At 33.2% G+C, this 111972-nt stretch overlaps 1 protein-coding gene across 2 annotated transcripts; it reads left to right on the top strand.

Annotated features, from left to right (window-relative positions):
• Positions 1–41598: 41598 nt before the first annotated feature.
• LOC129218108 (GATA zinc finger domain-containing protein 14-like) lies at positions 41599–101372 on the top strand. 2 transcript variants are annotated; one of them, XM_054852306.1, is made up of 3 exons: positions 41599–41702; positions 88651–88760; positions 98989–101372. In XM_054852306.1, the coding sequence occupies exon 3, from the start codon at positions 99053–99055 to the stop codon at positions 101144–101146; it is 2094 nt and encodes a 697-aa protein (XP_054708281.1). In that variant the 5' UTR covers positions 41599–41702; positions 88651–88760; positions 98989–99052; the 3' UTR covers positions 101147–101372. The 2 variants fall into 2 exon arrangements, with proteins under 2 accessions (XP_054708281.1, XP_054708282.1); XM_054852307.1 differs by lacking the exon at positions 88651–88760 and having other exon boundaries at positions 41658–41702.
• Positions 101373–111972: the final 10600 nt, after the last annotated feature.

Genomic DNA, 111972 nt, shown 5'->3' on the forward strand with positions numbered 1-111972 from the left:
AAAGCATGACTGACCTCTCCAAAGTTTTTTATCGTTCTCGTCGTTTCCAAGTCAGCAGCGCCCCAGCCCCCGCTAAATTCATCTCCCCTTTTCTTGGAAAACAAACGGGGATTCTCTCACTCCTTTCCCAAGGATGCAGCTGGTCCATGGATGCAGGTGGCCATCCTGGGAACAGAATGTTAAACTTGAGCCAAAACGACCAAAGGTCAGCTTGGGGGCGGAACATAGTATTTTATGGATTTGAAAGAATTCGATGCAGCTGGCTTCGAAGCGTGGGAATGAGTAAAAAGTGTGGGAAACAGTGGCATCCATTGACAGAAAGCGTACTATGCCACAAGATCTATATCCTCTCGCCCACTATAACAAACTTTTCAATTTCTTTTGCCTTTGAAAGAGCAGTAAGTAAGTCGGCATCATCATGAGTCTGCCTGACTTCAATGCTACACTCTTCGAAATATGTCTCAAGAAGTTGAATAAGACTATTCTTGTTGTTATAATTTGCCAGAAATCTTTCTTGAGGAATTTAGTTAACATGTTAGGTTCAACCATTACTTCAAGGGAAGAGATTGATTGCTCATTGATATAGCATTTGTGACAGGCAGTGTGAATTGTCACTTCTTTTAAGAACTTCAAAAAACGCTGATGTTCTTCATTTTGCCGTTTTGCGCTGCATCTTTGAAGATTTTCTATTCCCTTCTCCTTCACAATCTTTATTTCTCATTCACGCAAACTGATTTCGCAAATAATAATAACAATAATAATAATAATAGTAATAAAACACCTTGGTCAGGCGTATTAATTTCTAGGGAAAAAATTCTAATACAGAACACAGAAATTGATAAAACATACTCTGGCTCAAACGCTGAAGTAACCAACATGAGTAGCTATTGAGTCGATTCATCTCATTTGGAGAAAAAAAAGGGGGGATGGAAGGGGGGTGTTTTGTTTAAGTTAAAGGGAACGGAGGCATTTACCCTCAGCTGTGAAAGACAAATGATTTCCAAGGTCAGACTGCCGGCGTTTCTCCCTTTTTCCTCCGTTATCCGATGCGCTTTCACGCACTTCGCTGAGGGGGTTCAGAAAAAGTGTGACTTTCAAGAAGCTGTAACTCGCTTGCTTTTCATGCTACAAAAATGTTGTAATGACAAAAGTTGAAGGAAATTTAATCTTCTTTAACATTTGCATTGGAAGTTTTTTTGTAATTTTAACCATTTTTGAGATATTTTGAAAATACTACAAAAAGTCACAATTTTTGGGGGGTTTTCAGCCTCCAAAACTTCTCCAAGGTCTTTCGTGTTGGATAACTTGGTTTTTTCATATTGGCATTAGTATACACAAATTTAAAAAATAAAATCTTTGACCCCATTTTTTGTAAGGCAAGCCGTTTTTTTCTACCTATTGACTGGACTAATTAGACTTCGAGGAATAATAAGGATTGTTTTATATTTAGCTCTAAAAAACAATTTTTGAAACTTTCTCGGGATGGCCATGACTCCCCTCTCATTGTTTTACTTAATGTTAGACTTTATATGTATTATAAGGATAATTTTTTTGCATCATTTTTGCTCAAAAAAAGGAGATTTTAACTATTCTCGAAATTTTCTCGGAGGAGGCCATGGCCTCCATGGCCCCCTCCCTGGATCCGGCCATGGGTTGAATTCCATCTGAGTTTTGGTACCAATGTCAAGAATACTTTAAGGATTATCTAACTAATCAGTACATTATTAAAAGAAAAGATGACGGAATTTAAAGATGAAACAAATTTTATTTTCGTCCAGATAAATTACAACAGGGTAGTTCTGTACATAAAAGATCTTTGGTGGAAAGAAAAAATTAGGCAATATATGAAGTTTTAAAAGTTTTCGTTCAAAAGATCGAACCGCTAATCGGTCGGAGTTAGCTTCGCTCACTGATCGGCTGGGTTACAGTAACGTGGTGGCTTGGCGACTTTGGATATAAACAATAGAGTTGCGCGATCATTTGCTTACATTTTAAAGCTACCGTTAATTTAATTTATTGTATTTTTTGTTTGTTTGGCGAAATATTTCAAATTGCAAAGAACTGTTTATCGTTTTTAAAGAGTTTTTAGTCATTTTAATTGAAAAATGTGTTAATTTTATATCGGGAGGGAGGGGGAGGGATGAGTGATTTTCGCTTATTCAGAGAACTGTTTTTACCTTTATCATTCTTTTAAACCATGTCCTTTTATTTGTTTTATTATTTTTCATATTGGGGATGTTGCAGCGGGATTTCCCGTTTGTTCTAGATGGGTAGTTAGTTTTTCACACTTAATATCTGAGGACGCTTTTTATCCTTTGAGTATGGCTGAAGAAACAAACCATCAAGGGAAAAAAAATAGTTAATTAAACAGCTGCTCAGTCTCAGTGGGTATTAGATAAATCAAGTTGTAATAAATATACGCATTCTGACAGCTAGCAGCTTAAAACATTTTCTTTTTACTTACTTTTTTCAACAAAACGGTTCAAAAACTTGGTAGTTTATTGAAATTTTTTAACTTTTCAATTTACAAAGTTTGAACAGAACAACGTCTGTCGTATCCTCTAGTTTAATAGGGAAATTGCATGAAATTTACTGTTTTTTTATCATAACTTTTTTTCTAACGAACAAATATGGTCAAACAAAGTAATGGGACCTAAGTTGAGCCATCCCCTATCCATTAAAAGAAGAATTATCAAAATCGGTCCACTAGGTGAGACGCTGTGAGTGGACAAACAAAAAAAAAACATACATACGGTATGAACTGATAACCGCCTCCTTTTTGAAGTCGGTTAAAAAAGGGAAATTCTTCAAATGACGGAAAATTTTCCTTCTATGACGAAAAAATTAAGAAGGACGTTCCTTCATTTGACAAGAGAAAATAGAAACGGAAATCCGTTAATATTGTGAAAAGTACGGCAGCACTGCTGCCAAGAGAATTTCCGTCAATTGAAGGAAGTATTTTTGAGAGTGCAGATTTCCACTTGAATGATTTTCCACATTCTTGACATATGAATGAGGGACTATGCTCCTTAATATGCAGATTCAACTGCTTTCTTTCGTCGAATAGCATATCAAACTTTTCACAACTGTAAGACTTCTTTCCATAATGTATCTTTCATGTCTTCTCAAAGTAGACTCACACCAAAAGAAAGCATTACATTCCATACAAGTAAAAGGTTTCATTCCTGAATGAGTCTTAAGGTGTTGATTCAAATTTGAATTTGAACTAAACTGCTTCCTACATGAAGCACATACCTATAAAAAATATAAATAAATAAAAAAATTATTGCAAACTTTTCTTTTTATTTAAGTTAATTCTATCATTGAAAATATCATTTAAAACACTAGCACATACACTGCAAAAAAAAAAGCTGTTGTTTTTACAGTAAAATACTGGCAGCTCGCATTCCAAAGAAAAACTGCAAAAATTACAATTCTAAACTGTAAAATTTGCAGTAATATACTGTTTTATAACAGACTTTTACTGTGAAATTTACTGCGATAAACTGTAAAATTAGCAGTAATATACTGCTTTTTAATAGAACTGCCCTGTAAAACTTACAGTATCAAACTGTAAAATTAGCAGTAATATACTGCTTTTTAATAGAACTGCCCTGTAAAACTTACATTATCAAACTGTAAAATTAGCAGTAATATACTGCTTTTTAATAAAACTGCCCTGTAAAACTTACAGTATCAAACTGTAAAATCAGCAGTAATATATTGTTTTAGGAATGACTTGACCTGTAAATTTAACGGAGATAATATGTAAAATTAACAGTTATATACTGTTTTGTAACGGAATTGCCCTGCAAAATTAACAGTATCAAACTGTAAAGTTAGCAGTATTATGCTGCGGAATCAACTGAATTGTGCCATAAAAGCAGCAGTAGTATACGGTTTTATAAATGATTTGTACAGTAAAATTAACAGCAGTAAACCAAAAAATGAAGTTATCAATTTTTATGCAAAAGGGTTTTTTCACCCTATCGTTTCTTTTCATAGCCGAAATCACTGCTTTTACAGCTGAAGAACAATATCGAAAAGTAAAGCAATTGAGTCAGTATGTACGTTGTATAAATCAGCCTACATACGAAATCTGTTCCTTTTCTTAAGTTTTTCAACAACAAAAATAATGTTTTAGGCTATGAAAAGCGACAAATAAAGAAATATAAAACACTTTTACATAAAAATGGTTAACTGCTGCTAAATATATGTTTTATTGATATTAATTTCCTTGTACACAAAATAAATCAATGCCCCATCTCAATATTTTATAAACACATGTTAAAGAAGAAAAAGTGGTGCATTTTCATTTCTACAAAAAACTTTTAGCTCTATTGCAGACTTAAAAATTTACAAATTGAAGGAAATTGCAAAATATGGTCTGAAGCTTTATTTTAAGAACAGTTATAGCTTTTTCATAATACAAAACTTTTTGATCCATGGAGGTCGTAAAAATGAAAGGTTTTTTATATATAACTGAAAATACTACATCGTATCTTCACTAAAAGTACTTTTTTCACTTCCAGCATTATTGTAATGCTAAAATGTGCAGCATAACGTGAGAAATGTTTTTCAATATGCAATCCATTAAACCTTTAAGTTTATTTTAACTTGATGCATGCAATTATATGCATTTATTTTTCTTTTATGGTAAAACAGAATATTTTCATGGTTTTCTTCTTTTTTTAATGTTATAAGTTGCATTTGGACCTACTTTATTTGAAAAATACTAGTAACAAACTAATTTTATTTCACACCATATGTGCAGTATACAGCATTTAGACTGCACAGAATGGTTTTTATTCTAAACTGATTATTATAGATTAGATAATACTTTATCCTATTAACCTTTTAAAATTTACATAGATAAAAACTATAAATATGTGACGGTTTAAAATTTCAGAGGTACTAAACAGTAACAATTTTTCACTCGGTATAATAAAATCTGCAGGTTTATGAGTACTAGTATTAAAGTTAAAAATTGGTTTTACTACTCCAAAAATTATATAACTTTATATTATGTTATACTGTTTTCATGAGAAAAAATGAAACATTCACACCATTAAAAATTGCCAAATTATTTTATTTCGTATACATCACCTATAAATATCGATTAGTAGTTTTTACAGTGAAATTGCAGAAATTCATTTAAAACCGAATGCTAATTTTTTCAAGGCCAATGTTTTTACATTACAAACTTGATTCTTCTTTGTGACATCTTTGTCGACTTAGGTGCCATCATTAGGCCTTATATCATGAAAACATCTGTCAAAATAAAGATTGTTAGAATCTCATAAAACTTGGACACCAAAAAACATTCATGGAAAAATTACGTAGGTATAAAAATACGCCCTAAAATGATTAAAATTATGACTCTGAATGATCTAAAATTAAGATTGCCTTGGGAGTTGCTTTTATTTTGAAACCGCTTAACATATACCTAAATTGTAATTGAATCGTTTATTTCAGGAACCAGTTAAGCGCTAAATATGTTTTTTTAAGGATAAAAAAAACTGCTGTGCAGCAATTTGGAAACTACGCAATTGAAACGTTGGTTTATTAGTGTCTAATTAAAATAGACCTAATCTGAATACTTTACATAAGAACTCAAAAAAGAAAAAAGAAAGAACATAATCTTACATTTTATCTTACATGTCAAGAAATGCATTTATACTGGTTTCTGAAATACAATTCAAAAAAATCCTTCTAACTTTCGGTAGTTTTGAAGGATTTTGTAATACATAGGAGACCGTTGATTAAGAGTAATATTTATTTTTTTCAATCGGATAACTGAAGTGATCGGTGATTGATAGAATATATATCTTAAGGATAATAAAACTTAAAACTAGTTTCTTCTTATAATAGGCTCCAGATTATTGGATTGCAATATGTTTACTTCAAAGCAATAATTAGGATGCGGTAGAGAATTATTTTTTTAGAAAATGGAGCAAGGTCGACGTTTAGGACAACCAATTGGGAAATATTGAGGTATTCATTTAAAATAATGAATACGGCATGTAGCCTCTTTTAGCCCCCCCCCCCTCCCCGAATTGCTATTGTGGCACTGAAAACCGTAGACGTTTTTTCTTTCTTTTTCTTTAACTCATATTCCATTCCAACACTTGTTAACAGCTCGAGCTATGTTCAACTGATACCAGCTTCATATTCTTTTTCTTCGACAGCTGCCCATTATTAGAAATCTGAATATGAAACAATGTGTGATGTAAAATAATTTCGATTTCTGTACTTAATATGAAATATTTTACTTGTAATTTTTAAAATATTTTTTTTCATATATTTTATTCCACAATTGTGTTATTATATTGTTTAAATTTAATTTTTTGGAGCTTTTTTTCTAAGTACTAAGGAACTGCATAAAAAAATCATTTGAGTTGAAATAAAATAATACCGTAAGAGCATTCTATTTTATATCTGTCTTAATATTTAAGCATAATTTAAGATGTTTCATTTATATTTTATGTCTTTTAAAATGTGGACGCCCCCCACCCCCCGTTTTGAACAGCTATCGATATCCCCATTTAATCCGCCAGCGGCTTTTTTTTTAAGTGCTACTTCTTTTGATATGATTTAGACAATTTATCTTTAAGTTTTTCAGAATTTACCTGAAACTCGGAAGAAACAATTCTATATTCCCAAATCAAGATGACTTAGTTAAAGTCAATTCAGTAAAAAGTGAAAATCGATCAGAAAAGTTGAAAGTTTTTAACAAAAGAATAAATCGACAAACATGTCAAGAAATAGATTAAATCTGATACTGCCAGTTCTAATCATTAAGAAATTGCAAGTCAAAATTTGGCCCGCCGTCCTTGTTGTAAACAATGCTACCCTTCTTGGAAATGCTTGCCAGAAGACCGCACCTCTTTTAACTGTAAATTTAAATATGCTCACATTTGCAAAATAACTGCTTTTTATTTACATTACAATAAAAATAATCTATAATTTTGTTTGATAAGTGTCACAAGTCTGAATATACGAAGAAAGTTTCATACGCTGTAATATATCGTACTTTAAACTCTAATCTTTATTGTTGCTCTCATTATAAAGTTGACTTTAAGTTTTGTTTCTTTAAATTTTTACAAACATACGTACAATAAATAATAAAGTACTTAACATTCTGATTTGGTTCCTTCAATTTTACTAACATGTAAAAACAAAGAATCAGTGCTCCAAAATTTACTGGAAAGTAAAAAATAAAAAAATAAATAAATAATGAAATAAATTACATTCAATTTAGCACTAACAGAAATTTCTATATTCCGGTGATTCTTGAAATGATATTATTCAACTACCCATAAAAACCAATATTGAATTACAAGTTTAAAAAACCCAGACGTAAATGAATTGTATGATCCATCACATTTAAATCAAAACAAAATTTAGTTTATCTTGTTCCAGAACATAGTTCTTGATTATAACATAAAACCTGACAACGGGCACACAAAAATCAGCTTCAGGGGCCCAATATGGCACACAGACCGTAGGATAGGCTTTAGTGGCTAAGAATGCTCTAAAGCTCAAAAGCATTTGTGATTACAAATTACATCCTGAAACATAAAAATATAAATGAAAAAGGTACTTATAAACTTCCATTACCGGCATTCATGTCACTAAGTGAATCATCGCAACATCGTTCAGACTACCGGCTTCTTTGAAATTCCAAGCGGAACACAACCACGAATTGCCATCTTGATAAAATGAGACCACCCATTCAATTCTGGTCACAAGTTACGTAGTTCTTTACATTTGCATACCACTAAACTCATAGAAATAATATTGCATTAGTGAATAAATTTAGATGAAGGAAATTCAGGCGGCTGGAATGAAATACTTTAAGACATGAATAAAAAAAATAGAAATATATTACAGGCCATCCGTTTGTGTGCACAAATTATAACTTAAACATAATGGAATAATTGAAACATTTCAAAAAAAGAAAAAAAAACTCTAGAAAAATATGTCATTGCAATGCAAGCTTTATGTAAATTTTCCCTAGAGAAAGGTTTTGTAAAACAATCAGCTACATTATTTTTAAGTGGCCGTGGTAGCCTGATCGGTAAGGCATTGGACTCGGGACCGGAGGGCCTCGGGTTCGATCCTTGCTGGTCGAAGACCCACCGTCGTCATTAAAGGGGACTGGGGCGACGTTAAATATGCTCGTGGTCTCAATGTCCTCCAAGTGAAACGATACCTCTGGGGGGGTGCTAGTACCAGGTAGCTATTAGCTCTTGGACTAGTTCTAAATTCTCATTAACTGCTCGATCCGGTGATGGTGCTGCCATCACCGGATCGAGTAATATTACCGGTATATAAAAAAATAATGGAGGTAAGGCACTCAGTATGCAGACCTCGACATAAATGCAGTTGAAGTCAGTTGTGACTCTGAATCGAATCGAATTATTTTTAGTTTCATCAAATTGTATTCCAAATTCATTTTTATCAATCAAATTCCTTAGGAAATAGTACCCCACATCAATCTGCTTAGTTCTGCAATTTTCTATTGCAGAACTAGAAAAATCGATTGCAACTAGATTGATTAATAGTACTCTGTACTGTGACAATCTAAAATTCTGAACTCTTTTCGTAGCCAATTGATTTAAAATTCCTTTAACTCACATCCTTAGATTATTCACTAATTTAAATATACTCCGCTTCCATCGTTGACAGATGTACGCATTTTTGTTTGAATGTACCACCATATTATTCGTACCCTATCCAAAAACACTACAAGCTCCCTCCCCCCCCCCCCCCATTGAAATCCGGTCGTCGTGATTCGAGGCGTAATCTGTATCAGAATGACAATGATTTACTCAATTTACAGACAAAATTTAGATTTCAGGGACGGACAAACCTTTTAGGTTGTTTCACAAATCTCCTCTTTTACATCCGCATATAGATACTCATTGCAAACATCTACATGGAAATGGACTCAATGTAGCTTATACACAAAAATTGAAAAGAAAGCCTTAATCAAAGGAAAGGAAATTACTGGAGAGAACACTTTCGAAAAGTAACCCCCCCCCCCCCCCCACCTGGTGGGTATTTAAAATTACCAGTCTGGTCTTGAAGCGCATTATTTCATTCTGCTCATTTGTTTTTAAATTAAAAAAAAAAAAAAACATCTGTACCCTTTTTTCTTTCTAAAACTTTCATTCAGTGGAACCAATACGTAAACGTTTCTTTCTCATATCACCTGAATTTCTTGAGCCATTTCGTTTTGCCAATTTTAAATCTCGGAAATGTTAGCTTCTATCATACTTGAATTATCCCCCCTATCTTCATAAAAATCCTATACTTTTCTTGAATTATCATCACAAGGTGAAATTAAAATATTTTGTGTCATATTTAATGTTATTTTCAGAACAATAAACCTCGGCTTCACGATTCGGACTTTAGAACCGTCGTGTCAATAGAATAATACTTATCCCTGTATTCTTTATTTTGCCTTGGACTTGCTTTAACCCATTTAATTCTCAACATGCTATTTTATAATTTTCAGGATATTCTTCTTCTACTTCAGATTTACTCAGTAGTGAAATAAAACTGTGTCCCTCTGTTTCTCGTTCCGGGGGGGGGGGGGTTCGTCCAGAATTTATTTTCATCGAATTTAACATTCAGCGTTTCTGTCACTTCGCGATTTTTGAGATCCCAAATTCTGTAACCTTTCGTATGAAACGCATATCTTACCATGACTCCTTGTTGAGTTCTCATATCCAATTTGTTTATTTTCTGTTTTGGAAGTCCAATATACGAAATGCATTCAAAAAAAAAAAAAAAACCGGGAGTGTTTAATAGATGGCTTTCTTACCCCAAATAGCTCAAAATAGGTTTTGTTTAATAGATGGCTTTCTTCCCCCAAAAAACTCAAAAAAGGGTTTGGTTTTTCCTTTTAAAGCTCTCAATTAATGTTGACTTATAGTGTTCTATGACGCTACTTTGTTAATTAGAGGATTTGTTGGTTTTTTCGATTCTTATGCTTTGGTCGCTAAGGTAAATTTCAAACCGGGAGTTCAGAAATTCCTTTCCGTTATCGGAGCTTTGCCACAAATCTCTCTTATCTTTTGAAACCTGACAAAATGTTCTTAAACCTCACTTTTCTTCTTAAAGAAATAAACTGGAGAGTTTCTTGAAAAATCGTCTATTATTGTGAAAATAATCGCCCCCCCCCCCCCCCCCACTTTAAAGAACTCAACTGCTAAGGAACCCATCGTATTCAAATGCAAAAGATCTTACCGGGTGTTGGCTTGAATCTCCGTTACAGGTTTAAACGAAATTCTCCGATTTTTTCATTTTACACGGATAACAATCTGACATATTTTTACTTTTGATAAGCAGTGAAAGACAGTGAAGTACAGAATCGCACTTTTCATTATTTATAATATACTTTTTGTCTTCATCCTGAACATGTTGATGCCAAAATTTAAGACTCAAAGTGTTCTAAAAGTTAAAATGTAAGGAAACTGATGAGTTTCAAGGTTGTAAGAGTTTCAAATTCTACTGTAGTTCTCGAGCATCTACTTTTCTAAATGAACATGCCCTTCAAAGCGAATAAAATATGACAAACAATGCATAATAATGTAAATATTCTACTTTAAATTTAAAAGCTGTAATTTTGACGAGAACGAAACACTGCCAGATCAGAAATGAAAAGCTGAAAATTTTAAAATATAGCCAGTCACGGCCTGAACTTAAATATGTTGGGAAGGCGTATAATCTCAATTTGCCAAATGAAACTTAAATATTTGCCGATTGATAAAATAATGGTAAATGCACACATTAAGTACGCACAATTAAGTACAATATCTAATGAAATTTGCACATTCGAGAATTTAAAAATTGCAACATTACAATTATGTCCCCAAATTTGCCGAATAGCCAGACAAAATTTTCCCAGTATGGCATTTTTGGGGAGGTCATAGAGACTTCCCGTGACCTCCAATCGAGTGCCTTTGAATATAGTTTCTAAAATTATTTTTACGTTCCCAAGTTTCAGTGGTACTAGTGCAATTTTCCTGAAGTAAAACTTTAATTTCCTGCTGACGCAAATATAAAACTTTTAAAACACAAGGGTTTCGTGTTTGTATTTTAAGATGCTTATTTTTGAGTTTTTTTTTTTTTTTTTTTTTTTTTTTTTTTTTGAGTTCTTTATTGATGATTTTTTCAATTATTATTATTTTACTTTCGACCGTTAAGTATGAAAGCTGGCTTCAGATTTCAGAAAATTTTGAGTCGTTCAGACATCAGAGTATTGTATTTCCACAGTGTCAAATTCTTCAACTAAAAATATCAGCAAATTGTATACTGTTTGCATGTCTCTCTGTCACGTTGTTATTTTATTTATTTTCATTTTATTCATCGAATTATGTATAAAAGCTACTGATGCTATAACGTAAAGTTTTTCAATAAAATGGTTAAATGCAAAATGTTAAAGAATTTAAAACTGAACATAAGAAAGAAAAAAAAAAACAGAAGAAAGAAGTCAATCGCGATATGTTAAAAATTCACTAGAGAAAATAAAAATTTAAATTTTAAGTACTGACATAGTATATAACACAAAATATAATCGTACACAAAGTTTAATGTTCTAATAACTTTAAATACAATCAAGAAAGGATTTGATTTATTTTTAAATAAAATTTGAGTTTCAGAAAATGTTTAAAAACTATCACACATGCAATAAAATATTCAGAATCACAACAACTACTCGGATTTTTGCTAGAAAGCAATCGCTACAACTTAGCAACTATAAGAAATTGCAAAGTCAGCATCAACGAATATTAGGATACGAATTGCGATTTCAAAATAAACTGTTATTTTACATACATTCTCGATGATAAAGAAAACTATATTTTGAGGAAAAGGGAATGAATATAATATAACCTGCACTTACCTTTAACATGGATTACAGTCTCAGCAGTCCTGCCTCAGCACACCCGAATCATCAAAAAACATGGCTGCCAATATCTTGAATTCATTAGTTTCTGTTCCCGTATGAAAGAAACACCTTTTGCGCATCGTTTTGCGCAATCTAAAATATTTTTACAGTTTTTCTCTGTTATTTAGCTGAGCAGTATTAAACTGTAGGAAAAAGCAGTATATTACTGTAAAAACAACAATTATTTTTTGCAGTGTATGAAGTTTAATGCTATATACTTTCTCAACAACATTTCAACATCTAAATTTAAACTCAAATGAAATGTAAATAAATACATAAAACGTGAAAACAAAACTCTTGTTTACATCAGATACAATTTTTTCAATAAGACAAGAATCCAAAAAGTTAAAAATTTTATGGCAGTTCATTTAAAAAAACAGCACACAATATCGTTTACCGTTCCAGTACCAAAATTCAGCATGTACATTTCTTCCACTAAACTAACATGCTTCTTTAGAATATTAAAATAAGTTACTTATCAAATAAGCGCAAACCTTCATGTAAAACACATCCTGTGCAAATATTAATCAATTTTCATGAAATGAATATTTCGTACTCACACTCTTTGAAATAGAAAAATTGTCAAAATTTTTACCCAAAATCATTAATTATATTATTTCTATATTGCTAGGACCCACATATATTTCAACAAAAGAATTATCACATAACACACTCATAAATAAATACTTACATGTGATGGTAAAACATCTTCACGACTCACACCACCATCAACTATATTCGGGTTTTCACTGTGATTTTCCATTAGAAACGCTCTAGAGAAATTCGGATCACCAAGTTTAAATTTTCAGCTGTTCGAAAAAGTTTTTCTCCAGAAGTTAACTTCAGCACAGAAAACCACCCGTCACGAACGGAATGGAGTCCAAACCACCAAATGATCTTTCGAAGTAACCGCATCAAATTTATACTTTCGAAGGATGCGTTAAACAAAAGGTGAAATTATCAACCAATGAGAATGACAAATAGAGAGATAATAGATGAGAGAACCAATGAGCTTAGTGCATCTGTTTGAATACAATCCTTAAACAACAGTAAAAAATAAAACAAAATTAATAAATAAATAAATATAAATTCAAACCATATATGACCATCAAGATCCTTCTCAAAATTTCGTGAAGTCTACTCTGAGTGGAGTTGAATTGTTTTTCTCAAAATTTAAGTTTCAGGATGTGGCATGACTTATAATTTGACTTCCATAAAAATATATTTTCACACCAACCGCTTGGACTTTGCATCACAGCGAATGCCGATGACGTTTTTCGCACCTCGCGTATGACATGACCAATCACGTGTGATTGACCATGTCAACTTGCGCAATGAAAAAAAAATGTCCGATTCTTATCATGATTGTGAAAAAATTGCTAAGTTCTAAAATGTGCGAAAAAACGATAAAGTCCAAACGATCGAGAAAATAATCAAACTTCTGAATAGAATTGTTGCGTCATTACGCTACAGACAAGCCTTGATTGTTTAACGGACTCTAGAAATCGTCTGCGAGCCTCCGAAGAACAACTCAACGCAGCCTGCGCGCCTAGCTCTGTTTTTGGTTTCAGCTTGTTCGCCGACTTGCTCGAATATGGTTGTGTTTTTGTAGAGCTCCCGCTACGGAGCATAGCTTTCTTTTGCAACAGGGTATTCGTCCCTAAATTTTGAACAGCTATATTGGTTAGCTGGAAATGATTACTGGAATCATGTTGTAAATATGTGTAAATAGTTTATAAAGTCTTTTTTCTTAAAGCAATTAGTCATCACTGAAAACAAAATTTACAGTCCACTTAGAATATCGCCGAATCATTGGTCACGTCAGCCGCAGGTAAATTGAACCTGAATTTTTATTGAAAATATTTCTAGCTGAAGAAATTTGTTACTAATCATGACGGAAAAAGATAGTATAGTTACTCGTCAGAGTAAAGAACAATTAGTGACTCTTAATCGCCAAAGAGGTGCTTACAAAGGACAAATAACAAGAATAGCAACATTCCTTGAGGATGGAAGAACAAAGGATTCCTTGGAATATCAAGTGAAATTGGATAATCTGCACAAGCTCGTTTCAAATTTGGATGAATTAAAATTAAAATATTTTGAAGTGGTAATTGATGAATCAGACTTAGAAAAGGACCTAGCCGTCTTCACAGAAATTGAAGAACTCGCTGAAAACTTAGAGGTAAGACTGAGAGAATTCTTACTTTCTAATACTAGTAGTAATCAAATTGAAAATCGAAATGATTTGAATAATTACAAAATATTTAGTTCGAATGTTAATTTTAAATTGCCTGAAATGCCATTGCCAAAATTTTCTGGAAGTTATCAGGAGTGGTACACATTCAGGGAGCAGTTTCTCACATTAATAGATTCTAATGACAGCTTAAATGACACGCAGAAATTATATTATTTGAAATCGACTTTAAGTCATAGTGCATTAGAGGTAGTTAGTAAAGATGCTTCTTATACATCCCTCTTTAAGGCTTTAGAAGATCGGTTTGAAAATAAAAGATTCATTGTAAATTCTCACATGAATGAAATATTATTAATGGAAGTGTCAAATCAAGATCCAGCAAAAAGTCTAAGATCGGTAGTTGACGGATGTCTTAAGCACATTCGGGCTCTCAAAACGATAGGTTTGGAACTTAATAAATTTTCCGAAGTAATGTTAATCAATATCATTCTCAAAAAATTAGATAAAGAAACAAGAAAGCAGTTTGAACTTTCATTGACCTCCACGGAATTACCCGCTTGGGAAGAATTTATAGCCTTTTTGCAAAAACGATGCTTAGTTCTAGAAAATTTACATAGCAATGCAACCGTAAAACCTAAGAATTTAACATACGAAAAGAACCAAAAATTTAAGAATTTGATGGTGAAGAATAATGCCGGTGAAAGAAATACAAGTTGTAGTGTTTGTCAATCACCTAATCATTCTATTTTCAAGTGTGATAAATTCTTAAAATTAGAAGGATATGATAGATATTTAACAGCTAAAAAACTTAATCTTTGTTTGAATTGTTTGAGTACTAAACATAAAATTGTGCAGTGCCCATCAACATTCCTTTGTTCCATCTGTTCGAAAAAACATCATAGCTTGCTTCATCGAAAGGAGTCCTTGACGCCAATTAGGAATCGTAGTCTAAATAGCGACAGTAATAGCCTCATAAATAAAAAGGATATTCCTTCCGCTTCAAAGGATCCCGGCACTAGGAATGACGTATCGTCTGAAATTTCGCAATCGTTATGCAGCGAGATTTCTCGATCAGAACATATTTCAAATAAGGTGTTGTTAGCAACTTCTGTTATTTATGTGGAAGATTTAAACGGCGTTAGAATTCCAGTTCGTGGAATTTTAGATTGTGGAAGTCAATTAAGTCTGACCACGAATAGATTAGCTCAGTCTTTATCAGGGAAGAAGAAGAAAGCTAAAGTATTAGTTTCGGGGATCAACGGAACCGTTTCTAGTATAAAATCCAAAATGCAAATACGGATCTCAAATAAAGATAATTCTTTTAGTAAAACAATTGAATTCTACATTGTTCCAAAAATAACAACTTGGGTACCTTCAAATGATCTGGATACAACCAATTTAGAAATACCAAAAGATATAGAACTAGCCGATCCTAACTTTGGAAAATCTGCTAGAATAGACGTGCTTATTGGAGCTGAACTTTTTTTCGAAATCCTAAAATTTGAAAAACAAAAAGTTTCTAGCTTAATATTTCAAAACACCGTCTTCGGGTACATAGTTTCCGGATCACTAGGGAATCAAGGTTTGCAGACATTTTGCGGTTTAACAAAACAAACTGATGTATTAGAAGAAAATCTTCAAAAATTTTGGAAAATAGAAAGTGTTGAGGACGAATTTATTCCTCTCAGTGACGAAGAAAAAAAATGCGAAAATCATTTTTTAGAAACATATCACAGAGAGAACACAGGAAGATTCGTAGTTACTATGCCGCTAAAAGAAGATCCGACAGTTTTAGGGGATTCAAAATTAGTTGCTGAGAAAAGTTTGCAGCAGTTGTGGAATCGTCTGGAGAAAACTCCCCTAATGCGAGAACTTTATTATAAGTTTATTGATGAGTACGAAACTCTTGGTCACATGACAAAAATCAAGGTTAACAAAGAAGATGCAGGTTGTTACTATCTTCCACATCATGGAGTTTACCGTTCTGAAAATCCTACAACCAAGCTCCGTGTAGTATTTAATGCTTCAAGCCCTTCAACGAATGGTAAATCATTGAATGATATTCTTTTTAAGGGTCAAGTTAAGGAAGAGCTTTACGAAATAATGATTCGTTTTAGAAAACATAGGTTCGTGTTTCTCGCTGACATCGAAAAGATGTACAGACAAATATTGATAAATCCAGAACAAAGAAAATTATTGAGAATTTTATGGAAATCCGATCCTAAAGGCCCGGTAGACACCTTTGAGTTAAACACCGTTACTTACGGCACATCGTGCGCACCGTTCTTAGCAATACGAACTTTGAAACAGCTGGCTGAAGAAGAAATAGAAAAATTTAGCAAAGCATCTGAAGTCCTTAAGAATGATTGTTACATGGATGATGTCTTAAGTGGAGAAGACAGTATTGAAGCTACACAAGAACTTCAATGCCAACTAATAGAACTTTTGAAGTCTGCTGGAATGCACCTTCATAAGTGGAAAGCAAATGATTCCAAATTACTTGATTGTGTCAATAATGGATCTTCGGAAAATCATTCTTTCTTAGAGAATGAAACTAAAGCATTAGGAGTGACTTGGAAACCCACACCGGATGTCTTCACTTTCAAGGTAAAAATTGAACACCGTGAAAAATTAACTAAAAGGACTATACTCTCGGACATTGCGCGACTCTTCGATCCCCTTGGTCTAATTGGACCCGTGATAACCAGAGCCAAAACCTTCATGCAAGAACTTTGGAAACTAAAATTAGACTGGAACGACCCGGTTCCAGATTTTATAGCGAATTCCTGGATACGTTTCACAAACTCTTTGAAATCTTTAGAAAGTTTGACCATTAGTCGTTACATTTTGACCCCGTGTGCAAAACTTATAGCGTTGCATGGATTTGCAGATGCCTCATCTATTGCCTTTGGAGCCACTGTCTACCTCCAATCTTCATCTCCTTCCAAAACGTCTTGCCACTTAATAAGTAGCAAATCTCAAGTAGCTCCTTTGAAATCCTTAACTATACCTAGACTAGAGCTTTCAGCATGCCTGCTATTAAGCAAGATAGTCGTCAAAGTTTTGAAATCTTTAAAACTGGACATTGGAAGTATCTATTTATATACTGATTCTAAAATAGCCTTAGCATGAATCGAAACCCCGCCATGGAAACTAAAGACATTTGTGAGCAATCGGGTGGCTAAAATTCAGCACCATACTCAGAACTTTCATTGGCACCACATTGCGTCTGGAGATAATCCCAGTGATTTAATATCGCGCGGCTTAGATGCTACAGACTTGGTGGACAATTCCCTTTGGTGGTATGGCCCGGACTTTCTCACTCGTCCTAATAGTTTCCCTGAACCAGCAAGCCCTCATCTATCCTCAGAGGACCAGGTAATAATATTGAAAGAAATGAAGGACATTTCTACTGATACTTCCACTAAAGAAACTACCAGCCTGTGTGGACTTACAAAGTTAGCTGTTTCACCAACACCTAATGACTTTAGAAATGATCTTTTTTCTATAAGCAATAATTTTATGAAACTAATTAGAATTTTTAGTTTTATTTTTAGATTTGTTTATAACTGTCGAAATTTAAATAGCAGAAGGTCAGGACCACTGACAGCAATAGAGCTTAAAAGTAGTGAAACCTGTTTGGTTAAACAGGTACAAACGATTTGTTTTGCTGAAGATATCCAAAATCTGAAAAATCAGAGTTGTCTTTCAGGTAAGAGTAAATTAAAGTATTTGAACCCTTTTTTAGATCCAGAAGGTGTACTTCGAGTAGGAGGTCGCTTGGACCATTCTAATCTTAGCTATGAGAAAAAACACCCAATTGTATTGCCCCACGACCACAAATTGAGTGAAATTATCTTTGAATATTTTCACAAGAAGTTTTTTCATGTTGGACCACAAGCTTTATTGCATCATGTCCGGCAAAGTTATTGGATAATTAATGGAAGATCACTAGCTCGTAAAATTGTTCATAAGTGTTTAGTCTGTTTTAGAAATAAACCTAGAGGAATCAATCAAATAATGGGAAATTTACCCTCAGAAAGAGTAAACCCTAGTCCCTCTTTTAAGGAGTGTGGAATTGATTTTTGTGGTCCTTTCTCCATTAAATACAAAAATCAAAGAAAAGGGACTCTCAATAAAATTTTTGTAGCATTATTCGTTTGCCTCGCAACCAAGGCAATACATTTAGATATAGTAACTGATTTAAAATCAGAATCATTCATTGCTACCCTTAAAAGATTCTTCGCTCGCAGAGGTAAAAGTTCCACAATTTTAACGGATAATGGCACTACTTTTGTTGGTGCAAATACTGAGCTTAAAAAATTGCATGCCGTAGTTAAAAATCCTGACGACACTTTAAGTGATTATTTGGCTTCTGAGGCTATTAACTGGAAATTCATCCCTCCCCGCTCACCCAATTTTGGTGGATTATGGGAGGCTGGGGTGAAATCTTTTAAGCACCACCTCAAAAGATCAGTAGGTAGTTCCCCTTTAACTTTAGAGGAATTTTGGACCTTGATTGTCCAAATAGAAGGCATTTTAAACTCTCGCCCTTTACTCCCTTTGTCGTCGGACCCTAACGAAATTGAAGTCTTAACGCCAGCTCATTTCTTGATAGGTCGTCCAATAACGTCGATAGTGGAACCAGATATCAGTAGTATTAGTGATAACAAGCTGTCTAGTTGGCAAAAAATCACTAAAATGTCACAAAATCTATGGAAAAGATGGCAGCACGATTATCTTAACCACCTTCAACAACGAAATAAATGGTTCATTGAAAAGAAAAATCTTAAAGAAGGAACCATGGTGATCATTAAAGATGAAAATTTACCCCTTGTAAATGGTCTCTAGGTCGAATCCTTAAGATCATTGCTGGTTCTGATGGAAAGGTTAGAGTGCTAGAAATTAAAACACTATCAGGTGTAGTAAAAAGAGCAATATCGAAAATTTGCCCTCTTCCCCTAGAAGGGAACGAATAATTAGTATTCATGGAAATTTCAAATTTTCTTATTATTTTGTATTTTTGTCTTATATTATTTTGCATACTTGAATTTATCTTAGTTTATATATTTAGTCCAGATTGTAATCTCATTGCATGTTGAGACATCTCAACGGGGGCCGGTATGTTGCGTCATTACGCTACAGACAAGCCTTGATTGTTTAACGGACTCTAGAAATCGTTTGCGAGCCTCCGAAGAACAACTCAACGCAGCCTGCGCGCCTAGCTCTGTTTTTGGTTTCAGCTTGTTCGCCGACTTGCTCGAATATGGTTGTGTTTTTGTAGAGCTCCCGCTACGGAGCATAGCTTTCTTTTGCAACAGGGTATTCGTCCCTAAATTTTGAACAGCTATATTGGTTAGCTGGAAATGATTACTGGAATCATGTTGTAAATATGTGTAAATAGTTTATAAAGTCTTTTTTCTTAAAACAATTAGTCATCACTGAAAACAAAACTTACAGTCCACTTAGAATATCGCCGAAACAAGAATCTAAGCCTGAAAATAGTTAAAAATAATCAAAATGCTAAATGATAGGAAAAATCGTTAAATTTCGAAAATGTATGAAAGAATGATAAAGTTCGAAATAATTGAAAATAAACTAAGTAAGAAACACTATGAAGTTCGAAAGGCACGCAAATAATCTAAGTTGTAAGAAATGATAAAGTTTGAAATGCATGAAAAAATCAAAGTTCAAAATATATTTCAGTCCTAAATGTATGAAAATAGTTAAAGTCTGAAAAATGATAAAGTCGAATGCACTTGTACATAAATAAAAGATGTGAAAATAGTTAAAGATTCAAATACATGGTAATTAATGCTGATAGTAAATTGATTAGTGGTATTTGGTACTTAATACTATTACTAAAGTGATTAGTTATATGAGGTAATGAATAGTAAGAATAAAGTGATTGTAAGTTTTAAAATTAATTTGGTTGTATAAAAATTGAAGACATGGCATGTATTGTAATGTTTTGAAAAAGTTAAGGGTTAAATTCCCGATAATGATTGTTGAAAAAAAAAACTAAGTCCTAAAATGTTTTTAAAAGCGTCAAAGATTAAAAGTACTTGAAAATAATTGAACTCCTGAATAGAATCTAGGCCTGAAAATAGTGAAAAATATTCAAAGTGCTAAATGATAGGAAAAACGGTTAAGTTCAAAAATGTATGAAAGAATGATAAAGTTCGAAATATGTAATTGAAAATAAACTAAGTCAAAAATACTATGAAGTTCGAAAGGTGCGCAAATAATCTAAGTTGTAAAAAAAAAAAATGATAAAGTTCGAAATGCATGAAAAAATCAAAGTTCGAAATATATTTCAAGTGTAAATATGCATAAAAATACAATTGAACTCCTAAATGTATGAAAATAGTTAAAGTCGGAAAAATGATAAAGTCAGGTACACTTGTAAATAAATAAAAGACGCAAAAATAGTTAAAGTAAATTCATAAAAAACAAATTACGAAAAATAATCAAAAGACGTTAAAATACTCTGAGACCATAATGCGAAAAACTATTCGAACTCTAAAATGCATGAAAATTATTAAAATCGCGAAAAATATTCCAAGTACACAAGGCGGGAAAATAATCTAAATTGCGAAAAATATTCCTAGTTTCAAAAACGTATGAAATGAACTAAGACCTAAATGAAAAAAAAAAAAAAAGTTATGAGGTGTATTGTTTTAATACACCGGGCTGGTTGGTGGGACCATCAACTTAAAACAAAAATTTATTTTCAAAAAATGGCAAAGTCCGAAAACGCGCGAAAAAACCCTCGTAACTTTTCACGGTAAACTGAGAAAGTCAGAAAGCGTGCGAAAAAAACCCTCGTAACTTTTCATGGTAAAACGACAAAGTCCGAAAACGCGGGGAAAAAACGCGCAAAAATGTTCCGAAACCGAAACTAAACCTTCGTAACCTTCAACGAGTCCGAAGGTGATAGGCGGATCAGATAGGCAGAGTTGGGAGGCGCAATTTACTAGGCGGAGTGAGTTGGGAGGCGGCTATGAGCCGCAGAGTCGTCTCTTGAAGCAGAACTCTCCTTTTTCCCCTACTCCCGTTCAGGTACAGAATTAGCCCTATATCATATAAAACAACCTCTATAAGTTGATCACTTGCTTAAGTTGACCACTAAGGTAGTGCACTGCCAGTGGTCAACTTACACAAGCTTCACTGTATTAATTTCAAGAAAACTCTTTTAAAATATAATTATTTCCTCATCGTGTTTATAAAAATCTCTCTACATTTACCAATCCATTTGCATATAGAGTGCAACTCATAAAAGTGTATATTTATTTCTTAATTGAACTGAGCTCTTGTCAAAATTACATATTCCCTAAAATTAGTATAAAATTGAGTTTCTTTATTTACAACAATAAACTAAAAGAAAAGTAACACAAAAACCAGGTCGTGTATGTTGGATAAAAAGCACAAAAAAGTGAAGTAAGTCACTTAATAACGTTTTTTTTTTTTTTTTTTTTCTTAATTTATCAAAAATCGGTCTCCAAAGTAGACACATAATTACTTCTTAATTTCATGTTTCTAAGCCTTACCCTTTTCCCATTACGCGCAACACAAACACATAAACTTCTTATTTTATTATGTGTACAGATTCTAACGCTGTTTTTATTAGTGTCTTTTGAGCACACTTTGAGAAATTTATTGCTTTTCAAAGTTCATTAATATTAATTGCATATGTGCAAGTCATCAATATCCTGAGGGAAATATTTTTTTTTCGTTATTAGCATTTCTTGAATCAATGTACTCTCATTTTAATACTCCAATTACTATAAGAACCCGTATATATAACGTCCTTATTAAATTATATTCCTCTATTTTGGTAGCTCTTTTATTGTTTTTAGACCTTAAACATTGTCAATATTTATTTTTTAATTCTTACTCTGTTTTCTCAGTACCTTTCGTGAAATTTATTACTCTAAAGGGTAGTCGGAGGGGGCGGCCGGTTCGCTTCCCAAAACGGATTTAAGAGTTAATGAGATATATGCTTCAATTCTGAAAGTTTTCTACAGGTATATCTTAAACTATACTTAATCTAACAACTTTCAATGAAAATTAGTACAATATTGCTCAATGGAGTGGTTACATATGCGTGTAGCGAGAATTTTACATAAAATTCGTTCATAGTTTGTACTTGTCTTTTAATGTAAATTTTCGTTACACCACATAAATAAAAAAAGAATTTTGAAATTCATATGAACTTCATCATTGCATAAAACATTAAAAGCTTTTTTTTTTTTTTTGGAGTGAGGGATGACACCACTTACTACCACCCCAGGTGACCTCCGTACTAAGAACGCCACTGTTCTTCTTAGACTAATTCTGAGCTTACAGACGGCTTGTGTGATATTGGTTTTAGTGTACATGACTCAACAGTTCCTCATTTAAACCAACTTGTATCAGATGGTACAGCTTTTCTGCAAAAAAGGTCTTGCCACCTGCCAAGTGACGGACAACCGTGTAGTTCCGTCATTTCAAACTTTTCCGGAGGGGGGGGGGAGCAGTGATGCTTGTCATTTTTCTGAGGGTATACTCCCAGTAATTCATTACGCACAATTTGTGTATGTGATCATATACATAGTATGTCATAATATGGAAATTTATGAAGCTTGAGGGTATACGTTATATGTCTAAAAAATGTTTGAGAGCATACTGCGTATATGGAGTATGGGAACACCATTGGCGACAAGGGGTAAAAACTTTGTACGTTTTTCACGATAAACACCAAAATGCATGCAAAATGACCGTTTAAATTATGTTTTTGAAATACGGGGGGGGGGGGCAATCAACTCCCCACTCCCCCGATCCCCAAAATGACGGGCCTGTGAACATGGTATTTAAGTGATAGACTGGCCACTCCCTCAACATAAACACTATTGAAAGTATTTGGTCAAGCGTCTCGGATAGACTTAGGAAATATGACTGCACAAAAAAGGGAAATCTTATTTCAACTCAATTCTCATTTAGTTTCACGATCAGTATATGCGTTTAAACAATAATTGAATCTATGCCTTACAGACTTGAATTTCTGATTAAAGCTAAAGGAGGTCAATTAAAAGTTAAAAGAGAGTGACGGGGTAAAAGTTAAAGCAGATTGAAAGGATAAAAGTTAAAGGAAGTCAAGCAAATTTGGATGATTTTTGTAATATTTTGGTAAATAAATGAGTTTTGCAGAAAAATTTCCTTTGTTCAAATTAATTTGCACAGGAGTGCATTAATTAAGATGTACATTTTACTTTAAATTGTTATTTAAACTTTAATTGTGACTGATGCCCTTTACTGAAAATGATGCAATTTACTGTAGAAATGCAATTTATTTTAAATCTCAATGAATGTTGATTGTAATTGAAGCAATTGTTAGACAGTTTCGTTGATTGAGTCATGTATTTAAAAATCAATTAATGTCCAACAGCGTATTTGAACCGAGTGTGGATCCCGGGGATGGGTCAAACTGTCAAAAACTGCGTTTTTGACAATCTTCGTAGCCTTAGTTTCGAGCAAATACCTGCCCTAGAGCCCTATTTGTGCCTTAATAGTACACTAATGGTCTCCAGTTACGACTAAATTTAAAATTACAAAAAATTTAATCAGTAAAAATAGAATTACTAATGCAACTGGAAAACAATTGACCACTGGCCAAGACTGAGACCTACATTTCGGAGGAAAAATAAAATAAAATAAAAAAGTGTTGCGGGTTAGATTTCTCTTACTAATTATTTTTTCCCTTCTTATTTTTTTTTTTTTCTTCCAGAATTCTGGCATTTGCTAAAATATGCACCGTACCATAATATACTTAAACACTTAAATTTTGCGGCTTTTTTTTGCTTTTGATAACATCTTAGAAAATATTTTTAGTGCTGCCATCTGTTGCATAAAATATATGTTTTAAAGATTTTTTCTTTTTAAATAGAATACCGGAAACAACTTACAAGTTAAAATTGCTGCAGTCAAAAACATTAAGCTCTATTATACACAAAAATTCCGACATAAATCGAAAGTTTACGTAAGATTATTTTTGTACATTTTATTATTTATTCAGTTAACAAATTGTAAGAATTCATGCCACGGAAAAACCTTTCAAGTCTGAAAAAATAATACAGTTAAACAAAACTATTTATACATTAAATAAATAAATATAGTTCTGTAAATACAGTTCATCTCAATTAAAAAGAGATCATTGTATTTCAAATGTATAGTATATTTGAACCTCAATTGTACAAATTGATGGGAAGGGCAAGCGACCTAGAAATGCGTAGTTTTGCTAGTGTATGATTTTCATTTACAAATAAAACCCGAAATGTTGTCCCTTATGTTATATGTGTTCATTACCGCTTCCCTGGTAGCAAAGTTAAAAATTTTGCATGTTTTGATGAAAGTACATTCTTTGCTCTTTTGGAGTCGAAAAATCCAGGGGGTGATTAGGTGTTGGAACACCATTCCGGAACGGCTTTTGTTTAAAAACAAGTTATCTTTTCATATAAAATGTTTCATGACTTGAGATTCAATTATTTCTCAAAACCGTTCTGTTACTGTACCAAAAGTCAGATTTTTTGCCAAACACGTCGAATTCGAGCACGAAAAATGTGCTGAAGAATCGTGACCGAAAAATATCTGCATCTTCCATGGGGTTTCCCTTGGCTGTCACCCAGTTTCTGACAACACTTGATGCTGTAGAACTGCTCCAATCGTTCTGTCATTTTTCCTGAAATTTAAAACTCCGACGAGAGCCCTACCCACCGACTCAGTCAAACTCTGTTTGCCAATCGATTGATGCTGATGACAGCAGGGTTACCAGGTGAAAATTTAGGAAAATATCCAAATTGCTTTACAAAAATTACCCTAAAAGAGTCAGTCTACAGTAAAACCGTTCTGGGTCTTTCCGTATAAACAAGGACATAGTCATCAAAAAAAAAATCTTTAATTTTGCAATCTATTGTGGGAATAATTATTCTAAACAGTTGTAGCTATGTTAACAATATTTTATTTTGTGTAAAAGTTTCTTTTTATTAGAATGGCAACACTTGAAAATCAGTCATTACAAGATTGTGTTCTACAGCTCTAATTTTCATGAGAAAGGTATGTTGTTTTTGCAATTTTGTTATAATTAAATTTATATTTAATGATTGTTTCTTGTAAATACACTCATAAACTTTATAAAAATAACAAAATAAACATTTTGAATCAAAGTCATTATGTGTATATTATTCATGAATGATATCATTGAGCACATGTAGCATGAGTTACCAAAACATATAAATGTTATTCTTGCAAGTCAAATAAACTCTCAATTGCTTCAAAATTTAATATTTTCTTCAATTTTTATCTTTTTTATTCAAAATAAAAGTTTTAAAGAAGCAGCTTGCCGGTTTTGTTTTGTTATTTCCATAACAGTATTGTAGCATGAGTTACCATCTAGTAACTCATGCTACATTTGAAAGACAAACAGGGATATGATCAGTAAAAGAAAGCAAACTATTCTTTATTTTTGTACTATATTGTTTAAATAATAATTCTGAAGTCTTGTAGCTGTGTTGGGAACAATTTATTGTGTTAAAAGTATCCTTTTATGAGAATGGCATTATTTGAAAGTTAAACATTAGGAGGTGTTGTTCTACAACTACTATTTTCTTCAAAATAAGTTTTTTTTTTTTTTTTTTTTGGAATTCTGATATCATTAAATTTACGTATTGCTGATTTTTTTTATAAGTACACTCTCTAAACTTCATATAAATAAAATAAACATTTAGAATCAAAGTAATTATATATTATACATGAATGATAACATCTAGCAAAAGTAACATGAGTTATCGAAACATAGTATTCGTGCAAATCTATTAAACTATCCCTTGCTTCAAAAATTTAATATTTTTTTCAATCTTTTCATCTATTTTAATGAAAGCAAATTTTTTAAAGAAGCTCTCCAGTTATTTTTGATTGAGTCTAAAACTATTGTAATAGAAGTTACATGACCTCATGCTACATTTGAAAGTTGGGCCAAATTGTTATTTTTATAAACATGTAATTACAGGTAGAATTATTTTTTCTTTCAGAATGGCTTTAACAGCTGCAGAAAAGATGAGAAGGAGAAGACAAAAACTTAAAGATGAAGGGAAGTATGAAGAATATAAGGAGAAGCACCGAGAGACTGCAAAAAAAAGTCGTGCAAAAAAGAAAAATGAACTTGAGCACATGACTAAAACAGAAAGAGAAAAGGTGAAAAGGCAGCAAAGAAAGAGGTCCAGAGAGAGTGTTGCTAAATCTCGGTTAAAGAAAAAGGAGAAGAAAGCTACAATTCAGTCCAAACAATTTCCATACAAATCACCATGCTCATTGGGAAAAGCGATTGCTCGCACCAAACGCGCATTGCCAAAGTCACCACGCAAGAAACAAGCAGTTTTAAAAAACCTCATTGAAAACATTGTTCCAAGTCATGAACGCAACAGTCTACTTCAGAACAATAGAGGGAAAGATTGTATAACTATGGAAACTGTTCAGATGGTTCAGAACTTTTTCGAAAGAGATGACATCAGTCGGCAAGCTCCAGGAATGAAAGACGTCACCATTGTAAAAGATAGTGAGGGCAAGCATAAAAAACAAATTAGACACTTGTATAACTCTGTTATGGAAACATTCTCTTTATTTTGCAGTGACCATCCTGACGTTAAGATTGGAAAGAGCAAGTTTGCTGAATTGCGTCCAAAACATGTCTTCTTGTGCAACAAAATGCCTCATAATGTATGCCTGTGTAGGCTTCATGAAAATTTCATTTCTGTCGTCAAAAGCTTCAAGATATGTTGCCCAGAATTTCCAACTTATTCCTCTACATTTTTGAATGCCTTTCTTTGCGAGAATTCAATGGAAAACTGCTGGAGAACTGCATGTGAAAAATGCGCAAATTTTCTTGAAAATGCCATTGAATCTTGTCTTGTTACAGCTACCTCAAGTATGGTCGAATGGAATAAGTGGAAAGATTTTGATGGTAAGTTATCAAAAGTTGTAGAAGAAGGAAGTATCGAAGATCTAGGAAGATACATAATTTCAATGAAAAAAGATTTTTATTATCATTGTTTCATAAAAAGAGAGCAAGCTGCTGCATACCAGTTGCAGAAAGAACAAGTAGGCCCCAAAAGCTCTGATTTCACTGTTGCCTTGTTGCAAATTGATTTTTCAGAGAACTACACTTGTGTTGCCCAAGATGAAATTCAAAGTTTTCACTGGGTACAACCACAAGTGAGTCTGTTCACAATATCTGCTTGGTATAATGGCCAACATCACCCAGCCATTATTGTATCAGATGATTTGGATCATTCCAAGAGAACTATAGTTCCATATGTAGACAAGACTCTCGAAGATTTTCCTGTGGAGGTAAGTCATGTCAACATATGGTCAGATGGCCCTACTTCTCAATTTAAGAATCGCTTCATTACAGCAGCAATTCCTGTACTTGAAGAAAAATTTAAAAGAAAGATAGTTTGGAATTACTTTGCCACATCACACGGCAAAGGTCCTGTCGATGGGATAGGAGGGGCCATAAAACGCCAAGTAAGAAATTTCGTTAAGACACGCAAAGGCACAGTTTTCAGTGCCACAGACTTTACAGCTGCAGTTCAGACAATGAGCACAGATGTTAAAGTAACAGAAATGAAGAGTGATGAAATTGAGATGCGCAATGAAAATTTAAACATGTATTCAGTATTTAAGGAAGCATTGCCAATCGAAAACATGACCAAAATGCATTGCATTTACGTGCACCAAAAGATAACAAAAGGAGCTTTTTGGACAAACTCGGCAGAGAATGAAATTAAAAGCAATTTCCAATCTCAAATATCTCCAGAAAATATTAAACTGGGAACTTTTCTTCTAATTAAATATTTGGGGAAGAAACATATTTTCAGGTATGCGGCCATTGCACAAAGTGGAGTTGAAGATGACGGCGAAATAAAGGTTATGTTCTTAAGAACAAAGAACTTAGACAAAACAATTTTTAGGCCAGATGAAAATGATGTTTCATATGTCACATTTGGCGATATCATTCAGATTTTGCCAAATCCAATTATGAAGCAGAAAAGAAGTCGTTTACACTACGAATTTAATGAGGAAATCGATGTGCTTGAGCAACATTAATTGCTTTGTAAATATGTTTAATTATGAGCTATAGTTATGAAATAATCTAATCTTGATACTAGTAAAATGTTAAATAAATGTCCAAATAATATTTTGTTTTTTTTTTTTTTTTTTAGTTTTTTATTTTGCAATATGTTATGTTGATTTTGCTTTAAGAAACATTCATCTATGAGGTAGCATGAGTTACCAAGTCTTGTAGCATGAGTTACCAGCCACTGATTATAATATTACCTTATACCTAATTTTACAAAATATCTCCTGAAAGCTGAATGATATTTTGTGACAAGGGAGGTTTATACAAACTACTTGCAAAGGAAAAGCACTTTACAAAGTACAATTTGAGTAGAAATAGGACTTTTACTTTACTGCTTATATTTCAATGTCTTTTTTTGGTAGCATGAGTTACTAAGTTATTATAATTAATATCTTAAATAATTAATAACTTACAAGGTTTTTAGTGATAAACTTTTAAATAACACATTAATTCTTATCAGTATGAATTTTTTGAAAGAAAATAAATGAAATATTTTGTATTGTGCCCTGTTTGAAAATACGATTTCAGAAAAAATGTAGCATGAGTTACCGTGGAATCGCCCTTCTCCCTTCAAGGTATAATTGAAATCTTCAGTTTCGATTATAGTAAAATACACATAAAAGACATTTCCTATGTTTTTTTCGTGCAAGATTTATTAACTCTATTTTAAATGCTTTGATATTTTTCTAAAATTAATGTTCAAATAATTGCTTTAATATTCTTCTTAAACAACTTTTACTTTTCCTAGCATTAATCATGTGATGTAGGATACATATTAAGCAAAATGTAGATCCTATTCAGTAAGTTACCGCTTTATAGCCAGGACTAAGGCAGAAATACATGAAACACGCCGCCAGTTCAGTCAATTCCAGCCGAGGACTGCAGTTCCGTGCTTATTAGCACTCATCAGTCCGGCATAGGAGTGACTGAGCTGGAGGTGGAAAACCTCTTAAGGAAGCCTAGAGTGCCAAACAAACTGGTAGCTAATACAGAATTAGCACTGACCAGTGACTGAAACAATGGTTCGGTTCAACTCGAATATTGAAGGTAAGGCAGGTATATTCAATAATCTGCCGAAAATATTATACGACGCCGAGCTGATGAGTGCTAATAAGCACGAAACTGCAGTCCTCGGCTGGAATTGACTGAGCTGGCGGTGTATTTCATGTATTTCTGCCTTTGCCCTGGCTATAGGGCGAGACCTGAGAGACAGAGTATGTTTTCTTTACTATTAAAGATATCTAAACAAGTACTCTGTAAATGATATTAAAAGAAAAAGAGAAACTTCTAAAGCGGTAGAATCCGTGAATCCGAATTTGAAACGAATAAAGATGTGCACCTTTCCTGAAGTAGAATCAGCTCTATTCAAGTGGTTCCAGCAATATCAAAATCAAAACCATGCTTTTGGTTTTTTTTCTCTCAATATTTTTGATTAAACTGTGCTTATTGTGCTTAAAAACTTTCACGTTCTGTAATTTTGTCCGTTATATGTACATATCAATTAATATATTCGATGGTTTTAAATATTAAAATGTCAAAAACTGAAACTAGCGGTAAGTCGAACTTCCGATAAGTCGAAATTTTCGTCGGCCCCTATAGATTCGAGCTATCGAGAATTGACTGTATGTTGTACGTTTATATATGTTATACGATTATATATGAATACAAAAGTTGTGAAATCTTAGGAAATAGAAAACAATTTTATGACCCTGACAAATTATTTCTCAGGTTTAATACGAAAACTCGATGTTACACAGCTTCTGAAAGATTAGCCAACAGGGTTTTTTTAGCCATCTAGGTCTAACTCCCGGGATTTTTAGACCCTGTATGTGACTTAAATAAAGAAAAGACAATTAAGTTATCCTAAAAACGATATCAAACTCATTCTCTGTTAAACTCTGTTAACTATCAAACTGTAAGTCACCATACATCATTAAATTCCAATTATTTTTTAAAACAGGAATAGCTCCAAATCAAGTACTTTTTTCTCCTTTCTTTAATTCGTAAGTGGGTTGAAATAAGGAAATAAGAAAAACTTCCCGCGTGTATTACATTTACTTTTAAAATGTTATTTCTTTCATGATATATCATCAAAACATTGCATTATTGATATGTCTTGCTGTCTCGTTCAGGACACTAATCATTGCTATTATGAATAACTTGTAACAAATTAAGAAAGTAATTTAAACATGTAAATTCGTACCATGTGCAATAAATTAAAAAATCATGTTTTGACATTTTTATTTTTAAATCATGTAAATAAATGTAGTTTATAACTTCGTGGATGTTCTTTTTAAAGCACAATACAAAGCCAAAATTATTAATTTAAAAATTACGTCTCTTCAGGAAAAAAAAAAAAACTAGTTGTGTTGCCAAAAGTACTTTAACTGAAAAGTTTTTTTTATTTATTTGTTTATTTATTTTAATTCTTATTTATGAATGATTGTTATATTATAGTTGCCGACAACATCCACTTCGAGAGTATGTTAAACATTACCGTAACCTTGTCTAAGCCAAAAAATGTCTCATTATAAAAGGTAAAATATTTTTTTTCGGTTACCAAAAAGCTTCAAAAAGTTCATTTGACAGTTTTCTGAAATAAACTATTCAAATGTCGGGGCCTGACTATAGTGTTAAAGGACACATGAGCACCTTGACAGCTAACAGTTGAATACTTTTGTACTAAATATTGAAACTGATGCTTTTATTTAAACATTTTTCAGAGATTTCAAGGCATTATACTTTCTTCGATCAACAGCATTTACTTACGAAGCATTTCCACCTTCGCTCCTTAAATTAGTTCAGTCGAGCTCGCTTATATCGAAGGAACTGCGATATTTGCTCGTTATAACAGAGTGCTCGTAATAAACGAGTTCGTGAAAAAAATCATAAAAATTTAAACACGCTTGCTTTGCATGATTTTTTTTTATTTCGGTGCAGTGACAAAGAAACTAGTTAATATGCTTTGAACTGTCTTATTGTCTCTTTCTTGCTAACTGTTTTTCGAGTTTTGCTCATGGCTTGCAAAACATCGTCATTTGCATCCTTGACTTTCAAAATAGCTTGAGACTTTTCTGCATATCAAAAGTCATTGATTATGTTGAGCGTGGTTCATCTAGACATTCTTCACATTTGTCGTTGTCGCTTTCATGATTTTCTTCATCTGATTTAGTTTGAATTATAGCTGATAACCTTGGAAGTATCTCAGAAGTGATAACTTTAGCAGCAGCTAATCAACAAGTATTTTTCAGTTGCACAAATTAGAGAAAGGTGTAGTCATCATTTTTTCACTAACTTTCTGTTGACTTCAGAAAGTTAGAGGAATTTTTCAAAGAAAGAGGATAATCTGAGCTGGAAGTCAATAGAAATTTTATAAATCACAAAATATTGCTCGCAATAAGTGGGGTTTGCTCGTTAAAAGCGAGGAATGCTCTCATCGACTTGACATCGTAAAAACCAAGTAATTCTTAATTCTTCGTTAAATCAAGGCTTGTTATAATCAGGGTTGCCCGACGTCCCGGATTTCAAGGGACAGTCCCCTATTTTGAAAAATTGTCCCGTGTCCCAGGGAACTTTCATACGGGACGGCTAAAATCCCGTATTCTATCTGATAACAATATTTTACAGAACGAGACATTATTTTAATGGAAAAAAATCAAGTAAAACAAAATATGTGAAATAATGAGCAATAAGAAAACATGTGGCAGCAAAACCAAAAAATTGTTTTTGTTTTGGCGGCAGACCATGAGGAGCCGAAAGGTTGTTTCTTCTTTGCTCATTGAACAATGTTGGAAATATCTCTGCGAATGCGTTGTCAATCGCAATGAAACCGATTTTTGTACTGAGATATGAGGTTTAATGCTTTGTTACGGTTGAATTTTTCAGATTTATCATGAACAGATGTCTTAAAAGTACCCCCCCCCCTCTCTTTTTTACTCCTAGAAGCCTGTCACGTATTTACTGTTCTTAAATCTGGCAATCCTGGTTTTCTACCACCTTACACCACTTTTTGAAAATGGTGCTCCCCTATTTTTTTTTTTTTTTTTTTTTTTTTTTTTTTTTTAAGTTTTCGACCATTTTATTGCCGTTATTTTGATTTGGAGGGGAACAGAGCTTCAATTTACATAAGAAACAGCAGGAATAGTGTCAGAAGTATTTTTCATACATCTCAATGTAATTAATTTTTTCATGATGAAAAATTTAACCTGAACTTTAAAAAATTCTTATTTTTCAGTATTATGCGGGAAACCTAAATATTTCATAAGAGCATTTTTTTTTAAAGCAATAATGTTTGACTTCATTGTTTACATCAGTCAACTTGAATTTCTTTTTTTAAAAATGTCCTTAATTTAAAAAAATATAGAGAGAGAAAAAGATTTTTTGTAGTAAATTATAAACTTTAAACCTCGTGCGGCATGGTATACCTAACTAGTTTTAGATTTGAGTAAAAATTTTTGTAGTACATATAAGTCTGTAGGAGCAACTTCTTATTAACTTGAAATTTTGAATTTCCTAAAAGCAGTTTTTTCGATACACCCTATTGTTAATGCGTTAGCATTTTAACATTACGAAAGCTTCCTGCGTAATTTTACGTTTAAAACATGATTGTTTTAACATTTCATGTTGAAAATCAGCCGACTTGCCGTTGAACATCACGTATGATGAGCTCAAGATTTCAGAAAAAAAAATCAGAAAACAGTTTTTGCTTTACATTTTGATCTAGAAGTGTTCTTTAACACATGCACCAACTAATTATTTTCCATTACGATGAAAACTTTCATCGTTGAACTTCAGTGAAGTCTTGGAACTATTACTAGACATAAATTTTAATTGCAAAGTAAAAAAAAAAATTGAAGTTGAATGCCGAAAGTGTGAAGAAATGTCGAACAATAATTTAGCTCTGGTAAGTTGACTCCCTATCCACAACAGCTTAAACGATCCATTTGTTAAAATAAGGGTGATATAAGCTGTTTTGCGTTGCGATAATGTAAATATAGATCTTCCAACTCTCGTTGCTTACACAAAAAAAGACAAGTCCTTCTCTTTGACGACACTCACATTTAATTTCACACTTAATTCAAATACAAGTACGAACACACTCAAACACAAAAGTTAACACTGAATGTTCCCATCTGGAACTACAACATAATTTTCAACAGAGTTCCCGTCTGGAACACTTGCTTGTTTCCGCTCAAGCATCCGACTCCCGTCTCTCGCGTTTTCTCATTCTGGCAAAGTGTTTCTCCCACAAGAGGGCGCTCTGTACAACAGTTCTTTACACAAATCAAAAAACAACACTGCAAAACGAAAGTTCACAGCATCGGGCATCCTGCAATACTGGCGTCCTCGTCAGCATCACATCTACAGAACATCTACTTAAAAGAAAAACTGAAAAGATAAGAAAAAACAAATTAAACATGATATTAAAGGATATTTGTAGACCAGGGTTTCATGTGGTCAGCTGCTGTACTAGTTTTGTTTGGTCCGTCGTGGTGTCCAATCTTCACGACGTCATAGCGATCATGAGGTTTCACTGCTTGCACACGATACGGTCCGAAAAATTTCATTTTCAGTTTCAATCCAGGACCAAATTGAATGCGCTGGATGGCTACTAGGTCATCTGTTTTATACTCGCGAGGTTTTTTCCTCTTTCGATTAAACTGACGGCAGTTTTCTTGCTGTATTTTCAAGATATTGTTCTTAGCTTCTTCTCGTAGTTTTTCTCTGTCTGTCATAACACATTTAACAATTTCATCTTCTAATAACTTCTGAATTCCCACATCTTCTTTATTTTTCATCTTTACTCCGATTAAAAGTTCGAATGGTGTAAACTTTGTACTCTTGGTTGTGCTACTGTTAATGATTCTCTGAACTGTAGCTACGTGTTTGTACCAGTGCTGCGGGTTATCGAGAGAAAGTTTTGAAAGAACTGGAATTAATATTGCGTGAATTCTTTCAATTTGTCCGTTCCCACGAGGAATTCCTGTCGTTATTTTAACATGCTCTATACCTTCATCAGTACAATAATCTTCAAACATCTGAGATGTAAAAGCTGGACCTTTATCGGATATTATCCGCGATGGACTACCGAATACATTTTTCTGTAACTGCAGTTTTTCAATAGCATCTTGAGATGATGTGGATTTTACTGGATAAAGCCATACAAATTTTGTGAACGCATCTACCACTGTAAAAATATGCTGGTACCGTTTGTTTGTGGACGGAAGAGGACCTATAAAATCACAGTGATATGTGTCTAAGGGGACATTATTCTTAGGGATTGGGTTTAGCATTCCTTCCCCTTTTCCTCGCTTCCTATTGCATAAGATGCAGCTTACACAATTAGCGATTACAGTCTCTACTAATTTTCGTGCATTAGGAATATAAAAGTCTTGCTTAAGTACCTCATCAGTTTTCGATGCGGAAAAGTGTCCTTGATTGTGTATGTTTTGTATAATTTGCAATTTCATAGCTTCAGGTATAACTAACAATTCTCTACCGTTTTCGTATTCATACAATACACTATTTTTAAGAAAATGACCGTTTTGTTCTCCGCTTTGTTCAATTAGTGTTTTAAGTGTTTTAACGTAGTCATCAAGTTCTTGAGCGGCTGCAATCTGTGTTGTAATTGCATCTTGCGAACGCGTTACAACGCAAGCAACATTACGGCTTAAAGCATCAACATGCTTCATTCGTTCACTCTCCCTATGTTTAATTTCGAAATCAAATTCTTGTAAGAACATTACCCATCGTGCTATTTTTGGAGTAAGATCCTTCTTGTCCAATGTCTTTTGAAAAGCGCTACAATCTGTAATTATTTTGAACCTTGATCCCAGTAGATAATGTCTAAACTTTTTAAGAGCTTCTATTACTGCTAGGGCCTCCAATTCATAACTGCAATACTTTTCTTGTGCGGGTGATGTTTTCTTACTGAAGTAATAAATTGGGTGAAATTGTCCTTGTTCCGATTATTGTAATAAAATTGCTCCAAACCCATGACTACTAGCGTCCGTGTGTAACTCTATAGGGGCTCCTTGGGTAAAAATATGTAAAACTGGTTTCTGCATCAACATTTCCTTAAGTTTAACAAATGATTCTTCTTGTTTACAATTAAATTCGAAGGGTTTGTTACCTCGCAGAAGATCGCTTAGTGGCTTGGCTACCTGCGCGTAATGCGGAATAAATTTCCTAAAGTATCCTGTAAGGCCTAAAAAGCTTTGAACTTGCTTCAATGTTTTTGGTCGAGGAAATTTTTGAACTGCCTGTATTTTCGTCGGAGATGGTTGAATTGTGTTGTTTTCTATTATGTAGCCCAGAAATTCAATTCTCTTCTTTAAAATCTGAGATTTTCGGAAATTGAACTCTACTCCATACTCGGAAGCTATTTTAAGAACCCGTTTCAATTTAATAAGTCCCTCCGCTTCATTTTCTGATGGAATAATTAAATCATCCATATAAATAATGACTGTGTTGTCGCGCATTAAATCTCTGAATATATCGAAAATGTATCTTTGGAACACGTTCGGCGATACGGAAAGACCAAATGGAGCTTTCAAAAATTCGTATTGACCCTTTGTTGTCACGAAGGCAGTGTATTTGGTACTTTTCTGGTCAATGTCAACATGGAAAAACCCATTCTTTAAATCTAACGTTGTAAATACTTTAGCTTTTTCTAGATGATCCAAGTCATCTTCAATCAAAGGCAACGGAAATTTATCCTTTATAATTTTTTTGTTTAACTGTCGGTAATCAATGCATAGTCTGTATGATAAGTCTTTTTTACGACATAATACCAACGGCGCGCTATAGTTTGAAGAACTATGTTTTATTACTCCATTTCGTAACCATTCCTCAATCTGATCATCAACAATTTTTTGTTCCGCGAAAGAAATACGTCTGGGAGATAAATTAACACTTTTATCGTCTGTCAAAATTATATTCATTTTCACTTCGGAATTCTTTATCTTGAGTGGTTTATAACAGTTAATTAATTCTAAGACCTCTGCTCTCAACTGTGTATTAGCAATATGAGTCAAATCTAATTCATGGATATTTATCCCGTTAACAAGTGTAGCTAAAACGTTGACGCAATCATTTTGTGATTTACTATCATTTATTTCAATATCTTCTACACCCACTACTAAAGATTCACTTGGGTTTCTCCTTTTTCCCTCCTTGGGTTCAGCTACAAAACTTTGACCTTGCACTTCGGCTTTTGAATTAATTATGCCCTCTTCAACTGAAATGAGCGGATCATTTCTTCTCCCTGCCAAGGTCATTTCGCTTTGATCCCTTTTTTCTGCTAGCTGATTTGACATGGATTCATTGATGGAAAAAAGATTAACTGAATAATTTTCTCGCAATCCTAGAACCTTTAAAGTAGACCCCGACAATGAAATATTAAGTTTGCTAATTACATCCATTCCAGTTAAAATGTCACAACAAAGATTTTTAAGAACAAACAGTTTCACATGAATTTTAAAAGTATCAACAACAATATCTGAATAAAAATAACCAATAGACTTGACATTTTCATTTCCAATACCATTCAATACTATATCACAAGGTATTAATTCGGGCTTTCCGAGATGCTCATAAAAATCGGATTTGGCAATTGACAAGTCTGATCCGGTGTCAAAAATTGCATTTACAAATTTATCCATAATTTGAATATTTTTGAACAATTTCTCATTACTATTACTACATGTATTAATTGAAGGTTTATTTACATCATTGATATTAACATTTTTATTACATTCATATTTCCGATGACCATATTCATTACATTTTTGGCATTTAATTCCCCTTGCTTTGTTAGGACACTGAGAAATTTTGTGACCCATAGCATTGCAACCAAAACATTTGATGTGCTGGTCTGAAGAGCTTGCATGCGAACGAGCTGACGATGATTTGGTTTTGCCGTCATATTTCAAATTATTTTGAATTTCATAGGATTTTGAATCTTTTGAAGTCGGTTTTTTAAGGTGAATTCTTGCAGTCTTATACTCATCTAGTTTATTTACTAAATCGGTTACTTTATTTAATTTTGGCAATTCCTCAATAAAATGATCTCTAGTTTCAAACGGTATTCTTCTCTTAATTTGATCAGCAACAAAAAGGTCTTTTAATTCTTCAAAGTTGGCGATGTCTAATCCCTTAATCCATTCTTCAAGAAAGTTGTTCAATTCGTAAGCGTAATCACGCCAAGACGCATTTGCTTCTTTTTTATGAGTGAAGAAATTCTGCCTAAATTGCTCTGGTGAAAGTTTAAATCGCTTTAATAAGATTGTTTTAACATATTCATAATCGCTGGCTTGTGGGTCCGGTTCTCGCGCTACTAAATTAGCAATGTCTAATGGTAAAAGGCCTAAAAGGTAAACTACCCAATTCTCTTTCGGAATGTCCAATCGACTTATTTGTTTCTCAAATAATGAAAAATAAATGCTCAAGTCACTGTTTTTATCGAAACGAGACATAAGCTTAGAAATGTCAATTTGAGGTGATGGTGTTAAACTTGTAAGCTGTTTAGATTCTAATTCTAATCTCTTTAATTCATATTCCCTATCCTCGAGTTATGATTTTGCTTTTTCTTCTTTTTCATCCTGCATTCGCTCGAGAATAGCTCTAGTAAACTCTTCATCATATTCTTTATCACTCGTTATTATTTTAACTAGATCTGCCACTTTAGGATTTTGACCGACTGTCAGCCCAAGCTCGTCAACTAGAGTAAGAAGATCATTTTTTCTAACTCTGGCTAGGTACGCCATATTTCAAAATTACAGAACTTGGATAGACACAGTAAAAATAAATCAGTAAAAAGTACTCACGGCCACTTCTTGAGACTTTCCGGAACTATATCCGAATTCTATACTAATTCCCTCACATTTAATTTCACACTTAATTCAAATATAAGTACGAACACACTCAAACACAAAAACACAAAAGTTAACACTGAATGTTCCCATCTGGAACTACAACATAATTTTCAACAGAGTTCCCGTCTGGAACACTTGCTTGTTTCCGCTCAAGCATCCGACTCCCGTCTCTCGCGTTTTCTCATTCTGGCAAAGTGTTTCTCCCACAAGAGGGCGCTCTGTACAACAGTTCTTTACACAAATCAAAAAACAACACTGTAAAACGAAAGTTCACAGTAATAATATAATGATAATTGACGTTGTGCTGATTTAAGAATTTTTCTTCTTTCAACCAAAGCATAAATGAACTTTTTTCAAAGTCACGCATCAAGTCAAAAGATATTAAAAATACCAAATGTTTGAATGCAAAAAAGGGATTATTAATTCTTCTAGCATTTTCTAGTAGAATAAAATTTTAGTTATTACGTTACAAAAAAAAAAAAAAAAAAAAAAAACGAGTTGTTACTTTCAAAAGACAATTGATGAAAAAAATTATGAATGAAACACTTTTATTCAAATCAAATGAAGACTCAAAGTAAACTAACAAAATCGTGTAGTATTACGTAAACACAAAGACTCAAAGTAAACTAACAAAATTTTGTATCGTGTAAAGACAAAGACTCAAAGTAAATTAACAAAATTGTGTATCGTGTACACAAAGAAGATCGTCAAAAATATGTTGCCTTTTTTCCTTTCGTTTAGCAGTTCACGAAATGAAAACTGAAAACATTTCGTTAAAATGCTTGAACAGATTCGACAAAATTTTACTCATTTCTTGAAAAATGAAACATTTTTGCTAAAAAAAACTTACTTTCTTTTTTTTCATACTTATTTTCGATAAAAGTCATCAAGTAAATTTCATCGTTTAAGCATCTTCGTTCCCGTCCTTCTCCCACCATTATCTCTGTCTCACACACTTTTTTTTTTATTTTAATGTATAGGATTGACCGACCAGTAAATGAACGCGGTTAAGTGAATGAATTTTTTGTGGTTAGTTTAAAAAATAAATTTTCATAAAATTTTCTTTGATGAATTCGCAACATTTACTTCCTGCTTTTTCCAAAAAGGAAAAGACTATTACAAATTGTGTTTGCCCTACTTATTCGACAAGTTCATTTGCTGAATTGCTGTCTTTTTTTTTTTTTTTTCACTTTAAGTCTAAAAAAACTGAAGTAGAACCATAAAAGTTCGTCCAGTTTTTCCTTAATAATTACACATGAATCATTAAAGACGTTTTTAATGCCATGTATCAAATTCTACAGTTTGTAACGATATTATAAACTTTTGTACAGGAAACTGTGCTTAAGTGTTCATATACTGGTCAGTTTACCCTATGCGTTGTAAATAAAATAAAAGTCGTGTCAATCACAATTTATTTGTCATTCAATTGTATTTCTTTCTTATTTCTTTTTCTCTAGTCACAACATCCATCTAGTCTCTATGTATTGACAATAAGTCATACACCATCTTTTCAAACACCAGAGGGTGATAGGGCAATGTTTTTACAAGTAAACATGTCCTTAGTACACATTCCATTAACACTGCTAAACTTAAAAATTTTCGATTTCATTTTAAAAATGAATGAAAAGTTTTAAATTTTCAACAAGAAAAATTTCGATAAAACTACTTTAATTATTCCATTCATATTTTTATTATGTCGTTTAAACATGAAATAAAACATTACTATTTTACTAAAATAAGAAATATCATTACATAAAGTGTCTTTGAAGATAACTTTTCTCTAAATTCCTCTACAACAGCGGTTCTCAACCTTTTAGTACTGCTAATTTTTTTCACGCCCTTCTCATAAAATAACAAAGTAAATGATAATACTTTGAATATTTTGATGTTAAAGCTACACTACGACCTTCACTGAAAATCTGTGCCTAAATTATAGAAATGTCTTTTTATTCGAAATAATAGAATCTCACTGCTTCCATTAAATGATACCACAGTTAAATATTTTTTATTCAACTATTTAGCTAAATGACTGAAATATACATCCATACATAAAAAGTACTTAATGCAAATTACAAGGTAATTATTAAAATAAAAAATCTACTGATAAAACCCTTTTCACCAATATTTTATATCAGTGCTAATATACGTCTTACGCTTTGTTATGTAAGAATACATTTTGTTTTGCTTTTCTTTTCTTTTAATAAATTAATCAGTTTTTCGGCATCATTTTTTTCGTTATGATCACGCCCCACCATTACCAGTATCGCACCCCATGAGTTGAGAATCGTTGGTTTATTCTCAATCGTGTCTCTCGCATATTTAATTCTCTCCATCACAATATTCACCTTGAATTGACTAATGTTGTCTATGTATTGGCACAAATTAAGTCTCATCTTTTGAAGCTCCAAAAAGTTTCAAGAAAAAATATTGCCCTAACTCACACACCATCGACATTCTTTAAACTTAAAATTTCCACCTTCATTTTTAAATTAAATGAAATGAAGGTTTAAATTTTCACAAAGCAAATTTATGATAAAAACTAGTTTAATTATTCTTTTAATGTTTATTACTTTGTTTAAATATGAAATAAAACGTTTCTATTTGACTAAAATAAGAAATGTCATGAGATATCTCTGAAGATAACTTCTCTCTAAATTCCTTCGGAAAATTCCACGAACATATGCCTTTCTTATCACTAAGTCGTCAACGCTAATGGCTTGTTAAGAAAAATGTTCAATGTGTACAGGAGTACCGAGAACGCAGCCCCCCCCCCTTCCCCACCGCTCAAGTCACGAGAACCCTATGCCCCCAAGAACGAAAACCCCCACCAGAAAAAAATCACCCTAAAAACTTTGTTAGCGCAATTTTAAAATCCATGACTCTCCCTCCCCCCATGACACCAAAGGGAGGGGGGCTTTGGTGTATATATTTGTTAGACGCATGAGATATAAAACCAAATTTTTAATTTTCTCAACTCATTCCCTCTTCCTATTTCTCAAAATTGATCTGAGAAGATAAATTTTCCCCCAATTCCTCTAAGAATTTCCAATAGCATCTGTCTCATATTTTACTCTGTTATCAGCTCGTATGCCTTGTTAAAAAAAAGTGTTCATTGTATATATTTGTTAGAAACATCAAACAACACTAATATTTTTTTAATTTCCTTACATCACTCCTTTCTTCCTATTCCTGCCAAAAACTCGAACCAACGATTCGCCGTTACAATTAAAGACTCATCAAAGGAAAATAACTTGAATCCCAGCTCCAAATAGTAGCTAATAATCATTTCCGTAAAAATGTCAACCGCTTACAATTAATAACCCAGATTGCTGAAACGCGTGCGTCTTTGTTTCTTTCCGCCAAACACGACGCATGCGCTTTACTACTCATCAACTTGCTAAAATGAATTTGGTCGATAGGAGTGTCAGATACAAACGCAGATTTCGTCCGGATCGGATGAAACCTATAAACGCGGGGCTCTTAGGCGGTATTTAGAAACAGGTTTGTTTATTATGTTTCAGAGTTTTTCTCTTGCTCTTTTGTATCTTTTTTTATGTGATAAACATGGAACTGTTTTATGAATGGGAGTTTTTGTTTTGTTTTTTCTTTGTATACTTTGAATTTTTCTCTCTTTTTATCAGAATTTTGTTGAACATATTATCCTGGTATTGTTTTATGAATGATTTTCGAATGTAAAATGTGTTATATACCTTCAGGGAATTTAATATTTAGTTGTAATCAGAGGTATTTTCAACACTCCTACAAGTATATTTCACGCAATGAAAATCTAAAAAACGTCTTAAAAATTTAGTCAAGCGTATTTTCACGCTTTGTATTTTAGATAAAAATTGCGCATAGTGGAGAATTGGGAGGAAAAAAACAATATTGAACTGTCAAAAAAAATATTAAATTTAAATCCTTTTTTTTCCTTGCTTTTCTTTTTTTCAAATTCAAAATGCCAAATATTCTATAGGTTAAAAATTCAAAATCGTGCACATATTTTCTTTGTCAGTCATTTTTCAAGTCATCCTTAAGAATTTAGTTTCTTTCTTTTTTTTTTTTCCCACAATTATCACTCTTATGGTCTTTACTGTTTTCGTATATTCCAACCCTTCAAAAAGGAATTTCACTCGTCTGAAAAATATCAGAGTATTTTCACGCCTTGAGAAAAAAGAGCAATATTTCTGCTTATGACGTTGATTAATTGAAATATTTATTATGTTTCATATTCGTTCTTTTCTTTCTATTTTTAGTGCAATTATGCAGTATTAATAGGGAGAGTATGTTCTTTTTCTGCATGCTGTATGTTATTTTTTAAACTGAATTTCATAAAATGCACTCCTATGGCAGTTTTCAATATATTTAATTTTATAGAGCATTTTTATTCGTTTTTTTATATTTGTGTCATTTATTGTAAAACTGCTCCATATTTTTAAAATGCGTATTTGTTTTCTAAATGATATCACATTTATTTAAATATTATTTATATATTATTTATATATTATAAAATAGCCGCATTAAACTAATGTAGCTCTTTCTATTAAGACAGTGGTTCCCAACCTTTTTTAAGTCACGATCCCTTTTTCACCAACTAAATAACCCGCGACCCCTATGTGTCTCCCATCATATATGTACTATATATACAGGGTGTTTCAGGTAACTGTTTCGGAACTTCTAAGGGGGGTAAGGTGCATTGCGACAAATCGAAATCATATAACAATGAAGGGTCGGAAATGTTTTCCTGAAACGATGATACACAGAAGCACCAGAAAGTATGAGACCCCCCCCCCCCCTCCTCGCAAGTGAAAAATCTTTTTATGTTATAAAGCAAAAGGTACATGGGTCAAAGCAAGGATTCGAAGTTTTTGCCACTAGTTACAATACACAACTCACATCTTCAGCGCGTGGAGCTCCGAACAGTCTGGAATATACTCCCGGTGTGTCTATTTCTCGGGTAAATAAATCCTTTCCAACCATTCATTGCTCTATGATTTCAAGTTGTCACGATGCACCCTACAACTCTTAGGAACTCTGAAACAGTTAACTGAAATACCTTGTATCATATAAATATGTGTGCGTAAGTGTATGCGCAAACAATGCGCATATGTTACATAATAACTCAAGGTGCTTGAGACGTTTGATTTATGCTTATTGGGGCTAACACACAATGATTGCCGAAATAAAAAAACAGAGAGTCACTATAAAGTTAAACATACATTTCGACACTTTCAAAATTATTGCGTTCTAGCAGTGGTGAATACTGGATTTGGTTTTCGAAGAAGCTGAGGTTATAAAAATCTTATCTAGTCTCCAACTATATAAGATTTCAAAGTTTTCATAAGCATCTCCAACTTTCATTGGAATGAATGAAGGCATTTTCTTTCAACAATGCCGTCGCGAGATCAAAAAAGCAGCCCCACAAGTTTTTTTTAAACGTGTATGTAGCAAGAGAGAGTTTAGATTTTTTTGTTGGGGGGGGGGGGGGCATTCTTAGCATACGCACAATCAAAGTAAGAGAACTGTATGTTATGTATGCGGAGAAAGAGAATTAACAACATGAACCTGCAGTCGTAGGCGTAACATTCGCAGAGGGCCTTCCCCGGAAAATTTTCGAAATTGTCGTTCTATAATTGCAGTTTACACGATCTCTGGTGATCGGGAGAGGAGAGGTTCAAGGACTTTCATGAACGGTTCAAGCACGGAGACTCTACCTTTAAAAGGTTTTGAAACGTCAAAAAAGTCCTAAAAATGAATTTTTTGACGATTTAACGATAGGGGAGGGGGAGGAGGATCGGTGATGCTCTCTAATTTTCGAAAATTAAAATGAAATGTCCTAAATAAGCTCAGTTGTAAACTATCTTTGCTGAAGTTAAGAGAAGAAAAGAGGTTCGTTCGATTTCACCCCGTAAAGTTTTTGAATTTGAGGTTATAAACGCAATCATGACCATCTTTGTAGACATTAAGAAAAAGGTTTGGATTCGAAGCCTCTACCCTGAAATTTTTTAGGAATAGAAGTTTAACAAACGAAATTTTAGACGAGTTTTAATGATGTGGGAGGAGAGAGGATTGCGGGTATTCCCAAGGAAATGTTTCGAAATTTTAAGTCCAAAAAAAAAAGAGAGAGAATGTTCGGAGACCCTCACCTGGATTTTTTTTTGAAATTCAAGCCCTAAAAACAAAATGTTATACGATCTTTAATTATGTAAAGGGGAACACTGGGCACTCCCCTGGATTTTTTTTCCGAAAGTAAAATTATTAAAAGCCCATTTTTAGGTGCTTTTTTTATTTTGATGAAGTTAGGAGACGAGATGGGATTCGGGGCTCTTCTCATAACACTTCCAAAGTTAAGTCCTAAAAACGCAACCACAGGTCATCTTTCAGGATCAGAGTTGGGGTTTAGAGAAACACTCACACAAATTATTCGACACTATCAGTACCCGCACGGCGATGCTCGTGCTAAGAAGTTAAAGGAAGTCCGTTGCACAAAGAGAATCCACGTCCTCGCCCCCCTTCTGATGTGAAATGACCATTTTTTTTCAATTAAAATGCGTACATACCTTTTCAAAAGACCTTTTAAAGTCTCTTTGGAATTTAAAACTATTCGCCGAAACACATAAAAATATTAACAGTAGCTTTAAAACTCAAAATAATCCTTCAGCTACATATTTCATCGCTTAACGCGCCAAGCAACCACGCTACCGTAACCCTGCCCTTTAGCGAGTGAAGTGGGTTTTTTCCTCATGTAATTTAAAGTGTTTCGCCACATAAACAATGCTATAATTTAAAAGTTATAAAGAACAATCACAATTGAATAATCCGACAAATCAAATTATTTACTTAGACAAGTAACTGTCTTCAACTATGAGAACAAAAACAAATGTTGAAGAAATAAAGGAAAACAAAATCCAATAGAAAAATGCTACAAAATCAAATTACGTACCTGAACATCGAAAAAAAATGCATTCAAAAATATGTTCGCTGATCGCAACAGCGTAGCATGGGCATGGTTCCTCGCAGCTATCGACATTGTCGCCCAGAGCTCTCTCGAACAGTTAACTTACCCCGCCATCTATTAGGAATTCATAGAACTAAACAATTATTTGAACATTTAATTTGTAATTACGAGCATTTCGGTCAATCTGATTTTTAAAAAAAATAGCCTATAGCCTTCCTCAATAAATGGACTATTCAACACAAAATGAACTTTTCAATTCGAACCAGTAATTCCTGAGATTAGCGCGTTCAAGCAAACGAACTCTTCAGCCTTATAATATTAGTATAGATATAAATTTTCCCGTTTTCATAACATTTTCTATTGCTGCTGCACTCCTATTAGTCATAGCGTGATGTTGTATAGTCTATAGGTTGACCTATAGACTCAATGATTAGACTAAAAAGAAATTTTTAATTCGAACCAGTAATTCCTGAGATCAGTGCGTTCAAACAAACAAACTCTATAGCTTTATATTATTAATTAATAATTACTAAGAAAAATAAGACAATAACACGTAAATATATATATATATACACACACACATTGTAAATCATTTTTAGCATCGTTTAGGATTTTCTCTGGAAAGATCCCTCGAGATTTGCCTCATGGCTGACTCGAACCTACGCCTATTGGATCATGATGGCCACATCTTCAGCTCGAGCCACTGTGGCTACGCGCATTCTGCGTTCCAAGCATTTTATATTATAATATAAATTTTCCCGTTTTCATAAAATTTTTTATTGATGCCTATTAGTCGTAGCGTGATGTTATATAGCCTATAGCCTTCCTCAATGAATGGACTATTCAACACAAAAAGAATTTTTCAATTCGAAACAGTAGTTCCTGAGATTAGTGCGTTCAAACAAACAAACTCTACTGCTTTATATTATTTAGTATAGACTGAAGTTCCAAAAACAAAATTTAGGATGTTGGGGGATCAGGCACTTTGGAATATGAGAGGGAAAGAGAGGGGGTATTGCTGCATCCCCTTAGTTCTACACCTGGAATCGTCATCGCGCTCAAGTATTCATGCTACTCTAAAATGATGCCATTTTTCCCTTGTGTATTTTAATTTTTAAACTAGGCAATGATACACTTTTAAATCTAAGGATAATCTCGCGATCCCCTTAAAAATGCGACGCGACCCCCAAACCCCTGTATTAAGATGTTAAGAGAACTTATGAGGCGACTCAAAGACTCATTTTAGCAGAGAAAAAGCGTCAAAAAAAACGTATTCGGCATCTAATCTCATAACGCGACCGTTTGAATTTAACAATCTAAAATGCGTTTTTCTCTGTAGTAGGGTATGGTTTTTCTTTGTAGGGTTAGGGTGCTTTGTGCAACAATTGATGCGTATGTTACCGCGGAATTGCCCAATTGGGATTTTATAATGGTGTGGGGTAAACAAAAAATAATTACAGATTCGAGTTTTCCTGCCAAAAATATACAAGAAACACAAATTTTTATCTAAAGGACACTTTTCATAATATGTAGTGTTTTTTATCGTAGTATCCTGGCAAATTAAGCAGTAAGTTACCGACCTTAAGCCAGGGCTAAGGCCGAACTACATGCAATACACCGACAGCCCTCTTATGACATCCAGAGACTACAGTTTCGTCCTCCTTATGGACTCATTAGTCTGGAATAGTCAATAACCGAGCTGGAGGTAGATGTCATCTCATTGAATCTGAGAGAGCCAACAAACTGATAGCTAAAAGATTTTTAGCACACCAGCGAGAGTCCGCAGCAATGGTGCGGTTCAACTCATCAACTGGAGGCGTTAATTGTCTCAGCTTGAATGAGATGACATCTGCCTCCAGCTCGGTTGTTAACTATTCCAGGCTGATGAGTTCATGCAAAGGACGAAACTGCAGTCTTTAGATGTCATAACCGGGCCTCCATTCGGTATATTGCATGCAATCCTGGTAAATGTTACTAAGTAGCGACAAAACGAACATTTTTACTGACATACTCGTACATTGAAGAAAGTTCAACGCCAAAAACACTTCAATTAAATATACTTGATAGCAATGTTAAAACTTTTTTTAAAAAACTAAAGTTCAGATCATTACCGCTGAAATCATGACAACCGGAATAAGTATTTTCTAGTGAAAACATCCCCCCCCCCCCCCCGTTTGCAAATCTTTAAAACAATTTTCTCCACTCGGCAACATTTTCATCAAAATGACAAGTTTGCGTGCTAGTAGAAGGTCATTTTCAGAGGAAAATAGACTGCTTAAAATAAGCATAAGTATTAACACCCCATCAAGAACCAACTATTTGTAGTGATAAGTCATAAAATGTATCGATCTTTTCTTAACAGAAAAAATCTTTGTAGACTCAGTGGAAAAGTATTTAAATTAGTCTCGTCAAAGAATTTTATACATACCTTCAATTATATTCTGACATCTGGTTTGTTGAATGAAAGTAACTTTTTAAACGCAGCATAATTATTGGATATCACTCCAAGGTGAATTTCTCTTGAAGTTAATGTTTATAAGTTATTGTTTAGTTTCTGTTTCTAAGTTATTGTTTAGTTTATGTTTTTAAGTTATTGTTTAGTTCAATGTTTTAAACTATTGTTTAGTTAATGTTTTTAAGTTATGTGCTTTAATAGAGCTAATGAACATAGCAATACTAGCAGGCTTGCCAGATTTCTGAAATGTTCAACCGCGACACCGGAACCCCCTTCCCCCTCCCCCCCCCCAGTCGCGGATATTCAATAGAGTGTTTAATAGGGCAGTTTATTCTCAATGCTATGAATAAATTGTTACTAATTATGAAACTAAAACAGGCGCAGTAATAATTGATTTAAACAGATAAATTTAAACCTTTTAATTTTTGCCTGTTAATATTTATCACTTTATTAAGTAAGAAGAAAGTTTTTGCATGAGAAATAAAAATTTTAACAATATTTACATATACTTTTCGTTGACTAGGACTTGTTTTTAAAGTCATTTTTTAGTTTTAATCCCGTAAAAATCTTTGCAAGCTAATCCGATATTAATTTTACACGTTAATGCTACAAATTACAGAAGAACTATCCGTAAGAACCCCTCACAGTTTATTATTTGAAAACCTTTTTGTTCTTCTATAACCAAATTTATCATTTACCGAGACGTGCAGTAAACCGACTGGGACACCGGGATTTTGCCTGAAAACCGGGACGTCTGGCAAGCGTTAGTAAGTGGGGTTTTTTTTTTCTTTTATTTCCCCTTTCTAAACTTAAATTGAAACAAGAGAAATAATTTATATGATTTTGATTGGAATCTTGCTCACCAGTCATGAAACATGGAAACAAAATGAAATTAAAATTATTAAAATTTCCCGTTTCAACCAATAGATTTCCTTTTTCGTCTGACAAATATTATGGATTCCATTTACAAGCAATTATTTCTGAAATTTCGTCATTTTTACATTGACAGTGCAGCAATACATTGAAGTTTATCCACATATAATTTCGGGTGATCAAAAATGACAATTTTTATACTCTTATCGATTTTGAATCTAAATAATAATGGCCGGTGCACTTTTCAATTTTGTTGGGGTCTATAATGAGAACAACATTTATTAGGTTGAACGTGAAATTTCGTGAATGAATTACCAATGAAAAAATACATTATTATTGAGAAAAATTATTGAGTAAAATTATTGAAAAAAATGAGGAAATTTAGCTAAAGAATTCTCAGTTTGAAAAAAAAACAATAAAGCTTCCCCCCCCCCCCCTTTTTTACAAATATTACGCACAAAACTAAATTTTTGGATTGTTTTAAAATTACAAAATTTCAGTCATTGATATAAAAAGACGTAAACACTCCGTTTCACGAACTTTCTGACGAAAACCCACTGTGTGAATTCCTGAGCATCAAGGGACCTCTGTGGCAATTTGACAAAGATCCAACCTAAACTGAATTTGTACATGGAAAACCACCAATGTGAATTTCTGAGCGTCAAAGGACCTCTATACTAAATTTGGCATAGATCCGGCATAAACTGAATTTGTATAAGGAAAATACACACACACATACACACACATAATTATTATCGATTTATGTATGAAGAGAGAGAGAGAGAGAGATAGATTGAAAAACTCGATTCTTCTTAGATTTTATTTGAGCAAGATTTAAGAGACTTAGTAAATGGAAAAGTTAAAAGGAAAATAAGTCTTTAAAGAACCTAGTCTCAAAAGTTTTTTTTTTTTTAAACTGAAACAGGATTTCTTATATTTTATACTTTGGTATGCTGAGAATTCAGGTATTGGCGATTTTTTTCTTGTAGCATACAACATTCAAAATTTAAAGCGTATATTTATTTACGCTTTCAATTTAAAATTTTAAATTGCTCAATCCATTTGGGCGGGTGTAACAATTTTAAGCACAAATGATGTTTGTACCTTTTTTTTTTTTTTGCAGAAATTTTAAACTTGGGATTTATTTTTTTAACAACTGAAATTTTAAGAAATCATTAGGTATCTTAATGTAAAGTTCAACTTTATTTTTTAAAAAAATGCGTTTTAATATAATGATTTAACTTTTATGTCACACCCGTAATACGTAAAAATCATTACTTTTTACATAATTTTTTTTTAATTGATACTTTATATCTGTACTTCAGAGACAGATGGACGTAAATCACATTATGGTAACTTTACAGGAGAGAGGAAAAACTTTTTTCTGGCGCACGCAAAGGACGGCACGAGCACTCTTTTAACCCTGGTAAAGAGTTGAAAAGGTTTTTTTTTTTTTATTATTATAAAGAATTACGTTCACATGGCTCGATACGGAACAGGCTTCTACATACAATGCACTAATAAACGGAAAATCGCAATTTTTGGGCTTATGTCAGTCTGGCTCTGAGTTAGATATTAAGATTACATAATGGTTCCTTACATTCAGTTGCGTGTAAATTAAGTAGTGACAAAGTTTAAAATTCTTGAAATAAAAAAAACCCGCAACTTTGGATTGAGCAAAATATGTCTTCTGAGTTTTAATTGAAAGCTTCTGTTATCTTTATAAGCTAATTCACTGAAGCACTTTCTCCAATTAAAATTAGTCAGAGCATTATTTTCTGTCTTAAATTGAGTTTCAAAGCACTTGCCAATTTCTCTTGACCTTGACTACAAATTTTCTCTTTTCTGGCTATGTTAATATGTGTTAATGTATTTCAGCTTCCATCACGGGAGGTATGTAGAGGATTTAAGAATTTGCTTGAACACGTTGTTAAAAGCTACTTCCACAAAGAGCACTTTGTTATGGTTTTATTGCTCGTAAAATTTCAAAACAATGTTCATTTTCTCGTGCTATGTCCGAAAATACGTTTTGAAACAAGCTAGTGTCATTGACTCCAGGCGGAGACATATTTGTTTAAGTTGGATTTGGATTTCTACAATTACGCTTCTTCGCAAACAACGACCGTTTTACCGCAATAAAATATATAGCTCTTGTAAAACAAGTTGAGTATTTAGCTAAGAAGAAAGAAAACGATTTGTCCTCAGAGACATATGAAACTTTTCATGTCTGTCTGCCCATCAATGACAACTTATGTGACACGAAAACGGAAATCCCTATGTTTGATTTTCTTCAAAACTCAAAATGTGTTCCAAGAATTTATTTTAATTAGGTAGAACATTTTGTATTATTCACTTCCTTATCTTCGTAGACTCTTTCAAATTACGTTTAATTTATTTCTATCGTTGAGGCAATTGAAAATAAATTACAAAAAGACAATTAAGCTTATACAATAGCAAAACGCCCAAGCATTCCCTTCTCTTTCAACATGTTTCTTTAATGCTGATAGCGTACAGCTGTTTTTCTCAAGAAATATGTCGTCACAACTTGTTTTCGCCGTTGTTTTCAGATGGCACTTACGCAATGTCTTTTGTTTAAGATAATAAGTAACTACATCGGTGCCGTAGCAATTTAGAAATTAGGGAAAGTCTTATAATATTTTAGCCATTGTGTAATCAAATATATTTGCCAGTTGAAAAGCTAATTCAGGAGTACATATCATTGTTTTCTAGACGAAGTATCATATTGTGTTAAGTACGTTTTTCAATTTATTAGAAATATATCTGTACCGAGGAACAACAAAAACCAAAGTTAAATTTCGAAAAAATTTAGTTATTAAATTTCGTCAAACATGACACAGGTTGCCGATGTTCCAAGATACAGTATCAAAATCTAACGTTGTTGTTCTGAGGTACATAATTTGCGTGGCTGCACCCGCTTCAAGTTACTTTTGTTCAATTACGAAAGAGTCTATTTTATTTCGAATAATGCTAGCTTTTTCAATCCCTCTTCAAGACGCATAACATCAACATCGCTGATTTTTTTTATGATTTTCAAGTATAAATGTATATTAATTTACCTTTCATCAATCATTCAGTGAAAGACATAAGTTCTCACAAGGCGATGTATTGAAAGTGTTACTTGATCTAAAAGCAATCAAAAGTAAGCAAGCAAAGTATGCTACCGTCATACTTTTATAAACATAATGAATCTTAAAACTACATGTTACCGCGGAATTGCAAGTAAATACCGAAGAGCTTATTGAAGTATCCTGACGCAATAATGAGCTGCTTGATGACGTCTTGGAATAATGAATCTTGTTGCTATCATACCACTAAAGCGGTTTTTCTGCTTTTCTGACAAGAATTGTGACTATAAGCTCTATTGTAAATTTTGTCAAAATTGCAAGTAAATACCAAACAGCTAATTGAAGTATCCTGAAGCAATAATGAGCTGCTCGATGTCTTCTTGCAATAATGAATCTTGTCTCTATCATGCTACTAAAGCGAATTTTCTGCTTTTTTGACATCCATAAGCTCTATTGTATATTTTCTCCGAAAATAAGAAAAGAATAAAATAATGACTTAAAAATTTGTCTTGCCTAGAAGAAAAGAAAAAAAATTGGGTTGTAACATGATTGCCGAAAACTCCCATGGGTTTGGTTTAGTGTAATTGACACCAATATCGCGAAAAATGTGCACGCGGTGGTTTTGTTTATGCTGTTGTAGGCGGTAGTGTGGGAGACATTTTCTCCGGGAGCTCCACAAGATGTAGACATAGTTCCCCACATATTTCACATTGTCGTTACAACGTGACCTTCACTTAAACGATAGGATAAAAAAACTAAAAAACGAAATCTTGTAATTTACAGAAACGCCTGCAATCGGGCATGAAGTCCATTTCCTGCAGCAAAGAAGCTTGAAAAGCTTTCGGGCTCGATTTCTCTTCCACTAACAATGAATTGTTTTCTAAATCCGCAGCGAGTAGTCCCAGTTTATTACCCGGTGACGTTTTATGGGTATTAAGTATGGGAGTTGGCTTGTTGCAGTGCTGGGTTACACCTGTTGTAAAAGAAAATTATGATGCGTTCTTTGAAGGTCACTTTTTTTTTTCTGATATTGACGATGGATCAGGTATTTCTAATTTTATTTCTTTTCTGCCTATTCAGAGAAAAAATTACATTAAAACATTTCCCGTTTATTGTCAAAATACAGACCTCATTGCTAGTGAGGATAAAGGCGTCGAATATTGCATACGAAATAAAGGCGTAATGCGTTTCGTTTTGTAATCATTTTAACTACGTCATTAATAATGATTATCTCGACAATCTTTTTTCAAGAGCGGAATCTTCTTTTTCTTTCCAAAATTCTTCTAACTTTACCGCTCTTTCTTTTTTTTTAAATCAAGGACTGTTTATTCTTTTCAGCATTCCGCATTTGATATACGGTCCACTCAAGTCTTTTGTCTTAATCCATAACATAAAGATATTTCTTATAGCTTGCCTTATCTTGAATCATAACCTATCTATGTTCCCTGCTACATTGTCATCGCTACATATTAGAGATGCAACATCAATGTCCATGTTTTTTGTAAACACATTGATGGAAAATAACTTTTTTTTCGTGGATGTCTTTTTCGAGGTCTTTAGATAGACTAGGATTCCTTTCGCGATCGACCTTTTGGCAACTACTGTCAACATATTTCACTCTGTTGACTTTGATTACAGGCAGGGGAGTCCCCATGGGAGGTCACCGTGACCCCCCAAAAAATTTCTTTTTTAGAAAATTTTATCTGACGATTCGGCAAAATTATCTTCATTCGGCAAAAATTTGGAGTTTTATTCGGCAAATTGAGAATTTCTTTCCTCCCAAAAATTTAAGATCATGGTGCTCCTGGATCCGAATCACAGCATCACGGTTTTGCCAGGTTAGGTTTACTCCAACTATAGCTATATCTCTCTTACGTGCTTTTTTTTTTTCTTTCTTTTTTTTTTCTTTTCTTAACCGCCTACCAACAAAATGACCGATTTTCTTACTCTAGTAACTTTTTAGGTAGGTAATGTTTCTTTTTTTTCAAACTGAACATCAACTTTGCGTACGATTTTCGGCAGAACAAAAGATGATATCTTACAGATGTTTCTCTGTAATACGTTTTTCACTTCAGCATCTATTCATACAATGCTCACGGAAGTTCTTGCTATGTCTGATGCTTCTTGGAAAATACGAATGAGTAACCTTGCAGGTTACTTTCGCTTCTCGTGGGATGCATTAGCGTAGGTTTTTGTGTTTCGGTCATCACATGCGTCTAATCGCACTTGACATTGAAGCTTCAATTCTCAAGCATTCTGCTGCCATTCGTTTTACGTGCAATAATTTTTGATTATCAGTTCAAGAGATTTCGGAAGAAAATTAATACTAATTTACCTTACAAATTCAGTCTTTAATGTCAAATAGAAATCTAGCCGCATCGTTCACAAAACGAAATAATTTACTGGAAAGGTTTAAAAGGTTATCTTTAGCGTTTTATTTCTGTTATTGAGATTGGCTAATGAGCTCACTGCGCATCTTTCAGACGCGCGTGAGCAAAATGTTTTTCGGGATGTCAAATTCTATAAAATATCTTTACCGTCTTTTTTAGAGCCCGACTTTTAGTAATTCGAAAAAACTTTTAAAATATTTTTATTACCTAAAAATAGCAACAAAAAAAAAAGCCCTTAAAATTGAAATTGATGCTTTAATAACTAAACATGAATGTCAATCTAATGCCGAGTTTTTCCCACGATTGTATTAAATTATGTTAAGAAAAATTGATGCATTTTTATTAAATATCTTGAGAAATTTTTCAAACTACCGTATGAGAGAAAAAAAAGTTCAAAAAAAAAAAAAATTGGTTTACTAACTCTGTTGAAGTTGACAGCCCAATTAATAAATTTAACTATTTATTATTAGTTACCTAAGTATTTGGTGCAATACAGTTAAATTTTAGTTTTTTCGACTATGTTACAACGTCAAAAAACTTCAGTTAATGCATTCGCCCATGAACAGAAATTATGGTCGCCTATAACATCACTTGGCTATTATGTTATAAATATTCTGGCCCCATAGATGACGGTTTTTTTTTTTTTTTTTCAGAGTTTCACTGACCATAGTGAAATGACATTGGGACGTTTTATTTTTGTAAAGTTTGATAAAAGTCTGCTTTTACATTATTTTCCAAGGAAGTAAACGTCATTTGATTCCCACGTCGTTTTAAAGAGAGAAAATATTTAATATATTCTAATACTTGTAAACAGCTTGCTTAAATCTGATTTTTATTTACATCAAAGACAAATGAATTTAGAAAGTTATACTTTAAAAGATTCAAGAAAAGTGTGTTTTGATACATTAATTTTACAGTTCACATTAAAAAAATTTAAAAAAAACTTCCTTCACTGTTGAGTCTTTTTAAACATAAGTTATTTTTATTGCATTTTATTACTTATGAAGTTTTGTTATAACTATTTCAAATTCAAATGCTTTCAGGAAAGCATCCGGAAAAATTTTGTTTTGAAATATTATTTTCACAGTTCGAAAAAGTAAGATGCCGTTTACTCTTCAGTTTATTTAAGTGGGAAAAGATATTTCAAAGTATTCTGGAATTGATAGCTATAAGATTGATTTTGTTCTACTCGTATTTTATCAACCCAAGCATTACTGTTAAAACTGTGAGCATAAACAAACTGTGTGTTAATTTTCTTTTGTTCATAGTCAAAAAATATTCCAAGGTACTCTACAGCTAATAATTATTTGTCTTACGATTGATCTTGCTCTAGTTTAACAACCTGAGCATCACTGTTAACGTTGTGAGAATTATAACTAAACCGTGTTAATTTTCTTTTGTTCACATTCAAAAAATATTTCAAGGTTCAAATTTTCAGAACTCTGCAACTGATCGTTATTTTAAGATTGATCTTGCTCTTGTTTAACAACCTGAATTAACTTAAAGCTATGAGAATCATAACTAAACTGTAATTTTCTTTTAATCAGAGCTGAAAAATGCTTTTTTTCCTTTCTGTTTGAGTTATTTTAACACCCATATTTTCAGTTATCTAGAATCAACATCTGATTTAATTAGAATAGGTACTGACTACAGCGGTAACAATGCTTTTACAATTCTTAGCATGTAGCGAAACAACAGCAGTCTCATTTGTCACGAAAACAGTCACATGGAAATAAGTCATGTAAACTAGTGGAATTAAATTGTAAACGAACAAGAAAAAAATAAGCCTGAAATGAAAGTAAAGATTTGCATGAAAATGGATTGCTTTCATTTACTAACAATGTCTTTTAGCGTTTTAAAAATTCGTGATTTTAAATTTTATAATGTTCCAGTATGTAATGTTAAGTCCTGTCCAGTTGTGTTAGTACATGAAATATAGCCCTTTTAAGATTTCATTCTGCTGAAGTTTCTAAATACTTTGCACAAACCAAAAAATCTGTCTTAATATTTTTAACATAAACTGTCATATTATACGGAAAAGATTTTTTTTTTTTTTTTTTTTGCGAATTAGTGTCTTTATAATATCAGTTAACTGACAATCCGATTTTCCTTTTTTTTTTTTGGAATCAATTTATGCAAATATTTGAGATATTTCAAAAAGTCCGATTCAGTTTTCGTGAAAGAAAATTCATTTCTTTAAAACCAAAGACTGACTAAGCAACACATTTTTACAAAAATCTCTAAGTTATATATTTTTATATGATTTTTCTTTACGATATGAAAAGTAAACCAAAAACATAACGCGTCAAATGTAACATATCTTTTATTGCGAGTATTTTCGTTGGATACAAAATTTAAAATTTTCTCACTTGTTTTGCTGAAACGAACATTAACTGATACATAATTATAGAATGAAATTAAGCTATTCCAAATATATTTTTAGCGTCGAGTAATATACGTAAAATTCTAAAATCCCAAATGGAGTTCGTGGCAGCTAAGGTTTCCAATCCCGATATCCCGGTCCCGAATCCCGCATGATATTTAGCGGGATTAATCCCTCGGGATTAAGAGCAAAATCCCGCAAGCTTTCCAATCCCGCAAAGATTTTCCATGCGAACATTTTCCAAATTTTGATGCTCATAAAACGAATATTTCCGTGAGCATCATCTCAAGTTTGAATCACTTTTCTCCGTATATCAGCAAAAAGACCAAAAAAAACTTTGTCTCATACTACAAACGGTGGATTTGTGATTGAAGAACACAATAAATATAGAGTAATTTTTCTGAGAAAGAATTAATAATCTCATTCGGGAGATTTCAGTTTTCGTACGTTCAGCAATTGAGAAAATGCTTTAAAATTATAAACGTTTTCGAAAATCAACACTAAAATTTGAAATCCAGAAAGTAGAAAATGTTTTAGAAACTGCATTACTGAGTGCAAAATCACCAGGAGTAGCCTGGATGCAATATTGAAACGCTTCTATAAGCTTGAGGAACGCTCTCAAAACCTATAACTTACTAAAAGTGCACAATATTTTTCTTCCACGAAGAAAGCAATGGAAAACCAAAGATTATCTATGCTCTCTAACCTTTGAAAAGTGTCTTTTGATGTCTTTGTCACTGTGAAACTAATGTTATAAATGTGGGTGGTACCTTTAAAATTATGTTTGATGAATTAGATGAGCAATCTGCAATTTTCGACTCTCTCATAAAATATTCTACAGAAACTTGGATAAAACACAGGTTGACTAGCATGACAGTGCAGTTAATTAAGCTGCTCAAGTTTTTAAATGTCTTTTTCAAGTGAGAGGAAAAATTATCGCAGTTGTCCAAAAACTTTTACTGAGATTGCTACTTGTTGAAACTAATCAACATTCACTCCATGCTCTGAAGAATCAAATGCACTGATACAACGACCAACGTTAATGAAGCAAGAAGAGTATTTTCAATGCGAATTAAATTAGATACATCATCACAAAAATTGAGTAGACATCGTTCTTGTTCAAAATTAGCTGTTCTTGAGCAAAAACAAAACGTTACCCCCATAAAGAAAAACATCTGTTTTAAAAGCTAATGAAGTACATCTCAGTAAAACCAACTGCAGTGGTGCCACAGCAAGTGTTTTCATCCAGCGCATTATTTTCTACGCAAAAATCCTCTCCCATTCCATACGAGCGATGCTTTGTCCCGATGAATAGGACGTTTTAAGGCACACTTATGCGTATCAAACGATATTTGTTTGTTGGGATGTGACTTTGTAGTGCTCTTCAATTGATGTACAGAATTCGAGAGAACTATTAATTCAAGTAACAAAAAGTAGTCCTTGCTGAAAAGCATTACGTATATGACGTACATAACGCAAATGTACGTTACAGCAAACGTACGTTGACAGTAAAACTTAAGTTAATAATTTAAATTAAGAATCCCGCGAGATCCCGGGATTGGCTCCCTACAATCCCGAAATCCCGCGGGACTAAGATCGGCGCGGGATTGGAAACCCTTGTGGCAGCTAATGTGCTAAAACTGTTTCACAGAAGTCAATGCGTTTAAATCGAAAACAATAAAATTAATGTTTTTTCATGCATTTAAAGTTTAAACATTTAGTTTTATAAATTTTTTCAGAAGGTAATCATTATAAAAGCACATAAATATTTCCTTTCTGTTCTTTAATAAACAAAATATAGTTATATTTATTACACTAAAACGTAAAAAAATCAGTCAATGCTTTCTGTTTATGCTTTAATAACTTAAAAAATATATATTATTTATTACGTTAAACTATATACAAAAATGATAAAGTATAAAAAATGGACCTAACTTCATCAAGACTCAACTCTGATAGACTCAAAAATGAGAAAAACCTCTTTCCTCTCTCATACATTCAGTACCGCAATTCTACAATAGAAAAAACTGACATAAGATTTGCGAATTTGCATTAAAAAAAATAATTTAAAAAAAAGCTAAATTTTTAAAATCCTGTACATTTTTCTTCCAACACCTTCTCAATAATTTCTCAATCGACGCCGCTTTGCATTTGTCTCGTACTTCCTGGCATTAGCGTCTGAGATGAAGGGGTGGAGGAAGTGATACAGAGATATTCCAGTCACATTTTTACCTTTTGCCCGAAGCTACATGTTCACTTTTGACCGTGAATGCTACATTTCACCCTCCTGATCTTGTTTTCATCTTGTCCGTGAAAACATATGTAGGTGGATTATCTTCTAATTTCTGTTTTCTTTTGCATAATACAGCAACTTCTTCGTTATATCGCTCCTCGTTATATCGCTCATTCGGATGTATAGCGTTTTTCATCAGTCTCCAGAAAAATTAAAGGTAATAAAATTTATTCACTTGAGTAGTATTTTATTGTATTTCTTTCTCCTTTCTGTTTTTCCTCCTTCGATAATGCATCAACTGCTCGTTATATCGTGCCTCGCTATATCGCTCGTTCGGATGAATTGCGCTTATCAACTGATCTCTTTCTCTCGAAAAATTATAGGTAAATTTCTTCACTTCACTAATCTAAACATTGTATTTCTCAAAAAAAAAAAAAAAAAAAAAGACTCTCTTAATTAATTTTTTAGCCAATAAATAAAACTATCCATTAAATTCTTTTTAATTGTCTGTATTTTAAGTTTTCTATAATAATTATTGCTTAGGTTCTTATTTAACAAAAAAACAATTGAAATATGCTGATCAGGTGATTTTTCAATATATTTCGAGCTTTTAAGTTTTAAAATTGTTTATTCTTGAACTTTAATCTTGTGTTTTTATGGTTTATGCTCACATGTTATGGGTATTAACCTAATGCGTTTTTAATTGTGTTTGTCTTTGCGGTTTCGTAAATGATCTTGCTTGGTAAGTAGCCTGATATGTATGAATTAAGCTCGGATTTTGGCATTTGAAACAACAACAGGTGAAATGTTCTCAATTTGCATTTTATATTAAAAAAAAAATGGTAAGGTAATTTTCTTTGTTGTTTTCGTTCAAAAAATTCGTCATAAAAAAGAATAAACTAAATGTATTGTAGATTCACATATCAATTAAGGTAAACACATCAGTAGTGGCCAGTGTTTCAGTAGTGGCAACTTCAAGGTTTATATTTAAAAAAAAGTAGAATTCCAGGTTTCCAATGGATTTGAAAGTGTATCAAACGTGCAGATGCAACCTCCTGCAACCTCCTGCAGATTTGAATCCATTGGGAAACCTGTAATCATATTTTCTTAAATATAAACTTTGAAGTGGCTACTACTGAAGCACTATTAAGCACTGGCCACAGCTGGTGTGTTTATCTTACTTGAATATTAGTCGAATTGTTATTTATAATGACCCCGGTTATATCACGTTTTCGTATACATCACGCTTTTTCGTCGTCTTCCTACAAACGCGATATCGTCGCCTCAAAGCAACAGTCGGGTATCTTACTGTTATTCCTGGGATTAACTCTAAGGTGGTGATATGACGAGGGGCTTGTTGTACCCTCCGGATCTGCGTGCCCGCAGTGCCGGAGGGTCCACGCCCTCAAAGGCTCCAACGGCCCAAGAAATTGAAAAAAAAAAACGAGCTGATGTGTGCATCACATGACTTCCTTTTACTCCAATTTAATGTCGTTTTCTCACTATTGGCAGTTTTAATGTGATTCAATAGTTTACTCTCTAAATATCACCAACAGTGGCCAAATTGAAACCAGATTAAAAAAAAAAATAATTAAAAAAAAATTAATTTGAATTTTGACATCTTGAATTCAAATTATGTTTTTCGCAATCACGAGTGTGTGTATGTAGGCGTGTGTGTTTGTGTGTGGGGGTTATGTGTATGTGTGTGTATGAATGTGTGTGGGGGATATGTGTATGTGTGTAGGCATATGTGTTTGTGTCTGTGTGCATGCATGAATGTGTGGGTAGTTGTGTATGTGTGTGTGTGTATGTGTGGGTGTCTGTATGTATGCGTGTCTGTAAGTGTTTGTATGTGCGTATGTGTGTATGTGTGTGTGTGTGCGTAGTTGTGTATGTATGCGCTTGTGTGTAGGACATGCAACCTGGAGACGACTTTCGCTATAGGAGCAGCATCGTGAGGAGCCAGCCGGTCCACGGTGATGGTGCGAAGGGTGGCGGTGGGAAAAATCAGCGTAACGCCAAAAACAGTCAAATGAGAACAATAAGCAATCGTGATTGCTCAAAAATTGCCAAATTTTTCGCCAAGTTGGCGAAAAACTTGGAGACCAAAAGACTGGGTGATATACCGCCAAGTGTCCGCCAAATTATAACACCACTTGAGTTCACATCGAAATTAACAATGATTACCCCCCCCCTAAAAGGGGCAAAAGACCCCCTTTGGAGCATCCGAATGCAACCAAAAAGGAAGGTTCACAACTAGACCTCACTAGGAGTCTACGTACCAAATTTCAACTTTCTAGGACATTCCGTTCTTGAGTTATGCGTCACACATACGCACATACAGACGTCACGAGAAATCTCGTTGTAATTAACTCGGGGATCGTCAAAATGGATATTTTGGGTGTCTGTGCGTTCCTAGGCATATATCCACGTGTTGTCGGGTTGAAAAATCAACTCAACATTCATTCTTGGGTGAGCAAAATGGAAAATAAGGCCGATTTTTGAGTGAAATTTTTTTCGCGAATACAATACTTCCTTTTTTGTAAAAGGAAGTAAAAATTGAAGACAACTAATACTATGACTTATTAACCTTGCTAATATACACTGCTGGTCTCTGGGGAGGAGCCCAACAGATTTTGTTGTTGGGGTGGGGCGAAATTTATAGATCCGGTCCTGGTTGTACTAGCACCGCATCTCGGAAAACTAATGTGCTAAACATTTCTTTGACATTATCCCATTATCCCATAGCCAGGGTCCGATTAAGATATTGAGGGGCCCTAGGCCAATTTTTTTTTTTTTTTGGGGGGGGGGCATTTGTAGTCAAACCTTATAATTTCAACAAGTGTCTAAAACAATTTCAGTAATTTGGGCGCACCTAAAAAGTAGAGACACTTGGCCATGGATCAGGCTCTGACCAAAGCTTTTTTTTTTTTTTTTTTTAGGGAAACATTTTAAAACTCTTAAGCGATTTGCAATGAACTGGTTTATAGAGCTTTTGAAGAATGATCATTGATCAGAGTGCCAAATTTTCTTTGTTCATTGAGCGATAAGTTCAGAATATTAAATTTTCTCCTGTAATTGAACGATGAAAATATAGAAGATAGACTTTAGTTTTGAATGCATAAGTTTTGAAAGAACAAAAAATGCTTTATAAGATGTATTTGAAAATATATAAATATCTTAATATTATAGTTTAAGCTTTAGTTTTTGTTTGATAAACTTGGCCAATTTTTATACTTTTATTCGTATTTTTATTTCCTTTTTAATGTTTAATTTTGTGAAGTATTGATGTCAAAAAAATATATTCATATATTCACACGCTGAATCATTTTTGGAGGAATCAGAAAGGGAACGGAATTTGTTGGAAATGTTTGATTTTGCAAAGTATATGGATATTTAAATAATAAATAAATACACGTTGAATCACTCGTGGAAGAATGAGAAAAGAAACAACTTAAGCGTTTATTTGCATTGAATCTAAGTCTTAATATTCTTTCACACCATACTTCTTGCCACCTTTCCTTGATGCTATCTGGAAATTTTCACCGAATTGAACTGATATACCGCGTCGTGACACTTTGCTCACGATCTTCGCTATCACATTAGATCATGTCCTTTGCATTTCCCACTTTCTCAACAACATATCATTCGTATTTGCTGCTCAAGAGTTGTGATTAAGCAGCCATTTAATGACAAAATATAATTATTTTTAATTATTCTTATTAACAGGCTGTTGTTATTGAATTTCAAATAGATAGGGCAAAATATATTGATGTGTCTGTAATTTATTTTCTTGTTTTCTTTTACACTTTATGTGAAATGAATTATTAAGAGCCTTACAACATGCATTAAACGGAATATTAGTTTAAAGTACGATGATAGAGATACTACGCCCGAATCACACATACAATCACACCTTCATTCAATAGATCAAACAAAGGAATTTCAAAGTGCACATTATTATTATGATTATTTAATTCTTGATTATTAGTTCATTTATAACAACTGTAGCAACAAACGATAAGCGACTACAGTACTTTTTTAAAAAGCTAATATTACAGAAATTTATTTTTAAAAATATTGGAGGTGTTGCGAAAATACGACATTTCACTAGCAGATTTGAGGGGTCAAGGATAAGTCAGAACATCAAAGCGTAGGCGTGAACAAAGTCGTTTTCTCTCTATGTATTGAAGAGCTTCTCTTTTCCTCGATCAACGCATACATGAAATTTATTAGGGTAAAATTGAAGTGTGTTGAAAAATAAGTGAACACATTTATTTCTATTTCTTACTTCATTTTGAATTTATGTTTTTTATTATTTATTTTAGGCGTGACAGCATTCGTGTACGTTATAGTTTTCAAGTTCCTTTACCCTAAAACCTCTGCAGAGTGATGCGCAATGATTCAGTCGTTTAGGTACACCAAATCGTGCAATTATATAAATTATACTTCCTAAGATCTTCTACCAGGGGTTTCCAAACTTTGCGGATGTGCAGCACTCTTTGAAGGATTTTAACTTATCTCGGCACCCGTTTATCTGTATTGCATATGCATATAATGATGCCGTGAACACTTCGTGGAACACCTGCCTCTCCCTGCAGCACCCCAAGGTACCGTGACAACCACTTTGAGAACCCCTGTACTTATACAATAAACGCTGTCTGAGTGATGCGTATTGAGTCAATTGTTTAGAAATACTTAAGAGTGCAATTACTATATGCATTTTGACTTTCTAATTCCTTTTTCCCTAAAATCTCTGAAACGTGCAATGGATCAGTCAATCGTTCAAAATCACTTAAAAGTGACAGTGTATACATTCTTCGTCTGAGGCCCTTTACCCAAAAAAAACTCTGTAATGAGTTAGCCTGAGTTAGCCGTTTGGAAAGACAAAGAATACAATCGTATAGATTTTTACTTTCTAAGTTCATTTACTCTAAAACCTCTGAGTAATGGAGCAAATTGTAACTTCATTCATTCGAAGTTTTAGTAGTTTGCTTACATCCTATAAGTTTAAATTAGGAATCACAATCGGACTCGTAACTCATTCTACTCCAACCCCGATCCGGGCCCCCTCAAGGATCGGGCCCCTAGTTTAGCCCTACCATTTGTATTAGATATCTATAAATTTTTAAGTTTAGCACTTAACCTGTTAGCTTTTAAGCGCTTCAGTTTAAACATAACATCTTCTTCTCTAAAAAAATCTGCAACAGTAATTTGAGCATCAGAACGTTATGATTAAGTTGTGAAAAGCGCATCGTAAAAATTAAGACAATCTTCATTCAAATTTGGACTGATTATACCTATCTTCAAATTGAAATCTATTAAATCGTATATCGCCAAATCTTAGTCATACTGTAATTACGTACTCAAACGTTACGTACTTACGTAGATTTGAATCTCAAAACTCGAAAATACTTCTCACTAAACTTGCATACGAAGCGTTCAAATCACCATTAGGCAGGCGCGGATCCAAAGGGGGGGGGGGGCAATGGGGGCAATTGCCCCTCCCTGGGAAAATCAAGGGCGCCAGTAGGAAGGGGGCGCCGAAGGCGTCCCCGGACGAATATTTAAATACCAAAAAGAAAGAACGAAAGATAGTTGGAAATTGTATTTGTCTCATTCACCAGTTCTTACCTGTATGACGTGGGGCGCTTCCGTGCCTCTCTAGGGGGGGGGGGGGGCAATATCCGCCAGTTATGAGCTTTCTTTCTGAATTTGGTAGGAAAATTTTGGAATTGGGTACAAAAGAAAGACATTTGGAAAATTTATTTGGTTCATTCACCAGTTCCCAATGTGTGGGGAGTAGGGCACGTCCCCTGGGGTGCAATATCCGCAAATAATGAGTTTTCCTTCTAAATATAGGGGTGGGGGAGTTTTGGAATTAGGACAAAAGAAAGAAATATACTTAGAAAATTTATTTGTCTCATTTACCGATTCTAAACCAATATCAAGTAGGGCGCTTCCACGCCCCTCTAGGGGCGCAATATTCGTAACTTAAAAAAATTCCCTCCAAATTTAGGGGGAAAGTTTTGAAATTGGGTACAGAAGAAAGACATTCAGAAAAGGTATTTGATTCATTCACCAGTTCTCAATCTGTGGGGAGCGGGGCGCGTCCCCCTAGAAGGCGCAATATCCGTAACTAACGAGTTCTTTGAAATTTAGAGAGGAAGTTTTGGAATTAAGTACAAAAGAAAGAAAGATACTTGGAAAATTTATGTGTCTCATTCATCGGTCCTCAACCTGCGGGAAGCGGGCCGCTTCTGCGCGCCTCTAGGGGGCGCACTATTCACAACTTATAAGTTTTGGCTCTACATTTAGGGGGAAAGTTTTGGAATTTGGTACAAAAGAAAGAAAGACATTTGGAAAATTTATTTGGTTCATCTACCGATTCTCAATTTGTGGGGCGCCCGCGCCCCCTAGGGGCGCAATATCTGCATTTTATGAGTGTCCCTCTAAATTTAGGGAAGTTTTGAAACTGGGTGCAAAAGAAAGACATTTTATTTATTTATTTATTTTTTTTTTAACTTCATTAACCGTTCCTCAGCCAGTGCGGAGAGGGGCGCAATATCATGAGAATTACCCGTTCTCAACAGCGGATACAGAAATTTTTCAAGTGAGGAGCGATTGATTTTAATCATTCAACCTTTACTACGTATCCTGGTTACATGTTAATAACACAGGTTTAGGTCTTCAATTCTGAAACATTTCCGCTTGAGATCTCTGACCCCCCACCCACTTTCCCGATTATTATCGAAGATCATCTAAAATTGCGTTTTTTAACATTCAATAACAAAAAAAAACTGCGGGGGAGCCTTTATCTTCCTAACATCAGGGAAGGGGCGAACCTCTCCCCTCTCTGACATCACCGAAGATCCTCAAAAATTGCGTTTTTGAAAGTTCAATTTCGAAAAATGTTCGGGAGTAAGTTCCAAATCCAAACAATTCCACTAACGCCTAACGTCATCAAAGAGATACTATGATTACGTCTTTAGAATTTTATTTTCGACAAAATTTCCAAGGGAGAGCCTCCTAACCTTTCTTTGCGAAGCATCATCGAAGATCGTCTGAAATTGAATTTCATAAAACTTTTTCAAAAAAATACACATAAATCTCATTCTTTCCTTCAACATTACAAAAGATAGTTTACAATTGCGTTTTTATGACTTAAGTTTTGAAAAATATCTAGAGGTAGGGTGTTTGGAGGTGAAAACACCCCTCAGAGCCATTGGTTTTAACATAAATGCCAATTCTAGTACAGTAGTTTATGCACATGAAAGGGCTGTTTTGAACAAAAAACCACCTTTAAAAGGTATTTTAGATCAAAAAATCCACTTCATCAAAAAAAACCCCTCTCCTAAGGATATTTTTGATTAAAAAATAGTCCCTCCAGAAAATTTTTTTCATCGAAAAACCTCCTCCAGAAAGTATTTCTGGTTGCGCTAGTGCAGTCTTTACATTCTTCTTATGTGGTGCAACCAGAGGATGGGTCCACAGGACCCGTATCTACCCCAGAATGCCGAGTTGATTTTTTTTTCTTAAGAAGTATTCTTTCTTACTGAAAGGAAGAAAAGAACATGTCTCAGGGAAAAAAAAAGTTATTTTATCAAGGAAAAGAAATGTTAGGAAAAAACCTTAATTGTTTTAAAAAGAAATCTTTAAATTAAAAACTTTTAACAGTTGCAGATTCTTGGTCAGCTAATTTGTTCCACCTCCCTTCTGAAAACAAGAATACTGTGCGTGAAGCTCCCCCCCCCCCATCGAAAATTATTACAGGTAGTCTCAAATTTTGTTTCCTGGTCTTTAATTTTGTAGAGATTATTCAGGAGGAAGAGCTCCCGAACACCCCGTCATCTAACAACACCGAAGATCGTCCAAGTAGCGATTTTGAATCTTCAATTTCGAAAAATTACCAGGCTCTTAACCTTATCAAATATACCTACAAAAATGCCTACAACCACATTTTTAAGAGTTCAATTTTGAAAAATTCCTGGGGAGTGACCCTTAAAATCCGTCCCTCTAATATCAATAAAGAATAACAAAAATTGTGTTTTAAAAGCTACAATTTTGCTAGTTTTAAGGGGTTGAATCTCTGAATTTTTCTCTCTAACATCATTGAAGAAAGTCTAAAAACCTTTGCTTTAAGGACATCAATTTCGAAAAACATCCAGATAAGAGTCCCCCCTGGAACTCCCCCTCTCCTTAATATCTTCAGATTGTCAAAAATTTCGTTTTTGGAGCTTCAATTTCGAAACATTGGCTAGAAGTGATAAATCGACTCAAAAAATCGGTATTCTAGTAGTTCAATAATTCTTGGCATTCTAGGACTTTTTTACCGTTTGATAATAGCCTATTTGCATCGGTGACATTTCTTAAACCACAGTTCTTTCTTTAACATCTACAAGTGCAGTCTATAATCACGTTTTTAAGCCATAATTTTCAAAAAACTTCTGGGGAAGGCCCCGAACATTTGATTCCTTTAACATTACCAAAGATCATCTCCTAGTCTTGACTTCCCAACGGTCCTGTTAGTTTTTGTATGTGTGTTATATATTACATATATACTATCTGTCTGGGGGAATTTTTTAAGTGCTCCCCCCTTTTAAACGAAAAAGAAAAAACTCTTTTCAAGTTGTGCACCTGCTCTTCTTGGAACTTCAGATGGAATGCAATCGCGTTTTTAAGACTACAATTTTGAATTATTTTTGAAGAATCCCCACCCTACTTCCGCTAACTTCATCGAAGATCGACTGAAGTTGCGTTTATGGCAGGTGGACAATCCCTCAAATTATCACCCCCATCGCCTCTCCCTTGCATCCGTGCTTGCATTTTTGCATTTTGTTATTTAGGGCTATACTAAAACAATTGTTTCCACTGAAAACGTTATGCGTATCAATTACTTTTATTGCAATAACAAATCACAATACCTTGTTCTAAGTTTTTTTTTTGTTGGGGCGAGTGAGGAGGGGAGGGGGGGGGCACCACAAATTAACGTCCTAGGAGACATCCGTTCTGGGAACTCCACTATAAAATCCCATTATGTCCTACATTAGTTTATTTAAATTATTTTTCACTTCCAGTAGCAATGCATTTTTACATAATATTTTTTTTTCCTCTAGCGGGAGAATAGTTGAATGTTCAAAAGTAAAGACGATGTGGGTAACAAACAAAAATGTGATTTTTCCTCTTTATGAATTCATTTGGTGAGGGGGGGGGGCGCCAGGAGTGAGGGGGCGCCGAAATTGAATAAAAAAGTGCCCCCTCCTGAGCCGAATCCTGGATCCGCGCCTGCCATTAGGAAGCTCATTGACAAAAGAAAAGTAATACAATTGATGTTTCAATAATTGCTGCTGCAAAAGGAACCGCTTGAAAACATAATCACTAAAACCTAATAATAGGCGCGTTTTATTTTGTAAATAGAATTTTCGCCTAAAAAAGCATACCAAAGAATTTTTGTGGAAACGTGATCGGGGAAATAAAGAGCCTCAATTTTGCGAAACACAATGTGCCAAGGCCGAAGTTTTAGCGCATCCGGTCTTTATATTACAAAATAGTGACGGTTTACTACGTTTCGTAACGCTGTCTACGATCTGCTTGGGAAGATGAGAATGCTATTTCAAATAACATTTTTGCTGGTATTGATAGAGAAAAAAAGTTCGAACATGTAGGTAATAAAAAAAGAAGCGTTAAATGTTTGATACGAATCTCAGTCGTAAAATATTTCTGCGTTCTGTTATTAAAAGAGGATACAGTTAAGTTTCTTGTGGATAGGCTGTTGGATGGGAATTTTGATTCAGAGAGGATATAAATTAAATACGAAATGATCGCTATTTACCTTGTTGACGAGAATACAGCTGACAACATACATAAAGACGAGAAGGTTCTTTAATTTTTTTTTTTTATTATACGTTTACACATGAGCAATGAGCGTACGCTAGAAAATATTTTCAATAACAGTCGAACTCGCTTATAATGTGCGGGGAGGGAGGAATGTGCCGAGGGATCGCGATATAGTTTCGTTATAACCGAGTGCTCGTAAAAAGCGAGTTTGCGAAAAAAAATCATAAAATCTCATCATAGTTGATTTTTTTCTTCATCTTTTTATTTATTGTACAGCATCAAATAAATTGATTAGTTTGCTTTGAACTGTGAATGTCTCTTACGTCATTATTTTTGAGATATACACGCATATATAATTTTTAAATGTTTCCTTACTCAACAAATGAAAAAAGTGCTCGCATCGCTTGTTCTCAGGATTTATGATTTATCATTAACTTTGGTTGACTTTGGAATGTTAAAGAAAATTTACCAAAAAAGGATAAACTGAGCTAGAAGTCAATAGAAATTTTACGAATCACAAAAATATTGCTCGCTTTAAGCGGGGTTTGCTCGTTAAAAGCGAGTTATGCTCCCACAGACTTAACGTTGTACCAAACAGGTATTTCTGATTTCCTCACTTAATCCGGATTCTCGTTAAATCAGGGTTCGTTATAAGCGAGCTCAACTGTGTTAACAAAGAAGCGTATTCACGTCTTGAAAATCGAAAACACGCGTCGAAGGTTTAGTCAAGCGTCTTTTCACGTTTTGTACCTTAAATAAATTCTCAGCATGGAAAATTGGGATAAAATCGAAAGTTATTATTAAGTTTTTTTTTTTTTTTTTTAAACTGCACCTATATTTTCTTTTCTGTTACTATTTTTGCTGTTTATGTATATTTCACTCTTCCAAAGTAAATTTCACTCCTCTCAAAATATGTCAAGAAGTATTTTGGCGCCTAGAAAAAAACTCTAGCTATAACTTTGCTTGTGAGTTAAAAGATTATTGCGGCAACTATTTTAAGAACAGAGGAAAATAACATGTAAAACTTCAAACAAGCAACAGTGGCCGCAGCTTATATGAATCACATTTGTTTTAAACAGTTTTGATTCCACAAAGCGGCTGATTCAATAAAGCGGCTATTTTAATAAAGCTGTATTTTGTTCTGTTTTTGACGATTTAATTCATTAAAGCGGTTGATTCAACTAACCACTGATCCAATTAACCGGCGTCCACTGTATAACCATCTGCAAATGTGTAATTTGTTGCAAATTAGTATCTTTTTGATCATATTGTTCTTTATCAACCTTACATATTAATATGAATTCTTAGAAGAAATTTCATTTTTCTAATTAGTGCCTTAGTACATAATTCACTAACTTTACATATTGAAGCACATATTTTTAAATATAATGACTTGATATATCAAAGCAGCAACATGCAATGGAAATCGCAAGTGCGTTGAACACAAAAAAATAGTAATTAAATTAAATTAAATTAAAGTGAAAAGAAAAAGTTTCCATGCGTACTCAGATTTCTACTGATTAGATGTTCACTACATCCCAAAAAAAAATTGCAACTGTCAATTCTTATTGAAAATTTTAGATTAAATTCATTGTTCCTCTAAGATTGTGATAAAAATTTTGTTACGGGTTTCATCTTTACTTTAAATGAACTCATTTATTTTGAAAAAGAAATAAACTCGTAACCTTTTGGATAAAAATGGAACAAAAAACTTAATTTTAAAATAACGAATCTTACTTAATGGTTACATGATCTTAAGTTGTTAATTTAGATAAAAATAAATACTTGACTTTGAAAAAAAGGAAAAAAATTTTTGAAAGTTTTCTTTTTTTTTTTCAATTATTTAGAGACAGTTGAATCGTCCAAACATAAGCAATTAAGTCAAGAAAAAAAATCACAAAATAATGTTTTCCAATACATTAGCTTTAAAATTTTTAAACTTATTAATTTAATCAGAATATTGCATTCTGAACATATTACGCGTTTTACTGTTACATTTTATAAACTAAGAACATTATCTGTGGCATTGAAATTTCCAAAAATCAGAAAATATCAAACAATGGACTTAACCTTCTGAGCGACTCAAATAATAAACTCACGAAATAAAATGACCACTAAATTACATAATATCCGTGGATGCAGGCATCTGCAATTAGTGAATCATTTTCTATGCAAATATTTTAAGCTATAATTCGAATTCTATATTCAAGCTCCTTAAATTTGCTGCATAAAAAGCTCCTTTTATTCAAAACTGATCCTGAAAAGCAAACATAAAATGCAAATCAAGGCTGACAATGAACAATGCAAGCGAAACAACCATAAACACAGATGACTTTTATTATTTTCACTGTCAAATTTGCAAAGAAATAGAGACAACACATCATCACATACATAACAAGCTGATGTGTGCATCATATGACTTCCTTATATACAGTCGGATCCCGACTTACGCGAGGGATGCGTTCCAAGACTCCTCGCGTAAGTCGAAATTTCGCGTTGTGGAAAAGTGTTGTGTTTATGTTTTTTTTATTAACATATCGAATCATTTTAGACATTTTAAACTGTTTTAGACATTTTTTAACTATACATTACCGTTTTTCACATAAAGAACTGAAGTTTTACCGTACTTTTAAAAAAGCTGCATCATTCAACATAAAACACCGTTACGATGCACAAAATCAATGATCAATGGGAGAGAGAGACATAAAAATAAAACAGTACTATGGTACGTACAGTATGTAGTAATAATAAAGCACTGCGCTGTAAGAGTTACTACACAGTAGATACAATAAGTTACATTTATAACTTAAAAATTGAAGATGATGATTTATGCTGCACAATCTGATCGTCATTCTAATATATTTTTCAATACAGTAACTTTGCATTTACTTTTATAACCTTTACATCTATGGTAGCACCCATCTTTATGAGTCTCTATAATCTTCAATACAAGAGCAGATTCCAGTTTCATATTGTTTGTATTTTGCTTAAACACTACTCTGCGAGTTTCATATTAAAAATAAGGTTTTGACATACAGATTGCCTTTCTCTTGACTTTTAATTATGCGTATGAAAAATTCACTCATACCTAATTGTGTAGCTACCTTCGACACATAGTTAAAGCGTATCAAGAATCTTTACCTTTGCTTGAAATTGTCTCCGCTTTTTTCTTAACTTTCGCTTTTTGTTTTCGTCTTCATACTTTAGATGAAACAGCGTGGCTAGGTGCCACAATATTTCATCACCTTTCATATTTAGAATAAATAAATGAAAAATGAAATGTGGTGATACATACACACTAACAATGCTATGTTTATAGTGTGGTACGTGAGAGTTTGCGCAGTCATTGATGCTGAAAGGATGAAAGTACATTCAAGAATTAATGTTTAGTAGTCAATAACAAAGCTGCAACTTAGCATCACGATTCCTTTCCAAATATTTTCGTGTTGAGAGTGAGAAATTCGCTTTAGCTCTAAAATTTGTTGCTCCTGAAACACTCGCGTTATAGCCATTTCGCGTAAGTCGGATCGCGTTGTAGCGGGAGTCAACTGCACTCCAATATAATGTCATTTCCCCATTACTGGCAATTTTAATGTGATTCAATAGTTTACTCCCTAAATATCACCAACAGTGACCAAATTGAAACCAGATTTAAAAAAAAAAAATCGCCAAATTTGTCGCCAAGTTGGCAACAAAACTTGGCGACCAAAAAACTGGCGATATATCGCCAAGTGTCCGCCAAATTTTAACACCACTTGAGTTTACATCGTAATTAACAATGATCCCCCCCCCCTCCAAAAAAGGGGCAAAAAATCCCTTTAGAAACAACCGAATGCAACCAAAAGAGGAGGTGCACAACTAGACCCCACTAGGAGCCAAATTTCAACTTTCTAGGACATAACGTTCTTGCGTTATGCGACATACATACGCACATCCGCACATACATACAGACGTCACGAGAAAACTCGTTGTAATTAACTCGGAAATCGTAAAAATGGATATTTCGCGTGTCTATACGTTCTTAGGCACTTATCCAAGTGTGGTCGAGTCGAGAAAAAAACTCAACATTCATTCGGGGGTGAGTAAAATGGAAATTAAGGTCGATTTTTGAGTGAAAATTTTTTTGCGAATTAAATACTTCCTTTTTTGTAAAAGGAAGAAATAAAAAAGAGTGGGCACGAAATAAAAATGTATTATTAATGTGAAAAATAATACATTCGATGAAAAGTTGCATTTTTGTCATTTTTACTTATCTTCACTCATTCTTTGAACATGATTTTGTATTCTGACTTGAACTGAACTTCAACACAGCTTCTGTGAAATTCACTAGGGTTTTGCAAACATTTTATTGCATAAAAGATTTCATAATATATTAGTCGTATTTTCGATTTAAACAAATTATGAAAACATACCTGGCCAAAATGTTACGTTTTTGCTATCTCTTACTATAGTTGCGTTTATTACATGTTAGTTTAATATTTTCGCAACTGTAAAATTACTTTAATGTCATTGCTACAGCTACACACTAATTTCATGTCATTGCACTTGCGCAAAACTAAATAAATGTCATTTAACCCGCGAAAAGATAAATTAATTTTTCCCTAAATTAGAATTTTCGCAATTTTACTGCAAACAATTGAAGGGTCCACTGGAAAAACTATCTAAATCCAATGTTTGATGAAATTTGTATGTTATTTTTATTCATCCTTTTTGTAACACAAATGTTTCCGATTATAACTGATCTAATATTTGTCTCATTAACACTTTTATCAAAAAAAAATTTTTAAGTTATTTCCCTTTAAAACTCATTTTGTTAGTACGTGAGTTTGTATTTTTGTTTCATTCAAAATTTGATCTTAGGCCGTTTTATCAGTAACCCCTTCAATTTTTACTATTTCTCGAATACTGTCTCTCCTATTACAACTACTTTCATTTGATAGCAATTCAATTTACTGTCGTTGTATCTGCTACAAAATAAGTTAATTTGAAATATTAAGATGTTGTAGTTTTACTTACTACAAATAATCTAATATTGCTGTAAAGTGAAGAGTAATTAATTGCCACTACATAGAAAATGATTCAGGTTTTTTACAAATGATTTTGATAAAATAAGAGGAGGAACTGTATCTCTCAAAATAAGCAATATTTATTGTGATAAAAAAATTTTGGAAAAAAAATAGAACCGACTTCAAATTTGCTCTAAAAAGTGAAAAATAATTTTATTCTTTAAACACCATCGATAATGCTTTTAAACGTAATTTTTGAAGTTGGCGCAAAAACTAAACATAAAATCCAGTGTAACCATACTTCGTTCATATATTTTTCAGAAAAGCATCCAAAGTTACGAAAGAAACATTTATATCGTTATTCAAATATGTTGTCATCAATGAATATTTTATGTGATAGTGAAGAAACTGGACCTGGTTAAATTTATAGTTGTAGTTGAGTTATGGCTGTGCATGATTTTATCTATCGTTTTTGCGCCAACTTCAAAAATTATGTTTAAAAGCATTATCGATAGTGTTTAAAGAATAAAATTATTTTTCACTTTTTAGAGCAAATTTGAAGTCGGTTCTATTTTTTTTCCAAAATTTTTTTATTTCTTTCTTTTTAGTGTAAATGTAGGTATTTCAGAAATAGTAAGAAGTTACCACCACGATACTTCACCTTATTTTTTTCATAAAAATGCTCCATACTAAAAAAAAAGAAAACTATAAACACGCGTTAAACTTGAAACGATTGGCACTAAAAACTTATTTTTGTTCCTCTTTGGAATTAATGTGTAGTTAATTTAATTATAACCATTTAAGTATTACGTTTTTCCTAACTAATTTACATTTCACAGCATTTAAGTTGCTCATGATGCAATTCTGTATTTTCTTACTTAGCCCCCATCATTTGTTATTGGCATAGATGATAACGAAAAAAATTACTACTGTAGTTGAGGCAAACCTAATGGCAGCATTGTGAAGGCTAAGCAGATCCTAATCACTGCATCACCTCGCTTCCAGGTTAGGTTTACCCCCACTATGGAGCAATAGCACTGAAGAAGGGAAGATTTCGATAATTCACGTAGGGTTACTATAAATCAGCAAGGTTACCAAAACAAAATTATTTACGCCAAAAATGAGACTACAGCGCCAGATTTCCGATTATTATCGAAATATCCCCCTGAAGAAACTTGATGCTTGCTTCAGAGAAGCCTTCATTCAAAATTATCATTACAATTACTATTAATGTTACTGTCAAATGGCACCAAACTTTCATAACAATGGGTTTTAAATTTAATCATTTAATAGGGAAATTGCATGAAACTTATTGTTTTTTGCCCATAACTTTTTTTCTAAAGGACAAATATGGTCAAACAAAGTAATGGGACCTAAGTTGAGCCATCCCCTATCCATTAAAAAAAGAATCATCAAAATCGGTTCAGTAGGTGAGACGCTGTGAGTGGACAAACAAAAAAAAAAAACATACATACGGTATGAACTGATAACCGCCTCCTTTTTGAAGTCGGTTAAAAATTAAGCTCACATTCCACAAAGTATAGTGGCCCTCTGATAAGATGAGCCTTGACAATGTTTAAAGCTTGACTACGGAGAGGAGGCGGATGACTTTGAAGTGGAAACATCATTTGTGTCATTTGTAATAGGTCGCTTGTTGTTATTTTGTAATAGATAGGACTAGGAAAGAACACACCTCTTACTACCCAGCGCTTTCTGACTGAATACAAATGATACAAATAATGTTTCCAATTCAAGTTCACCCGCTATCTCTCCGTGGTCAACCTATATCTCTTTTTGAGGCATTCCGTTGAAAAGCGACGTGTCATTGGTGTAAATTTGAGTTGAAATACATTTGCAAAACTGCTACGAAAGTAACCGAACTGAACTCAGCGCCAATTATTCTTCCCTACACTGTAAAAAAATTCTGAAACGTTACTGAGTATTTCCGTGCAACGTTTCGGGATTTTATTGGTTTTTATATATTTCCTGGAAAAATCAAGTACCAGGGTCAAAAAGTTTCCTGAATTGGGACAATTCGCACGAATGCAGACTTCTCACTGTTGGGGAAAATATTTTTAGCTCCCAGTTTAAGATGAACTGAGCGTATTTATATGTACAGTGCTTCCCAAATTATTAGACTAAAGAGTTTTTTTTTTTTTTTTTGTGCATTATTTGAAATAAAATACTATTTATTTTACTGTTAAAGTACAGTACATAGTGTACACTGATTATTACGTTATTTTAGCATAATTTAATGTTTGCAGGTGGCAGCACTGTCTGCTCTGTTTATATTCTTTGTTTATCTACCTACCAAGAATATAACCTCAATCAGCTTAAACAGTTCACTAGTTCTTTTTATTAGTGTGTTCTGTTATATTTAAAGTTAGTTTTAGGTAATTAGTGAGTATGTGTATGTGAGTATATATAGTAGTGAGTATAAACAATTTTATACCTCCTTTTTTAAAAAGTGCTAAAAAATGGTGTAAACCTTGTGAAAAGTATGCTAAAATGACTTAAAATTATCATCAAGAACAAGGGAATGCATACTAAATATTAGATAATTATTTTACTGTTCGTTAATGTGTCTATAGTTATGCAATCAAAAAAGAATTTGCTTTTAAAACAGTCTTAATTTACTAACTTGGCCAGCACTGTAGTCTATCAGCTTCGTTTCGAATACGGCTAATCCAGACCGATAAAGTTCCCAAAGGGAGAAAATAAGTCTATGGACTGCGTAGCTTTGCAAGAATTGTAGGCGAGTAAATTTCTTGGTGCTTGCAATTCTGTCTTAGCTTTAGCCATGTTTGCATTATTGCTATTGAAACTTTCTTGATAAATCAGGAAGGTGCCAAGTTATTGTATTATGCGTAGCTATGTTTACTCTAAAGTTCCAGAGACACAATTGGCTTTAAACGGAAGATTTCGGAATTTTTCAGGAGGCATCCAGGATAATTTCAGAGGGGTTACAGAATTTTCTGCCTGAAAACGTTCCTGGTTTTCGCAAGATATGTTACTAGCAGAAATTGGGCACATCAGCTGCCCATTATTTTCCAGGAACGTTTCCGAATTGTTTTTACAGTGTATTACACCAAAAAGAGTAAACATTGTAAATGGCATAACTGAACTTATCAAACCCTTCCCCTTAAAATTCTAAAAAGTACCCCCCTAGAATGAGAACCCCCAAATTGAGAAAAATAACCCCCTGAACACAACCTCCCTCTCCTCCCGCGCTGAAAATGTCAATGGCGCAGTCTGCACCATCGAGCCTCCCTCGTGGGCACACCTGTCGAAGTAACAAACTTTTCGTTGCAACAGCGACCAATGTGAGTTTTGTAATCGCATTTACCAAGTCCTATTTTTGTTTAAACAAGTAGAATTCTAACTTCGAGTTAAAGCAACAAGATTTCACCTGTACTTCAAATACAATTTAAATTTTAAAATTATACGTACATTTCTAATGAAGTGTGAGACAATAATATCTTGGTGTGTTCAAAATGTTGCTGAGCTTGGACCGTAAAATTTAGACAAAGCAAAAAAAAAAGGAAAGAAACTCTACAACCACTTTTTTAAAACTGATATTCTTGGTTTTGGGTGTTTTTCCTAAGTACAGAAATCTGAATAGCAATTTCTGCACATTATTACATTTAAGCAGTTTATTTGCACCTTTACTACAACTATAACAACCCGCCTATTCCACTACGACCTCGCATCAGGGCAACCTTTATTGGATGTCAGAGAGGGCCGCGGCCGGAATTTTGAGCGTGGGGGTCCGTTGTGGGCGTACCGAAAAGGGCTGAGCCATGCGAAACTTGGGAGGAAGACTTCAGTTGGATCCACCAGACTCTTTTGCATGACATGTAGGAAGCGTCATCGATGAAATCGACCTTATTACGCAACTTACTCGCTGACATGGAAGCGTTTTGTTTTGTTTGTTTGTTTGTTTGTTTGTTTGTTTTTTCCTAACAGAAAACTTGCAGTTGCAGTAATCTTCCGAGTGTACTTGTTGTGATGCATTCTTAATCGTTTTTTAGAAATCTTTTTGTGTAAAAGAAAATTACTCAAAAAACAAATACACAATTCATGCTTAAAGTTCAAGGTATAGGGGATCACAGATCAGTCTTTGATAGCAATTAAAGTAAGGATTCTAGCTCAAAAACGCAACCAGAACTTTTTACTGGTAGGAGGGAGAAGAGTCGGTTCATAAACAATCTATAGCAATAAGGGTAACTTATTAGTAGGGGAATTTTTATGATGTGGGAGGAAAAGGATTGGGGGTACTGCCGCGAAATTTTTTCGAAATTTAAGTCCAAAAAACCGAATAGTAGGTTAGTTTTGATAACAAAGAGAAATATTTGGAGACCCTCACCCGGATTTTTTTTTTTTTTTTTTTTGGAAATTTAAGGCCTAAAAGCGAAAATGTATACGATGTTTAATGATGTGAAGAGAGACAGTAGGTACTCCCTTGGAATTGTTTTCCAAATCAAAATCCTAAAAACCAATTTCTTGGCTTTTTTTGGTGAAGTTACTGGACGGGATGGGGGTTCGGGGCTCTTCCCCGGAATATTTCCAAAATTGAGTCCTAAAAATGCAATTATCGGATATTTTTCAGGATAAGGGTAGGGGTGAAAAAAATCTCTCAGAAAAATTATTCGGAAGTTCCAAAAACGAAATTTTAGAGTATTTTAGATGATGCTAGAGGGAGAAAAATTCGGTACTCTTTCGTGGAAATTTGTAGATATTGAAGCCCCAAAACCAAAACTTAGGATAATCTTAGATTACGTTGGCAATCAGCTACTCTAGTATGAGTGGGGGGGGGGGTGCTGTAGTCCCACAGTTCCTCTCCTGGATTCGCCACTGCGCTCAAGTATCGATGCTACTTCAAAATTATGCTATTTTTTCCCTGTGTATTTTAATTTTTAAACTATGCAATGATATATTTTTAATTTAGGGATAATGTCGCGACCCCCTTGGGGGTTACAACCCACAGGTTGGGTCGATAACCTGTAGTCGTAAATGATAGTCAATGTCCAGAAAGTGTACAAAATTTAACAGAGAACATTTCAGTTAATCCTCCGGTCACCCAAAAGTGAGTTCGATGAAATCTTTCGGTTTCCACGAGAGAAGTCGTTCGTACGATGGGGGGAGAATTTGTGACCGATAAGTGCGACTGAGTGCAAAAACAGCTCAAACAGAAATTTTAAGAGTTCCAAAAAGTTCAGGCATTTGCATGACTCCAAAGATGCCAGAAATGTTCGAGACGGGCCACAAGTCCACACTGGAAGAGATACCTTTCACTAATTTGCCGTTCAACCAGCTCATAACCCCCAAAGCAATAGGATTTGATCTGTAGACACTCCAAGCACTTTAGAAAATGTTAAATCTCACTAAATCATCCCCAAAATCCGAAGTCAGGCATTGTCTGTGATGAAATCAGTACAAGCGACAAAGATCTCTGTTTTTTTGTGGATGAGGGCCCTAAAATAAATCAAAAAGTGTACCAGAAGGATATTTTAGAAGTTGTTGTACTTCTGTGGACCTAAGAGCACTTCAGCACAGCAATGCAGACAGGACATTTAAATTTGACTCCACACCAATTCATACGGCCAAAAAGACAAAAGTGGTGCAAAGGTACACTGTTAAAAATTCAGGAAACTTTTATGGTAAATTTTACTGTTAAATAGAGTGTTTACAGTGCAGACAAAAATACAGTAAATTGTACCGAAAAAAATAAACGAGTGCTGCGCCAATCGATACACCACGTGACTTACAGTGCGAAGCAGAGAACACCGTATTTCCCCTCACTCGCTGGTGTCCCAACTCGTATGGTAGGCAGCAGAGCCGCCTGCCAACCCAAAAGTCCCGAGATCGACTCTTCTGCTCTCATCTTGCGATTTTAAACTGTCGTTTATATTACCGTAAAATTCTACGGAAAAAGTTACTGGCAACATGGATGCCAGTAACTTTTACCGTAAAATTTCAGGATTTTTTTTAACAGTATACATTGTTTTTGACATGATATCAACTATACAGTGGACTCTTTACTCGCTAGACCTCAGTCCCATTTATTACACTGTATGGCCTATTTTAGTGTCAAAGATCTACCCTAAACTACATATAAAATTGGACTCTCTAAAACAATTGCTTTATAGGGAATAGGATTGATTAAAGGACTTGCGGCCCTTGAATGAAAATTTCAATAAGCAGTTGCATCTCGGTATTACTTCAAAAGGCGGCTAGTTTTAAACCAATTAATTTATTAATTGCTAAAAGTCTTCTCATATTGTTATTTTTTTGTGTTTTGTTAATTTATTTATTTTTCATGAAGTTCCATGGAAAATTGCTTGCCTTTTTTTTTTTTTTTTTTGCCGCTCCCTGTATATTTGGTTTACACAGTCAGCAGAAACATAGTTATGTGATTAAAGTTACGCTTGTTTGTTTTATGAAGAAAGAAAATACAAATTCCTCACTAAGTACATTGATTTAATTTTTTTTTTAACAAAAAGTATTAAATGTTTTGTGATCTATATGCAAATTATATTATCATACAACAACTTGCATTATCAAAGTTAGACAGTATTTTAACATACAAGGAGGGGTGGGGGGAGGAAACTGCATCAGAATTTAAGTATGAGAAATTTCTAATCACTTTTTGCTGTCAATTTTAATTAGAACTTGATGAAAAGTTAAAAAATTCATTTTTAGTAGAGGGGCTATGGTAGAAAATATAGCCGGAAACTGCATTTTGTGATAAAATCATAAAACTTGGCATGCATGTAGACAATGTACTAACAAAAATTTTTGGAAGGGGAGGCAATTCAAAATCCCCCCAACCCCCCCTGGCAGCCATTTTTGGTCAAAAATCCAAAACTACTTTTCTCTTTTATTTTTTGAAAAATACCCACTGTATCTTCTTTTGGGAGTTCTATTATGCTTACTAAGGTGTAAAAAGCCATCAAAATATCTCTAAACCTCCTAATTTTAAAATTAATTTTAAAATCTTGATTTTTTTTAAACAAAACTTTAACCAATCAAACTCTTTAACATTTCTTGAGGGGTCGTTTGAGAAATGTTTTTTTATGCATTTTAAAGCACTGTGTTAAGGATAATCAATTCATTTACAATAGAACCCAATAATCCGAACCCCAGAAATCCAAAACATCAGAAAATCCGAACCTATGTTTTAAAGTTTGCTATTAAAAATTGATTACAAAACTCGAATAAAACTAGTAATTATTCAAAACTTGAAACAAACATTTGAATAGTTGTTTAAGAATAAATACTGCACTTTGATTAGTTAAAACAAAATCAATTTTCGTTATCGGTGGAAAAAAAAAACTTCAAACACTTGGAAATGAAGTACGCAATTTTTTGGAAGTTTCACTCACATTCTGTAGTTTTATCAGTCATATGTGCACTTGAAATAAGGGGGGGGGGGCACGGACGTTGTTTTTACAGAATATTTATTATTATTAAACGGTTTAAAACAAGTTCCAAGTTTTTTCTCATTGGACGATTTGAGGCGTTTGTTCTATGTTTTAAACGATGTAAGAGGAAGAAATATTTAATTACTATAATAAGAAGTTTAGTGCTATGTTAATAAAACTAGTAATATTTTTACTATTAGTAAAGTTGTTATTTATTGAAATATGACTCACTGTTACAAAAACTACAACTAAATTGCAATACAAATCTTATTAAGTGATGCATACAACGATTATATAGAAGGCAATTTAAAACGTTTGAATTTACAAGTAATTTATACAAGTACATAACATTTTCCATTGCAGTATTTACACATAGGTGTTTAGATAAGTCCATTTTTGAAGCACCCACAAGTTATTCGAGAGCATTTTTTTTTACACTTGCATAACATAAATTCGCTTTCAGCAAGAACTTGAAACTTCGGGCAAACTCAAATAAATAAGAACGTGCTTTTCGTCAGTTACTGTAAAACTCCAATCATAAATTGAAGTTAAGGCTAAATTTTTGGACATACTGCCCCACTGATGTCCACCTTGATAAGCACTAAATAACTTGCCTTAGGGCTTCAGCTGTGGGTGGTAAGTTATTCATTGATCATTGTTCGCTGGTGGAAAAACAGTGTTCAGCTTCATTTACGGACGGCAAGTTGCATGCAGACGAGTAGTAGCAAAGATTATTGAATCGCTAAGATATTTGACATTTTTAATTAGGTATACATTTTTTTAGGTTAGGATATATATGAAAATACACCAATAACATCAGGATAGTCTTTTCACATCGTCACTTTTTTCCGACCTGCAAGAAGAGAGGTAACCATGAGAGTTCCGCTAAGAATGAGTGGAATTCTCTTAGAACAACTGATTTTTGCTGACCGAATTTGTACGCTATGTCTTGGACTAGTGTAAGTCGAAAGTGTTTTCCAGCTCCAAAATCTTCTTTATCCAATTTTTGTACAGCTGATGGAAGCATCGTTGTCAACAGTTCCAACGAATATGCTCATGTGTCCTCTTATTGCAGCATGCAAAACATGAACGAAGATCCAGAAATTAGCTTCCTCGTGATTTTATGGCACTAGAAATGTCTTATTCAATGAAAATCACCGTCACAGCATTAAGAGCAAGCATAAGATCATATAGCTAGTGCAATCATGGAAAACAATTCTGTCTTATCTGCGTTTCGTAGAAACTGAACCAGTTCTTAGAAAGCAAACCATTTTCTCTGAAAAGATATTTCTCTTATTCCACTTATATGTCTTACTTGTTGTATCCTGAAAAGAATGCAGATACTCCACCGAAAAATTTTCTGTCCTAGGTCGTTTTATGTGAACGATGAAAGAACCAATATAGACTGGTGTCACTATGTATCTCCATTGCACTTATTTTAAAATTAGCATTCATCATTTGCATCTCCATCATCCCATCTTAACTCGTTTTCTTCTTCTCTCGAGTTGTTTTCATCAGTAGGAATACTATAATTTAACTCATTGAGCAGGAATGTTATTGACCAGACTTATTTCCCGTTCAAAGAGCTCCATTTATTGAAATTGATGGAGGGTGAGATTGATTTTCATAGAGGAGAAATTCAACTAGTTTGAAATTTACGGTATTGCAAATAATGAAAAGCTTTGAAAACGAATCTGTATCGGATTTTAATCTTTTCGTAAAAGAGCAGATTTACTGATTTTTCTGGAAAAATGAAATGCTAAAAAGTTATTGTTTTTCTACCCGAGAACATAAAGTGACTTTTGAGTCACAACTCTTTTCTCTATAAATTTGCTGCACTGTTTTTTCCCCTCAACTTGCTCAATCTTCATCAGTTGCTCCACATATTCTTCGTCTACTGCTACATTCGTCTCCAAAGAGAATAATTCTTTCGATGACTCTAAAAATGGATTCTCATGATTAGCTATTTCTCTTTAAGACCTTTCATGAAAACATGCTTTGGAAACTTAATATTTCTTCAGGGTTCATATACAGCGTTTCTTTAAATCAGCAGAGGTAACTTTTTGCAAACTGTGTAATTAAATCGATAATTTGAAGACCAGCCAACATCCATCTTCTTAACGCAGTTGGATCTTTGAAAGACCAACAGCCCCACCATCTCCTTTCAATACCGCATTGTTTTGCTAGGCATGGTTCGATTCAATCACAGAAAACACGTTCATTGTCTTTTTTACAACAAACGTTCCTTTTTCAAAGGCTTTGTGTACGTCTGGAAGGTTTGTGGATTAAAGAAACAGATGTTGAATAAAAACTGGTAACCATCCAGTATAGTTACCAAAGTATATGTATAGCGTATAGCAATAAAATAAACACACACACACACACACACACACACAAACTCAACTCAAAAGTTTCTCAAAAGAACTCAAAAGTTTCAGTAAAGATACTAAAGTTGGTTGAAATCTATGATCTAATACACTTTAATTTTAAAAGCAACAGCTTTAATACGGTGCTCCAAAACTTGAGTTTGTTTATGTATATGTTTTTTTAAATATAATATGGGAAAAAGCTTAATGAGGATCAATTGGGTGACGGAGAACTAACAACAGCAACAATAGTAATAATAATAATGAACAGAAATTTAAAATTCAACTTTAAATTTATTTCTATTAGAATTATGTTGTCTTGAAATTAATTTCTCCCTTTTTTCTTCAAGTCCTTATTCTATTTTTAGTTTGAATTATGCCTGCTCAGTCATTTAAAACAAGGAGCATCATGACCGGATAATTGAACAGTTCGGACAATTAGAGTTCGGATAACTGAAACCCTACTTTGATATAACACTAATGTAATGTATCATCAAATTTAGAAACCTGTAATTCTGTTATGGGGGGGGGGATTCACTTCAGGGAACTCACAATTTAAAAATATCGATTTTTTTTAAAAACCACTTTTTGTGAAGTTATTTCTGAAATTAGACATTTTGTGGAGTTTTAAATAGTAAAAAATGTAATATACATCCATGGAATGACACAACCAATGGTTTAAAAAATTATAATAACGAAAATGTAAAACGAATCGCTGTTTTTGGTTTTGGACCAAAAGTGGCTGCCAGGGGGTTTGGGGGGGATTTTGGAATGCCTCCCCTTCCTATATTTTTTGTTTATACAATGTCTACAAGCATGCCGAGTTTCATAATTTTATCACAATTTGCAGTTTCTTCCCCCGTAGCCCCCCGACTATTTCTCAATTTTTCCGGAGTGGAAATTTTCCCTTCGTTCAAAACGGTTTTTTTTTCCCCGTTTTTTCCCGACTGTTTTCATCTCTAGTTACAAACAAAAATATTTTTAAACTATATATAAAATCACTTTGCTCTATTTTTCTAATATTCACATACCATAATATTTTGAAAAAACAGTAACTAAAGGTAACCCAGACTGATCAATTGTAAGAAGAGCTATTCACAGTTTTTCATCTACCTATATGCTACGCATAAATACTTTCAAAAAAAAAAATGTTCATAAGCAATCAGAGTACATAACTTGTAAATAAATATTACAATTAAAACAAATCAGAAAATATGTACAATTGCACTAATACAAATGAAAATACAGGTAGTTATCAAAATAATGGAAACACCTATGAATAAAAGTGACATTTTTGAATTTGCTTCGTAAGTAATGAAGAACAAAATTGAGCATCTTTTTTTTTATAAATAGCAATATACATATTCTTGTTGTACAGGGTGACTTAATTAAAGTTCTGGAAGACTTGGATATTTTTCAAGCACGTGAAATGTCGGACCTCTCAAACTTTAAAAGAGGCCTAATTGTTGGAGCACATCTAACTGGAGCAAGTGCAACTGAAATATCTCAATTTTTTGGTGTTTCTAGAGGTACAGTATCGGAAGTCATGACAGCATACGCACAACGCGGTAGGACAAGCTCGGCAAAGTAACATGATGGACGGAAAGAAAAGCTCAGTGAAAGAGACCGACCGATATTGAAGCGGATTGTAATGTCTAAAAAGGGAACAACAGCAATAAAGGTGACCACAGAACTCAATCACCATCTGGATTCACCAGTGTGAGTGATTGCAGTCAGAAAGCACCTTTATTTACCGAACATTTACAGCAGAATAGTCGTTCTCAACATATTTGTCACAGAGTGTTTCCATTATTTTGATAACTACCTGTATATACACACATTATAATGGTAGTGAATGTTGATAATTACGAGGTTTCGGACTTTCACGGTAGCATACAGTAAACTCCCGATTATCTGCGGAATAGGGTGGCACGGTAATTACAGATAAGCGAAAACCGTGGATAATCCGAATAATAGATAAGAAACGATACTAGTGACTGTAATACCTAAAAATATGAATAACACTCACACATGCAATTTAAATTGTAACTAAAAACGATAAAATTGAATGTAAAAAATACATGTAAAAGCTAAAAACGAACAATAACACAATCCTAAGTTTAAAAAACATTTAATGGCTATAATATTGGTACATATTTTAGACTTTTACAAAAAACGTCAGCCGGTAAGTCATCACCATTAAAAAAAAATGTGAAAGTATCCGCGGTATAATCCAACCGCCGATAAGCGGGAGTTTACGGTATATATATATATTTTACTTATATTTGTCCAATAAAGATAAAACTTTAATATTAAACAGTATTCATAATCAAAACACAAGTTCTCAATCTTGAGACCTTTGGCATCCGAAAACATAATTTCGGATAATAATCTCGCGAATAACTATAGGATCTGCAGTCCCTACATCAATACCAAAGCCAGAAGAAATAATAATTTTATCAAGTCTTAAACCTACAGTACATGCTTCCATTAGGAACATTGGCCCTACACTCTTAATTCAAAAGAGCGAAAAAATAACTCTTAAAAAGAGTGAAATCTATTGCGGATGCATTCATTCTTTCTGAGTGCTAGCTTTATCGAAAAAAGACGCTTTACGAAAAAACCAAGACTAACACTTTTCTTTATTCGCGTGAAATTCGGAAACACTCCGTTGATGAGCGAAATATAAAAACATTCTTTAAAAGAAGGACTCAAAAACATTTTCATTGGTTCGATTCTGTCACGTGATTTTGTTTAGGGAGAATCTTCTATACCTTCACGTTAGACTTACCCAACGTTGGTCGCGAGTGCCAAGTGGATGTCGCATTCTAAATGTCTTCATTTAATGAATTTAAACAACATTTGTTGCCGAATGAGGTTTCTGAAGGAAGTGCACAAAAACTGCATGGTAAGTGCGAAGAATTTTCTTTTTTATTAAAACTTGTAACTGTTAATATTTCTTGAACTGCTCGTATATCATTACAAATCATCCACGTGCAATGTTACGGCGAACTTTTTGTAACTTTTTCTTCCAAATGAATGAAACTTTCATCAACAATTTTATTTCGATCATCGAATCAAAAATATGACATTTGAAACAGTAGTTACCATCTTTGGTGTGTATGTGCTGTATATATATTTTAGGCAGGTGTTACAGACCCGACCATGCGCAAATCTATAAGTCGGATACCGAATCCGCTCCCGATGGTCGGAGCTCCAACCACTGCGTATATTTTAAATTAATCAAACATTGTTTTTGTGTATAATAAAACTTTAAAGAGTATCATAAACTTTGTATAATACACTCATTCATATGTGTAACGGACCATTCATTAATTCAGGGTCCTGAGGGGGAGGGGGTGGAAAATTCTCTACATACCCTTGCTTGGAGAGGGGGGGGGGGGTAGATCCATTCTTACGTAATATTTTCCAAGCCGATATTTTATATTAGAAATCCGCGGTCAAGTGGTTTGGCAAATATTATATTTCATTTGCTTCAGGAAGGTAAAAGTATGTATTATAGGATGAGCTGTTTTTTACTTTTGTTTCAAAGAATGAAACGTGTAAAATATAATAAAAGAATCGCACTGTGTTTTGCATGTCTTATTTTTAATTATTATCGCATCATATACAAAAATTATTTGTCAAAAAACATTCGGTCCAGATTCCTTACAGTAAACATTTCTTTACTCAAAAATGTTTTTAAAAAAATTAAAATGATAGTTAATTTAAGAACGATCCCAGTGATGTAATATTTGTTATTTTATTATTGTGAAGAAAAAAAAGAATCTTACCTAAGATGGAGGGGAGTCTTACATAGGGGGAAAGGAAGGTCAAAAATTGCCAAAATTGTCCTTACGTAATTAATGAATGCCTCGAAGAAACAAAATTGAATTCAAACGTATCTTGTCACAATTTATGAGTGACTTTTTAAATTAATTTGAACTGAGGTAACTTTTAAAACATTATTAATGTTAAAAGGCACACCGAGAATATCAATATAGAGTTTCAAAATTTTAAATCTATTTATTTGGAACTGTGTGGGTTTTTTAGTTTTATTTCAATCTTTAGATTCGGAAATGTACGTAATATTGCACGTGGGTGATTTGTAACGATGTACCAGTAGTTCAAGAAATATTACCAGTTAAAGTTTTAATAAAAAAGAAAATTCTTCGTATTTGCCATACAGTTCTTGTGCATCCTCTTCGGAAACACTAAAAACATTTTTTTTTTCGATTTTTAAATTAAAAAACTAATTTTTTTTTCAAATGAAATAAGTTTTAAAAACAGTTTTAAGTTCAAATACACAGCATAAGCACATGAAAACACGTTTAAAAAACAATTTCACCAAAGGAGAGTGAAATGATTTTACCTATTTTATTCTAAAAAAAGAGTGAAATAGCGGCTTTCCAAAACAGAAAGCAACCACTCATTTAGGATATTAATTTAGTCTTAAAAAGAGTGAAAAACACTTATCAAAAGGGAGTGAAATAAGCTTATCCAAAAGGAGTAAAAATAACCGCTTCGCAAAATGAATGAAATTTACTCCTATAAGGAAAGTGCGTTTTCGACACTGGAAAGGAGTGAAAATTTACTCAGTCTGAGTTAAAATCGCTGGAATTTTTTAAGAGAGTAGTTTGCAAATAGGGGAATGTAGGGCAAAGTGAAATAGTTAAGACGACTGAGCTTCTTCAAAATGAAAAAAATTGAAAATATATTTTAAAAACTATAGTACATAAAAAGAGAATATAGTATTTTGTAATAAAACTTTCATTGATACAGTATTCTTTCATTTTTAGCAGTAAATTTGTGCCTTCAAAAAAAAAAAGTGGAACATTTTCACTCTTTTTTTTTTTTTTTTTTCATGGGGCAAAGTGAAAAATAAGATATCTTCCTAATGAAATATTTTCAATTCGTTTATAAAAAATATCTTTGATCACATGAATCAGTAAATATAAGGTTTAATGAATAAGTGAGAAGATACTGAAACAATAAACGAAAAAATTAAATTAATTAATGCATGAAGAAAAATAAATAAGTGAGTAAAAGAGCGAATGAATAAGAAAATAAGTGAATGAATGAACAAAAAGGTCAATTACTAAATGAAGGAATGTAAATAAAATCGTTGACAAAAATCTGCATTTTTAAAAAATTTTAATAATTATTTATCAATTCATTGCCTAACAGAAGTATTTACTAAACCCTTTGAGAAACAGTGACTTCGTTTGAGTCTACCTAGCCTTTTATTTATTTCTTTATTTTCAGCCAACTGAGACTGGAAAAAATATGATAAAAAAAAGACATAGACTCAAACAAAACCACTATGCCTCAATGGTTTGTCATAAAAGTATTAATTGTATCTCCTTTTAACAATAAATGAAACTGCATTTCAACAAAAAGTTTTATTTATTTATTTATGCGAGTTATCTTTTTTCCTCCAGACCACCTCTTCTAAAGAGAATTTTAAATTCTCCAAAAACTGTTAAAAGATTCTGAAGAAGCAAATTATCTTCGCAAGGAAAAAGTGGCATTGAAAATGTTCATCATAACAGTAAGTAAATACAAATTCCGGAAATCGTATACGTTTTATTTTTTAATTCATATTTTTTTCTTTTTAATTTTTCACGTTTGTTAGCTCTTTCCAGGAGAAACTGATGTAATTTTTTAATTCATTTTTTTTTCTTTTTAATTTTTGACGTTCGTTAGCTCTTTCCAAAAGAAACTGATAGCATAAACATGTTTAAAACTTAATTTGTTTCTAAATTTTGAAATTTCGTCACGTATAGCTGCAATATCGCAGCATGTTCTATCAACTGCAGTAAAAACTCAACTGCATGAATTTTAATAAAGCATATCATTTAATTTTAAAAATGCATTGACACAATCTTGAAGAATTCATTCTAAGAATTAAATTATGAGACATAATTTTCCTTTACAATGTTGAAATTCAAAGCGTGTATCAGTGATATATTTCGTTAAACGTAATAAAAGAGCAATTGCATTGTTAGGGATACGAACCATCAAGAACTGAACAAATACTGATGCAAGCTTAACAAGTCTCAGCTCAAATGCTTTGAAATAATAAATTCAATCTGTAATTGCTTAGAAAATTCCTAGAGATTCGTTATCGCAATATTTAAATTTTAGTTTTTACCATTTTCGTAAAATGGTAAAAACTAAAAAAAATGATAAAAACTTCGTAATTATCGAAAAATATTTTTATTATTTTCACCATTTCTATAGAAAAATTTGCTTACTCGTGGGAAAATTAAACCACCCCAGTTTCTTTATTTATTATTCATTTCAAATTCAGAAATGTAATAAAATGTATACACATTTCTATTAAAAAAAAATTAGTGTTATTTTTAAACTAAAATGATGCAAAGTAAAGAGTAACCAATATAGTTTAAGCACCATCATTAAAAAAAAAGAATTTAAACACTATCATAATGAAAAAGGGTTAAATAAGAAATTTATCTATAATATTTAATAAAATCTAGGCATTTCATACATTATCCTGCTAACTACGGCTAGAAAAACGACTTCTTATCTACTGGAGAAGTAAACATAATGAACATTTGAATTTTATTTAGTCCGGTTTCAATATTTTAGTTTTAAAATGCATGTAATATATTTCAACAGCCATGATAAATCTGTTCTAATCAAGCGCCAGGTTTGGTTTATTCATTTTAGAGCAACTATCGGAAAAAAATAACAAAAGCCTTCGAAGTTTTGTTCATAATCCCCCCCCCCTTCGCTTCATACTATTCTAAGTTTGAACATATTAGTCAAACTTGCATGCTGTTAGTACAAACGCGACCAGATTTGGCTTATTTGGCCCGTTTCTACTCTTATTTGGTTATTTTTTTTCTTTCTTTTTGCCTAGGATATTATGAGACTAAAAAACCTCTGAGCTAAATTGTTATTGATGATGCATAATTACTTTCACTCTTTAGAGTGGCTTCATTGATTCATTAAAATATTATCAGCAAAAGTTAAATTTTTCGAATGTATAAGAAATTTTAAAATTTGGTGATTTTGTTATTCGGGTCAAAAAATAAGACTATTATTAGTTCTTAAATACCAAATGCTCTTCTTTATCAGACTGCATGCGTTTACTAACCTTTTTTCTTTTCCAAAAAGATTTCGGCAGAAATTCAAAAATATCAAGAAAAAAAAGTAGAAACGTTTAGTCTTCATCACGTCACACTTTTAGACATTTTTTTTTTCCTACAATGATACGATTTGAACATCATAGGCTGCAAAGGAATGAAAAGTAAAAAATTTCAAAAATACTACCCTTATTTCAAACTTTAATAAAATAAACGACGAACTGGTCATAATTTACTTCCACCAGGATGTTCTTGTCTGACGATTCGCCTGACATTCTCAGGATTCTTCAGAACACAGAGCAAAAGAGAATTCCTTACCATATCGATCTTAATCGTAATCCTCATTAGGTACGACACCAATAATCATAGATAACGCATCAATCTCTTTCGCTGTGTGTTCTGAAAAATCCTGAGAATCAGGGGTGCCCAAAGGCGGGGATAATGGCGCAAGTTGCGCTATCAAAATTTTTTAAGGGGATTTTTTTTTCATTTATTTATTGATTTATTTTTTATTTTTGTTCGTTATTTTATTTTATTCTGTTTATATTTTATTTTATTTATTTATTTAGTTTGTGGGTGTGTGTCTGTCATTGGCGTAGCAAAGAACTTTTAAATAAATAAATTAGGTAAAAATATTTGAAAAAATAAGCAAATAAAAAATGTATTTTCAATAAGTTACTGCACTATAGCCAGGGCTAAGGCAGAAATACAAGAAATACACCGCCAGCTCAGTCATTCTAGCCGAGGACTGCAGTTTCGTGCTTTTTAGCACTCATCAGCCCGGAATAGGAATCACATGAGCTGGTGGCGAAAAACCTCTTAAGGGAGCCTAGAGAGCCAAACAAACTGGTAGCTAATGTAGAATTAGCACAACAGATGAGAGACCGCAGCAATGGTGCGGTTCAACTCAAAGATTGATGGCAAAGCATGGTATTTTGTAGTAAGTTACCGCCCTAAGCCAGGGCTAAGGCAGAAATACTTAAAATACACCACCAGCTCAGTTATTCCATCCGAGGACTGCAGTTTCGAGCTTTTTAGCACTCATCAGCCCGGAATAGGAATCACATGAGCTGGTGGCGAAAAACTCTGTTTGCCAAGCAATTGATGCTGATGACAGCAGGGTTACCAGGTGAAAGTTTAGGAAAATATCCAAATTGCTTTACAAAAATTACCCTAAAAGAGCCAGTCTACAGTAAAACCGTTCTCCCTTCAAGGTATAATAGAAATCTTCAGTTTCGATTGTAGTAAAATACACATAAAAGACATTTGCTATGTTTTTTTTTTTCGTGCAAGATTTATTAACTCTATTTTAAATGCTTTGATATTTTTCTAAAATTATTGTTCAAATAATTGCTTTAATATTCTTCTTAAACAACTTTTACTTTTACTAGCATTAATCATGTGATGTAGGATACATATTAAGCAAAATGTAGATCCTATTCAGTAAGTTACAGCCCTATAGCCAGGGCTAAGGTAGAAATACATGAAACACACCGCCAGTTCAGTCAATTCCAGCCGAGGATTGCAGTTCCGTGCTCTCATCAGCCCGACTTAGGAAGTGACTGAGCTGGAGGTGGAAAAACCTCTTAAGGAAGCCAGTGCCAAACAAACTGGTAGCTAATATAGAGTTAGCACTGACCAGACGAGTGACCGAAGCAATGGTTCGGTTCAACTCGAAGATTGAAGGCAAGGCATAGTATTTTCAGTAAGTTACCGCCCTATAGCCAGGGCTAAGGCAGAAATACAAGAAATACACAGCCAGCTCAGTCATTCCAGCCGAGGACTGCAAGTTGTTTGGCATTCTTGGCTTGCTTAAGAGGTTTTCCACCTCCAGTTCAGTCACTTCCTAAGCCGGGCTGATGAGTGCTAATAAGCACGAAACTGCAGTCCTCGGCTGGAATGACTAAGCTGGCGGCGTATTTCTTGCAAATAAAAATTTTTTTAAACTATTACACTTAACACTATAAATCTATACATATCTATCTTCTATCTTCTTCTATACATATAATAAAACAAGATGTTTGTGTGTGTGTGTGTGTGTTTGTGGCGCGCATCCTGGGAAAACGGTAAGGCCTAGAAAGATGAAATTTGGTACGCAGGTGCAGTTTTTGCTGAAAATGTGCACCTCGGGCTTCGATTTTTGATATTTTGATTAGAAAAAAAGTTATTTAATGTTTTATGTGATTTTTAGCACCTTTTAGTACTTTTGACCACACAGATCCCGAACCAATCGCGCCAGACGGATATTTTTGGTACTATTGTGTAGGAAATTTAATTTAAAATATGATGAATGAAAAAATTTTGAAGTATTAGCAATTTTTGTATTTTTTATAGATTTTTGAAAAAACCTTTATTTTACATTTTATTCTGGGTTTAGTTTTTTTCGAAACCCATCCTGCGACAAGTATTGAACCCTCAATTCTAAAATTTTTGTTGGTAATAGTAAAAACATTCCGCCCCCTTCAAAAGAAAAAAGTTTTGAAAAATACGCAATAGTTTTTTTTTTTTACAATTTTTTTAATGGCAGAACACAACGCGCGCTGTTCGCTTGCCGGCCGAGTTCCGAGTTTACCTCATCACGTGATCCAACTGAAATCGTTTGCCTTCTCTTCACCTTTTTTTTTTTTTTTTTTGCAAGCGCTACTTTTTGAACACTACGGGGAACATAGAGCTTTTATTTTTGAGGGCTATTTTGATTAAATAAATAAAGTCCGCGATTTTTTGCATGATCTTCGTTTCTGTTACGAATTGGCGGTTAGGTTAGGTAGATACAGAGATAGATAGAGGTTGAGTGGACAAAAAATGTTTTTGTTTTGGAATTAATACTTATATAAATAAAAAAAGATTGTACTGTCAGGAGGTAGATATGCGCAGATCGTATAGATTGATAGATAGACAAATATCGAGTTTGATATAGCAGATGGACAGCAAGAAAGAGGCATGCCCGTCATTTAAGGAATTTCATAGGGCCGATGGCATTTTTTGGCCGATGGGCCGATGCCGATTGTTTCCCTCCAAATGGCCGATTGCCGATGGCCGATGCCGTTGGACGATGGCAAAAAAAAAAAAAAAAATCTAACAGAAATAAATTGATGAGATTGTCAGGGATTTAAAGGATCATTGATTCATTTCACTTTACTTCCTTTCTACAAATAAGGAATTGTAATCACAAAAAAAAAATCAGGTTTTGACCTAAATTTCTATTATACGATCACCCAATTTAAACTTTACAAGTTTTTTCGGCACATCTGTACATGTATATGTACCTGAGAACATTAGATGACCGAAATTTCTATTTTAAAAGCCTCCTTAGTTAATTATCGCAAATTCTCTTGTGATGTCTTCATGCGAGTAAACTTGGGTCACTCAAAAACGTTATGAAATAGTAAGTTAAAAACTCATATGTACGTAGTATGATCTAAAAGTTCGAGGACAAGCTGTATAAAACCTCACCCTGAATAGTTCACATTACCGAAATATATTTATCTACAAAATAGTCACCTTGAACGACTATGCACTTCTGCCAACGTTCGTATAGCTTTTAGAAGGAATCCTGGAAGACAGTTCAGTTCGCAAGCTCCTGTAAGGCCTCTTGCGCTGCTGCTTTAACTTCAGCGTGGGAAGAAGGCAACTTTCATGTTGAGGATGCACGCTTCGATTGGTCAATACTTTAATATGACAAACAAATAACATTTTCTCGGACTTAGCTCCGTGTGACTTTCACCTGTTCGAAGCAAAAAAACGTTTGCATGGACGCCGCTTTCTTCCGTCAGAAGAAGATAAAGCTGCATCACAGAAGGTAGCGAAAAATGGCTTCCAGGAGTGTTTCCAAAAGTTATGTGAACACTGGTAGAAGTACATAGTCCCTCAAGGTGACCTTTTGAAGGTGAATGTACTTCGGTAATGTGAACTATTCTGAGTAAGGTTTTATACAGTTTGTCCCCCGAACTTTTGGATCGTACTACGTAGAATCTGTATAGGGTGTAGTTATGCTTCTCCTTTTTTGACTGCTGTATGATGGAAGGCAAAGAACAACAGCCAGAAAAAAAAAAGAAGAAGAAAAAAGAAGAAAAACAAAGAGACTGTTTAATAACCAACTGATTTGTTTTTTAAATTGAACATATAACCAAGATTTCAGTAATATTGCAATAATGTATGGATTTAGGTACCCTAAACATAGTTTAAAAAATATTAAATTATGTTGTTTAATCATTCAAAAAAAAAAAAGAATAAAACTATGAAACCGTCAACAAATTACGCAAATGAAGTGGAAAGATTGCACGTAGACACTTTTTTTGTCATCAAATTAAACAAAAAGGTATCAGATAAATTACAATATTAAATCATAATAAGAATATTTCTATACTTATTTAAAATTTATAAATAGAAAAGTTTTCATTTTTCATAAAAGCTATAACAGTGACATAAATTTTGCGGAAAAAAAATAGCCATGAAAAGAGCGAGGTTCTTAAAACGCAGCAACAATAAACAAACTCAATATTTACACCAAGTTAATAACTGAATACATATACTACTTGATCTGATGTTTGCATACGTAATATTGAACAATTTAATTGTTTAATTTTTATGAAGCACTACAAACAGGTTCAAATAAAATTTTTCAATTTAACAATAATTTTCTGAAATTTAAAAAATTGCATAGTAGAAAATCCTTGAAACTTTTCTATAACATGTTATTAAAAATATGATGAAAACGAAAATAACTTATTCATTGATTTTATATAAATACATAAAAATTGTTACTTACAATAGAAAAAAAAATCGATCGCTATAATGATGCAAAAAAGATGGCGCATTACGAAATATAGGTGAAACAAGTATAAGAAATACGCAAAATGACATTTTTCTGACCAAAATAAATAATCGCTAAATATTTAAGAAATGCTTGAAACGACGAGGGGGGGTTGGGGGGGGTCACCCTCTAATTTTGAAGTAACTCACAACATTAAGCTTCGGTCCCTCTCTAATTTTATGAATGGTGTTAGTTTTAAACAACTTAGAAGTACAACTAGAGTTTAATTTCAGAAATTGAGGGATTGAGAGGAGGGGCACGTAAGTGTTCTCGGAAATACAAAAAATAGTCAATAAAAATAGAGTTAAAAATAATCATAAACATGGAGCAGAAAAACCCTTTCAAAACTTGCAACCTAGTTTGTTTTGACGTGCAGTGGCAGATTTAAAATATAGCAAATGTTGCAATTGCGCGAGATGCCTCATAACCATAGGGGTACCGTAGGTGTTACTAAAATGCTTATGATAAATGTTTTACAACTTGTGTGACAGAGAAATAGGGCCCCAAAATGTATTTCGACGGGCCCCAAACTTGTAGCTCCGCCGAAGCGATACAGAAAAGACTGCATTAACTGTGATTCATATTACAAGTATCGAAAAATTAAAAATTACCGTCGGTTCAGCGGGAATCTAACCAAATGAAACAAAACCGTTTTCGCCATCTCATATTTGTTTCCATGGTCTCCAATTCAGCAATATATCAACAAATGATCGTCAGTCTGAGACGCTATATTAGTTTTGCACTGAAATACGTAATTAACAGCCACAAAAAATGAGTAAATAGGCTTTTTAGAACACCCGATCGAAAACAAAAAGGAAAGTGCACAACTGGAACGTACGCACACCCCTCAAGCGAAAATTTAACCTTCTACAGCTTACCATTTTTGAGTTATGACATGAGAGATACATACGTACATCCAGCCGCAAGAAACAACGCAATAATTAATTTGTTTGGTACCTGAATGCAGTATTAAAAGCTCTTTCAGAGGTGACTAAAATAGAAATTCATACTGAAATTTAAGTAAACAATATTATATGAAAACAATAACTCCCTTTACTTTGTATTAAAAAGTAAAACCACAAAGGTCCTTTAAAAAAAAAAAAACACATCGGCCAATTCCATCGGCTTTTCGATGTTTTTAAGGCCGATGGGCCGATGTTTCCTGCAAGTTAGTATCGGCCGCCGAAGCCGATGCCGATGGATAAATTATTGAACCATCGGCGCCGATGCATCAGCCAGGCCGATGCATCGGTCGAGTCCTAGAATTTCAACGGGGTGTCAGTGCCCCCCTCCCCACACACACCATGACTTTTAAAAAACAATGCTTTCACATAAATTGGAAGTGCTTTTTGTTATTTTTCGACAAAATTTGCATGAAGAGTACGTCGTACCCCCTCCTTTAAAAATATTCCAAACGACGGAACTGGAGATAGATCTAGAAAATATTTTATTCAAACTACTAATGATATACATAGATATAGATTGATTGATACCGCCACGAAATTTGTTTATGCAGCCGCCGAAGGCGGCAACATCGGTGTAATAAGGCGAATGATAATATTGAGAAAAAAGGGAAAAACATTGATTAATACCGTCGCTAAATTGTCTAAGCAGCCGCCGAAGGCGGCAAGTCTGGCGCAAAAAGGCGAATGGCGTAAAAAGGCAGCTGGTCGCCGCAGGCGACTAGTAATAAAATAAGATGTTTGTGTGTGTGTGGCGCGCATCCCGGGAAAACGGTAACGCCTAGAAAGATGGAATTTGGTATACATGTGCAGTTTTTGCTGAATATGTGCACCTCGGGCTTCGATTTTTGATATTTTGATTAGAAAAAAAGTTATTTAATGTTTTATGTGATTTTTAGCACTTTTTAGTACTTTTTACCTCACAGACCCCAAACCAATGGCACCACACAAATATTTTTTGTACTATAGTGTAGGAAATTTATTTTTAAATATGATAAACGAAAAAATTTTGAAGATAGAGCAATTTTTGTATTTTTTATGAATTTTTGAAAAAACCTTCAATTTGCATTTTTTCCTGGGTTTTATTTTTTTCTAATATCATCCTGCGAGAAGTATCAAAGCCTCATTTCTAAAATTTAAGTTGGTAATAGTAAAAACATTTCGCCCTCTTCAAAAGAAAAAAGTTCTTAAAAATACGCAATGGTTTTTTTTTAAATGTTTTTAATGCTGAACACATCATGTCTCCTCACGCATCGGTCGAAAAAAAGCGTTCTTCAATCTTTTATGCTTGTGACGTCACTACTTGGATTTCGATTCGATATTTACGATGGAATCTTAATCGCAAGCAATGTTAATCTTTTTTTTTTTACTATATAGCTTACTTCTACATTTTATGACGTGATGACCACGTGTTTTTCCAGCAGCGCTTGCTTTTTTTTCTTTCCTTTTTTGTTTTATTTAGGGATTGCATTTATTTCCTTTTCCATTCCCCCCCCCCCCCAAGCTGGACCTTTTGCTGTATCTATATTACGTTACATTTCATAGTTGTGCGCATTTAATTCAATAAAAACAGCGAGATTTTTTCAGCTTTGTCAAACGCTAGTTTTTGCACACTGCGGGGAATTTGAGCTTTTTTTTTTTTTTTTTTTTTTTTTCTTTTTTTTGCTCTACTTAAATAAAAAAAAATCGGTTTTTTGAGTGATGTTTGTTTTTATTAGGAAATGGCCGGGAGGATAAAATAAGTAGAGATGGATAAGAAAATTTAGAGATAGATCGTAAAGGTAGATAGCCGTCGATGGCGGCAATCTTGACGCAAAAATGTGAATGGCACAAAAAAAAAGATAGAGATGGATTGATTAATACTGCTGCTAAATTTATTTAAACAGCCGCCGAGGGCGTGTCAAACTTGAAGTAAAAAGGTAAATGACAAGTTAGCCAAACAGCCGCCGTAGGTGGCTGCTTGCACAGAAAGACGAATGGCGTAAGAAGGTGAACCAGCTGGTCGCCGCAGGCGGCTAGTTATACATAAAAAGATAAGCATTCGAGGATTTTTGAACGTACGTGATTACTTAAACGTACACATTCCCCAACGCTGGATTAGCAGTGCAGAGGATAATGATTTATCCTTTATGCGTTGGCCAGCCAGATCGCCTGAAATAACCCCATGTAATTTTTTAAGGGGGTTCTTCAAAGACAGTGTTTATAGTATACCAGCATTGCCTGCACCATTGTAAGAACTGAAAGACCGCATATGTGTCACATTATGAAAAAATACAGTGAAACACTCCAAAATGTATGGAACGAACTAGAATGCAGGTTAGATTTGTGTCGCGTTACGAAAGGCTCACACATCCAACATGTGTGAGTGAAAAGAAACTTGGAATGATTATCTACATTTTTATGTGTCATTTATAATGCTAAGTGCAATAGCTTATGAAATATAAATTTTTAAAACCGAGATATTCTTTTATGCTAACCCTGTATTTAGTGTAGTCTGACCAGTGAATAAAAATCTAAGCACAGTTTCGTTTTCAGAAAATTATATCATTAAAATCTGTTTTTGTTACATGACATTAAAAACAGTTTTCTTCGTATGTGTGACTCTTTAGGGATATTACCTCTAATTGGACTGTGCTCTTTGGCCTCGAGAAGACTTCTAATCAGCTTATCTTATTTCGCATGAGCTCAAATCAAATTCCGTACTATATATATATATATATATATATATATATATATATATATATATATATATATATATATATATATATATATATATATATATATATATACTTTTTTTTAATTTTGCGTGTACAAATTGTGTACACGAAATTGTTTATTAAATGAAAGCATATATCACAATATGAACAATATATTTTTTTATATTCCATGCAGATGAAACACGTGAAAATGTAAGAACATCAGAGAACGGACAAGTGAAAACTATTCTCCAAACGACATGCCTGGCAGTTTGCTTCTTTCCAATGATGCTCGTTCAGATCTCTCAGCCTTATCGTCTAAAAGTCTGGATTCTAAATTATCAGCAAAGAAAGTCAGTTTTAATAAAGCTGTCCGGGTGAAGCAATATCCTTGGCGACCTGAAGCAGAAATACATTCTACAGATCATCTGACATTACCAAGCAACAGATTCTGGTTTAAGGTTTACAGAAACCGACATGAGTCAGCACAGAACAAGCATTTTGGAATTCCATTGGGGACGCCTACTTGGAATGAAGAAAGTGTTAACTCTACGCACGATTCTTTAGCTCCAATCGCTGAAGTTGAAGACCAAGAAATTGAAAATAATACATTGAGCTCGATCCAGGAAAAATTGAAAAGGTACGACAAATACGGTGATGAGAAGGAAGATGAAAACAATTTCTCATATAATAGTTATGAAGATATAGATAACCAGCCAACTGAACCACCAATAGATTATTATGAAGACACATATTCTGACCGAAATACCTATCTTAACAATGCAAAATCAGCATGGGAATTGAATGACACACCAAGTAATCAGAATCTTTCACAGAGATATACCTTTCATCCAAATTCCATATCAAACAATTATAATGCTCCACATAATAAGTTAATTTCTGAAGAATCTGATTCATCGAACTTATCATTATTACTAACCAAAGATCTTCCGAATGTAAGATTACCTCGAATGACGGCGAGAAATGACCTAACTAGACGGTCTGAACGGAGATGGAATGCCTTCGACAATTCCAAACCGAGAGAACGAAGATCAAGATCACATGATGACCATTTTGATCATGAAACTATTTTAGACCTCAAAAAAGCAGACAAATCGGTTTCCACAGAAGACCTCAATTCAAATTTTAGCTTAATTAATTCTCCCAATAGATTTTTCAAGCCTAGTCGTGACATAGCTACTCAGTGTTATGGCACATTATCTAAAGACAGAAACGGAGAGAAGCTTAACAGTGCATCAACACCATTGTTCACACGTTCACAATTAAACCCAAATCTTTTAACTGATGTCTCAAATAGAATAAATAATTTTAAGTCATCTCCTAGTAAATCACCACTTTACAGCAATGACATAAAAGCAGACTCGGTCATCAACAAAACTTCCAAAAGAGATAATAGCTTTTTTTCGAATGACAATCGTTTAAACCCCAAAACTAATAATCTAACAACTAATGCTAGCACTTCAAACAGCAGAAACTTCAATTCGAGCTTCAGGAAATATGATCCACTTGCGAATAGCGAAATACATTCAGAAAATTCAAAACTTTTAACACGGAGAGAAAATGTGGTTTCTAACGCATACAAGTCAAACGCATCAAAATCGGATTACACAAGACAAGACTTTCGGTATCCAAATACATACTTAAGTAGAGATTCATTGAAAAGTTTAGATAACAATAGAGATAAACTTTCATCAACAGTTGGATATGTTCGTGGACGTCAAATACCTCTCACAGAAGTCAACACCAACACAAATCGTAGAGTCATAGGCAGGAATGAAATGAGCAATAACCGTTCAGCAGCGTCGTCCAAGTTTGGACGAGGTACCAATACCTCGTCGGCTTTTAATGGCACCAATAAGTCTCAAGAAACGACTGGTAATCAACAATCAAATAAAAAACATCTTATTTCCAATGCAGAAAACATAAGAGGAAAGAATACCAAAACTGATAACTCTTCATCAAAGAAATATCTGTCGAATAGCAACAACGAAGATAGTACCATGATTGATTGGTCCTTATCGGGATTTCAGCTTGCTCCCAAATCTGATAATGGTATTATGTCTGTTTCAGACAGCGAATGTACAGTTAATAGACGACCTCCATTGCTTATGTACATACCAGGAGTAAGTTATCACAATAGACCAGCAGATGAAGATGATCGACTTTCCGCATTGAGTGATATGTCTCGAACTGAATTGAGTGATGGCTTAAGTCCACTGAGCTATTTCTCCAACAAAGACAATGGGTTCAGAAGTGATATAAGACGACGCTACTCTATGCCAAAAGATAGCAAAGTGAAATGGATGAAGTGGAAAAATAATGCAAAAAAGTAACTTTTTATTGATAAATGGATATTTAACTTATCAAATTTCGGAACTCAGCTTTGCTAAAAGTGACGTTTTCTGTTTTCTTAAAGTATAAAAAAAAAAGCAGATGAGAGAAATTAATCTTTAATGTATGACTAGAAACTGGTGTGTGTTGTTTTGTACCTCTAACGGTGATACTATGGAAAGTAACAAAATTGTATTCTGATGAACATAGAAAAATAAATATTTTTGTTATAACTAATTCAATTATTCTTTAGTAACTAGCTGCGTGCCCGGCGTTGCACGGGCTACTTAAAAAATGGAAGAGATGTCCAATTGATGTTTTTGTATTACTCTGACATCAGTTTCTAAAGCGCTAAGGAGTAAATAAATACGCGTAATGCAAGGTTTGCAAAAAACCAGTAGAGCATATTTTTGACAAAAATCTCTTTAAAATTAATCATAGTTATCAATAATGCAAGTTATGAGTATTTTCAATTAGCACAAAAGATGAAAACATATGCATTATCAATTATAATATGTGCTCACTTTAAACTGAATTAAATCTGATAGACTATACCTGAAACATTTGTCTGTACAATTACGATCAGCTTTTTACATAAAATGACACATATTTTCTGGTTGCTTACGTGAAACTAAAGCACCAAGACTTAATAAATACCAATCAGCATTAATTTAATACCAAGTCATCAGATTCGAATTAAGCTTTAGTTAAAATCCTTAAAAACAATATTTTTGTTCAACTCTGTTTCACTTAAAGAAATCCAAACAATCTTAATTTAACATGTTCTTTTAACGATACAAACTGTATTTCAAAAATAGAAACAGGAAGGAAAAAGAGAGTTATTACAATTCGGAAACTCACACATGTGACGGGAAAAAGTCCAACAAAATAATCATAATTAGTCGCACATCCTAAATGTACCAAAATATGAGACCGGTGAATGAAAAACTTACACTACAATCAATAAACATAGCTAAAGAAACAACCTTCGTATGCTGAAAAGAGTTAAGAACGTTGAATGTAAAAAATAAAAAAAGGACAGACGATAAAATAAAGGCTATATCCGAATAGAGCAACCAATTTTAAACTAATTTAAAATGAAATTCTAGATGGAAACGTTGTTTTAAGATTTGGACAGCAGCCAAAAAAATCTCTTTTAAAACAATTATTAGAATTTTACTTGCTCACGCAAATTCAAAATGGCAACAGGAAAGAAATAAAATTCCCGAATAACGTTATGTTAATTAACGTTTTAATTAATATCTCCGCTAATTAAAGTCGCAGAATTACGAGATTGGTCCTACTGTTTTCTTTGGGAAATTTCGAATTGATCGGTATCTCGTTCGACTCCCGATTCACAGCGGTTCTCGAGAAGATAGATCTTCAGACAGACAGACAGACAGACGCGAACAGATTTTAATATTATAGTGGATGACATACAATTCTGACATTTTAAGCATAATAAAGAGAAAGAGAAATTTATAAGATGCCTTACTTAATAAGATTATAAAATTAATAATTTTCATCACTGAATGTAAGTGAGGTGAAAATACTAAAATTAATTACATATGATTGTTTATTTTCCTTTAGATTCTCAACAATGTAAAATTTGTATCATGTCTGCTTAAAAATGCTCTGAAAAGCCGCATTTTAGTTTTTTAGCACGCAGACAGTAGAAATATCACTCTATATTTCTTAATATCATGGGTATCGATACATTCACATAGTATTATTATTCTTTTCTGCTGGTATAAAAAGAAACAGCAAAACATAAATATAAAAAAGGAAAAACTAAGAGAGGAAAGTGTATAGGTATAGACCTATTCGACCCCTTTCCTTCCAGCAGCTCTCCCCCTAAGTTGCTGCTGAGAGCTCTGCAGCTGATCTACTCCTAAGTACTTAAAGGTTACATTGCTTACAACATCCCGCACAACATTGTAGATAAAATTACCTCTGCCTCAGATATTTTATTTGCACTACCCCCACCCTCTTTATTACGAAGGAGTCCGCCAAAATTGAATTATAGAAGATTCATCAGATTGGTTTGAATAATAAAGTGTTTGTCTGTTTTCAACGTGAAATTTCTTGGTTTCTTGGCTTTCTAAAGAATTTTTTTTTTTTTTTTTGGAAATTAAAGTTAAGTATTTAATTTTTAAAAATGTTCGACTTAAGTACAGGATTAAAAACAAGTAAAATTACCCAAGTGTTTGAACATCCCCCTCCCCCTACTGCAAATTTCTGCTCCAAAACACTACTGTTTGCGAAGACCAAAATATGAAACAAAGAAAAGAGAAAAAATCGAAGCCAACAGCTGTTAGAAACTCCGACTAACTTTTAGTGAGTATAAATTTTTTTCAAAAACTTCCAACTATAAAAAATACCTTATTTTGAGGATAAATGAAAAACTAAAACCTTATTTGCTTAAAATTTATAATTCTCCCAAAAATAAAGCAATTATTCAAATAAATTAATAATACAGTGATCACTTTGGGACAAATACAATTTGATAACAATAACCGACTGATAACAATAACCGAAAAGAATCCAGGAGACACAAAATAATGATTTTTTTTCTCAATTAGGGTGCATTTATTTTGGCAACCTCAAATTAAAATCACAATGACTCAACTGAACGCAGTTTTAAATTATAAATTATTAAATTAACAGAATGGAAAAATCTGAATTATAAAAAGTTAAAGCTAAATTATACAATTTTTAATCACATAGTAATAGGTGAAGTAAAATATGACCGTTTTCCCTGACATTCGTAAACCACTTTCAAATCACATTCAGCTTTTCTATCATTTCCAGCATGGTTTTGCTTGTTGTTTAAATTTAATTTAACTTCTCTTTGTTTTCAATCTCGACACAATTCTTGAACAGCTTACAAAGTAATGGCAAGAATGGAGTTCCTACATCAATGCCTGCAACATGTCCAGCGACTGAATTTTTTTAGGTGCAAAAGAACGTTTTCTTAGGGGGAGTCTGTGGTCACTGGGGGGCGAACTTTCTGTAGCTTCATTCCTAGAAAAATTTTGAACTGCTATTGAAAACCACAAAATGCTACAAAGAAAGTTAGTCTCATCAGGGTTTGCCTATGTATTTCTGTTAATTGAGGAACAAAAACGTGAAAAAAATTTAAATTTTATGAAAAAGTGATAACATTAAACGAAGACGCTGATTATAATATCCGACTTTTTTAACGTGTGTTAAAATACAAGTGTTCCGGGAATTCGTGATTCTGATAACATTAAGCGAATGATAACATTAACCGTGATCACATTAAGCGGCGCCTACTGTAACTGAAAGCGAGTTCCTAAAAAACAAAATAAGAGTTAAAAAATTTAAAATAAAATAACCATTCTAAAGTAGTAGCATAGATTAAAATATAACTGCCAACTCTCCAAATAATTAAAATATCTACGAGAGGCAAAGGATTGAAACCTGAAGCACCATAAACCTCATGGATCGTGTATATAAGAGTTCATAACATGAGATATACAATGAGTATAAAATTTGAAGGGAAAAACAGGGAAAAGATTATTATTAGTATTTACTACTTACTTTTGTTACTTATCATTTTAAAAGCGTGTAGAAATGCCTTTTTAAAAAAGTGAAACTTTTTAGAAACTGTACATTCATTTTAACAAGTGTTAATACATATTTAAAAAAACTGGCTTAAGTAGAAACATAATTGTCACAAAATAACAAGTGGTTTTGCTTCAAATGAAAGCTTGCACAGAATCAGCTGAAAAGTTTCGTGCAGATAAAATTAGAAAACATAGCATGAGACTGGTATTGTAAAAGCTTCTTAATAATCTGTGCGTTGAATCGATTACCCAGCTCACTTAACGTTCGTCGAACTCTGTTTTCCTAGAAGTCCCAAACATTACCAGTAAGAGCATTCGATTTTTGCTTGTGCTTTGGCAGACGCCCTAACCTTGAAGGTCGATGGTCTCAGTACAGTAGTTAATTTATCGGACATATTTTGGTCAGCGTTAAATTTCGTAGGTCACAACTTTGGGTTAGTAGAACTCTTAGTTTTCTAGTTATTTTTTACGTTATAATTTACATTGCAAAGTTGATTTTGCTTTAAAAACAAATTTGAGATGATATAAACTAAAACCCATATTTTGATACACTAAAATACACTTTAATACACTGTGATATGTAACAAACTCCAAAACAATCAAAAACCAGTGAAGGATCCAGAATATCATTTTAAGAGAGAGAATAACTAATATATGAGGGATGAATAGGTAATGTAAAGAAAACCAATTTTCAAAAAACTTTTTTTGATTCTATAATGTATGTGATTAAAACTAACTGATGTATGTGGTTTGAACGACTGTTTCGTGTTAATAGTTACAAAAAGAAGATTTTTTTTCCTAGTACACTTCGGATTTCGTTATCGGATTTTTTTTTTTTTTTTTTTTTCAGGTGTTTGACACAAATCAAAAGTCAAAAACAGTCTGCGAGATAAACCGTCATAAGATTAGTAATCGTAGTAAAGTCTGAATCGGCTTCAAGAAATGCTGGAAAATAAGATGCTGATGCAAGTGCATGCTACTTGTGGATTATATTTCAGAATTTTCTTTAAAAGTTTTAGGGGTTTTTTCTCCCCCAACTGTGAAATAGTCTGCAAACTTGCCCAAGAATCTGCGACGCACATCGCAGCGTACTGCTGTTTCTGCTACCGGGCTTCTGACTGATTCACATTTATAACACTTTAGTAAGATTTAAGGAAAATCAAAAACTCAAAAATTATGTTTGGGAACATCGGCAAATATTGAATAAATTTCAAAATACATGAGCCACCAAACATGTGAAATAAATCTTTAAAAAAGACAAGTTTTAAATATAGTGCCACAGAAAATATAGTACTGTAAATATAGTGCTATATAGAAAACAGCAACATTTAAAATTTTTAACTGTTCAAAATGACGTAAAGGTTTTATAAATGCTGCCAACATTTGCTATATATATATATTAAAAAAAAAAACCTACTCGAGACATTTTTACAAATAAGTTGGGCACTCAACCAATGATGGTCAAGTTTGTTATCGGTATTCCATGAACACCATTAGTGAACTCTCAAAATAGCATCTTTCAAGAACACACACTCCAACCATATTTTTTTCTAACATAAGTTTTATCTAAGTGTGGAAAAAATGCTCAAAAAGGAAAAAAATGCAATTTTCTTTGCATTTAAGTTTCGGAAATGTTTCTTTCATAAGGACCTATCGTTGCTGTTTCTAGTCAGGTCCCAGTTTTATTGGAACCTCTCAATCCTAACCTTTTTTTCTATCATATTTTTGACATTAATTAAGATACTTGAGATCTTTTCAAGTTAATGTGCCCGTAACTAGTCAAGTTAATGTAAATATTTCAGCTATGGGAACTTATAACCATAATTAACTTTTCGGCCATTCTTACTCAAAATTATTTTTTAGAATTGATGATAAAACATTAGCATAAGTTGGCAGACGATAAATAAAAATTTGATCAATAGAGTACAGTAGACCCTCGTTTTACGCGGGGGTACGTTCTTCGACAATACCGAGTTAAAAAAAAACGCGTAAATTAAGACAATATTAGTGTTAACATAGGGGTTAGGTTCCGTAGATAAAAAAAAAATACTTCATTCTAGTGATGACTAATTGTATTTTTAGTTTAATATGTACTTATGTCGATTTCTATGCACAACATGCATAAAGAAAACACAAATTAATTTACTGTTTATGACAAGGAGCTGGCTATATGGTAGTCTTTTGGCGGTCCAGAATTTTTCTCTTTAGTTCTTTGCAGAGCGTTAGCGCATCTATGATCATTTCCATAATAGAATCTTCCTTCTCCAACAAATCAGAAAGATTATTTCTAATGTCAAGGAATGGCTCAAAATTTTCAATGTTAATGTTTTTCGTTCTGTGTCATCGATGTCGGTATCCTCGTTGCTTTTGTCCTCCTTTGTCACTCCTAAAAGCTCAACTTCTTAGTGAGTTCTGAACTGTGTGAGTTTAATAACTTTACTTCTGGAAAGAGCTCTGAAACTAATCGCATAAAATGTCTAAAGTATCCCGAGCTCGATTATTAGCACGCCAAAATGCAGCTTATTACGTGTAATCTGAAATCTTTAGGAGTTTTGATTTTGAAAGAGGGGAAAGTTTTATCTGCTTGCATTGCTGAATCCGCGTAAAACCGAAACTTATCCGTGTAAAATAAAATAAGGGTGTCAAATCTTAAACCGCGTATAATCGAAACCGCGTAAAATAAACCCGCATAAAACGAGGGTCTACTGTAGTTCTATTGATTTTTGTTATTTTTTTTCCTTTTGTTTTTGTAGTGCAAATGAATCTTTCATAAGCTATTTATCAGTCGTCTATTTGTTATTTTTAACGTTGCTCGAATTGGTCAATTGAAACTTGATTATATTGTAAACAAATAAGTGTTTTAAAACTGTTGACTACTTTTCTTGTGTGTTTCGTGAAAAATTATTGAATTCAGCTTTCAGCTAGCATGATCATTACTATTTTTTAGTACGTCCATAACTAAGCAAGAGTCACCATAACTGATCAAACCATTGTATTCCAATTTATGTCGACAAAAAAAGTTGAAAATCAGTGAACATCTTACAACTGTAACAGTGCAATTTCCAAGTTCTAACACCGTTAGAATTAGTTTTTTCCATGAACTATAACTGCAACATCGCAGTTCAACAACAGTTCAAATTTTAAAAAATGCTTAACCGTGTCTATAACTAGTCATACACAGCAGTATTGTATATTTTAAAAAATGCGTGACCCACTGAACTTGTAATTTTCATACTGAAGAAAAAAAAAGAGACTCTCTCAAAATATCGTTAAAAAAAGTAGGGGAATAAAATCAACTTTCTCTCATCAAAAATTGAGGTTCAAGCCGAGTATCTCCACAAAAGGTAATGCAGGTCTTATGTTTCAGATCTTAACGCGAGTACGATGTCCAGACCAAGGAAACTCAGACTAATGTATAGTATAGCATTCATAGCCATGAACTTGGATGAACAAGTAATCTGAAATCTGAAAAGTGGGGCGTTGTGCCTTGGAGAATGGATTTTGAAACTTAGTCTACAAAATTGTTTTATAATTTTTCTTTTTAAAAATGTTTGAATGCAGGAAAGAAATCAGTATACCAATGAATTTTGAAACTTGGTCTACACATTGTTTTATGAATTATTTTTTTATTTTTTTTTCAAATTATTTATACCAGTTTTTAAAAGTGCTTGAATGCAGAAAAAAATCAGTATAACATCAGTGAAAAAAAGCATTGATATTTGATTTTAGCCCCTAACGCAATTTTTGAAAATTTAAGAATTGTTCAAAAAATAATTACGTGTTTTTTAACATTTATAAAAGTGTAAGTTAAAACTAAAGTATACAAAATTATAATACGCTAAGTTTCTGAAAAAATACAAGGAAATAATACAACCATTTTAGAATTTAATCGCATTTAAAATTAGAAAAAAAGTCCAAGAATCTCCTTTTATTAGTGCTTACTTTTTTTTTTCCTTGGTGAAGCCATGGATTTTATTTGTATTCTTACACACCTCAGCTGTTTTTCCTAAGATTTATTTATATTTTTAGAAGCAGAACAATTATTGTTTAAACTTATTTCTATTTCATTTCACAGATCCAAAGACGGGACAAAATGATACGAATATTCGAATTACGGGTCATTCCATGTCAAGTGTTCCAAAGTTTTTTCCCTCACCTTTTTGTATTTCTTTGAAATTTGGCTCATCGATTGTACCCTTTGAGGTAATCAAAAGTCCAAATTTTTAGATTTTTATCTCTATTATTTTTTTATTTATGACACTTTGATTTTTCGAAAAACCCGCTTTTTTTCATGGATGCTTGAACATAAAATGGACGATAACTCAGCACAAAATATAGATAGAAAGATTTGGTAAAAAGCATTTTAAAGTACATTAGTTGCTGTTTAATGGGATATGCAACATGACTAATTTCAAAAAAATTTTAATTTTAAAAAAATGAAATTAAAATTTTAAATTTATATTTCTCAGAAAAGGTATAATGAATTTTTTTAAAAAAATTCTCAAAAATTTGTGTGTATTTTATCTTTATTTGTGCAAATTTTCAAGTTGGGACAATGGGATCATATTTTTATGAATTTTTAAATAAAATTTGACTTATGAAATAATGACATTTTTCAGATTCTAACTAGTTAAATATGGGGTTCTTTTACTGGGGATGGTCTAGTAAGTAGTAATTGATCATGACTATGCTTGAAATGAACTGACATGACTTTGTAGATTAGTACCCCCCCCCCCCCCCCCTCCGCCACACAATCACTTTTTATCTTTTTTTTTTTCAAAACTGTATTTAAAAAAAAGCCGGCACGTAAGAGTTATAACCATAATAAACTGGGACGCACGCTGCTAAACATCAGTAGTGACTAAAGCTTATAAATAGGGGGGGGGGGGGTCATAAAAAATAAAAGTCAGAAAAACTGAACTCATTTGCAGCTTTTTTTTCTTTCGGAAAGTGAGACGGTAGGGGGAGGGGGGCAATCTGGAATGAAACATAACAACATGGAAGGTTATGCTCAAATTAGCAAAATTTGTTTGATATATAACTGCTTTTAATATATGTATAAATAGATCTCGCTGCATTGCTCTCGTTTACAAGTGAAATTAAAAGAAAACTAGCATTAAAGAAAAGAAAAAACAGCTGCACTCCAAATGTTGTTGAAAGAGTTTTATGTGGACAGACATATGACCTGATACTTAGATTTATTTTTAGTTTGGTGTAAAAAGAATGAAACAACACGGGGGGAAACACTCCTATTTTGCTGTGATCTTGGGGAAAACTATTTCTTTCCTCCATTTAAATTTGAAAGTTGGTGCAAAGGTAAGGGACGAAATGAATCATAACTTTCCTTATCAGATAGTGAAATAATCAAGTACACTTTGTGAAGTTCGGACTGAAAAAGAAACACTTGGTCTGAAAAAAAAAAAAAGCATCAGGTGAAGCGTGATATTAGTATAGTGTTAATCGTATGTGTGAGTGAATGTGAGGGGGGGGGGGGGAATGTACTTTGTCTTGCTTTAAAGAAGAACATTTACCAACTTTTATTATGTTTTCTATTCATTTTGTTTTATTCTATTTATTTATTTATTTTTTACATTTTAAAAATAGTTTTGGAAAAAAATAATAAAAGTGGTGGCCCGGGGGAAGGGGTCTTTTTCTTACTTTAAAGAAGAATATTTACCAATTTTTAATAAGTTTACTATTCATTTTGGTTTTTTATTCATTTATTTATTTTTTACATTTTGAAAATAGTTTTGAAAAAAAAAAATAAATAAAATAAATAAAAGTGGTGGTGCGGGGGGGGGGGGGGTGCTTGCCAATTTACAAATTCACGTCAGCTCATTTCAAGCATAATTATGATCAATTACTACTTACTAGATCATCCCCAGTGAGAGAACCCCATATTTAACTAGTTGGAATCTGAAAAATGTCATTATTTCATAAGTCAAATTTTATTTAAAAATTCATAAAAATATGATCCCATTGAGATCCCAACTTGAAACTTTGCACAAATGAAAATAAAATACACACACATTTTTGAGAATTTTTTTAAAAAAATTCATTATACCTTTTTTGAGAAATTTAAATTTAAAATTTAAATTTCATTTTTTAAAAATTAAATTTTTTTTGAAATTAGTCATGTTGCATATCCCATTAAACAGCAACTAATGTACTTTAAAATTCTTTTTACCAAATCTTTCTATCTATATTTGATGCTGAGTTATCATCCATTTTATGTTCAAGCATCCATGAAAAAAAGCGGGTTTTTCGAAAAATCAAAGTGTCATAAATAAAAAAATAATAGAGATAAAAATCTAAAAATTTGGACTTTTGATTACCTCAAAGGGTACAATCGATGAGCCAAATTTCAAAGAAATACAAAAGGGTGAGGGAAAAAATTTCCCAAATTTTGGATCACTTGACATGGAATGACCCTTACCAAAACTAAATGAAGGGAACAATCAATTTGAATTACAGTAAAACGAATTAAAGAACAACACAAGTTAAGTACCACACGACATCAAAAATTACAAAAGTAAATTCAAGAACAACATGACGTAAAAAAATAAATAAAATAAAAAAGACGGGAATCAAAGCAACTCAGATCTGCAAAAAGATATAAGAAGCTGGTGAATCCATAACAAACAAATATTTTTTTTAATGAAATAAAAATTAAATAAAATACAAAAATGATTACGTTAACACCAAAATTGTTCAATCAGTTAGAAAACGGGCAACAATCATGAAAGGACTTTAAAAAAAAAAAAAAAAAACTAGAAAATAGCAAAACCATATGCCAAACTTATAAAAAGTGCGGAATGGAACTGTAAACAATGACAAAAATCAAGGTGGCAAGAGCTTCTGTATGAGCGGTTGCCGCCAAAACTGATTCAGCACCTGTTCAATTTTATTCCAGATTTTATCCAAATCGTACTACTTCTTGAGATATAGTAGTCACAATGAACAAAAAAGGATGTTTGACTGCCTCCCCCCTCCCCCGGAGTTATTTTCGCCAAAATCAATTTAAAAAATGTGCTGTCTAAGGTCTACCTGTAAACCAATTATTGACTGAATCCTTGATTTACTTTTCGAGATATAGCCGTAAGCCATCACTAGTAACGAGTAAAAACTTTGATTGACTCACCCCCTTTGAGCTATTGGCAGGGCCGATCCTAGGGTGTCGGCCGCCCGTGTGCAAAGGCCTAATGTGCCGCCCCTCAACAGTAATTTGCATATTTTGA

Source organism: Uloborus diversus, chromosome 3, assembly GCF_026930045.1.
Source record: "Uloborus diversus isolate 005 chromosome 3, Udiv.v.3.1, whole genome shotgun sequence".
Classification (NCBI taxonomy): domain Eukaryota; kingdom Metazoa; phylum Arthropoda; class Arachnida; order Araneae; family Uloboridae; genus Uloborus; species Uloborus diversus.

Excerpts from the sequence above, each read along its gene's own strand:
- LOC129218108 (XM_054852306.1), top strand. The coding sequence starts at position 99,053 with ATGCCTGGCAGTTTGCTTCTTTCCAATGATGCTCGTTCAGATCTCTCA.